The sequence below is a fragment of the Zea mays genome, chromosome 3 (genome assembly GCF_902167145.1).
Source record: "Zea mays cultivar B73 chromosome 3, Zm-B73-REFERENCE-NAM-5.0, whole genome shotgun sequence".
In the NCBI taxonomy this organism is placed as follows: Eukaryota; Viridiplantae; Streptophyta; class Magnoliopsida; order Poales; family Poaceae; genus Zea; species Zea mays.
The window spans coordinates 19,398,278-19,542,456 of record NC_050098.1 but is presented as its reverse complement, the minus strand read 5'-3'; the positions used below and the strand labels follow the sequence as shown (position 1 = coordinate 19,542,456).

At 45.1% G+C, this 144,179-nt stretch overlaps 3 protein-coding genes across 8 annotated transcripts; 2 read left to right on the top strand and 1 right to left on the bottom strand.

Moving 5' to 3' along the window:
- Positions 1–49,307: 49,307 nt before the first annotated feature.
- LOC100283774 (vacuolar sorting protein 4b) lies at positions 49,308–59,122 on the bottom strand. 5 transcript variants are annotated; one of them, XM_020549763.2, is made up of 9 exons: positions 58,407–59,122; positions 55,098–55,203; positions 52,479–52,677; positions 51,681–51,749; positions 51,231–51,305; positions 51,056–51,154; positions 50,795–50,950; positions 50,131–50,194; positions 49,308–49,933 (listed from the first exon to the last, which is right to left on the bottom strand). In XM_020549763.2, the coding sequence occupies exons 1-8, from the start codon at positions 58,882–58,884 to the stop codon at positions 50,159–50,161; spliced, it is 1,218 nt and encodes a 405-aa protein (XP_020405352.1). In that variant the 5' UTR covers positions 58,885–59,122; the 3' UTR covers positions 49,308–49,933; positions 50,131–50,158. The 5 variants fall into 5 exon arrangements, with proteins under 5 accessions (XP_020405352.1, XP_023157661.1, XP_020405351.1 ...); XM_023301893.2 differs by having other exon boundaries at positions 49,308–49,911; XM_020549762.3 differs by having other exon boundaries at positions 49,348–50,194.
- Positions 59,123–60,590: 1,468 nt separating this feature from the next.
- LOC100383285 (uncharacterized) lies at positions 60,591–92,794 on the top strand. Of its 2 annotated transcripts, NM_001175945.1 has the most exon segments (15): positions 60,798–60,959; positions 61,053–61,103; positions 61,272–61,411; positions 62,093–62,193; positions 71,709–71,767; positions 72,208–72,254; positions 72,324–72,402; positions 72,514–72,586; positions 72,686–72,775; positions 73,027–73,086; positions 73,237–73,350; positions 73,466–73,526; positions 73,629–73,747; positions 92,155–92,250; positions 92,341–92,794. In NM_001175945.1, coding segments are annotated over 15 exon segments (1,446 nt in total). In that variant the 5' UTR covers positions 60,798–60,846; the 3' UTR covers positions 92,584–92,794.
- On the top strand, positions 84,232–88,560 carry LOC103649795 (uncharacterized). Its single transcript, XM_008675507.3, has 2 exons — positions 84,232–88,123; positions 88,198–88,560. The coding sequence occupies exons 1-2, from the start codon at positions 86,829–86,831 to the stop codon at positions 88,403–88,405; spliced, it is 1,503 nt and encodes a 500-aa protein (XP_008673729.1). The 5' UTR covers positions 84,232–86,828; the 3' UTR covers positions 88,406–88,560.
- Positions 92,795–144,179: the final 51,385 nt, after the last annotated feature.

Sequence of the window (144,179 nt, the reverse complement as noted above, 5' to 3'; positions counted from 1 at the left end):
TCCCATGGGTGTCTTGATGGGCTTGGCATCCTTCATTCCAAACTTGTTTAGAATGTCTTGAATATACTTCGTTTGGCTAATGAAGGTGCCCTCTTGGAGTCGCTTAACTTGAAATCCCAAGAAGTACTTCAACTCCCCATCATAGACATCTCGAATTTCTGTGTCATGATCCTACTAAACTCTTCACATGTAGATTCGTTAGTAGACCCAAATATAATATCATCAACATAAATTTGGCATACAGACAAATCATTTGCAAGAGTTTTAGTAAATAAAGTAGGATCGGCCTTTCCGACTTTGAAGCCATTAGTGATAAGGAAATCTCTTAGGCATTCATACCATGCTCTTGGGGCTTGCTTGAGCCCATAAAGCGCCTTAGAGAGTTTATACACATGGTTAGGATACTCACTATCTTCAAAGCCGGGAGGTTGCTCAACATAGACCTCTTCCTTGATTGATCCATTGAGGAAGGCACTCTTCACGTCCATTTGGTAAAGCTTGAAGCCATGGTAAGTAGCATAGGCAAGTAAAATGCGAATTGATTCTAGCCTAGCTACGGGTGCATAGGTTTCACCGAAATCCAAACCTTCGACTTGTGAATACCCCTTGGCCACAAGTCGAGCTTTGTTCCTTGTCACCACACCATGCTCATCTTGCTTGTTGCGGAAAACCCACTTGGTTCCTACAACATTTTGGTTAGGACGTGGAACTAAATGTCATACCTCATTCCTAGTGAAGTTGTTGAGCTCCTCTCGCATCGCCACCACCCAATTCGAATCTTGAAGTGCTTCCTCTACCCTGTGTGGCTCAATAGAGGAAACAAAAGAGTAATGTTCACAAAAATGAGCAACACGAGATCGAGTAGTTACCCCCTTTTGAATATCGCCGAGGATGGTGTTCACGGGGTGATCTCGTTGTATTGCTTGGTGGACTCTTGGGTGTGGCGGTCTTGGAACTTGTTCATCTTCCTTATCTTAATCATGGGCATCTCCCCCTTGATCATTGCTCTCCTTTTGAGGTGGCTCATCTTCTTGATCTTCTCCTTCATCAACTTGAGCCTCATCCTCATTTTGAGTTGGTGGAGATGCTTGCGTGGAGGAAGATGGTTGATCTTGTGCTTGTGGTGGCTCTTCGGATTCCTTAGGACACACATCCCCAATGGACATGTTCCTTAGCGCGACGCACGGAGCCTATTCATCATCTAGCTCATCAAGATCAACTTGCTCTACTTGAGAGCCGTTAGTTTCATCAAACACAATGTCACAAGAAACTTCAACTAGCCCAGAGGACTTGTTAAATACTCTATATGCCCTTGTATTTGAATCATATCCTAGTAAAAAGCCTTCTACATCCTTAGGAGCAAATTTAGATTTTCTACCTCTTTTAACAAGAATAAAGCATTTGCTACCAAAGACTCTAAAATATGAAACATTGGGCTTTTTACCGGTTAGGAGTTCGTATGATGTCTTCTTGAGGATTCAGTGTAGATATAACCGGTTGATGGCGTAGCAAGCGGTGTTGACCGCCTCGGCCCAAAACCGATCCGAAGTCTTGTATTCATCAAGCATGGTCCTTGCCATGTTCAATAGAGTTCTATTCTTCCTCTCCACTACACCATTTTGTTGTGGTGTGTAGGGAGAAGAGAACTCATGCTTGATGCCCTCCTCCTCAAGGAAGCCTTCAATTTGAGAGTTCTTGAACTCCGTCCCATTGTCGCTTCTAATCTTTTTGATCCTTAAGCCGAACTCATTTTGAGCCCATCTCAAGAATCCCTTTAAGGTCTCTTGGGTATGTGATTTTTCCTGCAAAAAGAACATCCAAGTGAAGCGAGAATAGTCATCCACAATAACTAGACAGTACTTACTCTCGCCGATGCTTATGTAAGCTATCGGGCCGAATAGGTCCATGTGTAGGAGCTCGAGTGGTCTGTCAGTCGTCATGATGTTCTTGTGTGGATGATGAACACCAACTTGCTTTCCTGCCTGACATGCGCTACAAATCCTTGATTTCCATCCCCGAATGTGATAGCTCTTTGGGGATCTTGGTTTTTCTCATAGGAGGAGAACATCTTCTTCTCCCCTGTCATGTGGTTTGTGCACCCGCTATCGATGATCCAACTTGAGCCCCCGGATGCATAAACCTACAAAACAAATTTAGTTCTTGATTTTAGGTACCCAAACGGTTTTGGGTCCTTTGACATTAGATACAAGAACTTTGGGTACCCAAACACAAGTCTTTGATCCCTTGTGTTTGCCCCCAACATACTTGGCAACTACTTTGCTGGATTTGTTAGTCAAAACATAAGATGCATCAAAAGTTTTAAATGAAATGTTAGAATCATTTGATGCAATTAAAGTTTTCTTCTTAGGCAATTTTGCACGGGTTGATTGCCTAGAGCTAGATGTCTCACCCTTATACATAAAAGCATGATTAGGGCCAGAGTGAGACTTCCTAGAGTGAATTCTCCTAATTTTGTGCTCGGGATAACCGACAGGGTACAAAATGTAACCTTCGTTATTCTGAGCCATGGGAGCCTTGCCCTTAACAAAATTAGACAATCTTTTAGGAGGGACATTAAGTTTGACATTGTCTCCCTTTTGGAAGCCAATGCCATCCTTGATGCCAGGGCGTCTCCCACTATAGAGCATGCTTCTAGCAAATTTAAATTTTTCAGTTTCTAAGTCATGCTCATTAATTTTGGCATTAAGTTGAGCTATGTGATCATTTTGTTTCTTAATTAAAGCTAGGTGATCATGAATAGCATCAACATCAATGTCTCTACATCTAGTGCAAATGGAAACATGCTCAACAGTAGATGTAGAGGGTTTGCAAGATTTTAGTTCAACAATCTTAGCATGTAAAATGTCATTTTCACTTCTAAGATTGGAAATTGTAACATTGCAAACATCTAGGTCTTTGGCCTTAGCAATTAATTTTTCATTATCATTTCTAAGGCTAGCAAGAGAGATATTCAATTTTTCAATCTTAGCAAGTAAACTAACATTATCATCTCTAAGATTGGGAATTGAAACATCACAAGCATTTGAATCAGCCTTAGCAATTATTTTAGCATTCTCATTTCTAAGGTTGGCAATAATATCATGGCAAGTGCTTAGCTCACTAGATAGTTTTTCACATTTTTCTACTTATAGAGCGTAAGCATTTTTAACCTTAACATGCTTCTTGTTTTCCTTAATTAGGAAGTCCTCTTGGGTGTCCAAGAGTTCATCCTTCTCATGAATGGCACTAATTAGTTCATTTAATTTTTCTTTTTGTTCCATGTTAAGATTGGCAAAAAGAGTACGCAAATTATCTTCCTCATCACTAAAATGATCTTCATCACTAGAGGATGCATATTTAGTGGAGGATCTTGATTTTACCTTCTTTCTTTTGCCGTCCTTTGCCATGAGGCACTTGTGGCCGACGTTGGGGAAGAGGAGTCCCTTGGTGAAGGCGATGTTGGTGGCGTCCTCGTCGGAGGAGGAGTCGGAGGAGCTCTCGTCGGAGTCCCACTCGCGGCACACATGGGCATTGCCGCCCTTCTTCTTGTAGTATCTCTTCTTTTCTCTCATCTTTCCCTTCTTGTCGTCGCCCCTGTCACTATCACTTGATAATGGACATTTTGCAATAAAATGACCGGGCTTACCACACTTGTAGCACACTTTCTTGGAGCGGGATTTGTAATCCTTCCTCCTCCTTTGCTTGAGGATTTGGCGGAAGCTCTTGATGATGAGCGCCATCACCTCGTTGTCGAGCTTGGATGCGTTAATGGGGAGTCTACTTGATGTAGACTCTTCCATCTTCTCCTCCGTCGCCTTGAATGCGACTGGTTGTGCTTCGGGCGTGGAGGGGCCATCTTGCTCGATGATTTTCTTTGAGCCTTTGATCATCAATTCAAAGCTCACAATTTTTCCTATTACTTCCTCGGGAGACATTAGTGTGTATCTAGGATCACCACGTATTAATTGTACTTGCATAGGGTTAAGAAAAACGAGTGATCTAAGAATAACCTTGACCATTTCATGGTCATCCCATTTTTTGCTCCCGAGGTTGCGCACTTGGTTCACCAAGGTCTTGAGCCGGTTGTACATATCTTGTGGCTCTTCCCCTTGGCGAAGCCGGAAGCGACTGAGCTCCCCCTCGATCGTCTCCCGCTTGGTGATCTTGGTCACCTCGTCTCCTTCGTGCGCGGTCTTGAGTACGTCCCAAATCTCCTTGGCACTCTTCAATCCTTGCACCTTGTTATACTCCTCTCGACTTAGAGAGGTGAGGAGTATAGTGGTGGCTTGGGAGTTGAAGTGCACAATTTGGGCCACCTCGTCCTCATCATAATCTTCATCCCCTACGGACGGTACCTGTACACCAAACTCAACAATATCCCATATACTTTTGTGGAGTGAGATTAGGTGATACCTCATCATATCACTCTACCTAGAATAATCTTCACCGTCAAATGTCGGTGGTTTGCCTAATGGGACGGAAAGTAATGGAGTATGTTTAGGAATGCGAGGATAGCGTAGGGGGATCTTACTATACTTCTTGCGCTCTTGGCGCTTAGAAGTGACGAACGCGGCGTCGGATCCGGATGTAGAGGGCGAGGAAGAGTCGGTCTCGTAGTAGACGACTTTCTTCATTTTATTCTTCTTCTCGCCACTCTTGTGCGATCGAATGCGTGAAGGGGATCCATCCTTCTTGTTGTTGGCGGACTCCCTTGATGGAGCCTTCCCGTGGCTTGTAGCGGACTTCTCACCGCCGATCACCATCTTCTTGGCGTGATCTCCCGACATCACTTCGAGCGGTTAAGCTCTAATGAAGCACCGGGCTCTGATACCAATTGAAAGTCGCCACAAGATATAAACTTAAGCACAACTACAAGCCGGGTTAGCGTTAGAAATATAAACGAGTCCGAGAGCGAGGGCGAAAAAACAAATCACAAGCAAATAAAGAGTGAGACACAAGGATTTGTTTTACCGAGGTTCGGTTCTTGCAAACCTACTCCCCGTTGAGGTGGTCACAAAGACCGGGTCTCTTTCAACCCTTTCCCTCTCTCAAACGGTCACTTAGACCGAGTGAGCTTCTCTTCTCAATCAAACGGGACACAAAGTCCCCGCAAGGATCACCACACAATTGGTGTCTCTTGCCTTGGTTACAATTGAGTTTGATCACAAGAAAGAATGAGAAAAAGAAGCAATCCAAGCGCAAGAGCTCAAATGGACACAAGTCACTCTCTCACTAGTCACTATTTGATTTGGAATGAACTAAGGACTTGGGAGAGGATTTGATCTCTTTGGTGTGTCTTGTATTGAATGCTATAGCTCTTGTAAGGTGTAGGAAGTTGGAAAACTTGGATGCCATTGAATGTGGGGTGGTTGGGGTATTTATAGCCCCAACCACCAAAAGTGGCCGTTGCGAGGCTGTCTGTCGCATGGCGCACCGGACAGTCCGGTGCGCCTGCCACGTCACAGAGCCGTTGGATTCTGACGTTGGAGCTGAAGTCTTCTGGGCCACCGGACAGTCCGGTGGTGCACTGGACAGGTCCTATAGACTGTCGGGTGCGCCTTCTCGTGCGTGCCTGACTTCTGCGCGCTCTGGCACACATTAAATGTCGTTGCACGTGACCGTTGGCGCGGAAGAGTCGTTGCTCCGCTGGCACACCGGACAGTCCGGTGCGCCACCGGACACTGTCCGGTGCGACACCGGACAGTCCGGTGAATTATAGCGGACTGGCCTCCAGATTTCCCGAAGGTGAGTAGTTCGGAGTTGGGGTCCCTGGTGCACCGGACACTGTCCGGTGGCACAACGGACAGTCCGGTGCGCCAGACCAGGGCACACTTCGACTGACTTTTGCTCTCTATATTTGAATCCTTTTTCGGTCTTTTTATTGGTTTGTTGTGAACCTTTGGCACCTGTAGAACTCATAATCTAGAGCAAACTAGTTAGTCCAATTATTTGTGTTGGGCAATTCAACCACCAAAATCAATTAGGAAAAGGTGTAACCTTAATTCCCTTTTAGGAAGCATCTCCGTGCTGGCCATTGCTTTGAGTGCAACGGGTTACTGGTCGTAGAGAGGAAGAGGTATGTTGGCAATGTCATCGACGTACATTGCTTCTTTTACCATCATGCGCCCGCTTACAAACTTACCAAGGATTTCCTCAGGCGACATTTTGGTATACCTAGGGTTTCACGAATAAGATTGACAAGATGGGGATCAATTACAGTAAATGACCTTAACATGAGGCGCAGGACATATTGATCTGTCCATCTTGTGCTTCCATAGCCTCGAATCTTGTTCACCAGGGTGTTGAGCCTATTGTACGTTTCAGTTGGCTCCTCTCCCCTTTTCATGCCGAATCTCCCTAGCTCGCCTTCCACCAACTCCATTTTGGTGATCATTGTAGCATCATTTCCCTAACTCATTAGAGATCTTGAGGGTGTCCCATATTTGCTTGGTGTTGTCTAAGCCACTAACCTTGTTGTATTCATCCCTGCATAGAGATGCTAAAAGAATAGTATTATCTTAGATATCTTTATGAATTTTCTCATTAATAAATATGGCATTATCATTACTATCAAAATTCATTCTGTTTTCTACTACTTACCAAATGCTAGGATGAAGAGAAAATAAATGACTACGCATTTTATGACTCCAAAAACAATATTCTTCCCCATCAAAGTGAGGGGGCTTGCCAAGAGGTATAGATAATAAATGAGCATTTGAGTCGTATGGAATACGAGAATAGTCAAAGGAATAGTTTTGATTAACCGTCTTTTTCATTGACGTAGAGTCATCGTCATCGTCGTCCTTCGGTGAAGATGAGGAGGCATCGATGTTGAAAATCGCCTAGAGGGGGGTGGATAGGCGTAAACTGAAATTTACAAACTTTAAGCACACTTCAAGCCGGGGTTAGCGTTAGAATAAAAGTTAAGTCTGGGATAGAGGGGAAAACAAATCAACCAAGAAAATAAAGCGGATGACACAGTGATTTGTTTTACCGAGGTTCGGTTCCAAAGAACCTAGTCCCTGTTGAGGTGGTCACAAAGACCGGGTCTCTTTCAACCCTTTCCCTCTCTCAAACGGTCACCTAGACCGAGTGAGGCTTCTTCTTAATCAAACGGGTCACTTATTAGACCCCACAAGGACCACCACACACTTGGTTTCTCTTGCTTTGATTACAAGTCACTTAGAGAACAAGAATGAGGAAGAAGAAAGCCAACCAAGCAACAAGAGCTACAAAGAAACACAAGACAATCTTCTCACAAGTCCTATAATACTAGAGTTGAATTGTGGACTTTGATTGGATCGGAGGTTTTGATTTGTGTCTTGGAGTGTAGTGTATTGCTCTTGTATTGAATGCACTGTTGTGAATGCTTGGATGGTTGGAGTGGAGGTGGTTGTGGGGTATTTATAGCCCCCAACCACCAATTCAACCGTTGGGGCATGCTGCTGTCGATGGGCGCCAGCCACATCACCCAACCGTTAGGGTTCTGGCGGTCTCGACCATTGGAGCTTTGTCTTCTTGTGGCACCGGACAGTCCGGTGTTGCACCGGACAGGTACTGTTCACTGTCCGGTGCGCCTTCTGGCGGCTGCTCTGACTCTGCGCGAAATATCCGCGCACTGTAGCACTTTTGCATGTGTCTGTTGCAGTCGACCGTTGCGCTAGAGCCGTTGCTCCGCTGTTTCACCGGACAGTCCGGTGGTACACTAGACAGTACGGTGAATTATAGCGGAGTGTGGCCTCAGAAACCCGAAGGTGAAATGTTTGAAGTCGATCGACCCTGGTCCACCGGACAGTCCGGTGCGCCTGACCAGGATTCTCTTGGGTTTCTTTTGCTCCTTTCTTTTGAACCCTAAATTTGTTCTTTTATTGGTTTGTGTTGAATCTTTATGCACCCGTGGAATATAATCTAGAGCAAACTAGTTAGTCCAATTATAGGTGTTACTGTCTTTAGAAGAAGTGATGATTCAGTAGCATTTAAGGGAGTGTTAGAGGGTCAGCTATACCTACTTGATTTTAATAGAGCTGAACTCGATACTTGCTTAGTTGCTAAGACTAACATGGGTTGGCTCTAGCATCGCCGACTAGCCCACGTTGGGATGAAGAATCTTCACAAGCTTCTAAAGGGAGAGCACATTTTAGGACTAACAAATGTTCATTTTGAGAAAGACAGGGTTTGTAGCACATGTCAAGCAGGGAAGCAAGTTGGTGCCCATCATCCACATAAGAACATCATGACGATCGACAGGCCGCTTGAACTACTCCACATGGATCTATTCAGCCTGATCTCTTACATAAGCATCGGCGAGAGTAAGTATTGTCTTGTTATTGTGGATGATTATTCTCGCTTCACTTGGGTGTTCTTTTTGCAGGAAAATCACAAACCCAAGAGACCTTAAAGGGATTCTTGAGACAGGCTCAAAATGAGTTCGGCTTAAGAATAAAAAAGATTAGAAGCGATAATGGGACGGAGTTCAAGAATTCTCAAATTGAAGGCTTTCTTGAGGACGAGGGCATCAGGCATGAGTTCTCTTCTCCCTACACTCCACAACAAAATGGTGTAGTGGAGAGAAAGAATAGAAATCTACTTGACTTGGCGAGGACCATGCTTGATGAGTACAAGACTTCGGATCGGTTTTGGGCGGAAGTAGTCAACACCGCTTGCTACGCCATCAACCGTCTCTACCTTCACCGAATCCTCAAGAAGACATCATATGAACTCCTCACCGGTAAAAGCCCAATGTTTCATATTTTAGAGTCTGAAAGTCGCCTAGAGGGGGGTGAATAGGGCGAAACTAAAATTTACAAAGTTAATCACAACTACAAGCCGGGTTAGCGTTAGAAATATAATCGAGTCCGCGAGAGAGGGTGCAAAACAAATCGCAAGCGAATAAGGAGTGTGACACGTGGATTTGTTTTACCGAGGTTCGGTTCTCGCAAACCTACTCCCCGTTGAGGTGGTCACAAAGACCGGGTCTCTTTCAACCCTTTCCCTCTCTCAAACGGTCCCTCGGACCGAGTGAGCTTCTTCTTCTCAATCAAACGGGAACAAAACTTCCCCGCAAGGGCCACCACACAATTGGTGCCTCTTGCCTTGGTTACAATTGAGTTGATCGCAAGAAAGAATCAAAGAAGAAAGCAATCCAAGCGCAAGAGCTTGAAAGAACACAAGCAAATCTCTCTCACTAATCACTAAGACGTTGTGTGGAATTTGGAGAGGATTTGATCACTTGGGTGTGTCTAGAATTGAATGCTAGAGCTCTTGTAAGTAGTTGAAGTAGGAAAACTTGGATGACTTGAATGAGGGGTGGTTGGGGGTACCTATAACCCCAACCACCAAACTAGTCGTTTGGTGGGGCTGTCTGTCGCATGGTGCACCGGACAGTCCGGTGCACACCGGACAGTGTCCGATGCGCCAGCCACGTCACCAGGCAGTTGGGTTCCGACCGTTGGAGCTCTGACTGCTGGGCCCGCCTGGATGTCCGGTGGCACGCCAGACATGTACTGTAAGTGTCCGGTGCGCCACTTCGCGCGTGCCTGACTTCTGCGCACTTTGGCGCGCATTTAATGCTTCTGCAGGCGACCGTTGGCGCGAAGTAGTCGTTGCTCCGCTGGCTCACCGGACAGTCTGGTGTACACCGGACATGTCCGGTGAATTATAGCGGAGCGAATTCCCGAAGCTGGTGAGTTCAGAGACGCTGAGTCTTGGGGGACCGGACACTGTCCGGTGAATTATAGCGGAGCGCCTCTGGATTTTCCCAAATGTGAGGAGTTCAGCGTGAAGTCCCCTGGTGCACCGGACACTGTCCGGTGCGCCAAACCAGGGCTGCCTTCGGTTATCCCTTGCTCTCTTTGTTGAACCCAATTCTTGGTCTTTTTATTGGCTAAGTGTGAACCTTTGGCACCTGTATAACTTACAGACTAGAGCAAACTAGTTAGTCCAATTATTTGTGTTGGGCAATTCAACCACCAAAATTAATTAGGAAATAGGTATAAGCCTAATTCCCTTTCAATCTCCCCCTTTTTGGTGATTGATGCCAACACAAACCAAAGCAACTATATAAGTACATAATTGAACTAGCTTGCATAATGTAAGTGCAAAGGTTGCTTGGAATTGAGCCAATATAAATACTTATAATATATGCATGGATTGTTTCTTTTATTTTTGACATTTTGGACCACGCTTGCACCACATGTTTTGTTTTTGCAAATTCTTTTGTAAATCCTTTTCAAAGTTCTTTTGCAAATAGTCAAAGGTAAATGAATAAGATTTTTCAAAGCATTTTCAAGATTTGAAAATTTTCTCCCCCTGTTTCAAATGCTTTTCCTTTGACTAAACAAAACTCCCCCTAAATGAGATCCTCCTCTTAGTGTTCAAGAGGGTTTTGATGTTTTGATATATCAATTTTGAAATACTACTTTCTTCCCCTTTGGAACATCAATAAGATACCAATTTGAAATTTCCAATTGAAAATCATTTTAAAATTAGGTGGTGGTGCGGTCCTTTTGCTTTGGGCTCATGCTCTCTCCCCCTTTGGCATGAATCGCCAAAAACGGAATCATTAGAGCCCTCTTTAAACAATTTTCTCCCCTTTGGCAAATAAAACATATGAGTGAAGATTATACCAAAGACGGAGTCCTTTTGCTTTGGACTTAGGCTCTCTCTCCCCCAAAGATGGAGAGTTGCCCGGAGCGATGGCGAAGGATGAGTTACGGAGTGGAAGCCTTTGTCTTCGCCGAAGACTCCAATTCCCTTTCAATATACCTATGACTTGGTTTGAAATAGACTTGAAAACACATTAGTCATAGCATATGAAAGAGACATGATCAAAGGTATATGAATGAGCTATGTGTGCAAATCAACAGAAGAAGTTCCCAGAATCAAGAATATTTAGCTCATGCCTAAGTTTGTTAAAAGTTTGTTCATCTAGTGACTTGGTAAAGATATCGGCTAATTGATCTTTAGTATTAATGTATGCAATATCGATATCTCCCTTTTGTTGGTGATCCCTTAAAAAGTGATACCGAATGGCTATGTGCTTAGTGCGGCTATGCTCAACGGGATTATCCGCCATGCGGATTGCACTCTCATTATCACATAGAAGAGGAACTTTGGTTAGTTTGTAACCGTAGTCCCTAAGGGTTTGCCTCATCCAAAGTAGTTGCGCGCAACAATGGCCTGCGGCAATGTACTCGGCTTCGGCGGTAGAAAGAGCTACGGAATTTTGCTTATTTGAAGCCCAAGACACCAAGGATCTTCCCAAGAACTGGCAAGTCCCCGATGTGCTCTTTCTATTAATTTTGCACTCTGCCCAATCGGCATCCGAATAACCAATTAAATCAAATGTGGATCCCCTAGGATACCAAAGCCCAAACTTAGGAGTATGAACTAAATATCTCAAGATTCGTTTTACGGCCGTAAGGTGAGCTTCCTTAGGGTCGGCTTGGAATCTTGCACACTGCATACACAAAGCATAATATCCGGTCGAGATGCACATAAGTAGAGTAAAGAACCTATCATCGACTGGTATACCTTTTGATCCACGGACTTACCTTCCGTGTCGAGGTCGAGGTGCCCATTGGTTCCCATGGGTGTCTTGATGGGTTTGGCATCCTTCATCCCAAACTTGCTTAGAATGTCTTGAGTATACTTCGTTTGGCTCAAGAAGGTGCCCTCTTGGAGTTGTTTTACTTGGAATCCCAAGAAATACTTTAACTCCCCCATCATAGACATCTCGAATTTTTGTGTCATGATCCTACTAAATTCTTCACATGTAGACTCGTTAGTAGACCCAAATATAATATCATCAACATAAATTTGGCATACAAACAAGTCATTTTTAAGAGTTTTAGTGAAGAGTGTAGGATCGGCTTTTTCGACTTTGAATCCATTAGTGATAAGAAAATCTCTAAGACATTCATACCATGCTCTTGGGGCTTGCTTGAGCCCATAAAGCGCCTTAGAGAGTTTATAAACATGGTCAGGGTACTCACTATCTTCAAAGCCGGGAGGTTGCTCAACATAGACCTCTTCCTTGATCGGTCCATTTAGGAAGGCACTCTTCACGTCCATTTGATAAAGCTTGAAGCCATGGTAAGTAGCATAGGCCAATAATATACGAATTGACTCAAGCCTAGCTACGGGTGCATAGGTTTCACCGAAATCCAAACCTTCGACTTGGGAGTATCCTTTGGCCACTAATCGAGCTTTGTTCCTTGTCACCACACCATGCTCATCTTGCTTGTTGCGGAAAACCCACTTGGTTCCTACAACATTTTGGTTAGGACGTGGAACCAAATGCCATACCTCATTCCTAGTGAAGTTGTTGAGCTCCTCTTGCATCGCCACCACCCAATCCGAATCTTGTAGTGCTTCCTCTACCCTGTGTGGCTCAATAGAGGAAACAAAAGAGTAATGCTCACAAAAATGTGCAACACGAGATCTTGTGGTTACCCCCTTATGAATGTCGCCGAGGATGGTGTCTGAAAGGGAATTAAGCTTACACCTAGTTCCTAAATAATTTTGGTGGTTGAATTGCCCAACACAAATAATTGGACTAACTAGTTTGCCCAAGTGTGTAGATTATACAGGTGTAAAAGGTTCACATTCCGTCAATAAAAAGACCAAGTGTTGGATTCAACAAAGGAGCAATGAGGCAACCGAGGGCACCTCTGGCTGGAGGCACCGGACTGTCCGGTGTGCACCGGACAGTGTCCGGTGCGCCCAGAGGACACCAACTCAAACTCTTCGCCCTCGGGAATTCTCGGAAGCCGGCGCGCTATAATTCACCGGACTGTCCGGTGTGCACCGGACTGTCCGGTGTGCACCGGACATGTCCGGTGCTCCAAGGAAGCGCGGTCTCCGGAACTCGTCAGCCTCGGGTTCGCGCGGCAGCCGCTCCGCTAAAATTCACCAGACTGTCCGGTGTGCACCGGACTGTCCGGTGTGCCAGCGAAGCAACGGCTCCCTGCGGCGCCAACGGCTCCCTGCGGAGCATTTAATGCGCGCGCAGCGCGCGCAGACGTCAGGCACGCCCATACTGGTGCACCGGACATCAAACAGTACATGTCCGGTGTGCACCGGACACCCAGGCGGGCCCACAAGTCAGAAGCTCCAACGGCTAGAATCCAACGGCAGTGATGACGTGGCAGGGGGCACCGGACTGTCCGGTGTGCACCGGACTGTCCGGTGCGCCATCGAACAGACAGGTTCCCAACGGCCACATTTGGTGGTTGGGGCTATAAATACCCCAACCACCCCTCCATTCATTGCATCCAAGTTTTCCCACTTCTCAACCACTTACAAGAGCTAGGCATTCAATTCTAGACACATTCAAAGAGATCAAATCCTCTCCAATTCCACACAAAACCCTAGTGACTAGTGAGAGTGATTTGCCGTGTTCATTTGAGCTCTTGCGCTTGGATTGCTTCTTTTCTTTCTCACTTGTTCTTGTGATCAAAACTCCATTGTAATCAAGGCAAGAGGCACCAATTGTGTGGTGGCCCTTGCGGGGAAGTTTTGTTCCCGGCTTTGATTTGAGAAGAGAAGCTCACTCGGTCCGAGGGACCGTTTGAGAGAGGGAAGGGTTGAAAGAGACCCGGCCTTTGTGGCCTCCTCAACGGGGAGTAGGTTTGAGAGAACCGAACCTCGGTAAAACAAATCCGTGTGTCACACTTCATTATTTGCTCGCGATTTGTTTTGCGCCCTCTCTCGCGGACTCGTTTATATTTCTAACGCTAACCCGGCTTGTAGTTGTGTTTATATTTGTAAATTTCAGTTTCGCCCTATTCACCCCCCCTCTAGGCGACTATCAATTGGTATCGGAGCCCGGTGCTTCATTAGAGCCTAACCGCTCGAAGTGATGTCGGGAGATCACGCCAAGAAGGAGATGGAGACCGGCGAAAAGCCCACTACAAGCCACGGGAGCACTTCATCGGAAGAGTCCCGCACCAAGAGGAAGGAGAAGAAGAAGGACTCCTCCAAACGGAAGGAGAAAAAGGCTTCCTCTTCTCACCACCAAGAGAAGAAGGAAAAATCTTCTTCCCACAAGCCGCATCGGAAAGGCGACAAGCATAAGAGGATGAGGAAGGTGGTCTACTACGAGACCGACACTTCATCAACATCGACCTCCGACTCCGATGCGCCCTCCGTCACTTCTAAGCGCCAAGAGCGCAAGAAGTATAGTAAGATCCCCCTACGCTACCCTCGCATTTCCAAACATACACCTTTACTTTCCGTCCCATTAGGCAAACCACCAACTTTTGATGGTGAAGATTACGCTAGGTGGAGCGATTTAATGCGATTTCATCTAACCTCGCTCCACAAAGGTATATGGGATGTTGTTGAGTTTGGTGTACAGGTACCGTCGATAGGGGATGAAAACTATGATGAGGATGAGGTGGCCCAAATCGAGCACTTCAACTCTCAAGCAACAACAATACTCCTAGCCTCTTTAAGAAGAGAGGAGTATAACAAAGTTCAAGGGTTGAAGAACGCAAAGGAGATTTGGGATTTACTCAAGACCGCGCATGAAGGTGATGAGCTCACCAAGATCACCAAGCGGGAAACGATTGAGGGGGAGCTCGGTCGGTTCCGGCTTCGAAAAGGGGAGGAGCCACAACACATGTACAATCGGCTCAAGACCTTGGTGAACCAAGCGCGCAACCTCGGGAGCGTAAAGTGGGATGACCACGAGGTGGTTAAGGTTATTCTAAGATCACTTATTTTCCTTAACCCTACTCAAGTTCAATTAATCCGTGGTAATCCTAGATATACTAAAATGACCCCCGAGGAAGTTATCGGGAATTTTGTAAGTTTTGAGTGCATGATCGAAGGCTCGAGGAAGATCAACGAGCTTGATGATGCCACCACATCCGAAGCTCAACCCGTTGCATTCAAGGCAACGGAGGAGAAGAAGGAGGAGTCTACACCAAGTCGACAACCAATAGACGCCTCCAAGCTCGACAATGAGGAAATGGCGCTCGTCATCAAGAGCTTCCGCCAAATCCTCAAGCAAAGGAGGGGGAAGGATCACAAGTCCCGCTCCAAGAAGGTTTGCTACAAGTGTGGTAAGCCCGGTCATTTTATTGCTAAATGTCCTATATCTAGTGACAGTGACCGAGGCGACGACAAGAAGGGGAGAAGAAAGGAGAAGAAGAGGTACTACAAGAAGAAGGGCGGCGATGCCCATGTTTGTCGCGAGTGGGACTCCGACGAGAGCTCAAGCGACTCCTCCGACGACGAGGACACCGCCAACATCGCCGTCACCAAGGGACTCCTCTTCCCCAACGTCGGTCACAAGTGCCTCATGGCAAAGGACGGCAAAAAGAAGGTTAAATCTAAATCCTCCACTAAATATGAATCCTCTAGTGATGACAATGCTAGTGATGAGGAAGATAATTTGCGTTCCCTTTTTGCCAACCTTAACATAGCTCAAAAAGAAAAATTAAATGAATTGTTAGTGCTATTCATGAAAAGGATGACCTTTTGGATTCCCAAGAGGATTGTCTAATTAAAGAAAACAAAAAACATGTTAAGGTTAAAAAGGCTTATGCTCTAGAAGTAGAAAAATGTGAAAAATTATCTAGTGAGCTAAGCACTTGCCGTGAGATGATTGACAACCTTAGAAATGAAAATGCTATTTTAAATGCTAAGGTTGATTCACATGTTTGTAATGTTTCAATTCCCAATCTTAGAAATGATAATGTTGATTTGCTTGCTAAGATTGATGAATTGAGTGTATCTCTTGCTAGCCTTAGAGTAGAAAATGAAAAGTTGATTACTAAGGCTAAAGAACTAGATGTTTGCAATGGTACAATTTCTGACCTTAGAACTAAAAATGATATGTTGCATGCTAAGGTTGTAGAATTAAAATCTTGCAAACCCTCTACATCTATTGTTGAGCATGTATCTATTTGTACTAGATGTAGAAATGTTGATATTGATGCTATTCATGATCATATGGCTTTGATTAAACAACAAAATGATCATATAGCAAAACTAGATGCTAAAATTGCCGAGCACAACCTAGAAAATGAGAAATTTAAATTTGCTCGTAGCATGCTTTATAATGGGAGACGCCCTGGCATCAAGGATGGCATTGGCTTCCAAAGGGGAGACAATGTCAAACTTAATGCCCCTCCTAAGAACTTGTCTAACTTTGTTAAGGGCAAGGCTTCCATGCCTCAGGATAACGAGGGCTACATTTTGTACCCTGCCGGTTATCCCGAGGACAAAATTAGGAAAATTCATTCTAGGAAGTCTCACTCTGGCCCTAATCATGCTTTTATGTATAAGGGTGAGACATCTAGCTCTAGGCAACCAACCCGTGCCAAGTTGCCTAGAAAGAAAACTCCTAGTGCATCAAACGATCATAACATTTCATTTAAAACTTTTGATGCATCTTATGTTTTGACTAACAAATCCGGCAAGGTAGTTGCCAAATATGTTGGGGGCAAGCACAAGGGCTTCAAGACTTGTGTTTGGGTACCCAAAGTTCTTGTTTCTAATGCCAAAGGACCCAAAACAGTTTGGGTACCTAAAGTCAAGAACTAAATTTGTTTTGTAGGTTTATGCATCCGGGGGCTCAAGTTGGATACTCGACAGCGGGTGCACAAACCACATGACCGGGGAGAAAAGGATGTTCTCCTCATATGAGAAAAACAAAGATCCCCAACGAGCTATCACATTCGGGGATGGAAATCAAGGTTTGGTCAAAGGACTTGGTAAAATCGCTATATCTCCTGACCATTCTATTTCCAATGTTTTTCTTGTAGATTCTTTAGATTACAACCTGCTTTCTGTTTCCCAATTATGTAAAATGGGCTACAACTGTCTATTCACTGATGTAGGTGTCACTGTCTTTAGAAGAAGTGATGATTCAATAGCATTTAAGGGAGTGTTAGAGGGTCAGCTATACTTGGTAGATTTTGATAGAGCTGAACTCGACACTTGCTTAATTGCTAAGACTAACATGGGTTGGCTCTGGCACCGCCGACTAGCCCATGTTGGGATGAAGAATCTTCATAAGCTTCTAAAGGGAGAACACATTTTAGGATTAACAAATGTTCATTTTGAGAAAGACAGGATTTGTAGCGCATGCCAGGCAGGGAAGCAAGTTGGAACCCATCATCCACACAAAAACATCATGACGACCGACAGGCCACTGGAGCTCCTACACATGGATCTATTCGGCCCGATTGCTTACATAAGCATCGGCGGGAGTAAGTACTGTCTAGTTATTGTGGATGATTATACTCGCTTCACTTGGGTATTCTTTTTACAGGAAAAATCTCAAACCCAAGAGACCCTAAAGGGATTCTTGAGACGGGCTCAAAATGAGTTCGGATTAAGGATCAAGAAAATAAGAAGCGACAACGGGACGGAGTTCAAGAACTCTCAAATCGAAGGCTTCCTTGAGGAGGAGGGCATCAAGCATGAGTTCTCCTCTCCCTACACGCCACAACAAAATGGTGTAGTGGAGAGGAAGAATCGAACTCTATTGGACATGGCAAGAACCATGCTTGATGAGTACAAGACACCGGACCGGTTTTGGGCCGAAGCGGTCAACACCGCCTGCTACACCATCAACCGGTTATATCTTCACCGAATCCTCAAGAAGACATCATATGAACTCCTAACCGGTAAAAAGCCCAACATTTCATACTTTAGAGTTTTTGGTAGCAAATGCTTTATTCTTGTTAAAAAAGGTAGAAAATCTAAATTTGCACCTAAAACTGTAGAAGGCTTTTTACTAGGATATGACTCAAACACAAGGGCATATAGAGTCTTTAACAAGTCCACTGGACTAGTTGAAGTCTCATGTGACGTTGTGTTTGATGAAACTAACGGCTCTCAAGTAGAGCAAGTTGATCTTGATGAGATAGGTGAAGAACAGGCTCCATGCATAGCGCTAAGGAACATGTCCATTGGGGATGTGTGTCCTAAGGAATCCGAAGAGCCTCCACATGCACAAGATCAACCGTCCCCCTCCACGCAAGCATCTCCACCAACTCAAAATGAGGATGAGGCTCAAGTTGATGAAGGACAAAATCAAGAAGATGAGCCACCTCAAGATAATGGCAATGATCAAGGGGGAGATACAAATGATCAAGAAAAGGAGGATGAGGAAGAACCAAGGCCGCCACACCCAAGAGTCCATCAAGCAATACAACGAGATCACCCCATCGACACCATCCTCGGCGACATTCATAAGGGGGTAACCACTCGATCTCGTGTTGCACATTTTTGTGAACATTACTCTTTTGTTTCCTCCATTGAGCCACACAGGGTAGAGGAAGCACTACAAGATTCGGATTGGGTGGTGGCGATGCAAGAGGAGCTCAACAACTTCACTAGAAACGAGGTATGGCATTTAGTTCCACGTCCTAACCAAAATGTTGTAGGAACCAAATGGGTCTTCCGCAACAAGCAAGACGAGCATGGTGTGGTGACAAGGAACAAAGCTCGACTTGTGGCCAAAGGATACTCCCAAGTCGAAGGTTTGGATTTCGGTGAAACCTATGCACCCGTAGCTAGGCTTGAGTCAATTCGCATACTATTGGCCTATGCTACTTACCATGGCTTTAAGCTTTATCAAATGGACGTGAAAAGTGCCTTCCTCAATGGACCAATCAAGGAAGAGGTCTATGTTGAGCAACCTCCCGGCTTTGAAGACAGTGAGTACCCTAACCATGTCTATAGGCTCTCTAATGCGCTTTATGGGCTCAAGCAAGCCCCAAGAGCATGGTATGAATGCCTAAGAGATTTCCTTATTGCTAATGGCTTCAAAGTCGGCAAGGCCGATCCTACTTTATTCACTAAAACTCTTGACAATGATTTGTTTGTATGCCAAATTTATGTTGATGATATTATATTTGGGTCTACTAACGAATCTACATGTGAAGAATTTAGTAGGATCATGACACAGAAATTTGAGATGTCTATGATGGGGGAGTTGAAGTATTTTCTAGGATTTCAAGTGAAGCAACTCCAAGAGGGCACCTTCATCAGCCAAACGAAGTACACTCAAGACATCCAAAGCAAGTTTGGAATGAAGGATGCCAAACCCATCAAAACACCCATGGGAACAAATGGGCATCTCGACCTCGACACGGGAGGTAAGTCCGTGGATCAAAAGGTATACCGGTCGATGATTGGTTCATTGCTTTATTTATGTGCATCTCGACCGGACATTATGCTTTCTGTATGCATGTGTGCAAGATTCCAATCCGACCCTAAGGAATCCCACCTTACGGCCGTAAAACGAATCTTGAGATATTTGGCTTACACACCTAAGTTTGGGCTTTGGTACCCTCGGGGATCCACTTTTGATTTGATTGGTTATTCGGATGCCGATTGGGCGGGGTGTAAGATTAATAGGAAGAGCACATCGGGGACTTGCCAGTTCTTGGGAAGATCCTTGGTGTCATGGGCTTCAAAGAAGCAAAATTCGGTCGCTCTTTCCACCGCCGAAGCCGAGTATATTGCCGCAGGTCATTGTTGCGCGCAATTGCTTTGGATGAGGCAAACCCTGCGGGACTACGGTTACAAATTAACCAAAGTCCCTTTGCTATGTGATAATGAGAGTGCAATCAAAATGGCCGACAATCCCGTCGAGCATAGCCGCACTAAGCACATAGCCATTCGGTATCATTTTCTTAGGAATCACCAACAAAAGGGGGATATCGAGATTTCTTACATTAATACTAAAGATCAATTAGCCGATATCTTTACCAAGCCACTTGATGAACAATCGTTTACCAGACTTAGGCATGAGCTCAATATTCTTGATTCTAGAAATTTCTTTTGCTAGCTTGCACACATAGCTCATTTGAATACCTTTGATCATATCTCTTTTATATGCTATGACTAATGTGTTTTCAAGTCTATTTCAAACCAAGTCACAGGTATATTGAAAGGGAATTGGAGTCTTCGGCGAAGACAAAGGCTTCCACTCCGTAACTCATCCTTCGCCATCGCTCCAAGAAAAGGACCTTGTCTTTGGGGGAGAAAGTAAAAGCCCAAAGCAAAAGGACCGGATCTCGTCTTTGGTATAATCTTAACTCATTTACTTATGACCAAAGGGGAAGAAATTACTTCGAGGGCTCTAATGATTCCGTTTTTGGCGATTCATGCCAAAAAGGGGGAGAAATGAGCCCAAAGCAAAAGGACCGCACCACCACCAAATTCATAAACTTAGTGCTTTCCAAAAGTATTTATCATTTGGTATCCTACTGTGTTAAAAAGGGGGAGAAAGTAGTATTTCAAAAATGGTATATCAAAACCCTCTTGAACACTAAGAGGTGGATCTCTTTTAGGGGGAGTTTTGTTAAGTCAAAAGAAAAGCATTTGAAACAGGGGGAGAAAATTTCAAATCTTGAAAATGCTGTACAAACTCTTATTCATTTACCTTTGACTATTTGCAAAAGATCTTTGAAAAGGATTTACAAAAAGATTTTGCAAAAACAAAACATGTGGTGCAAACGTGGTCCAAAATGTTACATAAGAAAGGAACATTCCATGCATATCTTGTAAGTAGTTATATTGGCTCGATTCCAAGCATCCTTTACACTTACATTATGCAAACTAGTTCAATTATGCACATCTCTGTTTGCTTTGGTTTGTGTTGGCATCAATCACCAAAAAGGGGGAGATTGAAAGGGAATTAGGCTTACACCTAGTTCCTAAATAATTTTGGTGGTTGAATTGCCCAACACAAATAATTGGACTAACTAGTTTGCCCAAGTGTGTAGATTATACAGGTGTAAAAGGTTCACATTCAGTCAATAAAAAGACCAAGTGTTGGATTCAACAAAGGAGCAATGAGGCAACCGAGGGCACCTCTGGCTGGAGGCACCGGACTGTCCGGTGTGCACCGGACAGTGTCCGGTGCGCCCAGAGGACACCAACTCAAACTCTTCGCCCTCGGGAATTCTCGGAAGCCGGCGCGCTATAATTCACCGGACTGTCCGGTGTGCACGGACATGTCCGGTGCTCCAAGGAAGCGCGGTCTCCGGAACTCGTCAGCCTCGGGTTCGCGCGGCAGCCGCTCCGCTAAAATTCACCGGACTGTCCGGTGTGCACCGGACTGTCCGGTGTGCCAGCGAAGCAACGGCTCCCTGCGGCGCCAACGGCTCCCTACGGAGCATTTAATGCGCGCGCAGCGCGCGCAGACGTCAGTCACGCCCATACTGGTGCACCGGACATCAAACAGTACATGTCCGGTGTGCACCGGACACCCAGGCGGGCCCACAAGTCAGAAGCTCCAACGGCTAGAATCCAACGGCAGTGATGACGTGGCAGGGGGCACCGGACTGTCCGGTGTGCACCGGACTGTCCGGTGCGCCATCGAACAGACAGGTTCCCAACGGCCACATTTGGTGGTTGGGGCTATAAATACCCCAACCACCCCTCCATTCATTGCATCCAAGTTTTCCCACTTCTCAACCACTTACAAGAGCTAGGCATTCAATTCTAGACACATTCAAAGAGATCAAATCCTCTCCAATTCCACACAAAACCCTAGTGACTAGTGAGAGTGATTTGCCGTGTTCATTTGAGCTCTTGCGCTTGGATTGCTTCTTTTCTTTCTCACTTGTTCTTGTGATCAAAACTCCATTGTAATCAAGGCAAGAGGCACCAATTGTGGTGGCCCTTGCGGGGAAGTTTTGTTCCCGGCTTTGATTTGAGAAGAGAAGCTCACTCGGTCCGAGGGACCGTTTGAGAGAGGGAAGGGTTGAAAGAGACCCGGCCTTTGTGGCCTCCTCAACGGGGAGTAGGTTTGAGAGAACCGAACCTCGGTAAAACAAATCCGTGTGTCACACTTCATTATTTGCTCGCGATTTGTTTTGCGCCCTCTCTCGCGGACTCGTTTATATTTCTAACGCTAACCCGGCTTGTAGTTGTGTTTATATTTGTAAATTTCAGTTTCGCCCTATTCACCCCCCCTCTAGGCGACTATCAGTGTCGACGGGGTGATCTCGTTGGATTGCTTGGTGGACTCTTGGGTGTGACGGCCTTGGTTCTTCATCCTCCTTGTCTTGATCATTTGCATCTCCCCCTTGATCATTGTCGTCATCTTGAGGTGGCTCATTTGTTTGATCTTCTCCTTCAGCAACTTGAGCCTCATCCTCATTTTGAGTTGGTGGGGATGCTTGCGTGGAGGAGGATGGTTGATCTTGTGCATTTGGAGGCTCTTCGGATTCCTTTGGACACACATCCCCAATGGACATGTTCCTTAGCGCGATGCACGGAGCCTCTTCATCACCTATCTCATCATGATCAACTTGCTCTATTTGAGAGCCGTTAGTCTCATCAAACACAACGTCACAAGAAACTTCAACTTGTCCGGAGGACTTGTTAAAGACTCTATATGCCCTTGTGTTTGAATCATAACCTAGTAAAAAGTCTTCTACAGTCTTAGGAGCAAACTTAAATTTTCTACCTCTTTTAACAAGTATAAAGCATTTGCTACCAAAGACTCTAAAATATGAAATGTTGGGCTTTTTACCGGTGAGGAGTTCATATGATGTCTTCTTGAGGATTCGGTGTAGATACAACCGGTTGATGGCGTAGCATGCGGTGTTGACCGCCTCGGCCCAAAACCGATTCGATGTCTTGTACTCATCAAGCATGGTTCTTGCCATGTCCAATAGAGTTCGATTCTTCCTCTCCACTTTACCATTTTGTTGTGGCGTGTAGGGAGAAGAGAACTCATGCTTGATGCCCTCCTCCTCAAGGAAACCTTCAATTTGAGAGTTCTTGAACTCCGTCCCGTTGTCGCTTCTTATTTTCTTGATCCTTAAGCCGAACTCGTTTTGAGCCCGTCTCAAGAATCCTTTTAATGTCTCTTGGGTATGAGATTTTTCCTGCAAAAAGAATACCCAAGTGAAGCGAGAATAATCATCCACAATAACTAGACAGTACTTACTCCCGCCGATGCTTATGTAAGCAATTGGGCCGAATAGATCCATGTGTAGGAGTTCTAGTGGCCCGTCGGTCGTCATGATGTTCTTGTGTGGATGATGGGCACCTACTTGCTTCCCTGCTTGGCATGCGCTACAAATCCTATCTTTCTCAAAATTAACATTGGTTAATCCTAAAATGTGCTCTCCCTTTAGAAGTTTATGAAGATTCTTCATCCCAACATGTGCTAGTCGGCGATGCCAGAGCCAGCCCATGTTAGTCTTAGCAATTAAGCAAGTGTCGAGTTCAGCTCTATCAAAATTCACTAAGTATAGCTGACCCTCTAACACTCCCTTAAATGCTATTGAATCATCACTTCTTCTAAAGACAGTGACACCTACATCAGTAAATAGACAGTTGTAGCCCATTTTGCACAATTGAGAAACGGAAAGCAAATTGTAATCTAATGAATCTACAAGAAAAACATTGGAAATAGAATGGTCAGGAGATATAGCAATTTTACCCAATCCTTTGACCAAGCCTTGATTTCCATCCCCGAATGTGATAGCTCGTTGGGGATCTTGGTTTTTCTCGTAGGAGGAGAACATCTTCTTCTCCCCTGTCATGTGGTTTGTGCACCCGCTGTCGATTACCCAGCTTGAGCCCCCGGATGCATAAACCTACAAAACAAGTTTAGTTCTTCACTTTAGGTACCCAAATGGTTTTGGGTCCTTTGGCATTAGATACAGGAACTTTGGGTACCCAAACACAAGTCTTTGATCCCTTGTGTTTGCCCCCAACATACTTGGCAACTACCTTGCCGGATTTGTTAGTTAAAACATAAGATGCATCAAAAGTTTTAAATGAGATGTCATGATCATTTGATGCACTAGGAGTTTTCTTCTTAGGCAACTTAGCACGGGTTGGTTGCCTAGAGCTAGATGTCTCACCCTTATACATAAAAGCATGATTAGGGCCAGAGTGAGACTTCCTAGAATGAATTCTCCTAATCTTGTTCTCAGGATAGCCGGCAGGGTACAAAATGTAACCCTCGTTATCCTGAGGCATGGGAGCCTTGCCCTTAACAAAGTTAGACAATTTCTTAGGAGGGACATTAATTTTGACATTGCCTCCCTGTTGGAAGCCAATGTCATCCTTAATGCCAGGGCGTCTCCCTCTATAGAGCATGCTTCTAGCAAATTTAAACTTTTCGTTTTCTAAGTCATGCTCGGCAATTTTAGCATCTAGTTTAGTTATATGATCATTTTGTTGTTTAATTAAAGCCATGTGATCATGTATAGCATTAACATCAACATCTCTACATCTAGTACAAATGGAAGTGTGCTCAACGATAGATGTAGAGGGTTTGCAAGATTTTAATTCTACAACCTTAGCATGCAATATATCATTTTTACTTCTAAGGTCGGAAATGGTAACATTGCAAACATCTAATTCTTTAGCCTTAGCAAGCAATTTTTCATTTTCATTCCTAAGGCTAGCAAGAGATATGTTCAATTCTTCAATCCTAGCAAGCAAATCATCATTATCATTTATAAGATTGGGAATTGAAACATTACAAGCAATAGAATCAACCTTAGCTAACAAATTAGCATTCTCATTTCTAAGGTTGTCTATAGTCTCATGGCAAGTACTTAGCTCACTAGATAATTTTTCACATTTTTCAACTTCTAGAGCATAAGCATTTTTAACTTTAACATGCTTTTTGTTTTCCTTGATTAGGAAGTCCTCTTGGGAGTCCAAGAGATCATCCTTCTCATGGATGGCACTAATTAATTCATTTAATTTCTCTTTTTGTTGCATGTTTAAGTTGGCAAAAAGAGTACGCGAATTATTTTCCTCATCACTAGCATTGTCATCGCTAGAAGACTCATATCTAGTGTAGGATTTGGATTTAACCTTCTTCTTTTTGTTGTCCTTTGCCATGAGGCACTTGTGGCCGACGTTGGGGAAGAGAAGTCCCTTGGTGACGGCGATGTTGGTGGCGTCCTCGTCGTCGGAGGAGTCGCTAGAGCTTTCGTCGGAGTCCCACTCGCGACAAACATGGGCATCGCCGCCCTTCTTCTTGTAGTACCTCTTCTTCTCCTTTCTTCTCCCCTTCTTGTCGTCACCCCTGTCACTGTCACTAGAAATAGGACATTTAGCTATAAAGTGACCGGGCTTACCACATTTGTAGCAAACCTTCTTAGAGCGGGGCTTGTAATCTTTCCCCCTCCTTTGTTTGAGGATTTGGCGGAAGCTCTTGATGACGAGCGCCATTTCCTCGTTGTCGAGCTTGGAGGCGTCGATGGGTGTTCTACTCGGTGTAGACTCTTCCTTCTTCTCCTCCGTCGCCTTAAATGCGACCGGTTGTGCTTCGGACGTGGAGGGGCCGTCAAGCTCGTTGATCTTCCGTGAGCCCTTGATCATAAATTCAAAGCTCACAAAATTCCCGATTACTTCCTCGGAAGTCATTAGTGTATATCTTGGGTTACCACAAATTAATTGTACTTGAGTAGGGTTAAGGAAAATAAGTGATCTTAGAATAACCTTAACCACCTCGTGGTCATCCCATTTCTTGCTCCCGAGGTTGCGCACTTGATTCACCAAGGTTTTGAGCCGGTTGTACATGTCTTGAGGCTCCTCCCCTTGGCGAAGACAAAAGTGACCGAGCTCCCCCTCGATCGTTTCCCGCCTGGTGATCTTGGTTAGTTCATCACCCTCGTGCGCGGTCTTGAGCACGTCCCAAACTTCCTTGGCGCTCTTTAATCCTTGCACCTTGTTGTACTCCTCCCTACTTAGAGAAGCGAGGAGTATGGTTGTGGCTTGGGAGTTGAAGTGCTCAATTTGGGCCACTTCGTCCTCATCATAATCCTCATCCCCTACGGATGGTACCTGTGCTCCAAACTCAACAACATTCCATATACTTTTGTGGAGTGAGGTTAGATGAAATTTCATTAAATCACTCCACCTAGCATAATCTTCACCGTCAAAGGTTGGCGGTTTGCCTAATGGAACGGAAAGTAATGGAGTATGTCGAAAAGTGCGAGGGTAGTGTAAGGGGATCTTACTAAACTTCTTGCGCTCATGGCGCTTAGAAGTTACGGAGGGCGCGTCGGAGCCAGAGGTAGATGGTGATGAGGTGTCGGTTTCGTAGTAGACCACCTTCCTCATCTTCTTCTTCTTGTCCCCACTCCGATGCGACTTGTGGGAAGAGGGTTTCTTGTCCTTCCCTTTCCTTTGTTGCGGGACTCTCCCGATGAAGCTTTCCCTTGGCTTGTAGTGGGCTTGTCGCCGGTCTCCATCTCCTTCTTGGCGTGATCTCCCGACATCTCTTCGAGCGGTTAGGCTCTAATGAAGCACCGGGCTCCAATATCAATTGAAAGTCGCCTAGAGGGGGGGTGAATAGGGCAAAACTGAAATTTACAAAGTTAATCACAACTACAAGCTGGGTTAGCGTTAGAAATATAATCGAGTCCGCGAGAGAGGGTGCAAAACAAATCACAAGCGAATAAGGAGTGTGACACATGGATTTGTTTTACCGAGGTTCAGTTCTCGCAAACCTACTCCCCATTGAGGTGGTCACAAAGATCGGGTCTCTTTCAACCCTTTCCCTCTCTCAAACGGTCCCTCGGACCGAGTGAGCTTCTTCTTCTCAATCAAACGGGAACAAAACTTCCACGCAAGGGCCACCACACTATTGGTGCCTCTTGCCTTGGTTACAATTGAGTTGATCACAAGAAAGAATCAAAGAAGAAAGCAATCCAAGCGCAAGAGCTCGAAAGAACACAAGCAAATCTCTCTCACTAATCACTAAGGCGTTGTGTGGAATTTGGAGAGGATTTGATCACTTGGGTGTGTCTAGAATTGAATGCTAGAGCTCTTGTAAGTAGTTGAAGTAGGAAAACTTGGATGACTTGAATGAGGGGTGGTTGGGGGTATTTATAACCCCAACCACCAAACTAGCCGTTTGGTGGGGCTGTCTGTCGCATGGTGCACCGGACAGTCCGGTGCACACCGGACAGTGTCCGGTGCGCCAGCCACGTCACCAGGCAGTTGGGTTCCGACCGTTGGAGCTCTGACTGCTGGGCCCGCCTGGATGTCCGGTGGCACACCGGAATGTACTGTAGAGTGTTCGGTGCGCCACTTCGCGCGTGCCTGACTTCTGCACGCTCTAGCGCGCATTTAATGCTTCTGCAGGTGACCGTTGGCGCGAAGTAGTCGTTGCTCCGCTGGCTCACCGGACAGTCCGGTGTACACCGGACATGTCCGGTGAATTATAGCGGAGCGAATTCCCGAAGCTGGCGAGTTCAGAGATGCTGAGTCTTGGGGCACCGGACACTGTCCGGTGTAGCACCGGACAGTCCGGTGAATTATAGCGGAGCGCCTCTGGATTTTCCCGAAGGTGAGGAGTTCAGCGTGAAGTCCCCTGGTGCACCGGACACTGTCCGGTGGTGCACCGGACACTGTCCGGTGCGCCAGACCAGGGCTGCCTTCGGTTATCCCTTGCTCTCTTTGTTGAACCCAATTCTTGGTCTTTTATTGGCTAAGTGTGAACCTTTGGCACATGTATAACTTACAGACTAGAGCAAACTAGTTAGTCCAATTATTTGTGTTGGGCAATTCAACCACCAAAATTAATTAGGAAATAGGTATAAGCCTAATTCCCTTTCAGAGTCTTTGATAGAAAATGTTTTATTCTTGTTAAAAGATGTAGAAAATCTAAATTTGCTCCTAAGGCTGTAGAAGGCTTTTTACTTGGTTATGACTCAAACACAAGGGCATATAGGGTCTTTAACAAGTCCACTGGACTAGTTGAAGTCTCTTGTGACATTGTGTTTGATGAGACTAACGGCTCTCAAGTAGAGCAAGTTGATCTTGATGAGCTAGATGATGAAGAGGCTCCATGCGTCGCACTAAGAAACATGTCTATTGGGGATGTGTGTCCTAAGGAATCCGAAGAGCCTCCACAAGCACAAGATCAACCATCTTCTTCCATACAAGCATCTCCACCAACTCAAGATGAGGATCCAGCTCAAGATGATGAAAATAAGGATCTAGAAGAGCCACCTCAAGAGGAGGACATTGATCAAGGGGGAGATGCCAATGATCAAGACAAGGAAGATGATGAGGGTCCAAGACCGCCACACCCAAGAGTCCATCAAGCGATACAACGAGATCACCCCGTGAACTCCATCCTCGGCGATATTCATAAGGGGGTAACCACTCGATCTCGTGTCGCTCATTTTCGTGAACATTACTCTTTTGTGTCTTCTATTGAGCCATACAGGGTGGAAGATGCATTAAGAGATTCGGATTGGGTGTTGACAATGCAAGAGGAACTCAACAACTTCACGAGGAATGAGGTATGGTATTTAGTTCCACGTCCTAATCAAAATGTTGTAGGAACCAAGTGGGTCTTCCGCAACAAACAAGATGAGCATGGTGTGGTGACAAGGAACAAAGCCCGACTTGTGGCCAAGGGATATTCACAAGTCGAAGGTTTGGATTTTGGTGAAACTTATGCACCCGTAGCTAGGCTTGAGTCAATTCGTATATTACTTGCCTATGCTACTTACCATGGCTTTAAGCTTTACCAAATGGACGTGAAAAGTGCCTTCCTCAATGGACCAATCAAGGGAGGTCTATGTTGAGCAACCTCCTGGCTTTGAAGATAGTGAGTGCCTTAATCACGTTTATAAACTCTCTAAGGCACTTTATGGGCTCAAGCAAGCCCCAAGAGCATGGTATGAATGCCTAAGAGATTTTCTTATCGCTAATGGATTCAAAGTCAGAAAAGCCGATCCTACTCTCTTTACTAAAACAATTGCAAATGATTTGTTTGTATGCCAAATTTATGTTGATGATATCATATTTGGGTCTACTAACAAATCTTCTTGTGAAGAGTTTAGTAGGATCATGATTCAAAAATTTGAGATGTCAATGATGGGGGAGTTGAAGTATTTCTTAGGATTTCAAGTGAAACAACTCCAAGAGGGCACCTTCATTAGCCAAACGAAGTACACTCAAGACATACTTACCAAGTTTGGAATGAAGGATGCCAAACCCATCAAGACACCCATGGGAACCAATGGGCATCTCGACCTCGACATGGGAGGTAAATCCGTAGATCAAAAGGTATACCGGTCGATGATAGGATATTTACTCTATTTATGTGCATCTCGACCGGATATTATGCTTTCCATATGCATGTGTGCAAGATTCCAAGCCGATCCTAAGGAAATTCACCTTAGGGCCGTAAAACGAATCTTGAGATATTTAGTTCATACACCTAAGTTTGGTCTTTGGTACCCCAAGGGATCCACCTTTGATTTAATAGGATATTCAGATGCTGATTGGGCAGGGTGTAAGATTGATAGAAAGAGCACATCAGAGACTTGTCAATTCTTGGGAAGATCCCTGATGTCTTGGGCTTCAAAGAAAAAAAATTTCATAGCTCTTTCTACCGCCGAAGCCGAGTACATTGCCGCAGGCCATTGTTGCGCGCAATTGCTTTGGATGAGGCAAACCCTTAGGGACTATGGCTACAAATTAACCAAAGTCTCTCTCCTATGTGATAATGAGAGTGCAATCCGTATGGCCGATAATCCCGTTGAGCACAGCCGCACTAAGCACATAGCCATTCGATCTCTTTTTGAGGGATCACCAACAAAGGGGGGATATCGAGATTGCTTATGTTAGCACCAAGGAACAATTAGCCGATATCTTTACCAAGCCTTTAGATGAGAAAACTTTTAACAAACTTAGGCATGAGCTAAACATTCTTGATTCTAGGAACTTTGATTGATTCCTTGCATACATAGCTCATTTATACCTTTGATCATCTCTCTTTCATGTGCTATGACTAATGTGGTTTTTCAAGTGTATTTCATGCTAAGTCATAGATTGAAAGGGAAATGGAGTTCTTCGGCGAAGACAAGGCTTCCACTCCACTCCATCGAATTATTCATCCTTCGCCGACACTTCGTATCGCTCTCCAATTTGGTATAATCTTCACTCATATATTGTTTGCCAAAGGGGGAGAGAAAGTAAAAGGGCTTATATTTCACTCACAAGTATCCGTTTTTGGCGATTCATGCCAAAGGGGGAGAAAGTATTAGCCCAAAGCAAAAGGACCGCACCACCACCAATTTCAAAAATGTCGTCTTTCAATTTGTATTAAAAGAAGTTTTTCAATTGGTATCTTATACTTGATATAATTTCAAATTGGTATGACCTCTTTCAAAATTAATATCTAAAACCCTCTTGAACACTAAGAGGAGAATTTCATTGAGGGGGAGTTTTGTTTAGTCAAAGGAAAAGCATTTGAAACATGGGGAGAAATTTTCAAATCTTGAAAATGCTTATCGAAATCTTGTTCATTTACCTTTGACTATTTGCAAAAAGACTTTGAAAAGAATTTCCAAAAGAGTTCGCAAAAACAAAACAAGTGGTGCAAGCGTGGTCCAAAATGTTGAAATAAATAAAGCAATCCATGCATATCCTATGAATGTATAAATTGGTTTTAAATCCAAGCAACCTTTGCACTTACATTATGCAAACTAGTTCAATTCTGCAATTATATATTTGCTTTGGTTTGTGTTGGCATCAATCACCAAAAAGGGGGAGATTGAAAGGGAAATAGGGTCAAACCTTTTCCTAAATGATTTTGGTGGTTGAATTGCCCAACACAAATTATTGGACTAACTAGTTTGTTATAGAATATATGTTCCACAGGTGTCAAAGGTTCACAACAAACCAATTCAAATATAAAAGAAAGGGTTCAAATCAAAGGAGCAAAGAAAACTGAAGGCTGCCCTGGTCTGGCGCACCGGACTGTCCGGTGTGCCACCGGACAGTGTCCGGTGCACCAAGGAGAATCCCCTCCAACTGCTAAGCTTCGGGTTTCTGAAAATGGCTCTCCACTATAATTCAACGGACTGTCCGATGTAGCATTGGACTGTCCGGTGTAGCACCGGACTGTCCGGTGTGCCAGTGGAGACACGGCCTCCAAGCGCAACGATCGACTTCAACGGTCGGCTGATAGGTGAACAGTGCGTGGACAGAGCGCGCAGAGTCAGAGTAGCGCCAGAAGGCGCACCGGACAGTGAACAGTACCTGTCCGGTGCACCACCGGACTGTCCGGTGGCCCCACCTGTCAGAGCTCCAACGGTCGAACCCCAACGACTGGGTGACGTGGCTGGCGCACCGGATAGTGTCCGGTGACGCGCCGGACTGTCCGGTGCGCCCTTCGACAGCAGCCCCTCCCAACGGCAACTTTGGTGGTTGGGGCTATAAATACCCCCCAACCACCACACTTCATTGCATCCAAGTTTTCATACATTCCACCCAATACAAGAGCTAGTGCATTCAATACAAGACACAAATAGAGTGAATCAAAATCTCTCCAAGTCCCAATTCCACTCAAAGCATTAGTGACTAGAAGAGAGAGTTTTGTTGTGTTCTTTTGAGCTCTTGCGCTTGGATCGCTTTTCTTCTTCCCATTTCTTGTTCTCAAGTTCTTTGTAATCAAAGCAAGAGACACCAATTATGTGGTGGTCCTTGTGGGGACTTAGTGTCCTAATTGATTGAGAAGAAAAGCTCACTCGGTCTAGGTGATCGTTTGAGAGAGGGAAAGGGTTGAAAGAGACCCGGTCTTTGTGACCACCTCAACGGGGAGTAGGTTTGCAAGAACCGAACCTCGGTAAAACAAATCACCGTGTCATCCGCTTTATTTGCTTGTGATTTGTTTTCACCCTCTCTTTCGGACTCGACTTTAATTCTAACGCTAACCCCGGCTTGTAGTTGTGCTTAAACTTTATAAATTTTAGATTTGCCTATTCACCCCCCCCCCTCTAGGCGACTTTCACTACTCCACATTGTGGTGACCTCCTTCGGTCAAGGGTTCACTCAACCCCTCTCAAATGATCCAAATATCAAACCTGAGTACCACAATTTTCTTCCTTATATCAAATTCCGTTTGTGAGGAATCTTCACAAGTTGGAGTCTCTCATGCCTTACACAAATAATCTTAAACAAAACCAAAGTAAGGAGGGGGTAGAAACACACACGAGAACTCAATCGCAACAACAGCACACGCACAAGTCAAGAAAAGAGCGCAAGAGTCAAAACGTCAGAGTCATAGCTCAAGAACGCGCTCAAACTCTATCTAATGAATCAGCAGCGTGGTCGCAGAGTCTCGGAGTTGTAGTATGCTCAAAGTACACTTGTATATTGCTCCATGGTGCCTAGGGGTCCTTTTATAGCCCCCAAGTGACCTAGGAGCCATTGGAACTCCATTTGGAAGGCCCTGGTTGCCTTGTGTCCACGGGTGCACCGGACTGTCCGTTGCACACCGGACACAACACAGTGCAACAGCTACAGATCGCTGTTTGGCTGCTTTCCGCTTCTGGGGGGCACCGAACCATCTGGTGGGTGGCACCGGAATGTTCGGTGCTCCTGTTGACCGTTGGCTCCAGCCGACGTGTCAACTAGTCGTTGGTCGGCTGGCACACCGGACTATCCAGCGCTCCGCGCGGACCGTCCGGTGAATTATAGCCGACAATGTCTTGTTTTTTCCGAGAGCAGCCCTTTAATTTCGGCTGGATCGTGCACCGGACTATTCGGTGCACGCCGGATTGTCCGGTGGGTGGCATCGGACCGTCCAGTGCTACGCAGGCCGGTCCAACTTGCTATTTTTCATTCCAATTCTCTTTTGCTCCTTTTGACTTGACTTCATATAGTTCCTAACACTTAGACTAATATGATTAGTATCTAAAACAACTGACTAAGTGTTCGGAGCATACATTTTTCACTTGGAACCATATGGATTTGTGGTATGCCCACTTTCAAGCCTAAAAGTGTCTTTCTCTCAATTTGCTTTGACTACCTGTGCTCATTGCTCGTACAAGATGATGTTAGTCCAAAAAATGTGTTGAGCATTTAATCACCAAAAGTAAATAGAAATGGTCCAATGACACATTTCTCTTTCACTTCCTAATGGTTATGATTTTGTAACTGATAATAGGATAAGAAATAAAACAATATATGGTCAAAATTCCATCAAGTCCTAATATTATATATATATATATATATATCATGTATAACGAGAGCCCTGCGCTTCCAATAGTTAAAGAAAGCCCAGGTCGACCACCCCTGCAAACTAGTTCAACCCAGCGCGCCCAACCAGGCTGTCGGGTGCGCCACCTGCCCCACGTCTGTTAGCGCAAAAAAAAGGAATGCATGCATGAGTCAAACACGATCCAATTCATGCGCATAAATTTAGGAAAGATATGTGTGGCGGTTTCTATTTTTAAATACTTTATTTCCTCCATAAATTTAGGATCGCTGCAACAGACATGCAGCTAGACGCGCAAGGACCATTTTATGATATATACTAAGACTAAATATGCTACACTGTGTAGATAATTATGCAATTCAGTATACTGCGTAAAAATCTGTTACCAGTTGCATGCACACGAATTTATGATGTAAAAAATGTCAATGAAAGGAAATGAATTGCATACATAGAAACAAAAAATCGTATTTAATGTTTAATTTGCTTCATAAATATAGGATCCCTCTAACAACCATGCAGCTAAACACATTAGAACTAGTTTATGATATATACTTATACTAATTATACTACACGGTGTAAGTATTTATGCAATTCGGTACACTGCGTAAAAAAATCAAGCATGTTGTTCACTGGTGGACGCATCTCTAGGTTGGAGCGTAAAAACCTTAAGTTTTGAGCATAAAATCTTTCAATTATAAGCGTAAATACCTAGCCAATGTGAGAGGTTGATAGCTCTGGTAGGTAGTTATTACGATCCTATTATTATGACAGATTCGAAAAACATGGCAACCGCATGCATGCGGTTTCTATTTTTATACAGATCCAAAAATTATAGCAAAATGCATGCATGAGTCAAACACGTTTCTTTACATGCGCGTAAATTTAGGAAAGATATGTGTGGCGGTTTCTATTTTAAATGTTTTATTTCCTTCATAAATTTAGAATCGCTCCAACAACCATGCAGCTAGACTCGTAATGATTATTTTATGATATATAATGATACTAAATATGGTACACTGGCCCTGTTTGTTTCGACTTCTGGCAGCTTCTGGCCACCAAAAGCTGCTGCAAACTACCAAACGCTCAGCTTTTCAGCCAGCTTCTATAAAATTCGTTGGGGCAAAAACCATCAAAATCAACATAAACACATAATCGGTTGAGTCGTTGTAATAGTAGGAAACCGTCACTTTCTAGATCTTGAGCCCTATGAACAACTTTATCTTCCTCCACACGTAATCGTAATGATACTCAGATTCTCCTCACAGCCAGATTCTCCCCACAGCCAGATTTTCAGAAAAGCTGGTTAGAAAAAAGCTGAACCAAACAGGCCCACTATGTAGATAGTTATGCAATTGGGTATACTCCGTAAAAATTTGTTACCAGCTGCATGCACACGAATTTATGATGGAAAGAATATGCAATGAAAGGAAATGAATTGCATGCATAGAAACAAAAAATCGCATTTAATGTTTTATTTCCTTCATAAATATAGGATCCCTCCAACAACCATGCAGCTAAACGCATTAAAACTAGTTTATGATATATATTGATACAAATTATACTACACGGTGTAGGTATTTATGCAATTCATTATAGTGCGTAAAAAAATCTGGCATGTTGTTCACTGGTGGACGCATCTCCGGGTGGAGCATAAAACCTTAAGTTTTGAGCATAAAATCTCTCAATTATAAGCGTAAACACCGAATCAATGTGAGAGGTTGATAGCTCTAGTAGATTGTTATTACGATCACATTTTTATGACAGATCCGAAAAACATGGCAGCCGCATGCATGCAGTTTCTATTTTTATACAGATCCAAAATTTATGGCAAAATTGTGGGAGATTTCATTGCATGCGCACAAATTACGAACAACATAAATTAAGAAATTGTCTTTCCAATGTGCATGCAAAAAATATGCATGCAACAAACCGATATACGAACTCCGTGTTTAAGCATAAAATCGTACAATTTTTAGCATAAATAATACATGTGATAGACATAAAACACGAATCGAAGGAGGTAGTCGCTGGAGGACGTCGTCGACGATATAAGCACAGATGTATGTCGTCATTGGGGCCGCCCGAACTGCGCCGGATCGGAGGATGTCATGCGCGATCGTCGCTGCGCGCACCTCACACCTTCCGTGACGCCGCTCGAACCTCACGCCTCGTGTGTCACCGTCGCTACTCACACATCGAGGGGCGTCGCTTGCTCGCCGACCGTGGAAGTGCCGCCGCCTCGGGGCCCCGAGAACGCCGTCGCTTGCCCGCACAAGGGCACTGTCGTCGCTCGCCCTCTAGATCGGGGAGCCGCTGTCGCCGACCTAGGAACCGCCGCCTCTACTCCGGATCGAGGAATCGCCGCCACCGCACGTCGAGGTCGGGGAGCCGCGGCCACCGCAGCCACTGGCCGGGGGTCCACCGCTGCGTGCGCTATCGAGTAACCGCCGTAGTCACGTCGCTAATGAATCTGGATGGGGCGTGAAAACTGAATCCTAGCACTCCGGATTTTTTTATAGACGTGTGAACCTGGTCCGGCTCGACCGGATTGAACTGTCTGGCCTGGGCTTCCTCTAGTTATTGAAAGCCCATGGCTCCTAATATACAATCTATATATATATATATATATATATATATATTACTAGCGTTAATTTGCGGTTGTTTTATTAGATCCCATAGTAGATTGGATTAGCTGCAGGAGATTGGTATGTGTCCTATTAATTAATGCGTTATCAGCTAAACGTCCAGGTGTGTCCAAAAACTTAAATTTAAACGGACAAAAATGCATGAGTTGAAATCCGGGAAAAAACAAGAGCCACCACTGACATCTAAAAATGGACTCTCATTGTTATCATTTATAGCGGTGGCCTAAGTAGGGTAGCACACATTGCAACTTCGGCATTCCTAATATTCTCTTTTAAGCTCTAGTTCTGTAACTCCATTTTTCAAAAAAAATACTATTTTTCTAAGAAAAATAAACTAATTTTCTTTGGCGTGGAAAAATGGGTTATCATTTATGATTTTGCTCGTACAGGATGATGTTTGTCCAAAAAATATGTTGAGCATTTAATCACTAAAAGTAAATAGAAATGGCCCAATGAAATATTTCTCTTTCACTTCCTAATGGTTATGATTTTGTAACTGATAATAGGATAAGAAATAAAACAATATATGGTCAAAATTCCATCAAGTCCTAACTTCACCATATATATATATATATATAGGGAATAGGTAATGGAAGCCCTGGGCTTCCGTTAGTGGGCGAAGTCCCAGCCATGAGGCCGATTGGGTCGCGTTCGGCCCACTGGACGCCAGCTTGTGTCAGCCATGCATAGGATAGCCACGTATCCCGGCTGAGACGCGACATGCGATATACGCACGCATAAATATATGTACAAATGTGCATAACTCATGCATAAATGGAATCTTTTATGCCACGAATCATGGGAACGAATATTTGCATGTGCTTGCCGGTTACGACTGCATAACGTTGTGATACATGATAGCGTAAACCATGCAAACATTTAAAATCTCCCATCGGTTTTAAGATAAGGAAAGACGTGCTCTTCGTGCGCGTAAATAAAGGCGCAGTTACAGGAGGAAAAAAATACGCACGCATAAATCATGCATAGAAGGGATCTTTTGTACCTTGACTCACGGAAACGAATATAAGGAAAGACGTGATGCATAATCGCGTAAATAAAGGGACAGTTACGGTTCGAGGAGCATTAGTAGAAGGAAATAAATTTTAATTTACAGCCGCAGTTCGCGGGTTCTGCTCGGGCGGATTCCAGCGTAAAACGTGAGCTAAAACATCGTAAATGAGTACGAAATTTAGCGTAAATCATATATCTGTTTTGTAACAGCAAACGAAGCCCAAAATTACGGCGTAAAAATCGCGTGCACCCAATCGTGCGCGGGTTTTGGCTAGGGCAGATTCCGGCGTAAAACGTGAGCTAAAACATCGTAAATGAATACGAAATTTAGCGTAAATCCTATATTAGCTAAAACAGCGTAGATTGATCACGTTCGATCGTGCACGGATTTTGGCTTGGTCAAATTTCAGCGTAAAACGTGAACCAAACAGCGTAAATGGGTACAAATTTTATCGTACATCATCAATCTATTTCGTAACAACGAATGTGGCCTAAATTACGACGTCAAAATCACGCTCCGATCGTGCTCGGGTTCTAGGTCAGGTGGATTTAAGCGTAAGACGTGATCCGAAACAGCGTAATGGATACGAATTTTAGCGTAAATCAATGATCTGTTTTAAAACGACGAATGTGGCACTTGCTTTTTAGTGGAAGCGTAAAATGCAATAAGAAAGAACCCAAGACAAAATCTTTTTTTGCCGACCTATACATGCGACATGGGGGTGAATTAATAACTGAACGAACCCAAGACAAGAAAGAAAACGATGAAGCCATTTGCTGTTCCTGAATCTTGATCCGTCACGCTCACGCCCGGCCATGGAACTGAGGTCAGAAGAGTAGCCACTAGACAATACAGAGGGCACGGCGGTCAGAAGAACAAGAACTTGGACATGGAGATGCATCTGAAGGGGAGCACGGTGCCGTTGGGCCAGAAGAAGCAAGGCTGACACGCCAGGCGCGTCCACTGGTCGACGCCGACGATCCCCGCGACCTTCCATCGCGTCTGGGCCTCCCCATCCACCCGGAACGGCACCACGCCGTCGCAGAGCGCGGCCTCCATGGCGGCGCTGCCGGCGTCGCCCAGCGGGGCGCCCTGCGCGCGCGCCACGTACGCCAGCGGGAGGACGCACCTGGCGGGCACGCGGAACGGGTAGGCGCGGAGCACCGCCAGCCCGCCCGCACCGCTACGTACGGCACGCGGGGCTGCAGCAGCAGCAGCACCACCACCACAAGGACGGCCACGGCGCCCAGCAGCACCACGACCGCCAGCACCATGAACAGCACCACCGCCGCCCACTCCGCCGCGCCCGACCGGTGCCTCCTGAAGCTGTGCCGCCGCAGACGCTGAGGCTCCTCCTCGCGCCCCCTCCACGACCGCCAATCCGCCGGCTGGAGAGCGCCGCGGCGGCCGGGGCTCTCCTGCTCACGGGCGCCTGCTCGCATGCCCGAGGGAACCGCCGCCGCCGCTAAAACCTAATCCCTGGTGGCGTGGGGGTGTTTTTATAGTGACGGCGTGGGACTGGATAATTGTGAGCGCGTGGGCAGGATCGTGGGCCCGATTCACGTAATATACGCAGACTATATTTGCATAAACTGATACACACATCAGCATAACTCGTATTATAATTTAGTGTAAGCACAGGTAGGTATAATAAGCCAAAAAGGATTTGTGCGGTCTGCACACCTGGTCAGGGCTTCCTGTAGTTAAATAGAGCCCAGGGCTCTAAATACTATATATATATATATATATATATATATATATATATACGGCGCTGCTAAAATGCACCTGGGTGCATTCTCTATATTGAATGCACCCAGGCGTAAGTCCTGTTTCACGCGCCTCCCCGCCCCCGCCGCCGCCGCGCGCATCCCTATCCCCGCGCCGCCGCCGTCTCCTCCTTCTTCCTCCGATCCTCTAAACCTAGATCCCACCGCCGCCGAGCGCCTCCCTGTCCTCGCGCCGCCGCGCGCCTCCCTGTCCCCGCGCCGCCGCGCGCCTCTCTGTCTGCGTGCCTCCCTGTCCCCCGCATTAGGTGGGATTACAAGCCCGCATTATGTGTGATTGCAACTGTTGTATAATTTTACTCAAATATCTGTTAAAAAATGTAAACAAAATGATTGCAACCGATGGTGTGTTGTAATTGCAACTGCTGGTGTAGTGTGGATGCAACTGCTGAGTTGCTCTTATGTGATTGCAAGTACTGAATAACTCTGAGAAATTTTGTTAAAAATATGATTGCAACTGCTGGTCTGGTGTAATTGCAACTGCTGGTCTGGTGTGATTGCAACTTCTATATAACTATGTCCAAAAATCTGTTAAACAAACAAGATTGCAACTACTGGTCTGGTGTAATTACAACTGTGGGTCTGTTGTGATTGCAACTTCTATATAACTATGTCCAAAAATATGTTAAACAAACAATAATTGCAACTGCTGTCTGGTGTAATTGCAACTTCTGATCTGGTGTGATTGCAACTTCTATATAACTATGTCCAAAAATCTGTTAAACAAACAATGATTGCAACTGCTGCCTGGTGTAATTGCAACTGCTGGTCTGGTGTGATTGCAACTCCTATATAACTATGTCCAAAAATCTGTTAAACAAAACAATGATTGCAACTGTGTCTGGTGTAATTGCAACTGCTGGTCTGGTGTGATTGCAACTTCTATATAACTATGTCCAAAAATCTGTTAAACAAAACAATGATTGCAACTGCTGTGTGGTATAATTGCAACTGCAAGTCTGGTGTGATTGCAACTTATGTGAAGAGGTTGAGCCGTTCGCGGAGGAGCCGTTCACGGAGAAAGAGGGGCGGGGGCGGGAAAATGAAAATGTTCTGTCCGGAGCGTGCGGGAGGGACGAAACCGGCCTGGGTGGGACGGTTGGCTCGGACCTGGCACATAGGTTCGGCTTGGGTGCATTCTCTATATTGAATGCACCCAGGTGTAATATATAAATACAGTATATATATATATATATATATATATATATATATATATATATATATATATATATATATATATATATATTACTAGCGTTAATTTGCAGTTGTTTTATTAGATCCAATAGTAGATTGGATTAGCTGCAGGAGATTGGTATGGACTCTCATTGTTATCATTTATAGCGGTGGCGTAGTAGGGTAGCATACATTGCAACTTCGGCATTCCCAATATTCTCTTTTGAGGTCTAGTTCCGCAACTCCATTTTTCTCAAAAAAAAAATTATTTTTCTAAGAAAAATGAACTATTTTCCTTTGGCGTGGAAAAATGGGTTATCAAACTAGTCCTATAGGGAAATCCAGACACAAAGTGAGCGCCTTATCAGATCATAGCCTTCAAGTTTTCAATTCTAATATTAACAATATTTTGTCACTCTAGCCAACCAAGGAGCATGAATGAGAGAATTGCTTCATCGTTAAGTACGTCATAATCCTTTGATGGCTTGTATCCACATTGGTTAGTGTTTTTGCCTAGGGAAATGTAATTGGGTATTGCGGAAGGTAGATCATAAATGATATATACTTCGGAATGATAAGTGACAAGTCATTTTTGTCAAGAGTCACGATCGGTAAAGAGTTTGTCGAGTGTTTTCAATGCTGCGGCACTTGGTAAAGTACCCTGTTCCAGTAGAGAGGTTAAATTGAATCTTGAGTTGGCAAATATTATGAAATGAATCGAAGGGGTTAGGATTTTACACTTCTATAATCTGGATTGACTGTTTACTCAATCGAATCTAGAGATTTGTGATGGAGTACCGCGCGCTACACTCTGCAACCATTTTAATACAGCTCAAGCTAGACCTAATAATTAACATCACATAAACTAAAAACCTCATGTACAAATGCTACACATTAGATAGCTAGTTTGATAGACGGCTGTTCTTAAATTGTAATCAAACTCAATCGAATCTAGATGATTATGCTAGAAGCGTTTCCCTTTTTCATAAACTCAATCGAATCTAGTTTGATAGAAGCTTTTCACGATAGTTTTGGTTGACCAGTACTAGCTAGGTTGCAGAACCGGCTGGAGAGGTCAGGACTTTCTGGTCAAGAGCACACCAAAATTGGCCGTGGGCTCGCCCGCCTGCTCGTCAAAGAGTCGTGTATTATCACTTAGCACTTCATTCGTTCTAAGTTATAAAGCCTTTTGTAGATACGTACGCACTTAAATATATACACTGTATATTAGATACATAATAAAAAATAGTATACTTTAAAAATCAAAATATTTTTACAATTTGGAACTGATGATAAAGTAGTATGTAAGTTTCTTGTTTAGTGTGTGGTTTGCGTACGATCGGAAGCTAAGCATAGTGCTAGTTCTCCAGACAGATAGATATTATATTGATCGAGTAAGGTCTTGTTCAGTTATTCTCTGAAAAAAGTTAAGAAAAAGTCCGACTTACTTAGGATTTAAACACGCTCAATCCTACTCAATCCATGTGGACTAAGAGGTAACCGAACAATCCCTAAAGTGTAGCGATTTTCGCATTCATTCATTGATCAACATAATCCTGCTTGGTCCTTGCAAGTGATGCAACTTGTACACACATTACATTATAGCCCACTTGCATCAGAGAGAGCACGAGATGGCTGCTGGCTGGCTTGGCTAGCTATAACTAGCTAGGTTCATCGCACTAACCAAGACATTGAATACATTCCGGTCCTGTTAATTAAGCTGGCCAACTCCCAGTATTTGTATTGCCACAGGCCGGTACGAGTCGCGTCGTCATTAACTGCTTGTCTGTAAGATTATTGACACACATATGCAAAGATTAACATACACATGTACTCTGCGATACCAACTTGCTGTATTATACATTTATACTTTCGAGGGAGGACAAATAATGCAGCCACTGGTAATAATCGTTCAAACAAACTCAAGTTGTCGCGTGCTTGTGCCGTTTACTGTGGAGGCACATGTTGCGCATTTGAAAACTCGGTTTTCAAAGTGTTTCAAACAACAGGGATACTACAATTTGTTCCAAGCACCGACCGATTGTTGATGCTCATCATCATGCATGCACGTTGAATAGTCTAAGGGTCTAGAAGATCCGATCCATGGCGGGCGGCCATCTCAGAACATTCCTCTATGACGTGAACGGTGAACCTTGTTAACTAATAAGGTAGGTTGTGGTTAGCAGACCGTGTATATGGTTATACAAAAGAAACATTGTTTTGTATTGAATACCATACTGGTTATAGAGTGAAGTTTAAAATAAGGTAGCAGGCGAGTATACATGTATATAAACACGCATAGCTCTACGACGCGCGTGTATATATATAAGCACATGCAGCTGCTACCCCTGCTACGTTCTCTGTTTATGTGTAGCAAATTGTTCATATGACACTACTCATCAGCTAATTAAGCAGTGCGCCTGATGAACTGCAAGCCAATGCAACGCAAGTGTCTGCAACAGCTAGCTAGCTGCAGCATTTGCCACAGTAGTGTCGTCAGTGCAACTGGCTCATCACCACTTGCCTGCTCATCAGCAAGTTGGGACGACGATACGTACGAACGAAAACGGCAGGATTTTTTTTCCCTTGTCGTCACAGGCGTTTGTTGCGTTCTTCTTTCCTCTCTTCTTCGTCCAGCTGGTGGGTGCGTGCGCCATTCTTTTTGCAACTTGCATTGTATTGTTCGAGAGCGTGCATGCGAGGAGTGACTGAGCATGGCGGCGTCCACGTACGCGTTCCTTCTGTTCGGCCATGACCATCGGTCCAGTCAGTGGTCAAATATTCATAGCTACGAACGGCATGTGCTCGCCAAATTGCAGCAAAAGCCAAGTATTATATTTCCAGCGGAAGAAAAAATAAATAAATAAACTAACCTGCAGTTTGCGCTATACCCTTTAGCGGATTCCATTAGCGGTCCCTCACCTTGTCTCATCCACATTTTTACAAATTCTTACTAAGGTGCGTGTATAGGCCGTTAAACTTAACTGTGTTAATTTGCACCTGTGTCAGCCGACCCATTCAATTTGCAGCGATGGAATTTGAAAAAATTCTAAAAAAAATGAAGAAAAAAATCCAGAACTCGCACCTTGTAAATATAGAGTGGGTCCTTCCCTTCTGTCGCCCACAGCATCCACCTTCCATTCTTTCAGTCATATTCGCCCACGTTTAATTTATACAGATCCATTTTTTTGTCTAGATATGAATTTGAAGTGTAGTATACCACCAACCACGAAACTTCATTTCGCCTCCATCGAAGAACCGGTTTTCTATTGCACCGCATGGGTCCATCTTGCAGCCAGTGCAGGAATATCATGTGGTACAGTAGAAACCAGTTCTCGAATGGAACCGTGGTCACGATTTGCGATAAGAACTTTGTCCTTTTATTGTTTTTTAAAAGCTAATGGACTTTGTTTGATTTATGCGGTATTATATTTTTTTTTGAACTAGCTATATATTATTTTATTTTATTGTTTTACTTATTTTTGCTTATTATGGTATTTGAATTAAACCCCATGTTTGATGTTTGGTCGTGTATGCGTGCATGGTAGTCTGTAAAAAATACAAAAGCTGGTGTGTGTCTGTAGTAGGCCGATCGACGACCGAATTTTTTGTATTTTAGCCCTTAAACAGAAGTAAAATCACGTTTAAACCTAAAAAAATTTTAAATGCAGTTTTGGACCCTTAGCTCGGCGCCATAGCCTGTGGCGCCGAGCTAACACAGCTCGGCGCCACAGCTTATGGCGCCGAGCTTCGTGACGTGTCATCCCGCGTGGCACCTAGCTCGGCGCCACAGATCTTGGCGCCGAGCTAGGAAATATCCGCCCGACGCCTTTCTCTCTGCCCGTTTCGTCTGTTCTTCAGTTTTCGCGCCGAGCCCACCGCCGCCGTTAGCAATTCGCCCGCCGCCCCGTCGCCGTCGCCTTCTCTCCGGCCACCCGCACGCCCATCATCGGCGGCGCGGTCGCCCTAGTCTCCGGCCTCTCCGCCCGGCGAGCTCCGGCGAGCACAGCCGAGGTCGCCCGCCCCGCCCTCCTTCCTCGCCTGGGCCGGCCGCCGCCGAGCTCCCCGGCCACCGCGCAGCCTGCTCGCCGAGCTCCGGCCCCGGCAGCTCCGGCCCCGGCAGCTCCGTCCCCGGCCGCCGTCGAGGAGCCATTCGCACGACACCAGCGTGCTTACGTGGAGTACTCAAACGAGCTCGACGCACTTACTCCTTCGATGGTGAGTTGTCTCCTTTTTTCTTTTTACATGTCCTTTCTACTTTTATCACACGACACCAGCGTGCTTACATGGGCTTTCTAAAACTTTTGCAGGTGACTTGGCAACCGTATCTTGATCCATATTTCGCCAGCATACAGTTGAGCAGCATGTGCTCAATAGACGAGAACCTCTACCTCATGAGGTGTCCCCTCATCTGTTTTTATGCTGTTGAGTACCACTTGCCCCACAGAGTTGCTCGACAGTTCGGATTGCGCCAGGAGTTTCCGGTGGAGCCATTCTCGACTCCAATAGAACTTCATAAGTCAGTTACTACATGCACTTGTTATTCTAACTAATAATTGAAATATCAGTTAGTCGCTAATATATGGTTCTAACTTTTGCAGGTTCGACAGACAGAGACAGAAGAAGGTCACGGACTTCGAGACGCACCATCGTGATTACATTGATGAATGGGACCAGCAGGGGGATCTGAACTATGAGAATGACCAGGCGCACACAAACTACAACTTCCGGAGGTATTTGATTTGGTATTCTGGTGTGACTAGGTGTAAGTTGAAGGGACAGTGGACAGCTGCAGACTACGCCGAGCAAGAATCGTCAGACGACGAAGACACAGCTTTCGACATAGCTGCTCGGCACGGGTCCCAAATTGAGGCTGCTCCAATCCTTGATAGAGTGGTAACTATTTCTTTACTAAAATTAGAGATTTCAATTCAATGTTTTATGTCTAGTTTTGAGCATCCTAATGTCTTAACTTGTGATAGGGAAACTCTATGCTCGTATCTGTTGTTGAACTCGAGCGTATCTCACAGAGAACTTCAGATACTACTACGCTATCGTTACTATCAGTGAGTATCAATGTCTAACAGAAAACTTGTTTATTTGTATGTTGTAACATATGTCTTTAACTAACATTTCGATTACAGAGGGTATCACGTCGTCTTCGTCGAGCAGCGGCTCGGTGTGGATGCTGGTCTCTAGCGGGCGTTGACGTGCAGCTGCATGTGCCTCGTATGCAGCAGGACGTTCAGCCTCCCATTTGTGCAGTTGGACCATCTACAGCAGGACTCAGCTCGTCGCGATCGACGCGGGACACGTTTGAGAACGTGGCCCAGGACGACGACGACGACGACGATGACGACGACGACGACGACGACGACGCTGGCGCTGGCGCTGGCGCCGCAGGTCAGGTGGAGATTGGACCGTCTCAGTTGCAGGATGCTCCTACAACTCAGCCATCACAGCTGACACCACGTAGAAGGCGTCCACGAGACCCTTACACTCCAGGCACCGACGCTCTTGGGGCCAAGGGCAAGGGTAAGACTAGGAGGAAATGAATACTTTTGTGATATGGACTGTGTGATTTGGACTTATGCTGGAGACGTTGTAATATGAACTATGTTATGTGTTTTGGACTATGTGTTGGGGAACTTGTATTTTGGACTTTGTTTGTGGACATTATATGAAGAACTATGTTCTGTGGATGTTTTTATATTCGATGTTATTTTGTGATGTATTATATGTTGAAATGCTTATATGTCTTATAATATGTGATTATTTGAACTGTGGTTGTTAATAAAACAAGAGGAACTCTTGCAAAAATTTTTTGTGAACTGTAAAAAACATAATAAGCAATAAGTAACGCATCTTTAGAGTTCTAAATTATTTTTGATACGTAAATACTACATAATAGGCTACAATTCTTCAGTCTGAATCACAATCTATGAGTAACTCATCTTCGGAGTCATCCGTCGCGCAATCCTCAACAACAACCTCATTCCACTTGCTGCATTGTCCTGCATCACACTTGTCACCAGTTCTTTTGTAATAATTGGCTTCTGCTTCATCTGCAGCTTGGGAGAATAGCTCATCCTCAGCCTCATCAGACTTCTTCTTGTAATAAGCTGCCTCTACCTCTGCGGCGGCCTGTGACATAAACTCATCCTCTTCCTCTTGAGCACGTAATCCAGCCTCAGCTAGTGCTATGAGCTCACTCAACCTTGACATGTCGTCCTCCTCTTCTTCATGTAATCCTGCCTCTGCGAGGGCGATAAGCTCACTCAATCTAGATGTGTCGTCGTCCTCCTCCTCCATCAGCTCAACCGTTGCCATTTTATCCTGAACATATCTCGCATGCGCCTCATCGGCCAAATAGTTTACGCCGCTTCCAATCTCTGCAAATATAATGAGAAAATTAAGTTAGCAAAGTCAGGATAAATAAATTGTACTAACATAATTATAATATCATTTATCTCACTTACTTCCCTTGAGGCGATCAGCAAGATTATCCAACATCTGTTTCTCGGCTTGAGCCGCTTCCCATTCCCTTGCATCCTGTGCTCTCTTCTCATCTGCCGCCTTCAACCTCCTATACTCTGCACGCTTCGGGCTATCATAAAAGGCAGATTTTGCTTCCCTACGCATGTCGCGTATGCGATCGTTAATGTACGAATCAACGAGTCGAGATCCACAACGCATCTTCTGTCCCATTATTCTCTTGGACTCTATTGTGCGCATCACCTCTCCTTTGTCGTCGTAACTCTCCCAACTGCATTTTCTCGTCTCCTACAAAAAAAAATAGTAAGTACCGCTATAACATTACATCTGGTGCAAAAAAAATACCAACCTCATCGTAATCGACCATATGTCCACAAAAATATCCAACACCAAGCTCCGAAGGAACTAATCCATACTTAGCTTCAATACCACATTTGCAGAGTACTGGATCAAATTTGACCTCTTCTGCCGCCCACCCCATGTATCTCTTTTCCTTTACCTCTGGCTCTGGCCAATGGGACAAAGGACCATACAACCACTCTCTGAAACGACACTTACGCCACCCGTATGGCTGCAAGAGAAAAAATTAGTAATTTATTGTAAATAAAAACTAGTTTATACATTTAGCGTATCAATGGGCTCACATAATCAATGTTCGGACAACAGAACTGCTTGTCATAGTCTAGCATAGTCTTCGTCGATGACAGCACGGTCTCCACAATCGCATCGAGGCGGTGAGTCCATCCGTCTTTCTGTTGCTACCTCCTTCTCCTCATCCGTCATTGGTGGAGGATTCGGGGGAGGAGGTACCCAACGCTTAAAACGCTCATGACTGGTCTTTCCACTCAACCAATTAACGAAAAGAAGATATCGAGGGTCAAATTTATCAGGACCATCGATCCACTGGAAAAAGAAACACCTCTCATGTCCCTAAAATAATGGAAAGATGCACTATTACATATCTACAAAAAAATGAATGCGAACAAAATTAAGTGATAAGTCATAAGCTACGTACGTCCAAAGTGCCACAAAGGTAGTAGCAGCGAGCAGTCGTGTCTGGATGTTGTGATTGATGTACCCAAGCCAGTCTGCCACAGTCACAGTTAGGCACGGGGAGTTCAGGAGGAACAGGAGCATCCTTACTAGATACGTCCGGATATAACTCCCGAGGACGACCTCTCTTCTGCCACAACGCCTCTCGGTACATGTCTTTCATCTAATAAACGATTATAATTATCACTTATACCTAATATGCTTTATAATAAGTTTACACAAACTAATAATCGAAATGATAATATAATAGGTGTATACAAATTATTAAACTAAAAACCTAATATACAAAACGAATCAGTTCGAAATCATACCTTGGTCTACGAAGTGAACCAACTCAAATCTTTGAATCCAGGAAATTTTTACGAAGTTTGGAAATGGGATGAAATGAGCTGCTCTCGGCCAGCCGCGCGGGCGTTTTTATAGGAATTCGTAGCTCGGCGCCAAGATCTGTGGCGCCGAGCTACGAGGCCGCGCCGCCGCCACGTCAGCGCCAGGTCAGCCCTGGACGCAGCTAGCCGTTGCGGCCACGTCACAGCTCGGCGCCACAGGCTGTGGCGCCGAGCTAAGGGTCCAAAACTGCATTTAAAATTTTTTTAGGTCTAAACGTGAATTTACTTCTGTTTAAGGGCTAAAATACAAAAAATTCGGGATCGACGACGGTATATATAGGCATTTTCAAACTTTCAGTCTCTAAATCATCAGTAAAATAAACTTGCATACGTACAGTGTTAGAAAGGGTGCTTAGGTTAGCTTAATCACTCGGCGATTCAACACGGTTGATTGTCAATTAATGGATCGGAGACTTGACTTGGACTATAGGTAAGTAAGTAACCAGAGATGCATGTGCACGGCTCATGAGATTCAAAGGCAATGGAGGATAACCACTGCACGTACGTAGTCTGTGGCTGGTGGTGGTGGCCGTGGTTGTGTTGATGCAGGCAGGCAGGCAGCAGCAACTTGTGCGTGTGCCTTTTCCATCCAAGAGGGCCAAGAGGGAAGGGGGAGAAAAGAAAGCAGAAGCTAGCTAGCTAGCTAGACCTGCAGCTTTCCATCCAAGACCAAGAGCCGCCCGCCAGGACACTCACGCACGAGGCTGCTGCCTGCTGGGCACACGGTTTCCGACCAGAGAGAGGCGGCAGCTTGCAGCTAGCTAGCCGGGGCCAATGCCGCCCGGCCTGCCCAGGTTTCCTCTTCCCTGGCTCCGGCTCCCGGCCTGCGGTTTGCACTTGCAGTCGCTGTTGCTGTTGCAAACGAGAGTGGAGTGGACTGCTGGGCAGCGTAGCCTGAGCCAGCTAGCTATAGCTCTGTCCCCCTCCCCTCCCCTAGCTGCTGGCTGCTGCTGCTGCCGCTCCCTGTGTCTGTCTGTCTGTCTGTATGCGCCTCTTGATAATTGTTAAAGCTGCGTGCGTGTGCATATGCATTGCATTGGTTCAAATAACGCATGATATAGATGCCACTTGCGCAACATGTTTTTTTTTTGGGTTTCCTTTCGTCTGACGTGCATGGCAGCTGGAGGAGTGTGGTAGAGTTGTTGCTTTGCAAGGTTCAAAGGACCTGTCTGATTCATGGTGTTGTGCAGGGCAGCATGCATGTCATTTCTGCCGTCCTCGTCGTCGTCGTCGATGGCCGACTACTACTACGGTCTCGGTACTACCATTGATTGGGTCCCCATCGACGCATGTACGGTATGGATACCATACCAGCCAATACTCAAATATTGTGTGCCCATGCATGCATACGTCTCTATCTGCGTGTGGGGGTGAGTTTTGTGATCTGATGAGTAGTTTATTTATACACTAGTAATAATATTAGTGGAGGATGACATTTGCTGCTAGCTTGGCGGCTGAAGCCTAATTTTGACACGTTTACGAAATCCGCACGACGGCGAAAGAGAGTGTTTAAGTATACACGTCTTCCAGGAGGAGCTGACTCCCGAGTCCCGACTTCGCCACTTGTCAGGTTTTATATAAAACCACCCCCACACCGTACGTGCTGCCAAACTGGGGCTTCGAAAGATGCATGCATACGATCGATTAATAGCTCCAAATAAAAAAAATTATGTAATATTCCGCGCGTGCCTAATTGCATATGCGTGGACGTGGCTGTGCTGATGCATTTATATGCTGCCTCCTGTTTCATTTCCCTCTCTGCAACGCACGCACGCATGCATGCATCCTCTGCTTTTTATTTATTGAGGCGAGGAGAGGAGATAGCTACAATTAAAGTTACAGTAGTTCTTTGTATACATAATACTCGGTATATAGTATTTATACTCGTAGGCATGCATTAGGCACGATTAAAGCGCGCGCCGGCAGACGGCATGAACTTGGTGTGAGAGAGAGATGATAAGGATGACCTAACCTTATCTACGCACAGTTGGTCTGACAAAATGCATGCATGTCCGTCCAAAGAAACTTGAGCAGGCAAGACGACGCCGGACACGTACGCTTCTGTCTAGTGTAGACCGTACGAGTAGTAGTATACGTCTTCTCCTTTCGATCATCAGTTCTTCTCCTTTCGATCATCAGTTCGTTGTGCAACGGAGTCGGAGAGTACATGTCAGTAACACCCATGGTGGACATGGATGGACGATCGATCGATGAGTCCCGTCGTTTTCTAGCTGACACACGACGCGTGCATAGCTGAGCCAGAGCCCAATCTCATCTGTGTACTGCAACTGCAGCACCATCACGTGCACCGATGAATCCAGCCAAACCAGTCAGGAACCAACACCCAGACGTCGCTATTATTACCACCACAGCAACCTACCTGCATTGCTCGCTTTTTCTAGCTGGTAACCATGAGTAGTTAATATACTAAGTAAATAGATGATGGCTATACTGAGTAGTTACTATACTAAGCAACTAATCAAAAATACAGAACGTGCAGATCATTCAGAACTGCTGAAGTTTGTGGTAGATATAATATGGAAACCGTAAAAAATTTGAACCATTACTGAGATGTGCAGATTCTAGCGGAGGTAAATACCTCAAATAGAACGCCCGAGAGAATTAGATCACCTCCAGAATATACCCTCTCTAATAAAATGGCCCTGCAAGTAAAATCGGAAAAAAAAAGAAACTGGGCGTAAAAACCAAGGAACGTTAGTGAAATAGCTATACATACAGTCTGCAACCACAAGGACTCCACCACGCTAACAATTATTATTCCATAATAATACACCCGTGGAAAAATTCCATGTGCAACAATAAAAATGAAATAGGCTGACAACAGAGGCCCATTGGTAGCCCAACACGAGAAACCAGCTGGCATGATTAGCCGTAGTTGGGACACCAAATTGTAATGTAACGCAACTTCCACTTCGAAGCAGAACAATCCAAGTCATAAGATGCAATATACATTTGTGTGGTGCAGCCGCCCGTGCATGGGTGGGTGCGCGCGTCTGTCAGCCCTCCTCGCCGAACTCCTTCGTGAACCTCTCGTGCACCTCCAGGTCCTTCTTGCTAACCGTCGGCCTCTGCCTCGACAGGACCTTCTCGAAGTCCGCCCTCGAAATAGGGGGCGGAAGAATCTACGTTCAAAACAGGACACCTTTGTTGCCTTAGAGCAGTTCGACCGGGAAGCCCTCTCTCTCTCTCTCTCTCTTAACACTGCAATGGAAGAATGGGCCATCTTGTGTGTTGTGTGTTACCTTCGCAGCGAGGCCTTTGGATGCAAGCTCCTGCATGGTGGTCTGCACGGCGCCCGGTTGCTTCGGTCCACATGGCATCCACATGTCACCGTCCGCCTTGAAGAAGAACATGGCGTCCTGCGTTTTGCGCACGGGTTCAAATAACACGTCCTTAACCTGGTCGAGGGAAAAAAAATGTATCAGATTTCATTGCTTAGTACAATGTGAGACTGAGCAGTGAAGCATAGTGATGACAGATGCACAAGTTCAGAAATTACTTACACAGACAGCAACGTCAGAACCAGAAAACCCGTCTGTCCGACGGGCCAAGCTCTCGAAATCACTTTCAGTTAAACTGTGTGGTGTATCCCCGAGATGGACCTGTATGAATTGATGGTTCCAAATGTTAGCCAATGGATTGTAAACCATGGAACAGGACAAACTTAGTTATGTTAACCTTAAACATGTGTTGCCTTGCTTTCAAGTCAGGTAGCGGAATGTAGATACGCTTGTCAAATCTTCGCCGCACAGCCTGCAACAATGAATCAGTCAAAGAACCAAACAGTGTTTCACAAGATAATGGGGACGTTACTTTTTTTTGGCGAAGTTGTATTCGGTGCAAAACTGTACTCCCTCTATCCCAAAAAGAATGCAATTCTCACTTTTCGAGTCAAACGGTTTGAAGCTTAACCAAAGTTAGACAAAAAGTATTAACATTTATGATACAAAATAAGTACCACTAAATCATTAATTCTGGAATATATTTTCATAGTAAACATAGTTGAAGACGTAAATTTTAATAGTAATCACTATAAATTTGGTCAAACTTGGGCTAATTTGACTTGCACAGATACCCTAGCTAGTTGCATCATCTTCAGGACGGAATATTCGGCAAGTTTTTTGTAACCTGGTCCAGAGCATATGGCGTATTCGTGGCAGCAAGAACAAGAACTTTATCATCATTGTGACCAACACCCTGGGAATCAAGTACAGAAAATATGATCATGTCAGTTTAACATCAAAGAAGGCATAGAATGCTGAGATTAAGAAAACAAGTCCTCTAAACAAACGGAGAAGCAGAATCTTCAGAGAATTTCAGTTCTACTTTTTTTACATGTAAATAAAATCTTGGACATCAGAAGGCTATCATATTCACTGATTAATTATAGTCAACATGTATTAATAACAGCAAAAAGTCGGGAGTTTCATCAGATAGGTTGTATGCAATCACTGGATAAACAATTAGATTTTTCTGTGTTGAAAATTTGACAGAGTATAGCAATGAGCTAATGACATCTACAAATACTAGGATCAGTTTTAAAACATAGTATAGCATTCAAGCTAATAATGTGTTGACAGTATCGGAATCCTTTGTGCTGACTAGCCAATTCTACATGACCTGAATAAGCTCGGTAACATATCTCTGGAGCTAACAACTCAGACAAAAGAAGAAAAAAAAAGAGCATCATCACTCATAACTTTGGACACTAGCAATTGATGGCACATTATCACAATTCTCAGAATAACAGCTCCAGACATTCGCGAAATAAGTTTAAATCCAGCACCCCAGGCTTGGCGGTTGCTTGTAAAATCATTTTTTTCTTTCTTTGTCTAAATTCACAGCATTTCAGGTAACCATCCTAAGCAGAACATAACTAGCTAAGTGCATCCCACACGGGAACAGTTTGCAACATTAATACTTCACCTGCATTTGCACAAGAAGTTCAGTCTTAATTCTCCTAGATGCTTCACTTTCATTGCCTTCTCCACGTTGACCGCATAAAGAATCAATTTCATCAATGAAGATAATGGAAGGGGCATTTTCCCGAGCCATTTGGAACAGATTTGCAACTAATTTCTCACTTTCACCCATCCACTTTGAAACCAGATCTGAAGAAGATATACTGCAGTAAAGCAACAGTGTGAAATATCATAAAGATACGGCATAGAAAACAAATGGTAGGATATTAGTATTGCTAACATCCATTGACCAATCAAGTGAAACAAAAAAATGCAAGTTCGATCTGTAGATAGATAGATATAGACACACACATTCAAGATCTAGGGTAGCCTGTAGCATGTAAATTTACTAATTGTATATTATATTCTTTTGAACCACACTCATTTGTACAGTAGACGCCTGGAAGAAAAAAATGAAGCCTGGAAGAATACAGGTTGTTTGCACGACCTGGCTAAAGATAACTCTAGGGAAAGTTAAGCAACAATGCAACATATCTGCAAGTATGATTAAATCAATATATTATGAGTTTGGTTTACTATTGTGGAATAGATGGGACAAATATCAATTTCCCTGAATACATAATTGACCAATTAACTGTTATACGACTAGCTCATTAATATGCGACTTCCTTTTCAATAAATTCGAATTTGTCAGTAAGGTACTGCCTTTGTTTCAAATATGAGACATAGTTTTCCCCGAACTTCTATCAAAATATAAGGTGACACTTTTCCTCTTCTTATTTGTTCCCCCTTTCTTCTCCAGTTACATAAGTAATTAGTAATCATTCATAATAACTAAGGCCACTATACCCAAGGCATTGACACCAGGGACATATAGTCGGTTACCTCTATCCTCCTATCGAACCAGCTTTATACCTGTGTTGCATCAAAAATCATCTTATACCAAAAAAAACGCAGGGAACACAATCAGTTATCAGTATGCTAATAAACTAGAGAATATCAATGGCAATGATAAATACTAAGAATATGTGTTCCTTACAAAACATCAGCAACAAATGAAAACTCCACATTAACCATTTGCTCAAAAAGTGTAAGCTCTCTTGAACTTTGGGATACTGATGGATTATATGGAAGGTCCGAAGGTGCAGCCTATATATAAAAGTTAAACTCAACAAATATATAAGCTGCTATCATAGGGCACACCTTTCAAGCGACAACTTCCCTAGTTTTGCAAAAGTTATTTGTTTTTTAGCTAAATGCTCTCTTGCCTGCACCAAGCATCAGCATTCAATTTTCAGGAAGCAGGCATTTACTTCAAATAGTCTTATATGAATGCTAAGAAGGGAAGGCCTGGCGCAGTGGTGAGAGCTATCTCACCGAGTCACCAGGTCACGCATTCAAAGCAGCCTCTCCGCATTTGTGGGGGGAGGCCTCGGTTTATCCCTTCCCTAGACACACTCATATGGGAGCCTCCGGCACTAGGTCTGCCTTTTTTTTAGTCTTATATGAACGCTGTTTAATTTAATAACAGAGCAACGATTGCCTCATAGCAACATCTGATTCCAAAGCATATATCGATTTCTTTAATAACACACAGTGCATATAAATGTCACATGCGCAAAGTGCACTCACGTAAGTCTTAACAGATGAGAGTTCGAGCTAAAAACATTGATGTTTGAATGTTTGATGAAGTATAGTTCTTCAAATTAGGTAGATGTAGTCATGTAGATGACAAAAACACTTCGAAGAGGCATGTTGGCATTTTTGGCAACTTTTGATACCCCAAAATAAAATCTGATGGAGCTGTGTGATCTTTTTGCAGATTAAACACTTCAAATTTTGGAAGTTTTATTCATACGGTGTAAAAAATATGACTGCACCACAAAATGTCAGTAAGATGCATTATCCTCTGTAATTGAGCTAATAGACAACTGAACATTTACACAAAAGATGTACACAAATCAAAGAACGTTTCAATACAAACAACATGCTTATGGCAGTCTATATAATATTGCATTGTGGAACAAGTTTCAATAAAAACGATTGGTATCCAGTTCCTTTCAGGTGAAATAGTTACAATTAAGATGCGCAGTTCTCCTGCGCGTTCTATAAAAAACAATATTTTTTATGATAGCCCATACAAATCCATCACATATTTCCATAGAAATCAGAAGTTTGTGTGATTCATGTGAGACATGGTGTGTACTATTCTCAAACAAAATAACATATCCCCTGAAGCCAAGAAAAAGTGTGATGCTACACTACAAGTAAAGAGTCATGTGATGACTCTAGGTACTGAACAAATATGTCTGGAATGCAGGATGCCTAAAAATTCTTAATTTGGCAGACAATTTACTAGGCATGCAACTAGTAGCGCTGAGGCAAAAGGTGAAAGATCAATCGGAGTTCAAGAGTGGTGCACATTTAGTTGTCACTGGAAGGTGAAATATGTAAGATAGATATAGTACGATCTCAGACATATGACAGTCAAAGAAAGCATAGCAGGAGATGCACGAAAAGCCTCTACAGCATTTTTAGTTTTAAAGTCAAAACATTATAAAACATGTCTCTAAAAGAGCAAACTGAAGGAAACTGGCATAGCGATGAATATACAACTATCTACCTGAAAAACGTTGAATCAGCCTCGGTTGCAACAGCTTTTGCCAAATAAGACTTTCCTGTTCCTGGGGGGCCATACAAAAGAAACGCCCTCCAAGGCCTCCGCTTGCCTAAGGGATGGCATTCTTCATTAGTACATGTACTAGTTGACAACACGAAGATATCTACACTTCCAATGAGTTCAGACATATGATGTTTTTTTGTATAATTATGTGTTTATAAAAACAATACACACTAGTTAACACTAGCTGAAAGAAACAGATAACGAGGAAATGCTTTGGTTGTTAAAACAAAAAAAAGTGCACAAAGGCCAAAATGACACACAAACGAACAAACCATTCAAAATTAAACTAAATTTTATCAGGTCAAAAAATTCTAGATTTGAATCAAATAGCGAGGCATAACCTTTGGTACACAACTTGCAGAATAATAGGAATGCATATATTCTCAAAATAACATATTTGATCCCTTTTGAATTTTGAAGTGAACCATCTTTCAGTTCACACTTGTAACACCTAAAATTCTACTTTAGAATTTATAACATTAATAATTAAAAAAGTCCCAAAGTGAATATATTGTCTAAATAAAAGACCAAAATAAAAGATACTTAGAAATTAAATTATACTTGGATTGGATTATATATAGAAGAATTATGTGTTAGACTCTCTTTTGGATAAAATAATTGGAGATATTCTCTAGATAGGTTGAGATAAAACTACCTTTTGTGTAAAATTATGTAATAGTAGTTGTGTCTTTGAAACATATAATTTAGATATATAATAACAGCGAAAGGTCCTCTAGCTGAGTTGGTTAGGTGATCTGAGTAGCACTCCTCAGGTCCTGGGTTCAACTCCCCGTGGGAGCGAATTTCGGGCTGTGGTTAAAAAAATCCTCTCGTCTGTCCCACGCCAAAGCACATGTCTAAGGCTCAGCCCCGGTCATGTTCGTTCTCACATGGGCTTCGATGCCGCTGTGTATGGGTGGGGCAGGGGTTCGAGGGTTTTCTCGACCTGTGTGAGAAGGTCTTCTTCTTAATACAATGTCCGGGGCTGTCTTACCCCCCGCAGGTCGAGATATATAATAACAAGAAGATTTCTTATGTGTGTTAAAACAAGTGGGATATTCCTTTCATTAACTATGTAGTTTAAAATATTAATGAATAAATAAATGCAGTAAAAAATAAATAAGATTATTGCAAACAGTGGTAGTATTATTCATATATTAGAATTATGGCGGATATTTGGAAACCTGAAATTCAAAACAGGAATTTAAAATTTAGTTTGAATCTTTAAATTTGGAAATAGAAAAGAAAGAAAAAAGGAAAAAGAAAAGGGGAGCCGAATGGGCCGCTCACTCATTTTCAGCCCATTTCACCAAAGCGGCTTCCGCGCTGCCTGCCTCATCCTGACCACACGGGCGGTCACTGACACGTAGGTCCGCCCTGTCAGCCTCTGCACGCCCTTCTCTCTGCCTGTGTCGCTGCCGCGCGGGCCCGCCCACCAACCTCACTATTGCGCTCATCTTCTTCACGGATCTGTTTCAACAGACACCGTGTTCACCGCTGTCGCCATGAAATCCGGTGCCCCCACAACGACCTCCGTTTATCCTGGTCGTGATGAGGTTTTCCCTAGTGTATAAAACCTGAAGGCCTCGTTCCCCTTGTCTATCTGCTCCCGCAAACCACACCGAGGCGCCACGAGAGGGGAGGGAAGCAGGAAGCCGCCACCGTCACTACTCGCACGCGCCTTCAACCAAGCCTCGGCTGGCACCGCAAGGGGTTCCCCGGTGCACACTGATCGTGTCGTGGGTCGGCCGTGGGAAGGCAGGAGCTTGGCGCGTGGGGATTGCTCGTCGTTGCTGCTGCGCCTCCAGCGAACCGCGGGTCGGCGTGGGCAGTGTTCCGCGCATCCCAATCACTGGTGAGAAACGCCTTATTCAATTCGCCTTGCTCCATAGTTCGTGTAGCACTGTCCGGATTAGAAATTGGTGCTCGGGCCACAGGTTTGGGCGAGGCCGGCAATGGCGCCGCCGTGGTTGGCGCGCGCCACCGTGGCTGGGCGCTGGGGAAGATGGGTTGAAGGGGGGAAAGTTTATGGTCGTTGATCCGGTGATGAAGGGCTAAGAATAGATGGTGGGATACCCCCCTTTCGGTGATTTGATCTAAACCGTCGGCGCGAATCGAATGGCCCATATTGGATCACATCGCATTAAATACTGACCATAGATCCGAGACCTGGCGATCAGTAATGCGTACCGGTTCAGAAAGGACTTGATATAATCTCGTGCGTCCAACCCGGATCCAACGGCTCACATGAGCCTATACCCCTTCGGCCGCGTGAAAAATGCAAAAAGGACCCTGTGCTTTTCACAAACTAACCCTAAATCCATTTTTCAGTGTAAAGAAAATAAAAATAAATGAAGACTTTGCGTATTAGCCCCTGGAGTTTATTTTTAAGCACAAAATTAATACAAAAATGAACAAAACCTAGGAAAATCCATATCTTGCTCATTTTAACTCCGATTTGGTCCGTTCAAGTTGCGTTAGTTTCGTAATAAAGTTGCCTACACAGTAGCAAACTAGCAATATTATTTGATCATGTGCCATAACTTTTATAAATAGATATTATTTAACCTACGTTTTGGTAGATTAATCTTTCTTAATCTATCCATAATTATAACCAAACTAGGATATGGTCCCTGCTCAAGTTGTAACTTAGAGTAAAATTGAATTAGTTATATCTTTAATATATTCTCTCAAATAATTTACATTAATCCACATAGAATCTAGTTTTTATTATTCAATCATGTATGTCTTCCGAAAACTATACCTCTTTAACCGTAACTCTGAATTTAGTAGTTCTCAAACCCACGTTCTTGTAGCATCGCGTAGAATGTTTTTACGTTGTTTGTTCTCATGTTTGGTGTACTGTTAATTTATTTGATATTATGTGTATGTTATTTAACACTCAGCGATGCTCTAGAGGAAGATTGAGAAGAAAAATCATGTAAGTTGTCAAACATATGGTCCCTAGAAGTGGTCTTGTCCAACAATATAAATCATCATCTAGAAAATGGAAGTTATCAATCAACCAAATATTCAATAATCACTATCGACCAAAACAATGGTATTCACTACTTAACAGTAACAATGGATAATTGTATCAACCCTAGCTCACTCCATCCAATTTGATAAATATAATAAAGATCTGCAAAGCCTTTTGTGACCCCATATCAATTTCAATCGCCAAACTTTTATCAGGATCAAAGCTTAATAAAGGGGGAAAAGATAACGCTTTTAGGTACCGTCGCTCACCCGTGAAGAACTGCGGGAACTTGACGGGCAATATAACGGCCTCCTGCAGTGCCTGCTTGGCGCTCTCGAGGCCGGCAACGTCGTTCCACTTAATGTTGGGCTTCTCGGTGATGATGGCGGAGTTGAGCCCCGCCCTCAGCTTGGACTGCTCGGAGTCATCCCCTCCGTTGCCTCCGTCCCCGTCCTTGCCCTTGGTCTTGGGGCGCGTGGCGACAGCTGCGTCGCCACCGTTGGCCCCAGGCCCTGCGCCGCCCTCATCGAGGACCGCCCGGATCTCCTCGGCGCGGCGGAGGTACTCGGTGAACTTGGCGGTGATGGCCTCCTTGATCTTGGGGTTCTTCTCGTACTTGAGGTGGGTTTTGAAGTACTCGAGCGCGTTCATGTAGAGAGGGAACGCCTTGACGTAGTTGCCGGCATTGTCCTCCTGGACCGCCTGCTTGACGTACTCGATCGCCTGCTCCTTGAAGTTGCTATACATCGGGGGAGGCCCGGAGGCGCCGCCTCTGCGGCGGGCACCCGCGGATCGGAGGGGGGATCGGCCGGATTAGGCACCTCGACGGCTGATTCGGGAGAGGAGCGAGGAGGCGGCGGGCGGTTGCTTTTTGTGCTGGGGTTTGACGCGGGGAGGAGAAGACGGGGTGCGCAGGAGGGAAAGGGGAACAGAGACGAGCCGAGGAGGGAGGAGGGGAAAGGAAAAGATGGGAAGGGAGAAGCGTGTTTTTGGCTGCGATTTTTATTTTTTATTGGGTTTGTTAGCATTACGAAGAAAATAGAAAGCTGTTGACGAATGACGATTTTGACTTAGGTCCTTCTGTTTTTTGGTTTTCTAAAAACACCTACAAAATAGTGCTCAAAAATAAAATATTGTATTATTTAAATTATTTAGGGCACTAAAAATAAATTAATCTCCAATAATTAATCCCTATATCATATAATTTAGTAAGTAAACAATATTATTAGAAAATAAAATATTAAAAATGATATAAAAACAAGGATATGACACTAATATAGGGTGTGATATATATGTAGATCACTTCATAGTGTGTTCTATATTTTTTATAAATATTTATAAAATATAAAATTATTGGAGCTATTTTTATAAGTTGAGATATATATTTTAAGATAGAGCATTTAAGGCGTGGTTGGAGATGCCCTACCCGTTTGGATATGATGTTGAACACTAAATAGAAGTATTAAATATAATTTAATTATAGAACTAATTACATAGATAAAGATTAAACAGTAAGACAAATCTATTAAACTTAATTAGTCCATGATTCATTCATGTGATGCTGCAGTAAGTATTTGTTAATTATAAATTAATTAGACTTAATAAATTTGTCTCATCATTTAGTCTTCAATTGTATATTAGTTTTGTAATTAGACTATACTGATGATTAACGTTCAACCATTTAATATGGCACTCACTACTAAACTTTAGGGTTATTTGGTTCTCCTGACTATAATTTAGTTTGTGTCATATCAAATGTTTAAATATTAGTTACGAATATTAAATATAGTCTAATTACAAAAATATCAAACATTTGTAAACTAATCAGTCAGACAAAATTGTTAAGCTTAATCAGTCTATAGTTAGCAAAAGTTTATTGTAGCATCACATGGACGGGTCGAACTAGGCTTAATATGCTTGTCTTATCGTTTATTCTGCATATTTATAATTTGTTTTGTAATTAGTTAATATTTAATGTTTCATATTTAGTGTTTCATCAACTCCAACAACGTCGTGTATGAAGCATGTATAACACTATTTTGTATTGTAGATGAATTGCTTGCAGAGAGGAGTTTAAAATAGTGAGTGAGATAAGGAGTGAAATAGAAAATTTGTTGGAGATAGTATAATATCCAAGTATTTGATGTGACACAGACCAAAAAATAGTTGATGGATCCAAATATTTACTTAGAGCTTATTTGAAAGCAAGGATAATGTAGGGGATTCGGAGGGCTAGAATTCTCCACTATTCAATTTTAAATAGTGAGTGATTTTAATCCTCTCAATCCTCTCTATTTCATCTGCTCCTAAACAATTTCCTTATTAAAATTTAGTTCGTATCACATCAAATATTCAAATAGCAATCATGATTATCATTGGAACCAAACACTCCTAACATGATCCCTAAACTTGTGAGCGAGTATATACATGTTTTCTGTTTTATTTCAACATATACAAGATGCGAGAAAGATTTTGCTGTCTAACTTGCTATATTTTACCTATTTTTTTTGTGTAAAGTGAAAATTTTCTTCGATTCAGATAAACCTTAGTCACAGAGTGAAAGAGCCACGAACCAAACATGGAGAAAAACGCCGAACTTTACAGTCAAGTAGCGCACTTTGGCTTGTGGGCAGCTGTGCCCCTATCACGGTATCCATACACTCCCGGCATCCCTTCCATCCGCGACCCGCCGCGTCCGTACACCGGACCATGCTCTCCACACCCGCCGCAGGCTGGCGCTTCCGCCGGGGAGGTCTGCCCTGGAGGCTTCATACGTGCTCCTGCCTGGCGTCGCCGCTGTCTTCCAGCGGCGGCGAGCCTGAGTACGTTCTGAATTTCACCAGACTTTTTTTCTGAATGTTTTTGCTGCTCTTTCTTCCTTTCTTTTAGTTATGGAAATGTATGTGCTGATGCAGAAAGGCGAGGCCTTTGCTCGCGGAGAGGTACCGGGACGGTGTCGTCAAGAGGTTTTTCACTTCTGAACCGTGAATTCTTGATTTCGGCTACGCCATCTGATTTCCCCATTCTACACCCGAACTCACAAAGAAACTGTCGAGTTTGCATTTGGAATGGGACAGGGTAAGTGGAGAACCATGCCAAATTTCTCATGTTTGATTTGGTCGATGTTGTGGTAGATATATTTCGGATGGCAGTTCTAAGCTGCAACTTCGTTTGGAGAAGCATGAATCTCCAGTGAACGGTGTGGAAGATGAGAATGCAGATTCTTTGATCCCACAGGCTATTTTGGACTTTGTGCTTCCAGCTGGGTTTCCAGGTGATTCATCGCATCCCTGCATACTCTGTACTCTCAACCATATACTTCACTGTTAATCTATTCTAGCCAAATCTTTAACAGCGAACCATCCTGCTTGAAAAGCTATAGGAAAGGTCATACTTTAGTAAACTGTTTTGGTTGGGAGCTATGTATACCATTTCTATCAAATGTAAGCAACCTATAATATCGAGTTAATGACAAATGCTGGTATTCTGGTACATCATGATTTTTCCTAAATTTCTTTCAGTCGCTATCAAAGTTTGCGCAGAGTTTTACCTGTACAATAATTTTAAAAGGTATCCATGTCACTGTTATTTTAGAAATACACCCAAGGACATGGGTAACGGACTGAAGTCACTTGTTATTTTGGTAGTTCGGGAAATATGAAAATTTGGGAATGCCTGTGTGTTTGAGCCTTTGAGGGCAGGTGTTTCTAATCTCCAGGACCTGCTCCTAAAGTTGATTGTCACAGAACCTTAGTTTCTGGTTGGCGGTTTGCCCCCCTTGGTCATGTTCTATAGTCATTGGCGTGGGTTTTGTATATAACCGGGTTTGTGGGGTCTCTTTCTTCGCACTCTTGTACTCTTTCTCTCTTAATGAAATGACATGAAGCTCGTCTGCGTAGTTCGAGGAAAAAACGTACCACCTAACAAATCAACGATTTATTGTTAATTTTTTTAGGGTCTGTTTCAGCGGACTACCTGGACTACATGTTGTTGCAGTTCCCAACAAATGTGACAGGTTGGATCTGTCATGTATTGGTTACATCAAGTCTTTTGAAGGTATTTTCTTAATCTGTTAGTCTGCGAAAGGGCCTCTAGCTGAGTTGGTTAGGTGGTCTAAGTAGCACTCCTCAGGTCCTGGGTTCGACTCCCCGTGAGAGCGAATTTCAAGCTGTGGTTAAAAAAATCCCCTCGTCTGTCCCACGCCAAAGCACAGGTCTAGCTCAGTCCCGGTCGTGGTCGTTCTCACATGGGCTTCAATACCGCTGTGTATGGGTGGGGCAGGGGTTCGGTGGTTTTCTCGACCTGTGTGAGAAGGTCTTCTTCTTAATACAATGTCCGGAGGCTGTCTTACCCCTCGTAGGTCGAGTTTTTTTTTAATCTGTTAGTCCAGTGGCCTAATTATGTAAAAGTATTTTGTCATTGAAACAATACGTAGTCTAAGAATGAAGAAAAAAAACTTACTAAAGTTATGTTATATTCTTATTTCAAATGTAATAAGTGGATTGGGGCTTCCCCTTCTGTTTTTCTAAAGTAAATGTAATATGTGGATTTCATTATTGGATAGTTCCTACGTTCCAAACTACAGTTCACTTTGGCTTTGTTCCAAGTCAAACTTCTCTAACTTTGATCAGGTTTTTTTAGAAAAAATATTAGCATCTCAAGTTCAAATAAATGCACTTTCAAAATATATTTCATGTAGAATTAATGAAACAAATTTGAAGTTATAGATGTTGATGCACTTATCCGTAGACTTGGTCAAAGTAAAAAAAGTTTGACTTAGGAGAAAGTCAACGTGATCTATAATAATATAGGGAGTAGTTTACAAATAAGGTAGATAATAACGGGTGTTAAACATATGCTCCCAAAAAAGGAAAGGAAAAGGGGCAAGAACTCCAGTTTTCAGTCTATATTTTCGGACAGCTTTTGATGGTGAATCTGATCACTGTGTACTTTGATATGCAACTTACAAGGAAATGTGCTACCAAAATTTCATGTTGTGAAAACGAAGGGAATGGCCCTCGTCTCTCCCGCACCGCCCTCTCGGCTCCCGACGTCCCTCCCCCTCCCCAGCACCAACACGCGCCGGTTCCCATTCCGGGGCCGACAGCCAACTCCCTTGCTGCCGTCGCCGCAGCTCCCTCTAGCCCTGGCGCGTCGGCTTCCATCCCCTCCTTGTCTCCTCCCGTGTCCCATGTAGCCAGGGGGCGCTCCAAGTCTATTAGGTGGGGTGACCTCAGTCCGGCCTCTTCGGATGGCGCCACGTCGCTCGACTCCCGGCCTTCCTTCAAGGACGTGCTGGTGAGACCAGCGAATCCTTCGCCGCCCCGCCGTGTGGTAGTCCAAGAGTCAGCCCTGGCAGCTGGAACGTCCTCGGCGCTGGGGAAGGTGAACCGTCAGGCGCCTTGCTCTCTCCCCCTATCTACAAAATGGCGGAGCCCCAGGCAGGCCACCCACTCTACACCGGCATTCCGCCCAGCTCCAGGTTTCGATGATCGAGGATGGACGACGGTGGAATCCAAACAAGGTAGAAGACGCCGGTTGAGGGCTTCGCGGCTCCCAAGTCGAGTCCCTGCTGAGCTTGTTGGGAGGTGCTTCAACTGCTTGGGCTGCGATCACCGGGCTGCGGGTTGTGGCAGTGAGCCTCGGTGCTTCCTCTGCTTAGAGCTTGGCCACAAGTCTTTCTCCTGCCCCAAGGCCCCGGTGTGGAAGCGGCTCGGGCGTCCCAGAGTCCCGGTCTGGGAGCGGCTTTCACCGGCAGTTGTGGGGAGAGTCCAACGAGCGGCAGGCCACCGTTCGGTTTGGCAGCGTATCGCTACGCCCGAAGCTGTTCCGATCGCCCCCTCTGTCCCGGTGGGAAGCATTCTTGGCGTCTCGACTGCACAGGGTAATGGCGGCCCTGCCAGCTCCAGGCGCAAACGGTGGAGGAAGAAGACGCGTATGGAGCGTGAAGATGAGTTGGCTTTGGAGATACTGGCTCCACCTCCTCCCGTGGCAGATGCTTTCGGCAGTTGATGCGACTGCTTGTGTTATCGATTGGTCTGTTCAGATGTCTATTGCGGAAGATAATCTCAAGACGGTTGCGGTGATCACAGTGGTCTGCTCCAGGGACATCAGCGCAAATGAGGTCGTGTCGGTCTTGGCTCCACGGCTGGAAATGGAGGAGGGAGGATTGGTTCTCCGTCAGTTCTCCTAGTCCAGCTTCTTGGCTGTCTTACCCAACCGAGTGCAACTCGACACGCTGGTGGATCGCTTCCCTATCATCAGAGAAGAAAATTTCATGCTCTCCTCTAGGCGTTGGACGAGGTTCGGGGGTGCTGGTGGTAATTCCTTGAAGCACCTCGTGGAACTTGAGCTCAGAGGTCTGCCGGTGCATGCGTGGGAGACTTCGGTGGTGCAACAATTGATCAACCCCCATGCGTGCATTTCCCAGGTTCTGCCCGACACGCTGGATATCCAGAGTTTGGAAGTCTTTCGATGCCTTGCCTGGTGCTGCGACCCTGAACGTATCCCATCTATGAAAGACCTCTGGATTACTGAACCAGACCAGGCTTCTGCTGCTGAAGGGAAGAAGGCCCTGGTGTACCCGGTGCAAATTCGTTGGGTCCCTGCTGATTTGAGCCTCTTGCCTGGTGCTCCACTGCAGCCGGTTGGAGGTGACGATCAGGACAAATCTGATACCCCCCCTTCACGGAGAAGATGTGATGACAACCTTGCACGTACTCAACATGATGCAATCAATGACGTTCCTGGCAACAAGACCCACACTCAACGGCGGCCGGTTCATGACCGATTGGGACCCTTGAGGCCCTCGGATTCCCCCAGGGAATTGAGCCATCCTCGGGTTCTGATTGATACTGAGGCCCGCAGCAGCCAGCCTTGTATTTTGTTTGATGCAATGGCGGACAGCTGCGTAGGGAATCCTCCGACTCCTGTGCCGGTCGGGGTTCAATGTATGGTGGCGGGGGATGTGCTGCTGCGGCGCGAGGAGGGTTGCGAAGATGCTGAAGTAATTCCCATGACCCCGATGGCCGTTTCCAGCCCTTGTCCTTCCTCCGGAGTGAGACACAGACTGATGTTGAAGACCGCTACAAAACAAGCAAAGTTCAGGAACCCGCCCATTGCGTTCTTCAGACGGCGGCAGCGCGCTCCGAGGACCCCTGAGGGCGCCACACTTCCCCCTTGCTCCTCTGGTGATCGGGGGGCAGGGAGCAGCCTAGGCGCCTTGCCTCCTGCCCCAGCTGCTGGGGTGGCCGGGTCGCCCCTTTCACATGGGCCGCCCCCGCTTGTGGAGTCCCATGGGTCGCTAGGACAACAGGATTTTCTCCGTCAAGTTTCTAAAGCTGTTGGCGCCGTTCTTCCTCTTCCGAGGGCAGTGGGGGGAGGCCGACGACGGAGGCAGCCCACTTCCCCTCCGGACGCGATTCGCCGAAGTCGGCGCGTTGCGGGGTTGGGAGTGGAGCAAGTTCAGCATATTCCCAAAGCAAGAAGGACAATCATGAAGTCCATCCTCGCGGAGCCGGACAGTGAACATTTCAGCCAACAAAATCTTGATGCTTATGCGAAGCTCTTCCAAGCACCCTTGTCTCGTGCCCAGGTGGAGGCTCTCGCTGCTCTCTTTGGATGGGTGATGCCGGATGATGATGGTGAGGTTGTTCCCCCTGGGACAGCCACTCTGGTCTGCTGATTACAGCCCACGGTCGCCTACTATTCCAACTGTTTTCCTATGGATCCTTCCCTAATCTTATTCTGGAATGTTCGCGGTCTCAACTCTGCCGCTAGACAGGATGTTGTTAAGAGTTTGGTTGACTCATTAAGAGTAGATGTTGTCTGTTTGCAAGAAACAAAGTTGGTTAATTGCGATTGTCGCACAGTTTTGTCAATGTTAGGCGCTGATTTTGACAATAACTTCATTTGCCTCCCCTCGGTTGGGGCCAGTGGTGGGGTGCTGATCACTTGGAGAGCAAAATTGGGAAGAATCGTTGCCTCTCGCGTGGACTCCTTCAGTGTTTCAGTAAAATTCAACCCTGCTGATGGCGTGGCTTGGTGGCTCACCTGCGTGTATGGTCCGCAGGGACATGACAGAAAAATTGTTTTTATTCATGAGTTGAGAGCGATCAGAGCTGCTTGCACCGGGCCTTGGCTCCTAGGGGTGATTTCAATCTCATTTTCAGAGACGAAGACAAAAACAACATAAATATCAATCGGCCCATGATGGGGAGGTTCAGAAGGTGCATCAATGATTTAAGCATCAAAGATATTGACCTTTTAGGCCGGAAATATACGTGGTCTGGCGCTAATAATGTGCAAGTCAGGCTGGACCGGGTTTTCTGTTCTTCGGATTGGGAGGAAAAATTCCCCAATTATCTGCTGCAAAGTTCGGCTTCAGAGGATTCAGACCACTGTCCTCTCCTGTTGGGATTGAAGGACAACCACACTGGGAAACAGAGATTTCATTTTGAATCATTTTGGCCCAGATTTGATGGTTTTCTGGAAGCGGTATCTAATGCCTGGGGTTCTGTTCAGCAGTCTTCTTGTCCCCTCAAGACCCTCTCCCTAAAATTCAAGGCGACAACAAAAGGGCTGCAAAGTTGGAGTGACAGAAAGGTTGGAAATTCCAAACTGCAACTTGAGCTTGCCAGAGAAATATTGCTGCAGCTTGAAGTGGCAAAAGAGAGCAGAATTCTTAATGTTTTGGAGACTTGGCTGCTTGGACGCTTGAAGAAATGTTCTCTGGCTCTTGCATCCTTAATCCGCTCGATGGCTAGGACTAGATCAAGAATTGCTTGGCTCAAAGATGGTGATGCTAATACAAGGCTCTTCCACTCTTGGTCTCGTTATCGGAAAAGAAAAAATTTCATAGCCAAAATTCAAGACGGGGAGCAACTAGTGACCAGTCATAGTGATAAGGCAGAGGTGCTTCGGTCCTTTTATTCAGATCTGATTGGTATAGGGCAGCAAAGGTCCACAACTGTCAACCTTGACACCTTAGAAATGCAGCACATTGACCTTCAGGGGCTCGAGCAGCCAATCTCAGAGGAGGAGGTGTGGAATACCATCAAGCAGCTTCCTCCGGACAAAGCCCCGGGGCCTGATGGGTTCACAGGCCGTTTCTATAAGGCCTGCTGGTCAATCATCAAAAAAGACAGTATGGCTGCTATCATGGCTGTCTGGAACAAGGACTTTCGGAATTTCAGATACCTCAACACAACCTTCATCACTCTTTTACCTAAGAAAGAGGATGCCATCCTTGCCAAGGACTTTCGGCCTATTAGCTTGATCCATAGCTTCGCAAAGTTAATCACGAAGATCATGGCAAACAAACTTAGTGGTTATATGGACAAGCTGATTTCTAGGAACCAAAGTGCGTTTATCAAGGGCCGATTCATCCAAGACAATTTCATGTTAGTTCAGCAAACTGCAAGACTGCTGCACGCTCAAAAACAGCCTAGAATCCTTCTCAAGCTGGACATATCCAAGGCCTTCGATTCGGTGTCTTGGTCCTTTTTACTTGAAGTATTGGAAAAGGTTGGATTCGGCCTCATTTGGAGAGATGTGATCAGTGGGCTGCTTATGACCTCCTCTACCCAAATTTTACTTAATGGAGTTCCTGGGGAATACATTCAACACATGAGGGGCCTGCGACAGGGGGACTCGTTATCCCCTCTTCTCTTCATCATCGTTATGGATGTTCTCAATGGCCTAATTGTTAAAGCTGCTGATGAGGGTTTGCTTCAACCCCTCTCAACTCGCTCCATCCAGCACCGAATATCGCTCTATGCTGATGATGTGGTAATTTTCTTGAGACCGGCTGCTAGTGATCTGCACTTGGTAACCAGGATTTTGGAGCTGTTTGGGGACGCCTCGGGGCTTAAAACCAATGTTCAGAAAAGCAGTGTGGCTCCCATTCACTGCTCTCCGGTAGACATGGAAATGGTAACCCAGATTTTTCCTTGCAAAGTTGAAACACTTCCTCTTAAATATCTCGGGCTGCCTCTCTCCCTCAGGAAGCTAAGCAAGGAGCAGCTGCAGCCACTAATCGATAGGCTTGCGGACCTCTTACCTAATTGGAAGGCCGACCTGATGACTCGAGCTGGCAGAGCTATCCAGGTGCAGCATGTGCTCACGGCAACAGTTATATATCAAGCCATGGCATTGGATTTACCTAAGTGGGCTATCAAAGCCATTGACAAGATTAGACGTGGCTTTCTTTGGAAAGGTCGAAAGGATGTGCTCGGTGGCCACTGCTTAGTTGCTTGGGGCAAAGTGACACGCCCAAAGGAGCTTGGTGGGCTTGGCATCTCAGATTTACAAAAGCTGAATTGGGCCTTTCGGGTTAGATGGTTGTGGTTGGAAAGAACAGATCCCTCGAAGTCTTGGGCTGATTTACCTCTCCAGAGTTCCAGCATTCTGAAATCTATCCTCTCTACAGCTTTGATTACAGAAATTGGTGATGGTCGTAACACCTTATTTTGGAGGGACAGATGGTTGATGGGGTTGAGGATTGAGGATCTAACTCATATTTTCGCCCTCGTCCCGACCAGGATTACCAACAGGAGAACGGTGGCAGAAGGTATCGTGGAGATGGCTTGGATTCGGGACCTGAGAGGCACCATCACTTGGGATGTCCTTTCTGATTTTTTAACTCTTAGTGAAGTCATTGCAGATTACTCCATTAGTGTTGGAGTGCCAGACAAGCATATCTGGAAATTCTCCCCGACAGGCCAATACTCTTCAAAGTCGGCTTATGATATGCTATTTCTAGGTTCCACTTCTTTTGGTGCATATGAGCGCGTTTGGGAATCTTGGGCACCTTCAAAGTGCAGTTTCTTCCTTTGGCTTGTCATGCACAACAGATGCTGGACCGCAGACTGTCTTGCTAGAAGAGGGCTACCCCACCCCAGCGTGTGCCCCCTTTGTGACCAAGAAGAGGAAACAATACAACATCTTCTCATCTCTTGCGTCTTTGCAGTTTGCACGACAGTTCTGGTATTCCTTGTTGAGCAGGTCTGGGTTGCCTAATCTTTTTTTTTTTTTTTCGAAAACGCAGGAGAGCTGCGTATCAATATATTAAGAAGAAAGGGTGAGGCAAGGAAACCTCGTACAACTCCACACGAACCCACAAACACTAGGCTATAGGGAGAAGGAGAGAATTAACATCAACAACAACAAAAGACATCTACTCCCGTGACCATGGAGACTAAAATTAAAGAATACCCACTGAAATTACTGAAATTACTGGAGCATAAGGATGTTAGATAAATCCCTGGCTCCAGCCCTATACCAGAGATGAGCCTCCTCCTTGACCCAATTGATGACCATGCTTTGACTAGGCTGCACACCATTAAAAACACAGCTATTGCGGTGATTCCAGATGGCCCAAGCACCAATAATGATCAAAGAGTTCAAGCCCTTGTGCAGCCCTGTGTTTACTGGACCAGCAGAAAATGCAGCAACCCCTTCCCACCAATCTTCAAAGGAGGAGCACGCAGGGTTAGGAGCAAGATGCTGCAACCCAACAGATTTCATCATCTGAAACCAGACAGCCCGAGAAAAAACACAGGAAACCAGCAAGTGGTTTATCGTTTCTTCCTCTTGATCACAAAGTATACAGAATTGAGGGTGAGGCAGTCCTCTTTTTGCAAGTCGATCTGCTGTCCAGCAGCGATCGTGGGCCACGAGCCACATGAAGAACTTGCATTTATTTGGAGCCCATGATTTCCAAATCCTTTTCCAGGGTTTAAAAGTTGTTGCTCCAAGAAAGAAACCGGTATATGCTGATTTGGCCGAATATAATCCTGAGCTTGAAAGCCTCCAGCAATGTTTATCCTCCTGATCTGGTGTTAAGACCCAGTCTGTAGTGAGGTCCCAAACCTTGAGGAAGTCAGACAAAACATTAACAGTGATAGCTCCTCTAATATCATGGACCCAGCTCCTTGAGATGAGGGCATCGTGGACATTCCTCATTCTAGCCCTAGAAGAGACCATCTGGACCAAATGAGGGGCCAGCTGACATAGACTTTGTCCATTGATCCAATTATCTGTCCAAAACAAAGTGTTTCTGCCGTTGCCCACCACCGAGGAGATTGCTACCGAGAAGAAGGCCTTTACTGAAGGATGAGCATTTATTTTAAAGGATGCCCAAGGTCTGTCAGTATCGGTTTTTTCCAGCCAGAGCCAGCGTAATCTAAGAGCCCAATTCATCAATCGCAGATTTAATATACCCAAGCCTCCAAATTCTTTTGGCCTTGTAACCTTGTTCCAAGCTACCAAGCAATGTCCTCCCAAAGCTTCTTTCCTCCCTCTCCACAAGAAATTCCTTCTGATCTTGTCAATTGCTTTGAAAACCCAAGAAGGAAGGTCCATGGCCATCATTAAGTAGATATTCATTGAAGACAGGACAGTCTGGACAATAATCAGTCTTCCAGCTCTAGTCAACAGGTCAGCTTTCCAGCAGGGAAGACGATCTGCAATTTTATCAATGAATGGCTGAAAGTGTTGTCTGCCGAGCTTCTTTAAGGATAGAGGCACCCCCAAATATTTGCAGGGGAAGTTGGCAACAACGCATGGCAGCAGATTATGAATGGTATCCAGATTTTCAGCAGTACAGTGGATGGGGAAAACGCTGCTCTTTGCCAAATTCACTTTGAGCCCAGCTGCCTCCCCAAAAATCCTGATAATGTCCATGGTGATTACTAATTCAAGAGGCACCGGGTGGAGGAAAATCACCACATCATCAGCATAAATAGAGATACGGTTATGAACTGAACTTTCTAACAGAGGCACCATCAAACCATCATTAGCAGCCTCCTTAATTAAATAGCCTAGCACATCCATAACCAGTATGAACAACATGGGGGAAAGAGGGTCCCCTTGCCGAAGACCACGTCTATGAATAATTCTCCTACCTGGTTTACCATTAAGCATCACTTGGGAAGAGGCAGAAGCAAGAAGAATGCTAACAATATCACACCAAATTTGCCCGAAACCCAAATTTGCAGCCTTGATGACTGGTGGAGCAGGGCTGTGGAGAAGATTCCCCGTGATCTCCAATCGGGCTTCAATTCTCTAGTTATTCTTGGCGCTTGGAGCCTTTGGCGTCATCGCAACGACTGTGTGTTCAATGGGAGGTCGCCGAGCCTGGCGAGTGCTCTCACCCTCGCTGGCGATGAGCTTAGGATGTGGTGTAGTGCCGGGGCGAAAGGGTTGAACCTGCTTTCAACTCTTATGTTTATGCTTGACCCAGGGGGATAGTCTAGTGTCTTGTTCAGAGTGGTTGTGTGCGGTTGCTGTGTTGCGTCTTGTGTCTTGTTGTGTCATGTGTGTGTCGTGTCATGTGTGTGTCGTGTGTGTTGCGTTGTACCTTCTTCTACCTATTAATGGAATGATACGCAGATCTCCTGTGTGTTCGAGACAAAATTTCATGTTGTTGGCAACACATGAATTGTACTCATACTATTTTTTCAAGTTATGTGTATTGATCAATATGTTATGTATCTCACTTTTTCAAGTATATTACGTCAGTCATGGCTTTATGTCACCATCACTGATTAGCTGATTTTAGATTGGTACAGGCTGTAGGTGTTGGGTCCTTTACAGGAACTTCTGCAGCTGCATCTGCTGCTGCTATCAGGTCATAATCATCTTTGCTACTCATATAGTTTTATCTGTTACTAAAAAGTAGAAAGTAAAAACCTTAGAGTTGTTGCTTCAGGGAGATGAAAATATTTTAGGTGCCTTCTGTCCCATTCTTGTTTGGCTTTGTTAATGCTAGAGTCCCGCTTAGGGCTTTCGGGTTAGCCCCTTGTAATTATTGTCATACCCTTGTGTAATGGGCCAGGCCCAACAACCTCTTGGTCTATATATACAAGTCCCAACCCTAATCAGGGTTAGGGTTTTCACTCATTTCAACTATTAATTATATCCCTTTTGGCAACTAGACTGAGTTTCTATTTGTCATGAATCATGGCCACATAGGAGAAATATATAGGTGCATTAAAACATGATGCAAATGTGAGTGGATAATTTATCGTATGATCATACTAACTTGAACCCTGTTGATTCAAACCATAGATGGGTATCAAAGGATGGCATTGGGGCCTTTGGACGTCTTCTCATTGGTACTGTTATTACTTTTTTCATCATTTCAGAATTTAGTGTTTAGGAAGATTTATGGATGGCATCTTTAGGTGGACGCTTTGGAGCACTTTTCGATGATGACCCAAAGAAGTGGAGGATGTATGCAGATTTCATTGGAAGTGCTGGAAGGTTGGCAATAATAAGTTCTTAAAATAACAGAAACAGATCTTCATAACCATGTTACAAGTAGTCTAATGATGAAACAAAACTCTGTACTAATATATCTGTACCATTTTGCAGCATATTTGAGCTTAGCACTACATTATATCCAGGTTACTTTCTCCCACTTGCATCATTAGGGAACCTTGCAAAGGTATTCTGAAAAGATATTGCGCTCGCATTTAATTCGGCTCCAGCTGACATTTTATGCCCCTATGGTGTGTAAGATCATTGACTTCAGTTTTTCAAGCAGGCCATAGCAAGAGGATTTAAAGATCCTTCATTTCGCGTTATCCAAAATCACTTTGCAGAATCTGGAAATCTTGGAGAGGTTGCTGCAAAGGTATCGACTTCAGTAAAAATACTTTTCTTGTAGTCAGTTGTGTTATAATGCCTTCTAACTGCAGCATTGACATTGTCACGGATTTCGGATCTGATTGAATCAATATACTATATAATGTTTCTTTTTTCTGTGGAAAACGAAACAAAATTACAAATTACAATCATTTAAAAGTTTGTTTGGATGTAAGGACAAAAAATGCCTTAAAACTCCTTTCAAGAATAATTCTTTAAGAAATAGCATTGCATTTTCAGGAGGAAGTATGGGAAGTAGGAGCTCAGCTTTTAGGCCTTTCAATCGGTGTACTCATTATGGTATATATGTACAGTTCATTATGTTTTATATGTTGTTTATATCTAACCGCCTTTTTGTATGGCAACCTTATTGATCAGTTATAATATCGCACTGATGGAGACAGATGCCATCATTTTTATATCCATTTACAGTTGCTGTTTTTATTCTAGGATAAGACAGGTGTAAAGTCATCATACTTAACTCTTGTTTTAACTTGGCTGAGTGTTCGTCTTCTACATCTTTGGTTGCGCTATCAGTCCATATCAGTTCTCAAGTTCCGCACAGTAAGGTGCTTGACCCAAATTGTGTTTTGCTTGATGAAATTAAATAATAATGTTGAAGATATGTTTGACTGCATTTTCATACATACATTAATTCTTTTCATGGTAATATTGGTAGATAAACCTAAAACGTGGCCGGATTCTTGTGAAATCACATGTTGCACAACATACTGTTCCTGGTGATATTTTCTTCTCACGATTATTTTTCCATTTTTCTTGTTAATTTCTGAAACAGCTGTAGTAACTTCTGAGTCCCTGGTGAATTTGGCTTGCTGTTTTAGGTTATGTTGCTTGCAATGAGGAAGAAAACATTTTAACATGGGAAAGATACTTGCGTCCACAAGTTTCTTTCGGTGTGCCCATGGAAAGAATGCTTGGTGGTGACAAATCCAGTGACATGGTATGAATAGCTTATTCTGTTAACTTCAGTAGATTCACTTTTCCCATGCTTAACTTTACAATCTTATCTAGTGTTACCCTAAAGCTAAATGGTACACAGTCAGTCACCCTTTATTTGCCGTGTAGACCGTTTAAACATTGTTTAAACAAAGTTAAACAGCCCAAACAGTTTTGTGCAGCACCACTAAATGTACATATTTTATGTATAAAAAATCAAGTATTGTAGCAAATATTCATATTTATGCATGTAAAGATAAGTATTATAGCAAGTTTTTTTTTGAGAAGGAAACTAAAATCGCATTCCCTGTTGTATGTTTACGATGTCAATTAGTTTGATGCCAATGTGGTGATTGAAATTGTCCTATTCACTAATCAATGAATTAAAAGGCCATTTAGTCATCTAATAATGTTTTCCTCCTTTCTATTTTGACCGTCTAAATGGTCAAACCATTTAATGGATTGTTTATGTCCAAAACTACATGGGTACTCTTTTTACTGTTTAAATCATGGGCGTTTAGGCAAACAGTGATCTTATCTATAGACGGGCTTCCTTGGGAAGGTACCTTTTTTTTTCTCGAACACGCAGGAGATCTGCGTATCATTCCATTAATAGATAGATAGAAGAAGGTACAACACACGCACACACACACGCCGCAAACAACATACCAACAGACGCACCACACCCCTCACAAGACACAACATACCAACCAACGCAACACCACTACCACACTTAACCACTCTGGACCTGATACAAGACTATCCCCCCGGATCAAGCATGAACGCAAGAGTTGAAAGCAGGTTCAACCCTTTCGCCCCGGCACTACACCACATCCTGAGCTCATCGCCAGCGAGGGTGAGAGAATTCTCAAGGCTCGGCGACCGCCCATTGAACACACAGTCGTTGCGATGACGCCAAAGGCTCCAAGCGCCAAGGATAACTATAGAATTGAAACCTGATTGGAGATCACGGGGAAGCTTCTCCACAGCCCTGCTCCACCAGTCATCTAGGCTGCAAAAAGCGTTGTCCGGTGAAAGATTAGGCAATCCAGACCTGCTCAACAAGAAGTACCAGAACTGTCTTGCAAAGACGCAAGAGATGAGAAGATGTTGTATTGTTTCCTCTTCTTGGTCACAAAGAGGACACGCACTGGGATGTGGAAGTCCTCTTTTAGCAAGACGGTCCGCGGTCCAACATCTATTGTGCAAGACAAGCCAAAGAAGGAATCTGCACTTTGGAGGTGCCCAAGTCTCCCAAACACGTTCAAATGCACCAAAAGAAGTGGAACCTAGAAATAACATATCATATGCCGACTTTGCAGAGTATTGACCTGTCGGGGAAAATTTCCAGATATGCTTGTCTGGCACACCATCACTAAGGGAGAAATCTGCAATGACTTCACTAAGAGTTAAAAAATCAGAAAGGACAGCCCAAGTGATGGTGCCTCTCAGGTCCCGAATCCAAGCCATCTCCACGATACCTTCTGCCACCGTTCTCTTATTGGCAATCCTGGCTGGGACGAGGGCGAAAATATGAGGGGTAAGGTCCTCAACATTCAGCCCCATCAACCATCTGTCCCTCCAAAACAAGGTGTTACGACCATCACCAACTTCAGTAGTCAAAGCTGTAGAGAGAATAGATTTCAGAGTGCTGGAACTCTGGAGAGGTAAGTCAGCCCAAGACTTCGAGGGATCTGTTTTTTCCAACCACAACCATCTAACTCGAAGGGCCCAATTCAGCCTTTGCAAATCTGAGATGCCAAGCCCACCAAGCTCCTTTGGGCGTGCCACTTTGCCCCAAGCAACTAAGCAGTGGCCATCGAGCACATCCTTTCGACCTTTCCAAATAAAGCCACGTCTAATCTTGTCAATAGCTTTGATAGCCCACTTAGGTAGATCCAAAGCCATGGCGTGATATATAACTGTTGCCGTGAGCACATGCTGCACCTGGATAGCTCTGCCAGCACGAGACATCAAGTCGGCCCTCCAATTAGGTAAGAGGTCCGCAAGCCTATCGATAAGTGGCTGCAGCTGCTCCTTGGTTAACTTCCTGAGAGAAAGAGGTAGCCCGAGATATTTAAGAGGGAACATTTCAACTTTGCAAGGAAAAGTCTGAGTTACTATTTCCATGTCAACCGGAGAGCAGTGAATGGGGGCCATACTGCTTTTCTGAACATTGGTTTTTAGCCCCGAGGCGTCCCCAAACAGCTCCAATATCCTGGTTACCAAGTATAGATCACTAGCAGCCGGTCTCAAGAATATCACCACATCATCAGCATAGAGCGATATTCGGTGCTGAATGGAGCGTGTTGAGAGGGGTTGGAGCATGCCCTCATCAGCAGCTTTAACAATTAGGCCATTGAGAACATCCATAACGATGATGAAAAGAAGAGGGGACAACGAGTCCCCCTGCCGCAGGCCCCTCTTGTGTTGAATGTATTCCCCAGGTATTCCATTAAGCATAATTTGGGTAGATGAGGTCATAAGCAGCCCACTAATCACATCTCTCCATATGGGGCCGAATCCAACTTTTTCCAACACTTCAAGAAGGAAGGACCAAGATACCGAATCGAAGGCCTTGGAAATGTCCAACTTGAGACGAATTCTGGGCTGTTTTTGAGCGTGCAGCAATCTTGCAGTCTGCTGAACTAACATGAAATTGTCTTGGATGAATCTGCCCTTGATAAACGCACTTTGGTTCTTAGAAATCAACTTGTCCATATAACCACTAAGTCTGTTTGCCATGACCTTCGTGATTAACTTTGCGAAGCTATGGATCAAGCTAATAGGCCGAAAGTCCTTGGCAAGGATGGCATCCTCTTTCTTAGGTAACAGAGTGATGAAGGCTGTGTTGAGATATCTGAAATTTCGAAAATCCTTGTTCCAAACAGTCAAGATAGCAGTCATAATATCTTTTTTGATGATTGACCAGCAAGTCTTATAGAAACGGCCTGTGAACCCATCAGGTCCCGGGGCTTTGTCCGGAGGGAGCTGTTTGATGGTATTCCACACCTCCTCCTCAGAGAATTGTTGTTCGAGCCCCTGAAGGTCAATGTGCTGTAGTCCTATGGTGTCAAGGTTGACAGATCTGGACCTTTGCTGCCCTGTACCAATTAAATCAGAATAAAAGGACCGAAACACCTCAGCCTTATCACTATGACTGGTCACAAGCTGCTCTCCGTCATGAATTTTGGCTATGAAATTTTTCCTTTTCCGATAACGAGACCAAGAGTAGAAGAGCTTTGTATTAGCATCACCATCTTTGAGCCAGGCAATTCTTGATCTAGTCCTAGCCATCGAGCGGATCAAGGAGGCAAGAGCCAGAGAGCATTTCTTCAAGCGCCCAAGCAGCCATGTCTCCAAAACATTAAGAATTCTGCTCTCTTTTGCCACTTCAAGCTGCAGCAAAATTTCTCGGGCAAGCTCAAGTTGCAGTTTGAAATTCCCAACCTTTCTGTCACTCCAGCTTTGCAGCCCTTTTGTCGTCGCTTTGAATTTTAGGGAAAGGGTCTTGAGGGGACAAGAGGACTGCTGAACAGAACCCCAAGCATTAGTAACCGCTTCCAGAAAGCCATCAAATCTGGGCCAAAAGGATTCAAAATGAAATCTCCGTTTCCCCGTGTGGTTGTCCTTCAATCCCAACAGGAGAGGGCAATGGTCTGAATCCTCTGAAGCTGAGCTTTGCAGCAGGTAATTGGGGAATTTTTCCTCCCAATCCGAAGAGCAGAAAACCCGGTCCAGCCTGACTTGCACATTATTAGCACCAGACCACGTATACTTCCTGCCTAAAAGGTCAATGTCTTTGATGCTTAAATCATTGATGCACCTTCTGAACCTCCCCATCATGGCCCGATTAATATTAAGGTTGTTTTTGTCTTCATCTCTGAAAATGAGATTAAAATCACCCCCAAGGAGCCAAGGCCCGGCGCAAGCAGCTCTGATCTCTCTCAGTTCATTCATAAAGGCAATTTTTCTGTCATATCCTTGAGGTCCATACACGCAGGTAAGCCACCAAGCCTCGCCGTCAGCAGGGTTGAATTTTACTGAAACACTGAAGGAGTCCACTCGAGAGGCAACAATTCTCCCCAATTTTGCTCTCCAAGTGATCAGCACCCCACCACTAGCCCCAACCGAGGGGAGGCAAACAAAATTATTGTCAAAATCAGCGCCCAACATTGACAGAACAGTGCGACGATCACAATTAACCAACTTTGTTTCTTGTAAACAGACTACATCAGCTCTAAATGAATTCACCAAACTCCTTACGGCATCTTGTCTTGCGGCGGAGTTGAGACCGCGGACATTCCAGAATAAGACTAGGGAGGGATCCATAGGAAAACAATTGTAATAAAAGACGACCGCGGGCTGCAATCAGCAGACCAGAGTGACTGTCCCAGGGGGAACAGCCTCACCTTCTTCATCCGGCACCACCCATCCAAAGAGATTAGCGACAGCCTCCACTTGGACACGAGACAGGGGTGCTTGGAAGAGCTTCGCATATGCATCCAGATTTTGTTGGCTGAGATGTTCACTATCTGACTCCACAAGGATGGACTTCATGATTGTCCTTCTGGCTTTGGGAATATGCTGAATTTGCTCCACTCCCAGCCCCGCAACGCGCCGACTCCGGCGAGTCGCGTCCGGAGGGGGAATGGGATGCCTTCGTCGTCGGCCTTCAGTCGCTGTCTTCGGAAGTGGAAGAACGGCGCCAACAGCTTTAGAAACCCGACTAAGAAAATTCTGCTGTCCTGGCGACCCAAGTGACACCTCATGCGGGGGCGGCCCATGCGGAAGGGGCGACGCAGCCACCCCAGCAGTTGGGGCAGGAGGCAAGGCGCCCAGGCTGCTCTCTGCACCCCGGGTTAGCAGTTGAGGTACGCAGTGTCCAGGCCGCGACGAAAGATGAACAGGGAAGTGTCCGCCTTGGCCTCGACGAAGCCCTGTGAAATCAAGAAAGTGGCAAAGCGACTGTACCAAGCTTTGGGCGCCTGCTTGAGGCTGTAGAGGGACCGGTTGAGCTTGCAGACCATGTCGGGGTGTGCCGGGTCCACAAAGCCGACCGGTTGAGTGCAATACACCGTCTCCATCAGAGTGTCATGGAGGAAGGCATTCTTGACGTCGAGCTGATGCACTGGCCAGGATCGTGAGAGAACCAAAGTCAGAACAGTTCGGATGGTACCTGGCTTGACTACGGGGTTGAATGTCTCGTCATAGTCCACCTCCGGACGCTGGATGAAGCCCCGCAAGACCTAGCGATCCTTGTACGGATCCAAAGAGCCATCCACCTTTAGCTTGTGCTTGAAGATCCATTTCTCGATGACCACATTGGCACCAGAGGAGCGTGGCACCAGGTCCCATGTGTGGTTCGCCTGCAAATCATTGTACTCCTCCATAGCGCGCTGCCGGTTGGGGTCTGCGAGCGCACTACGGACAGAGGATGACTCGAGAGAGAGCGTCGGAGAAGATGACGCCGAGAGGATGAGGCGGTCGACAGGCCGGAGGACACCGGCGGCTCGTCGGGTAACCATTGGGTGTACGTGTCGAGGTTCCGGTGGAGAGCAACTGGATGATAGATTGGTGGTTCCTCGCAAGAGGGAGCCGAGGCATGGGCTGGCGCAGTGGAGGGGACCGAGGAGTTAGGCTGCACACACCGATGGTAGACATGGGCGGGATTAGCGTATCGTGCCGCGAGGGGCATAGACAACGGGGCTATGCCAGGTGCAGACGAGGGCGACAGGGCCACGCAAGGCGCGGGCAGGGTCGATGGGCCCATGTATGATGCAGGCGGGGTCGAGTGGTCGACGGGCCAAGAAAGGATTATTTTGCAACCATGGCACTCCCTTCTGCGGGCTTTAGATTATTGGCACCACGATCGTCGCAATTGAATTCGTGGCATTATAATCTCGCCCGTTTTGAAAAAATGGCATCGCGCTGCATTGATGGTCATTAGCCTTTTTCGTGTGCCCGTCGTGCCCTCGCTCCGGTCGCTCCATTACTTCCCTGGCTGCCGTATTCGAGCGTCTTCCATTCTCCCTTCCCTGGTCGTCGTCTTCCTCATCTCTCCTGGCTCCCTCGGCTCTGTTCGTCGCGCACTGTGGTGCCTGCCCTGCCCTTCAACAGCTCTCGCCCTTCCCTGCTGATTTAGTTCTGCCCAGAGCGGATCCTGCGCTGAGGGCCATTCCCGTGCCTCCGACGCTGGTGAGATCTCGTATCTTCTTCTGTAACCCTAGGGTTTGCAGACAAGATTTTAAAGTCGGCTAGTCGACTCTAGTCGCCTAAGCACCGATAAGGTGACTAATCGCGATTAGTCGTCGATTAGCTCGATTAGTCGATCCTAGTCGACTCCCTAGTCGTCCTATAGTTGTCCATCTATAACAGGACCATATATATATATATATATATATATATATATATATATATATATATATATATATATATAACAGTATACTAGATTGCAAATCCTAGTCAACTCCCATCCTCATCTGCAGCAAGCAAAGAGCAACTCAAGAAGTGCTCATCTCTGTTTCCAGCAAAAGAACAAAAGACTAGAGGAGGGAGGGATTACCAGAAGTGCTCATCTCTGTTCCAGCAAAAGAACAACAGAGCAGGAGGGAGTGGAGGATGGTCTGAACTCTGAACAGAGCAGAGCAGGCGGCGCTCAGCAGTCAGCAGTCCAGCTCCAACAAGAAGATGAGGGCGGCGGCGCTCAGCACAACAGTTAGCACTCAGCAGTCCATCTCCAGTCCAGCAAGCAGAGGAGGGCGGCGGCGCTCAGAGCAGCAGCAAGCAGAGGAGGGCGGCGGCGCTCAGAGCAGTTAGCAGCAAGCAGAGGAGGGCGGTGGCGCTCAGAGCAGTTAGCAACAATCAAATGAAGGCGGCGGCGCTCAGAGCAGCAACAAGCAGAGGAGGGCGGCGGCGCTCAGTGCAGCAGCAAGCAGAGGAGGGCGGCGGCGCTCAGAGCAGTTAGCAGCAAGCAAATGAAGGCGGCGGCGCTCAACTCCAGCTAGGGTAAAAGACTGTACAAGAGGGGCAACGGCATTGGCACATTGGTGCTCAGTTTCAGCTCCCCTCCCCTGGTGGGCCGGCCCAAATAGAAAAGAGCAGCCTGGAGCCCAAAACAGAGCACCTAGTCAAGAACAAGCCTAATCGGACGACTAATCGCCGACTAATCGCGATTAGTCGGACGACTAATCGCCGACTAATCGCGATTAGTCGGACGACTAGGTTTCTAGTCGCCCTAATCGCGTCGGTGGCCCTAATCGGCCTTGCAGCAGCGATAAGTCCGACTAATTGCGACTAATCGCGATTAGTCGGACGACTTTAAAACCATGTTTGCAGATATGGATTCCGGCATGGAATCTGCCGCTGAGCTATGTGCCCAGAAGTTCTCCGCGACCGTTGATGCAGCCCGTGACACATTGAGTGCTTCTGCTGCCACCTGTGTGGTTGCTGGTGATCTCTGCGCCACAGCATCAGTAGGTAACCATGTGGATTCTACGCTTGATGTTCTTGAATCCGCTGTGGAGGCGGAAAAAAGTGCTATGTGTTCTTATCAACAGGCGAGTGCAGCCGTCGTTTGTGCTCAGGAGACATTGGCCAAATACTATCAGGTTTGTATTCTGAAACTTTTACTGAGCCAATGCTTGAGATATCTGCGCCATGTGGTTTGTAGCAGCCTTGTGATGGAATTATAATAACCTGAGTGCTGTTTTGAGGCTTGTGATACATATGAGGTGATATAGTTGCTTTGCCCTATGATGTTTTCTTTGAAAATATTGAACTGTATACTACACTTGGTCTTTTTTGTGAAAAATAGCTTAGGGCATATGGATGTTTGTGGTGACAGTGCATAGTTGACAATGCCAGTTCATATGGCTGTTATATTCATTTGAGGGCATCAGGCTGTTTGTTGCTGTTTTATTGAAAATATTGAACTGAGGCTTGTGATACATGTGAGATGATCTAGTTGCTTTGCCCTATGATGTTTTCTTTCAAAATATTGAACTGTATACTACACTTGGTTTTTTGTTGAAAAATAACTGAGGGCATATGCATATGGCTGTTTGGAGGCTGTTTCTGTTGCATCATACAGAAAATATGCCCTCAAACCGTGGCACTCTTCGGCGGGCTTCAGATTATTGGCACCGTGATCGTCCCAGTTGGATCCGTGGCATATGGCTGTTTGAGGGCATATGGCTTTGAGGGCATATGGCTGTTTGAAATTAGTAAATAACAGAAAATAGCACAAATAATATAACACACAACCATCCATTACCTTTTCTTTGTGCCATTTAATGGACATTTGTAGCTTGCTTTCCTGTGCCCTAGTTCACCACAGTTTGGACACTTGAACTTGCCCCGAATGCTTTTCTTACCATTGTCATTATTAGTTTTCTTTTTTCCACTGTCTCCCTCAAGGCATCTTTTGATCCTATTTTTCCTCTGTCGACCCACAACGCGTTTGCCAATTGGAGCACCCACTTCTTTTGCGAAAGGAACTTCTGGCCAAAACGATTTGTCATCGATAGGTGGAACCACCCTTGAGTACGCTGTGGTGAAATTAGCTACAGAGTAGTACTCATCGACAAAATCCTCCATCCTGACATCCCTAAATTCTTGAGCTGTTATCAAGCACAATGCATGGATACATGGTTTGCCCGTGTGCTGCTACTCTTTGCAAGAACATTCCCGTAGCTGAGCATTGACAATGTGCTTCGAATGCACATCATTGTTATTAGGGGTGGATAACGAGCCAGTTCGGCTCGGCTCATCCGAGTTCGAGCTGGTTCATTAGGCTAACGAGCCAACTCGACTCGGCTCGTTAAGTTAATGAGCCACAGAGTCAGCTCGGCTCGGCTCGTTTAGCTCACGAGCCAGAGCAGAAAAAATAATATGTACATAATAATTAATTTTTAGTTAATTTCAAACTAATTTAACAATAGAAAATAGTAATGATACTCATAGTTTCACAAACTACGTCAATGTAACACCAAATTAGCACAATTCATCACTCATCAATTCACAATTCACATACATGTTCATCAGTTTAACCCATAATTATATTTGCATAGACTAATTTAACACATAAATATAGTTCATTAATCATTAGTTTAACTCATAAGCCATAGACACCTCACATACATATAACATGTTCATCAATTATTTCGTAAATGATATGCATATAGTTTCGTTTTACTAGAATGTGGTAGCTCGTTTAGCTCGCGAGCTGGCTCGTTAACAAACCGAGCTAGAATGTCAGCTCAGCTCGTGAAAAATTTCAAACGAGCCGATCCAAGCCGAACCGAGCTGACCATAAACCGAGCGAGCCAACGAGCCACGAGCATTTCGTCCAGCCCTAATTGTTATCCCTTACCTCTGCAATGTAGTGTCAGCTTTCCGTACTGATAAATGACCTAAACCTCTTGTTCTGGCGTGTAGGATATGCAGAACCGACGGTAAAATCTGTCCTTGCAACTTTTGTGCAATCCTCCTCCTGTGAAACATCTCCATAATTTCCTCCCTTATCCTGTCAGTCAAATCACATACATGCAGATCCTTCCAATCCTTAATCCAATTGTTGAAAACCTCAGCAATGTTGTTGGTTACGTAGTCGCACTTGATGTCCGTATTGAAGCCACTTCGGTACCAGAGACTGTCATGATGCTCATTTAGCCAACTGCTGACCTTAGGGATTTCTTGGATGCTGCTAAAATAGTGGTCGAAGACCTCTCTCCTATAAGCTCTAGCGGCTGGATACATGTACTCAGACCCACCAAACTGCTTTATGTAGTTTTGTATCAGATGTCTGAAGCACTCCCTTTTCTCGGCATACCGGAAGACATTGTTCATAGCATTTTTAAGACCTTTGCAAGCATCTGAACACAAAGCTAACAAAGGCAGACCCCCCACAACCTTGTGCAACTGATGAAAGAACCATGTCCAGTTTTCAGTATTTTCTGCCTAAAAATCCATATGCAACTGGATACATCCAATTGTGCCCATCGACACCTATGGCACAACAAAGGTGACCATTCCACCTTCCATTAAGAGTTGTGGAGTCAACACTTAGGTATGGTCGGCAGCCACCCTTGAAACCATAAATGCATGGACCGAGCGCACAAAAGAATCGACTGAAGAAAGGACGACCCTCATCCATTTTTACATCAAGCTCAATGACACTATCCGGTGACTTGCATAACTGCTTCTCTCCAAAGTCATAGTAGCTGAAAGCTTTCTTCCCAACTACCAAATAATTCCTTCAGAGCTTTCTCTTTACCATACCAAAATGTGTCATATGCAATGGTACAACCAAAAGTGACCTGCAATGTAGTTTGTAGCTCCTTAGCACCTATATGAGGCTTCTTCATTAGTAATGGAAGCGCACATGCCGCAACCCAAGCTCCTGTAGGTGTAGTCGTCTTACGTCTACCACTCGAAGTACAAGTATGTTTGTCATTCAAGACAATCACCTGAAAAATTAGTCAAAGTGTCAAATAGATTTTAACCACGAATAGAAATGTACATATTAAATAAAACAACTATATTCTGGGCTTACTTGAATTGTTGAAGCCCCTTTCGTCTTCGGTCTAGCATGAATGCTCCAGGGGCAATCAGGCCCTTTACAATACCCTCTAAATCTAGTCTTATTGGTTGCCTCAATTCCAAGCTCAAATTCTTTATTTATGGCGTATTGTCTAATTGCGAGTCTGAAGTGGTGCATTGTTGCATACAAGCTGTCAGGCTCCATTACTGGATTGTTCATATCATATATGCTCCTTGTCTCATCAAGCACTAAATCAGAACATGGAATGCCTGCTCTCAATTCATCTTCACATGGAATGCTATTTCCAAAACGGGAAGCACTTGAATCATCTTCCCTTCCATCATCTTGATTATCTAGTCCAAGCTGCAAATAGAGTCCTTGTTCACTACTAACATCATTTCTTCCTTCTTCGTTGTTGGTTTCTTCTACCATTATTGAATCCCAATCGATATCATGCATTCCATGGCCACTCCCCTATTCACCAAAATAGTTGTAATATCATATATAACTACTAAATTGCATACAATAAATTCGAACCACTAACCACTGTAGTCTGTGTGCCAATACAAGTCAATGCCCACTCTTGTTCTTCGACAATGCATGCAGTCGTTTCGTCCATGGGGGAACTGCCTCATCGTTCGTAGTATTATTCATACTAAACTGCACAAACAAAAAGCTAAATGGGGGCTCGGCTCTAGGCAGTTTAGTGTGGAAGAAGATACGGGATCTCACCAGAGTCGGCGGCGTGGGAACCGCGCGGGAATGGCCCTCGGCGCAGAATCCGACCTCGGCGGTAGTTGTTCACCAAGGAAGGGCGAGATCCGGTGAAGGGCAGGGCAGGAACCGCAGTGCGCGACGAACAGAGCCGAGGGAGACAAGAGAGATGAGGAAGACGACGGCCAGGGAAGGGAGAATGGACGACGCTCGAAGACGGCGGCCAGGGAAGTAACGAAGCGAACGGAACGAGGGCACGACGGGCACACGAAAAAGGCTAATGACTATCAATGAGAATTTTGCAAACATGGCACCGCCTACGGCGGGCTTCAGACTTTTGGCACCGCGATCGTGGCAATTGAAATCGTGGCATTATAATCCTTCACGTTTTGAAGATTTAGCATCGGGGTCGCTTAATGGTAATTAGCATTTCTGCTCTTCCCGTCGTGCCCTCGCGTCGTTACTTCCCTGGGCGCCGTCATCCTCTTTGTTCTCTATTCCATTCCCTGGCCGTCGTCTTCCTCCCTCTTCCTTCCCTGGTCGTCGCCTTCCTCCCTCGGCTCTGTTCGGCGCCGGCTCGCAATGCGGAGCGAGGCCTGCCCGGCCATTCCCGGATCTGTGCCCAGCGGCGTTCGTTCACCGGATCCAGCGCGCCCAGCTCTGGTAAGTGACCCTCTGCAGTTCCCTAGCCGCCCAGCTTAGCCGACTGTGGTAGCATATTGTTTGCGCCGCCCCTGCCATTCACCGGATTTAGCACCCATTTAGCATTGTCTGTGCAGTGTACTAGAGCCGAGCACCCATTTAGCATCCATTGTTTGTGCAGTGTACTATGAATAATACTATGAACGACGAGACAGTTCCCCCCATGGATGAAACGACTGCATGCATTGTCGAAGAACAAGAGTGGGCATTGACTTGTATTGGCACACAACATACAGTGATTAGTGGTTTGAATTTATTGTATGCAATTTAGTAGTTATATATTATATTACAACTATTTTTGGTGAATAGGGGAGTGGCCATGGAATGCATGATATCGATTGGGATTCAATAATGGTAGAAGAAACCAACAACGAAGAAGGAAGAAATGATGTTACTAGTGAACAAGGACTATATTTTCAGCTTGGACTAGATAATCAAGATGATGGAAGGGAAGATGATTCAAGTGCTTCCCGATTTGGAAATAGCATTTGATGTGAAGATGAATTGGGAGCAGGCATTCCGTGTTCTGATTCAGTGCTTGATGAAAATAGGACAATATATGATATGAACAATCCAGTAATGGAGCCTGGCAGCTTATATGCAACAATGCATCACTTCAGACTCGCAATTAGACAATACGCCATAAATAAAGAATTTGAGCTTGGAATTGAGGCAACCACTAAGACTAGATTTAGAGGGTATTGTAAAGGGCCTGATTGCCCTTGGAGCATTCATGCTAAACCGGAGAGGAAAGGGGCTCCAACAATTCAAGCTGAGAATATAGTTGTTTGTACTTAATATGTACCTTTCTATTCGTGGTTATATGCTATATGACACTTTAACTAATTTTCAGGTAATTGTCTTGAATGACAAACATACTTGTACGTCGAGTGGTAGACGTAAGACGACTACACCTACGGGAGCTTGGGTTGCGGCACGTGCGCTTCCTTTACTAATGAAGAAGCCTCATATGGGTGCTAAGGAGCTACAAACTACATTGCAGGACACTTTTGGTTGTACAATTGCATATGACATAGTTTGGCATGGGAAAGAGAAAGTTTTGAAGGAATTATTTGGAAGTTAGGAAGAGAGCTTTCAGCTACTATGGCGTTGGAGAGAAGCAGTTATGCAAAAGTCACCGGATAGTGTCATCGAGCTTGATGTAAAAATAGATGAGGGCCGTCCTTTCTTCAGTCGATTTTTTTGTGCGCTCAGTCCATGCATTTCTGGTTTCAAGGGTGTGTGCCGACCATTCCTAAGTGTTGACTCCACAGCTCCGAATGGAAGGTGGAATGGTCACCTTTGTTGTGCAACAGGTGTCGATGGGCACAATTGGATGTATCTAGTAGCATATGGATTTTTTGAGGCAGAAAATACTGAAAACTGGACATGGTTCTTTCATCAGTTGCACAAGGTTGTGGGGGATCTGCCTTTGTTAGCATTGTGTTCAGATGCTTGCAAAGGTCTTAACAATGCTATGAACAATGTCTTCCCGTATGCCGAGAAATGGGAGTGTTTCAGGCATCTCATACAAAACTACATAAAGCAGTTTGGTGGGTCTGAGTACATGTATCCAGCTGCTAGAGCTTATAGGAGAGAAGTCTTCGACCACTTTTTTAGCAGCATCCAAGAAATCCCTAGGGTAAGTAGTTGGCTAAATGAGCATCATGACTGTCTTTGGTACCGAAGTGGCTTCAATACGGACATCAAGTGCGATTACGTGACTAACAACATTGCTGAGGTTTTCAACAATTGGATTAAGGATTGGAAGGATCTGCCTGTATGTGATTTGGCTGACAGGATAAGGGAGGAAATTATGGAGATGTTTCACAGGAGGAGGATTGCACAAAAGTTGCAAGGAAGGATTTTACCGTTGGTTCTACATATCCTACACGCCAGAACAAGATGTTTAGGTCATTTATCAGTACGTAAAGCTGACAACTACATTGCAGAGGTAAGGGACAACAATGATGTGCATTCGAAGCACATTGTCAATGCTCAGCTGCGGGAATGTTCTTGCAAAGAGTGGCAGCACACGGGCAAACCATGTATCCATGCTTTGTGCTTGATAACAGCTCAAGAATTTAGGGATGTCAGGATGGAGGATTTTGTCGATGACTACTACTCTGTAGCTCATTTCACCACAACATACTCAAGGGTGGTTCCACCTGTCGGTGACAAATCATTTTGGCCAGAAGTTCCTTTCCCAAAAGAAGTGGGTGCTCCAATTGGAAAACGCGCTGTGGGTCGACAGAGGAAAAATAGGATAAAAGGATGCCTTGAGGGAGGTAGTGGAAAAAAGAAAGTTAACAATGACAATGGTAAGAAAAGCATTCGGGACAAGTTCAAGTGTCCAAACTGTGGTGAACTAGGGCACAGGAAAGCAAGCTACGAATGTCCATTAAATGGCACAAAGAAAAGGTTACATTATTTCTGGTTGAAATTATTTGTGCAACTGGCTATTTTATGATATTAACTAATTTCTGTCAAAACAGGAAGCGAAAGCCTAGGAAAAATTCAACTAAAGGCTGGTTCCCCAAAGATGTACCTGAGTCATCACAGCCAGTTGACCACGAGAATGAAGACGTGGTTGCAATGATACCAGCTATTGAAGATGTTGTTGAAAGACCTTCTTCGCCACCAGAAGAACGTGTAGTTCGAGTCCTAGTTAAAAAGATCACACCTAGGAAGAAGAATGTTTGAGTACTATGGTGAACTTGTTTGTTCTTATGGTAGTATGGTGTGTGTATGGAACTATGGCATTTGTGTGACATTTGTATGTAACTTTGGCATCTGTATGACATTTGTATGCACCTATGGCATTTGTATGGTACTTGTATGACACTATGGCATTTGTATGAACTCTCTTTCATAATTGTCATGAACTCTCTTAAAATTAGAGAACACACAATAGAACGCAATTAGAGAACACATAACAAATAACAACCAACAGGTAGTTCATAGCATTTCATAGCAAATAAGAACCAACAAGTAGTTCATGATGTCTTGTCTTACAATTTCCAACCCACTCATTACAATACTAGTTCAGCTAACTGAACACAAAAGAACTACACAAGACAATGTTACACTGATCTATCCCAGATCTCATTGAAACTAAGCCCCCACTTAGCACAGTGCTCAGCAAGCGTCTCCGCTTCTAATGGCTGATTCATTATTTCTCGGTCACGGAATACGTCCTCCCACACCGCACTGTCTTCACTTCCATAGCCAGCTTCTAATATAGTTGTTGGATCCATCATCGAGACCTGACAGTCAATTGAAGTTACTTCTAGCATTTCAGCTAACTCGTCCATTGAACGAGCTACTTGAGTCATCATGAAACCATCTACAACATCCTCATCTGTGTAGCAGAAAGAGGCAGTATCTTGTAGTTTCTTAGCTGTATCACTCATTTGAGACGTGGCATATCTGAGTGCATGTGCAAGTTTTTTGTTCATCTGCAAAAAAAATATAAATAACATCAGACTATGGACAACCACATGAGGAGGTAGTGGAACTGACAACTGAACAAACAGGCACATACCCTCAGCTGAACAAACAGGCAGCTGTAAACATGAACTGAGGGTTTAGGGTCAGAACAGCACAGCAGCAAACAGGCTGACACAGCCATATGCCCTCAGTTTTTGAAAAAAAACATCATATGTAGTATACAGTTCTAAAATTTCAAAGGGCAACTGACAACTGAACAAACAGGCACATACCCTCAGCTGAACAAACAGGCAGCTGTTAACATGAACTGAGGGTTTAGGGTCAGAACAGCACAGCAGCAAACAGGCTGAGACAAATAGCCATACTACCAAAGTGAACTGATAACTGAACAAGACAACTATATGCCCTCAGTTTTTTAAAAAAACATCATATGTAGTATACAGTTCTAAAATTTGAAAGAAATCATCATAGGGCAACTGAACAAACAGGCACATACCCTCAACTGAACAAACAGGCACATACCCTCAACTGAGGGTTTAGGGTCAGAACATATGCCCTCAAACAGCCACATATCATCATAGTGTTGTTTTCAGACAAATAGCCATACTGCCAATAATCTGAAGCCTCCAAACAACCATACGCCCTCAGTAATTTGTCAGCAAACAAAACCAAGTGTAGTATACAGTTCACTATTTTGAAAGAAAACATCATAGGGCTGAGCAAGTACATCATCTCACATTATCACAAGCCTCAGTTCAATTTTTTCAATGAAACAACATCAAACAGAGAATTTTGCAACCATGGCCTCAGTTCAACTGTCATCACAAACATCCATATGCCCTCAGTAATTTTTCAGCAAAAAAATAACAAGTGTAGTATACAATTCACTATTTTGAAAGAAAACATCACAGGGCTAAGCAACTTGATCATCTCAAATTATCAGAAGCCTGAAAACTGCACTCAACTTTCTACAATTCAATCACAGGGCAAAGCAATTATATCACCTCACATGTATCAGAAGCCTGAAAACAGCACTCAGGTTTCTACAATTCCATCACAGGGCTGCAACAAATCACATGGCAAAGATATCTCAAGCATTGGCTGGCTCAGTAAAAGTTTTAGAATACAAACCTCACAGTATTTGGCCAATGTCTCCCGAGCACAAACGACGGCTGCACTCGCCTGTTGATAAGAACACATAGCACTTTTTCCGCCGCCACAGCGGATTCAAGAACATCAAGCGTAGAAACCACATCGTTACCTAAGGAAAATGTTTTGCAGTAATCACCAGCAACCATACAAGCGGTAGCAGAAGCATTCATTGTGTCACGGGCTACATCAACGGCCGCGGACAGCTTCTGGGCACATAGCTCCGCAACAGATTCCATGACGGTAGCCTAATCTGCAAACCCTAGGGTTATAGAAGTAGGAGAGCTCACCAGCGTCGGCGGGGCGGCAATGGACCACAGGCGCAGGATCCGCCTAGGGCAGAACTAAATCAGCAAGGAAGGGCGAGATCCGGTGAAGGACAGGGGAGGAAGGCACCGCAGTGCGCGACGAACAGAGCCGAGGGAGGAAGACGACGGCTAGGGCGACAAAGAGGAAAGGGAGAATGAAATACGGTAGAGGATGACGGCGACCAGGGAAGTAACGGCGCGAGGCACGACGAGAAGAGCAGAAATGGTAATGACCATTAAGCGGCCCCGATGCTAAATCTTCAAAACGTGAAGGATTATAATGCCACGATTTCAATTGCCACGATCGCGGTGCCAAAAGTCTGAAGCCCGCCGTAGGCGGTGCCATGTTTGCAAAATTCTCCCGACAACCAGGGGGGAGGGAAGGGGCAGCACTGGCGAGGCTACAGTAGCCGGCGTCTATAGTGGCAGCTAGGGGTGGGGAGAAGGGGAGGCCTAAACCTAGCTTTGATACCATATTGGAAGTGAAACCCTAACCCTAAACCAGGGTTGGGTGATGTATTATTAAAGAGCTAAGTAGGCCTAGGTCCAATACAAGGACAATACACACATAATACATCTAACATTAAGGACTCAATATAGATGTCACTTTGCCATCAACCACTGCATGACATCCTTGTTTATTTTTCCTTCAATCGTAGTCTTTTTCCTTATTGACATTTTATTTCTTGTTCTGTTTATAATTATCTGGATTTGCATGGAATCTATGCTTGATTAATCTAACCTTGAATGAACCAGAATTTGGTGAGAACACATGTACGCGAAGAAATCAGTGAGACAGTGACAAACATGCCATTTTTGAGTAAAATGTAGGGGACATCCAACTTTTTCACCATTGACCATTCCTGATAATCTACTGAAGTAATATGTTTCTTTGAGAACAATTTTAACAATGGTGAGTGTTGTGGCTTGTCTGTGGCTTAGTCTGACTCAGGAAAAACCTACAGCCAGCAGCAAGTATGTATCCAGGAACTAATGGTAGTAGCACTATAACTGTTCCCTTGGCTATTCAATAACATCTGTTTAAAAAACTGATGCCCAGCCCCGCCTAGGCAGTCATAAGTAGAGCTGCATCGCCTAGGCATTTCTGTCTTCTTTTGTGCATGGAACCTCACTCATCCCTTTCCCAGATCCCAACTCATGTGGGAGCCTACGCTATTGGGTATGTCCTTTTTTCTGCATGGAGATGTCTTGGGCTTGATGTATGTAAATAAATGGACAAATTAGAGATGAAGAAAGATGAACTGTGATCGTAGTACTCATGGATGCATCACTCTGATTTGCTAATTTCCTTTATTTAGTGTATCATTGCTCAAATCAACCACGTCAAGTCGTAAAATACAAGTATCAAGAAACACATTGGTGCTAGTGCCTAGCTCCTAGCGCTTTTCGAAACATGGTTTATAACACAACTCATTTGGTATTGCTTTCTCAAGCTTCTAAACCTGTTCACTCTCAGAATCTGCAAGCGTGTATTCTTGTGTCATTTTAATTATTTTGGTGCCGATCTGTTAAATCATTGAACAGGTGAATAGATTACTGAAGTTATACAAGAACGAGAAGTACATCCTCTTCTTCGAGCAGTTTGGATCAAGGGAGCCGACATTTCTAGTTACTTTCAAGGTAGTCTACTAGTCTTCAAGCTGAAACGGCATTGAAATAGCTGGGCACAAGATCAAATCGATATCGCTGTCTGCTTCGCTGTTTTTTCAGGAATCAGCAACAAGTATGTCAGTCCTAAGGAGCCTGTGGCAAGCACATTGGCTTCACAAGAATCAGCTAAGGCAGGACGAGGTTTTCCCATGGTTAGAAGAAAGCATAGTCGCATTGGAGAATGGATTCACTGACTTCCTCGAGCAATTGGGGAGTGCTGGCTGGGACCAGGACCTGATCATTTTGAAAGTCCCAAAAGAGCCCGTCTTGGTGTTGGAACATCTAGAAGACCAAGAGGTGTAAGATGCCACGGCTGGTCTGTTGCTAACCTAGAGGACAATGTAGAGTCTTCTTTTCTATTGCGTGATCATGACCTGCTGAATCAATTGCAACTGAGCATCGCGAAGGAGCCGAGTTCCCATGTGGCAGATGCTTAGTGATCTAACAAGAATAGAAACTGTCTGGCATGTGACATGATGTTTATGCTTTAAGGAGTGTTTGGTTTATAGGGATTAATTTTTAGTCCCTTCATTTTATATGATTTTAGTCTCTAAATTATCAAATACGTAGTTTCTGTATTTCATAATTTAGAAACTAAAATAGAATAAAATAGAATGACTAAAAATAGAAACCAAACACTCACTTAGTCTTTACACTCAATATTATGATTATAATGCATCACCTGCTGTCAATTGAGTTGATGCCCAAAGGGCAAAGGCACTCGCTCGTCTCCGTGACTTTTTTATGTGCAATGCATCAATTTTCTATCATTGGCATGAAACTCTCCTGCCTCCAGTCACAAATACTTGGCATGGACAGTCCCCGAAACATCATTTCATATTTTTTGTACAAAATATTATGAATGGTAGTACATTTTTATGAAACTGCTTTCCATGTTTTTTTAATCATTTTCAACTCTCCAAATTTAACAAAAAATGGAATATGCAACTAACAACGTCTCTAAAAGACTAGCCAAATGATCCATCAAGCTAAATTTTAGCTACTCAATAGCAAAATAAATCTCCAACAGACTAGCTATCTGACTCAGCAAATTATCTGACTCTTTAAATTGGCTCCCTCATTAATCAAATTTAGCTAGCCACTTGACTAGTCAAACTAAATAGATAATCTGTTACATATAAAATGTAATATTTATGAAAATATAAATAAAGACTCAAATAGAGAGCTAAAAATAAAAAATCTCTAAGGTTGGAAGTGTCAAGGGTCGACAAAACAAGCGGTTTCATGACAACACAGAATCCCCCCTCCACCCACACACAAAAAAAAACATATCTAGTTAGTTGCAAGCTCCGCCAATGGACAGCCCGTTAGCTTCCATATTGTAGTGTCCCATATTTTTGTATAACATTGTTTTTAGATAAATTTTATGTTTTAGAAACTTATATTTATTTTTATGGACTGAGTAAGCTTCTTAGAAAACGATATACTCTGATCTCCAGAAAAATAATTATACATCCCAACTGACGATGTTTCGAACCAGCTCATACAATTAAATTTGTTTGTGCGTGTCCCAGAGTCGGATGATGTGCTCAATGGACGCAAGATTTATACTAGTTCAAACAGAACGTCTCTACATCCAGTCTTCGACGGCTCGCGCTACCGACACCTTATTGCTCAATGCTCATAGTAGGGGTTACACGCGGGTGAGAGGAGGCTCCCAAGTCTCTTAGACCAACTCCATCAGTCACCCTATTGCACTTTGCAATTTGCATCCGTATTTTGCGTGGCTTGTGGCACTATTCACAACTCCAGTAGACTCCGCATACCTCTCCCCATAATGCACGTCAGTCATCTCCACTCCCCTTCCCCATGTCTTCTCTCTGCTCTCCGCACAAGTCTGAGAAATGGTGCAATTAAAAGCCTATGCTCGCGGGACCTAGTTGTCAGTCTAATACATGCATGTGAATAGGGAGTGTAAATACGGAGTCTGTTGGAACACGTCGTGCAAAAGAACCACCCATCCGTGATCAAGCCTACGTAAAATACGGATGCAGAGTGTGTATTTGTTGGAGTTGGTCTTATGCGTGGAGCGGCCTAAGGACTACGAATATGGTGCTCTCAACCTAGCTAAGCCTTGGACGTTGTGACAACATGCTCCTTGGCTTTGGCCTCCGTAGTCCTCCGACGAGTGGTCGTCTGTCCGTCTTCCGTTGTTGGTCTATCCCTATGTCTGCATATGCACGTGTGTGCATCCCTTTGTTTCTCGGCCGACCCTCCCCCTTTTACAGGCCAAGGTGGGGTCGGTTACCGGTAGCTTCTCAAGGAAGGTGCTACTGCGCTGTGGTAAATGAGGTGTTCTACCTTGGTAGAATCGTGCTTGTTAGCATATGCCACTGTCGTCTGGGGTTCTCTAGTCGCGCTCTTTAAGAGTGGTTGCATTGGCGGCGAAGAGATCTAGCACCATCATTATTGTCTCAGTGCCATGTCACCCCTCGTCTCCATAGCCAGGGTCTATCTGTGGCTCGCGTGTTGTGGGTTCTGTAGATGACTAGTGCACTCAGGCCTAGGGCCAATAGGTCATGAGTGGGTCACAGGCCTAGGGGCCCGAAGGTCACGAGTGGAAGGAGGACCGAATCTCCCACGGTGGCTTGGTGCCATGCGCAGTTAATGCGGTCGGTCACTTACGACGGGTTAGTCTTGGGCTAGCCGAGAAATCCACTCGAGTGGCTTTCCTCGATTCACCCGACCCCTCCTTCTAACTCCAACTTGCTCGATCCCAGGCTCGATGCCTCGGGACTATCCGGGAGGCAGGTGCTACCGAGATGGACCTTTCCCTCGTCCTTTTGCTAACTAGTGGGCCCTAAGGCCTCGAGGATCTTTTCCCCAACACCAACCATTATTAAAAACCTATTTCTGGTGCAGTTTGGGTGAGATATTGATCACGCCATCCACCTCAAAGTTTATTGGCCTGTTTAGATTGACAGATAATGGCTAGATAGCTAAACATTGGTTTAAATACAATTAAAAATAGCATAAATTCGTTGTAGTACATTTAATTAGAAAGCCTAATAGGTGAACTGATTTTTTAGACAAGTCTTTAGCTAGCTATTAGTTAACTAGCTACTCAATCATAACTAATCTAAGCTAAGTTAATTTTTAATGCACGTAGTAACTAGTCATATTATCAAACAAGTATAAATCTTTTTTGGTTACATAATCAAGTTTGGTATGTCATATTTTTTTAAGTAAAATTTACCTTCGGTCCTTAAACTTGCAATACCGTGCCATCCCGGTCCATAAACAGTGAAAGTGTCACTTGAGTCCTTAATCCACGTTTGGGTCTCATTAGTGAAAGGAAAATGTGTCATAGGGCCATTTCTACCTATTTTGGTGATTAAGTGCTCAACACACCATCTAGAACTAACTATTTCAAATGAGTATTAGCACATGTCCATTAAAGGCAAGTTAAAGAGATCAAGTCCATATGAGCTAAAATAGAGGGCTAAAAGTGTAATTTTGGGCAAAACAACATAAACATTAGGTTTAAATGTTTAAATAAATCACACATGCCCTACTCTATGTTTCTAGCACTTTGTTTTTTTTTGCTACTAACTCATTTATGCCAGAAAAGTGCATTTTGGGCTTGAAATGAGCCATATTGAAAATCCTAGTGAAACTGAGGAGAAAAATGTATGTTTCCTACATTTAATAAATTGGATTAAGTGCTAACTACGTTCGTCTAAGTCGTAGGGAAGCTACCAAAGAAAACCAAAAGAAGCTGGAGAAGTTTGGCACAAAAAAGCCAATGCTGGGACAAGTCTGGGACTCACCGGACGATCCGGTGGTGCACCGCACAGCCGCTCCAACGACTACTTTGGCCTTCGCCTAGCGCTCCAATGGCTAGTTGAGGTCACCGGACAGTCCAGTGCCACCCAAAAAAGAAAAGGCGCTTGAAAGGGAAATTAGCCTAAAAACCATTTCCGCTCTAGTTTTGGTAATTGACGACCATCACAACCAATTGAGCTAACTAGTTTGCTAAGTTATGATTTGAGGAACTCAGAAATACTTCAAGAAAGATCAAGCCTCAAAACAGCGCATCGCGAACCGTCCAAGCCCCTAGTGCGGACTGTCCGGGGCAACGTAGATTATCCCGAACAAGAGCTCTTTTTGAAAATTAGACATGAGCTCGGACCGTTCGTGCGGTTCCGGCGGACCATCCAAGCGGTTCCCGCGGATCGTCCGCGACTCCTCGATGCTTTGGACAAGAACTGTGCAAAATGCACATCTCTATATCGGACTGTCCGGCAGATAAGTGGATATCGTCCGGCACCTGGCACGGACCGCCCGGCCCCCTTGCGCAGATTGGTCCACCCGTTGAAAACCAGAAAAAGCTGAAGGTGTCGGGTTCAGAAAAATGATTTATAGCGTCCACGCGGACCGTTTGGAGGCACAATCGGACCATCTGCGTCAAATTTTATCTAACATCTGACGACACATTTAATGCGATTATAGTCGTTGATATAGTTGTTACTACTTGCAAATACATCCGTTGATGTGCGGGGCAGATCGTCTGGACCTGCAGCGTGGGTCGTCCATGTGTGGCAGAATAAAGGCAACAACTATATGGTGGTTGGGGGTTATAAATACCGCCTCCATTCAATACATCCAAGCATTCTGAAAGTCGCCTAGAGGGGGGTGAATAGGCAAATCTGAAATTTATAAACTTTAAGCACAACTACAAGCCGGGGTTAGCGTTAGAATTAAATCCGAGTCCGAAAGAGAGGGCGAAAACAAATTGCAAGTAAATAAGGCGGATGACACGGTGATTTGTTTTACCGAGGTTCGGTTCTTGCAAACCTACTCCCCATTGAGGTGGTCACAAAGACTGGGTCTCTTTCAACCCTTTCCCTCTCTCAAACGGTCACTTAGACTGAGTGAGCTTCTCTTCTCAATCAATCGGGATACTAAGTCCCCACAAGGACCACCACACAATTGGTGTCTCTTGCCTTGATTACAATTGAGTAGGAGACAAGAAAGAAGGAAGAAGAAAAGCAATCCAAGCGCAAGAACTCAAATGAACACAATTGTCTCTCTCACTAGTCACTATTTGATTGGAATGATCTTTGGACTTGGGAGAGGATTTGATTTCTTTGATTGTGTCTTTGAATGAAGTCTAGAGCTCTTGTATGAGGTTTGATGGCTGAAAACTTGGATGCATTGAAGTGTGGTGGTTGGGGGGTATTTACAGCCCCAACCACCAAAAGAACCGTTGGTGGAGGCGGCTGTCGTATGGCGCACCGGACAGTCCGGTGTGCCAGCCACGTCACTTGGCCGTTGGGTTCTAACCGTTGGAGCTTCTGACAACTGGGCCACCAGACAGTCCGGTGGTGCACCGGACATTCAATATTCACTGTCCGGTGCACCTTCTGCGCCTGCTCTGACTTCTGCGCGCGCAGTCGCGCACTGTAGCGTTTCACTGTTCCTCTGCAGACGACCGTTGGCGCTGTATAGCCGTTACTCCGCTGGCACACCGGACAGTCCGGTGCTACACCGGACAGTCCGATGAATTATAGCGGAGTGGCTCCCAGAATTCCCAAAGGTGGCAAGTTCAGAGTTGGGTTCCCTGGTGCACCGGACACTGTCTGGTGGCACACCGGACAGTCCGGTGCACCAGACCAGGGCTGCCTTTGGGTTGTCTTTTGCTCTTTTTATTTGAACCCTTTCTTGGACTTTTATTGGTTTGTGTTGAATCTTTGGCACCTGTAGAACTCATAATCTAGAGCAAACTAGTTAGTCCAATTAATTTGTGTTGGGCAATTCAACCACCAAAATTCATATAGGAAAAGGTGTAAGCCTTTTTCCCTTTCAATCTCCCCCTTTTTGGTGATTGATGCCAACACAAACCAAAGCAAATATAAAAGTGCAGAATTGAACTAGTTTGCATAAGGTAAGTGCACAGGTTGCTTTGAATGAAACCAATAATTATTTCTACTAGACACGCATGGATGGCTTTCTTCTTATTTAAAATTTTGGACCACGCTTGCACCACTTGTTTTGTTTTGCAAAATTTTGGATAAACTTTTTCAAAATCTTTTGCAAATAGTCAAAGGTATATGAATAAGATTTTGAGAAGCATTTTCAAGATTTGGAATTTTCTCCCCCTGTTTCAGATGCTTTTCCTTTGACTAAACAAACTCCCCCTTAATGAAATCCTCCTCTTAGTGTTCAAGAGGGTTTTAGATATTAATTTTGAAGAGGGTATACCAATTTGAAATTTTATCAAAAATAATATACCAATTTGAAAATCTTTAAAAACACTTCTTTAATACAAATTGAAAGACTGCATTTTTGAAATTGGTGGTGGTGCGGTCCTTTTGCTTTGGGCTAATACTTTCTCCCCCTTTGGCATGAATCGCCAAAAACAGATACTTGTGAGTAAAATATAACACTGTTTCAAACTTTCTCCCCTTTTGGTAAATAATATAGGAGTGAAGATTATACCAAATTGGAGAGCGTTGTGGAGCGACGACGAAGGATGAATAATTTGATGGAGTGGAGTGGAAGCCTTTTGTCTTTGCCGAGGACTCCATTTCCCTTTCAATCTATGACTTAGCATAATATTCACTTGAAAACACATTAGTCATAGCACATGAAAGAGATATGATCAAAGGTATATAAATGAGCTATGTGTGCAAAAATATCAATCAAAATTCCTAGAATCAAGAATATTTAGCTCATGCCTAAGTTTGGTAAATGTTTTCTCATCTAGTGGCTTGGTAAAGATATCGGCTAATTGATCTTTGGTGTTAATATAAGCAATCTCGATATCTCCCCGTTGTTGGTGATCCCTCAAAAAGTGATACCGAATGGCTATTTGTTTAGTGCGGCTATGCTCAACGGGATTATCCGCCATGCGGATTGCACTCTCATTATTACATAGAAGAGGAACTTTGGTTAATTTGTAACCATAGTCCCTAAGGGTTTGCCTCATCCAAAGCAATTGTGCGCAATAATGGCCTACGACAATATACTCGGCTTCGGCAGTAGAAAGAGCTACAGAATTTTGTTTCTTAGAAGCCCAAGACACCAGAGATCTTCCCAAGAACTGGCAAGTCCCTGATGTGCTCTTTCTATCAATCTTACACCCTGCCCAATCAGCATCTGAATAACCAATTAAATCAAAAGTGGATCCCCTGGGGTACCAAAGGCCAAACTTAGGAGTATAAACTAAATATCTCAAGATTCGTTTTACGGCCCTAAGGTGAACTTCCTTAGGATCGGCTTGGAATCTTGCACACATGCATACGGAAAGCATTATATCCGGTCGTGAAGCACATAAATAGAGTAAAGAACCTATCATCGACCGGTATACCTTTTGATCTACGAATTTACCTCCCGTGTCGAGGTCGAGATGCCCATTGGTTCCCATGGGTGTCTTGATGGGCTTGGCATCCTTCATCCCAAACTTTGCAAGAATGTCTTGAATGTACTTCGTTTGGCTAATGAAGGTGCCCTCTTGGAGTTGCTTGACTTGAAAGCCTAGAAAATACTTCAACTCCCCCATCATTGACATCTCGAACTTTTGAACCATGATCCTACTAAACTCTTCACAAGTAGATTTGTTAGTAGACCCAAATATAATATCATCAACGTAAATTTGGCATACAAACAAATCATTTGCAATAGTTTTAGTGAATAGAGTAGGATCGACTTTTCCGACTTTGAAGCCATTAGTGATAAGAAAATCTCGTAGGCATTCATACCATGCTCTTGGGGCTTGCTTGAGCCCATAAAGCGCCTTAGAGAGTTTATAGACATGGTTAGGGTACTCACTATCTTCTAAGCCGGGAGGTTGCTCAACATAGACCTCCTCCTTGATTGGTCCATAGAGGAAGACACTCTTCACGTCCATTTGATAAAGCTTGAAGCCATGGTAAGTAGCATAGGCAAGTAAAATGCGAATTGACTCAAGCCTAGCTACGGGTGCATAGGTTTCACCGAAATCCAAACCTTCGACTTGTGAATATCCCTTGGCCACAAGTTGGGCTTTGTTCCTTGTCACCACACCATGCTCATCTTGCTTGTTGCGGAAGACCCACTTGGTTCCTACAACATTTTGGTTAGGACGTGGAACTAAATGCCATACCTCATTCCTCGTGAAGTTGTTGAGCTCCTCTTGCATCGCCAGCACCCAATCCGAATCTTGAAGTGCTTCCTCTACCCTGTGTGGCTCAATAGAGGAAACAAAAGAGTAATGTTCACAAAAATGAGCAACACGAGATCGAGTGGTTACCCCCTTATGAATATCGCCGAGGATGGTGTTCACGGGGTGATCTCGTTGGATTGCTTGGTGGACTCTTGGGTGTGGCGGTCTTGGATCCTCATCATCTTCCTTGTCTTCATTAGCATCTCCCCCTTGATTATTGTCCTCCTCTTGAGGTGGCTCCTCTTGATCTTCATCTTCATCATCTTGAGCTTGATCCTCATCTTGAGTTGGTGGAGATGCTTGCATGGAGGAAGATAGTTGATCTTGTGCTTGTGGAGGCTCTTCGGATTCCTTAGGACACACATCCCCAATGGACATGTTCCTTAGCGCGACGCACGGAGCCTCTTCATCATCTAGCTCATCAAGATCAACTTGCTCTACTTGAGAGCCGTTAGTCTCATCAAACACAATGTCACAAGAAACTTCAACTAGTCCAGTGGACTTGTTAAAGACTCTATATGCCCTTGTGTTTGAGTCATAACCAAGTAAAAAGCCTTCTACAGCCTTAGGAGCAAATTTAGATTTTCTACCTCTTTTAACAAGAATAAAGCATTTGCTACCAAAGACTCTAAAATATGAAACATTGGGCTTTTTACCAGTGAGGAGTTCATAAGATGTCTTCTTGAGGATTCGATGTAGATATAACCGGTTGATGGCGTAGCAAGCGGTGTTGACCGCCTCGACCCAAAACCGATCCGAAGTCTTGTACTCATCAAGCATGGTTCTTGCCATGTCCAATAGAGTTCTGTTCTTCCTCTCCACTACACCATTTTGTTGTGGCGTGTAGGGAGAAGAGAACTCATGCTTGATGCCCTCCTCCTCAAGAAAGCCTTCAATTTGAGAGTTCTTGAACTCCGTTCCGTTGTCGCTTCTAATCTTTTTGATCCTTAAGCCGAACTCATTTTGAGCCCGTATCAAGAATCCCTTTAAGGTCTCTTGGGTTTGAGATTTTTCCTGCAAAAAGAATACCCAAGTGAAGCGAGAATAATCATCCACAATAACTAGACAGTACTTACTCCCGCTGATGCTTATGTAAGCGATCAGGCCGAATAGGTCCATGTGGAGTAGCTCAAGCGGCTTGTCAGTCGTCATGATGTTCTTGTGTGGATGATGAGCACCAACTTGCTTTCCTGCTTGACATGCACTACAAACCCTGTCTTTCTCAAAATGAACATTGGTTAGTCCCAAAATGTGCTCTCCCTTTAGAAGCTTATGAAGATTCTTCATCCCAACATGGGCTAGTCGATGATGCCAGAGCCAACCCATGTTAGTCTTAGCAATTAAGCAAGTGTCGAGTTCAGCTCTATTAAAATCAACTAAGTATAGCTGACCCTCTAACACTCCCTTAAATGCTATTGAATCATCACTTCTTATAAAGATAGTAACACCTATATCCGTAAAAAGACAGTTGTAACCCATTTTACATAATTGAGAAACAGAAAGCAAGTTGTAATCTAAACAATCTACAAGAAAAACATTGGAAATAGAATGGTCAGGTGATATTGCAATTTTACCAAGTCCTTTGACCAAACCTTGATTTCCATCCCCGAATGTGATTGCTCGTTGGGGATCTTGGTTTTTCTCATGGGAGGAGAAAATCCTTTTCTCCCCTGTCATGTGGTTTGTGCACCTGCTATCGATGATCCAACTTGAGCCCCCGGATGCATAAACCTACAAAACAAATTTAGGCCTTGTTCTTAGGTACCCAAACGGTCTTGGGTCCTTTGGCATTAGATACAAGCACCTTGGGTATCCAAACACAAGTCTTTGATCCCTTGTGTTTAGCCCCAACATATTTGGCAACTACTTTGCCTGATTTGTTAGTGAGCACATAGGAAGCATCAAAAGCCTTAAATGAAATGTTATGATCATTTGATGCAATAGGAGTTTTCTTTTTAGGCATTTTAACATGTGTAGAATGCCTAGAGCTAGAAGCCTCATTCTTATAAATAAAAGCATGGTGAGTAGAATGAGTCTTCTTTGTATGAACTCTCCTAATCTTATTGAAAGGGAAATGTGCCCTTGGGCCATTTCTAAGTATTTTGGTGATTGAGTGCAAACACAAGGGCTTAAATGTGAAATTATGCTCATGGGTGAACAAGGTGCAAATCACAAGTAAAGGTATGTTTCTAAGCCTTAGTACATTAGTTTCGAATACTAATATATTTGTCTAAGTGTTAGAAACAGAAAGAAGAAGAGAAGAGAAGACTTGGCTGTGTACAGCCAAGGGGCTGTTTCGGTCTGGGGCACCGGACTGTCCGGTGGTGCACCGGACAGTGTCCGGTGCGCCAGGCTGCCTCGGCCGAAGAGGCCGCTCTCGGGTTTTTCTCCGGCGACTTCGGCTAAAATTCACCGGACTGTCCGGTGTGCACCGGACTGTCCGGTGAGCCAACGGTCGGCCGGGCCAACGATCGGCCGCGCGATCGGCGCGCGACACGTGGCCGAGCCAACGGTCGGAAGGAAGCACCGGACTGTCCGGTGTGCACCGGACTGTCCGGTGCACCAGATCTGCAACGGTCGGCTTCGCCATTTAAGGAAAGGAATCGGGCACCGGACACTGTCCGGTGTGCACCGGACTGTCCGGTGCGCCCGACGACAGAAGGCAAGAATAGCCTTCCAGATGTGCTCTCAACGGCTCCTAGCTGCCTTGGGACTATAAAAGGGACCCCTAGGCGCATGGAGGAGAATACCCAAGCATTCCTTGAGCACTCTTGATCACTCACACATCAATCTCGCGCACTTGTTCGACATTCTAGTGATTTGAGCTCCGTTCTAGTGTGCTAGTCTTTTGAGCTCAAGTCTGGGTCTTGTGTGTGCGTATTCGCTGTGATCTTTGTGTTGTGTGTGAGTTGCTAATCCCTCCCTTGCTCTGTGATTCTCTGTGAACATCTTTTGTAAGGGCGAGAGGCTCCAAGTTGTGGAGATTCCTCACAAACGGGATTGAGAAAAGAAAAGCAAGAACACCGTGGTATTCAAGTTGATCATTGGATCACTTGAGAGGAGTTGAGTGCAACTCTCGTCCGTTGGGACGCCACAACGTGGAGTAGGCAAGTTTTTGTACTTGGCCGAACCACGGGATAACCACCGTGTCATCTCTGTGATTGATTTCTTGTGGTTATTGTGTTTTGACTCCTCTCTAGCCACTTGGCCATACTTGTGCTAACCCTTAACAAGTTTTGTGGCTTAAGTTTTGAAGTTTTACAGGATCACCTATTCACCCCCCCCCTCTAGGTGCTCTCAATTGGTATCAGAGCCGTTCTCTTCAAGAAAGGGACTGACCGCCCGAAGAGATGGATCCTAAGGGGAAGGGAATTGTGATCAACGACAAGGAGAAGGAGTCCTTCGTCAACGAGTCAAGGGATGACAAGTCCAATGACTCGGGCTCGGGCCACAAGCGAAGAGATGGGAAGAAGAAGAAGACAAGACGCATCAAGGAGATCGTCTACTACGACAGCGATGAGTCCTCTTCTTCCCAAAAGGACGACGACCACGACAAACAAAGGAAACCGGTTAATTCTAACTTTTCTTTTGACTACTCTCGTATTCCGCAAAGTTCAAATTCACATTTGCTTTACATTCCACTCGGCAAGCCCCCACACTTTGATGGGGAGGACTACGGATTTTGGAGCCACAAAATGCGTAGTCACCTATTCTCTCTCCATCCTAGCATATGGGAGATTGTAGATAGTGGAATGCACTTTAATAGTTCGGATAGCCCTATGTTTATCAATGAACAAATTCATAAAAATGCACAAGCTACTACTGTTCTTTTAGCATCTTTGTGCAGGGAAGAATACAATAAGGTGAGCGGCTTGGACAATGCCAAGCAGATATGGGACACCCTCAAGATCTCTCACGAGGGCAACGATGTCACCATGCTCACCAAGATGGAGTTGGTAGAGGGCGAACTTGGAAGATTTGCTATGATAAGGGGGGAGGAGCCAACCCAAACATACAACCGGCTCAAAACCCTTGTCAACAAGATAAGGAGCTATGGAAGCACGCGATGGACGGACCACGACGTCGTCCGCCTAATGCTAAGGTCCTTTACCGTTCTTGATCCTCATTTGGTGAATAATATTCGTGAGAATCCCAGGTACACCAAAATGTCGCCTGAAGAGATTCTAGGAAAATTTGTAAGCGGGCGGATGATGATCAAGGAGGCGAGGTACGTCGACGACGCGTTGAACGGTCCAATCCACGAGCCTCAATCCATTGCTCTCAAGGCATCGAGAAGCAAGGAGGCACTACCAAGCAAGGTGGCGCAAATTGAGGCGGCCGGTCTTAATGAAGAAGAAATGGCCCTCATTATCAAGAGATTCAAGACGGTGCTAAAGGGTCGCAATGGACAGCCGAGCAAGACTAAGACCAAGGGGAAGCGATCATGCTTCAAATGCGGTAAGCTTGGTCATTTTATTGCTAACTGTCCCGACAATGATAGTGACCAGGAAAAGGGAAACAAGAGGGAAAAGAAGAAGCATTACAAGAAGGCAAAGGGCGAGGCGCATCTAGGCAAGGAGTGGGACTCGGATTGCTCCTCGTCCGACTCCGACAATGAAGGACTCGCCGCCACCGCCTTCAACAAATCAACCCTCTTCCCCAACGAGCGTCACACATGCCTTATGGCAAGGGAGAAGAAGGTATGTACTCGCAACTCTACCTATGCTTCTTCAAGTGAGGACGAATCTAGTGATGAGGATGAAGTAGATTATTCATGTTTGTTCAAGGGCTTAGATAGATCTAAGATAGACAAAATTAATGAATTAATTGATGCCTTGAATGAAAAGAATATACTTTTAGAAAAGCAAGATGATTTGTTGTATGAAGAGCATGATAAATTTATTAAGGCACAAAAATCCTATGCTTTAGAAGTTAAGAGAAATGAAATGCTTTCTTTTGAACTATCTACTTGTCATGAAACCATTTCTACTTTGAAAGGTGTCAACAATGATTTAAATGCTAAATTAGAAGTAGCAAATAAATCCAATTCTTGTGTAGAACATGTTGAAATTTGTACTAGGTGTAAAGATTTTGACATTAATGCTTGTAGTGAACACCTAGTTTCAATTTCCAAGCTTAATGATGAACTGGCTAGTCTTAATGCTCAACTTAAGACTAGCAAGAATGATTTCGATAAGCTAAAATTTGCAAGGGATGCCTACACAATTGGTAGACACCCCTCAATTAAGGATGGACTTGGCTTCAAGAGAGAAGCTAAGAACTTAACAAGCCATAAGGCTCCCATTCCCGCCAAGGAGAAAGGGAAGGCCCCTATGGCTAGTAATGTGCAAAAGAACCATGCTTTTATGTATTATGATAGGAGACAAACTAGAAATGCTTATAGGAGTTATAATGCTTTTGATGATTTTGACTCTCATGCCATGTTTGCTTCTAGTTCTTCCTATATGCATGGTAGAAATATGTCTAGGAGAAATGCTATTCATCATGTGTCTAGAAAGAATGCTATTCATGCTCCTAGGAAAGTAGTGAATGAACCTTCCACAATTTATTATGCTTTAAATGCTTCCTTTGCTATTTGTAGAAAGGATAAGAAAATTGTTGCTAGGAAGTTAGGGGCAAAATGCAAGGGAGACAAAACTTGCATTTGGGTCCCTAAGGATATTTGCACTAACCTTGTAGGACCCAACATGAGTTGGGTACCTAAGACCCAAGCCTAAATTTGCCTTGCAGGTTTATGCATCCGGGGGTTCAAGCTGGATTATTGATAGCGGATGCACAAACCATATGACGGGGGAGAAGAAGATGTTCACCTCCTACGTCAAGAATAAGGATTCCCAAGATTCAATCATATTCGGTGATGGGAATCAAGGCAAGGTAAAAGGGTTAGGTAAAATTGCAATTTCCAATGAGCATTCTATTTCCAATGTGTTTTTAGTAGAGTCTCTTGGTTACAATTTACTATCTGTTAGTCAACTGTGCAGCATGGGGTATAACTGTCTATTCACTAATGTAGATGTGTCTGTCTTTAGAAGAAGTGATGGTTCACTAGCTTTTAAGGGTGTATTAGACGGCAAACTTTATTTAGTAGATTTTGCAAAAGAAGAGGCCGGTCTAGATGCATGCTTAATAGCTAAGACTAGCATGGGCTGGCTGTGGCATCGCCGCTTAGCACATGTAGGGATGAAGAACCTTCACAAGCTTCTAAAGGGAGAACACGTGATAGGTCTAACTAATGTTCAATTCGAAAAAGATAGACCTTGTGCAGCTTGTCAAGCAGGGAAACAGGTGGGAGGCTCTCATCACACCAAAAATGTGATGACAACATCAAGACCCTTGGAGATGCTGCATATGGACCTTTTTGGACCCGTCGCCTATCTGAGCATAGGAGGAAGTAAGTATGGTTTAGTTATTGTTGATGACTTTTCCCGCTTCACTTGGGTGTTCTTTTTGCAGGAAAAGTCCGAAACCCAAGGAACTCTCAAACGCTTCCTCAGTAGAGCTCAAAATGAGTTTGAGCTCAAAGTGAAGAAGATAAGGAGCGACAACGGATCCGAGTTCAAGAACCTTCAAGTGGAGGAGTTCCTTGAAGAGGAAGGGATCAAGCACGAGTTCTCCGCTCCCTACACACCACAGCAAAATGGTGTGGTAGAGAGGAAGAACAGGACGCTCATCGATATGGCGAGGACGATGCTAGGAGAGTTCAAGACCCCCGAGTGCTTTTGGACGGAAGCCGTTAACACTGCTTGCCACGCCATCAACAGGGTCTACCTTCATCGCCTCCTCAAGAAGACGTCGTATGAACTACTAACCGGTAACAAACCCAATGTATCTTACTTTCGTGTATTTGGGAGCAAGTGCTACATTCTAGTGAAGAAGGGTAGAAATTCTAAATTTGCTCCCAAAGCTGTAGAAGGGTTTTTGTTAGGTTATGACTCAAATACAAAGGCGTATAGAGTCTTCAACAAATCATCGGGTTTGGTTGAAGTCTCTAGCGACGTTGTATTTGATGAGACTAATGGCTCTCCAAGAGAGCAAGTTGTTGATCTTGATGATGTAGATGAAGAAGATGTTCCGACGGCCGCTATACGAACCATGGCGATTGGTGATGTGCGACCACAGGAACAAGAAGAGCAAGATCAACCTTCTTCCTCAACTATGGTGAATCCCCCAACCCAAGACGATGAACAGGTTCATCAACAGGAGGCGTGTGATCAAGGGGGAGCACAAGATGATCAAGTGATGGAGGAAGAAGCGCAACCGGCACCTTCAACCCAAGTTCGAGCGATGATTCAAAGGGATCATCCCGTTGATCAAATTCTGGGTGACATTAGCAAGGGAGTAACTACTCGATCTCGATTAGTTAATTTTTGTGAGCATTACTCTTTTGTCTCTTCTATTGAGCCTTTCAGGGTAGAGGAGGCCTTGCTAGATCCGGATTGGGTATTGGCCATGCAGGAGGAGCTCAACAACTTCAAGCGCAATGAAGTTTGGACACTGGTGCCTCGTCTGAAGCAAAATGTTGTGGGAACCAAGTGGGTGTTCCGCAACAAACAGGACGAGCACGGGGTGGTGACGAGGAACAAGGCTCGACTTGTGGCAAAAGGTTATGCCCAAGTCGCAGGTTTGGACTTTGAGGAGACTTTTGCTCCTGTGGCTAGGCTAGAGTCAATTCGTATCTTGCTAGCATATGCCGCTCACCATTCTTTCAGGTTGTACCAAATGGATGTGAAGAGCGCTTTCCTCAACGGGCCAATCAAGGAGGAGGTGTACGTGGAGCAACCCCCTGGCTTCGAGGATGAACGGTACCCCGACCATGTGTGTAAGCTCTCTAAGGCGCTCTATGGACTTAAGCAAGCCCCAAGAGCATGGTATGAATGCCTTAGAGACTTTTTAATTGCTAATGCTTTCAAGGTTGGGAAAGCCGATCCAACTCTTTTTACAAAGACTTGTGATGGTGATTTGTTTGTGTGCCAAATTTATGTCGATGACATAATATTTGGTTCCACTAACCAAAAGTCTTGTGAAGAGTTTAGCAGGGTGATGACGCAAAAATTCGAGATGTCGATGATGGGCGAGTTGAACTACTTCCTTGGGTTCCAAGTGAAGCAACTCAAGGACGGCACCTTCATCTCCCAAACGAAGTACACGCAAGATCTGCTAAAGCGGTTTGGGATGAAGGACGCCAAGCCCGCAAAGACTCCGATGGGGACCGACGGACACACCGACCTCAACAAAGGAGGTAAGTCTGTTGATCAAAAAGCATACCGGTCAATGATAGGTTCTTTGCTTTACTTATGTGCTAGTAGACCGGATATTATGCTTAGCGTATGCATGTGTGCTAGATTTCAATCCGATCCTAAGGAGTGTCACTTAGTGGCGGTGAAGCGAATTCTTAGATATTTGGTTGCTACGCCTTGCTTCGGGCTCTGGTATCCAAAGGGGTCTACCTTTGACTTAGTTGGATACTCAGACTCCGACTATGCTGGATGTAAGGTCGATAGGAAGAGCACATCGGGGACGTGCCAATTCTTAGGAAGGTCCCTGGTGTCATGGAACTCTAAGAAACAAACATCCGTTGCCCTATCCACCGCTGAGGCCGAGTATGTTGCCGCAGGACAGTGTTGCGCGCAACTACTTTGGATGAGGCAAACCCTCCGGGACTTTGGCTACAATCTGAGCAAAGTCCCACTCCTATGTGACAATGAGAGTGCTATCCGCATGGCGGAAAATCCTGTTGAGCACAGCCGCACAAAGCACATAGACATCCGGCATCACTTTTTGAGAGACCACCAGCAAAAGGGGGATATCGAAGTGTTTCATGTTAGCACCGAGAACCAGCTAGCCGATATCTTTACCAAGCCTCTAGATGAGAAGACCTTTTGCAGGCTGCGTAGTGAGCTAAATGTCTTAGATTCGCGGAACTTGGATTGAATTGTAGCATACATGTGTTTATGCTTTTGATCATGTTCATTCTGCATTTTGTTGTTTATTGTGGTGCTCAAGTTGTACAAACACTCCCTGGACCTCACCAGTCCGTTGCAAAGTGATGCACAGTTTTAGGGGGAGATGTGTTACAACTTGACCCTTTGAGACTAACCATGTGCTTGAGTTTGATGATTTAGTCTCGAAGGAGGATTGAAAGGGAAAAGGTGGACTTGGACCATGAAAGACTTCCACTGCACTCCGATGAGAGGGTAATTAATTCCAAGTTCATCTCATGCAATCTTATTGCCATTTGCTCTTAATTGACGATTTTGGTGAGGCAATGGGGTTAAAGGGCCAAGATTGATCCCGTTTTGGTGCTTGATGCCAAAGGGGGAGAAAATAAAGGCCAAAGTGATAAATGGATCAGCTACCACTTGAGAGATTTTGAAAATAGTAGAATAGAGTTTTTATGAGTTTTTGTTTTGTCAAAAGCTTTTATTGTCTCTTATTGTCTATATTGTCTTTCTTGTGGGGAGAAGTGGTGATTATGGGAAATAGGGGGAGTTTTTTGAAATCTTTGATCAATCTCTTTTGGAATGACTCTCTTTATGCTTCAACATGTGTGTTTGACTTAGAGATAGAGATTTGAGTTTGATTTGCAAAAACAAACCAAGTGGTGGCAAAAGATGATCCATATATGCCAAAATTGAATAAAACTCAAAGTCAGTTTTTATTTGAAGTGATTTTGCACTTGTTCTAGTTGCTTTATGTTGTGTTGGCATGAATCACCAAAAAGGGGGAGATTGAAAGGGAAATGTGCCCTTGGGCCATTTCTAAGTATTTTGGTGATTGAGTGCAAACACAAGGGCTTAAATGTGAAATTATGCTCATGGGTGAACAAGGTGCAAATGACAAGTAAAGGTATGTTTCTAAGCCTTAGTACATTAGTTTCGAATACTAATATATTTGTCTAAGTGTTAGAAACAGAAAGAAGAAGAGAAGAGAAGACTTGGCTGTGTACAGCCAAGGGGCTGTTTCGGTCTGGGGCACCGGACTGTCCGGTGGTGCACCGGACAGTGTCCGGTGGTGCACCGGACAGTGTCCGGTGCGCCAGGCTGCCTCGGCCGAAGAGGCCGCTCTCGGGTTTTTCTCCGGCGACTTCGGCTAAAATTCACCGGACTGTCCGGTGTGCACCGGACTGTCCGGTGAGCCAACGGTCGGCCGGGCCAACGGTCGGCCGCGCGATCGGCGCGCGACACGTGGCCGAGCCAACGGTCGGAAGGAAGCACCGGACTGTCCGGTGTGCACCGGACTGTCCGGTGCACCAGATCTGCAACGGTCGGCTTCGCCATTTAAGGAAAGGAATCGGGCACCGGACACTGTCCGGTGTGCACCGGACTGTCCGGTGCGCCCGACGACAGAAGGCAAGAATAGCCTTCCAGATGTGCTCTCAACGGCTCCTAGCTGCCTTGGGACTATAAAAGGGACCCCTAGGCGCATGGAGGAGAATACCCAAGCATTCCTTGAGCACTCTTGATCACTCACACATCAATCTCGCGCACTTGTTCGACATTCTAGTGATTTGAGCTCCGTTCTAGTGTGCTAGTCTTTTGAGCTCAAGTCTGGGTCTTGTGTGTGCGTATTCGCTGTGATCTTTGTGTTGTGTGTGAGTTGCTAATCCCTCCCTTGCTCTGTAATTCTCTGTGAACATCTTTTGTAAGGGCGAGAGGCTCCAAGTTGTGGAGATTCCTCGCAAACGGGATTGAGAAAAGAAAAGCAAGAACACCGTGGTATTCAAGTTGATCATTGGATCACTTGAGAGGAGTTGAGTGCAACTCTCGTCCGTTGGGACGCCACAACGTGGAGTAGGCAAGTTTTTGTACTTGGCCGAACCACGGGATAACCACCGTGTCATCTCTGTGATTGATTTCTTGTGGTTATTGTGTTTTGACTCCTCTCTAGCCACTTGGCCATACTTGTGCTAACCCTTAACAAGTTTTGTGGCTTAAGTTTTGAAGTTTTACAGGATCACCTATTCACCCCCCCCCCCTCTAGGTGCTCTCACTTATCCTCAGGATAACCAGCAGGGTATAAAATGTAACCCTCATTATCCTGAGGCATGGGAGCTTTGCCCTTAATAAAATTAGACAATCTTTTAGGAGGAGCATTAAGCTTGACATTGTCTCCCTGTTGGAAGCCAATGCGATCCTTAATGTCAGGGCGTCTTGAAAGGGAAATGTGCCCTTGGGCCATTTCTAAAGGATTTTGGTGATAAAGTGTCCAACACAATTGTCCTAAGTATTTATAAGTGCCAAATGGTGGATGAAGTGCAAATCAATACAAAGGTATGATTCTAGACTTAGTACATTGGTTTTTGTGTACTAACATATTTGTCTAAGTGCTAGAATCAGAGAAATTACAAAAGGAAAAAGACTTGGCTGGAGCAGCCAAGACTCTGCGCAGTCTGAGTGCACCGGACTGTCCGGTGGTGCACCGGGCAGTGTCCGGTGCGCCAGGCTGGAGTCTGGTCAACTCGCCGCTCTCGGGAATTCGTCGGTGGCGTACGACTAAAATTCACTGGACTGTCCGGTGGTGCACCGGACTGTCCGGTGAGCCAACGGTCGGCCGCGCCAACGGTCGGTCGCGCAATCCGCGCGTGACGCGTGGCCGAGCCAACGGTCTGATGGGGGCACTGGACTGTCCGGTGCGCACCGGACAGTGTCCGGTGCGCCAACGGCTCCAAATCTTAAACAGTCGGCTGCGCCAATTTAGGAAAGCAATCTGCACTAGACACTAAACAGTGCCTGTCCGGTGGCACACCGGACTGTCCGGTGCGCCACCCGACAGAAGGCAAGGATTGCCTTCCTGGATTGCTCTCAACGGCTCCTAGCTGCCTTGGGGCTATAAAAGGGACCCCTAGGCGCATGGAGGAGTACACCAAGCATACTCTGAACATTCTAAGACTCTCGCACTCCATCTTCGCACACTCGATTGACATTCTTAGTGATTTGAGCTCCGTTCTAGTGGTGAACTTGTTGTGTTCCGTTTGAGCTCAAGTCTTGGCTTGTGTGTGTGCGTATTGCTAGGATTTGTGTGTGTTGCTTTTCCCTCCCTTACATCCGTGTTTCTTTGTGATCATCATTTGTAAGGGCGAGAGGCTCCAAGTTGTGGAGATTCCTCGCAAACGGGATATAGTGAAAGAAAGAAAAACACCGTGGTATTCAAGTGGATCTTTGGATCACTTGAAAGGGGTTGAGTGCAACCCTCGTCCATTGGGACGCCACAACGTGGAGTAGGCAAGTGTTGTACTTGGCCGAACCACGGGATAAACCATCGTGTCTCTTGTGCTTGTTCTCACTGTGACTATTGTGTTTCATAAGAGCACGGTCCTTAGACACTTGATTTCATTGTGCTAACACTTAATCAAGTTTTGTGGCTTTAAGTCTTAAGTTTTTATAGGATCACCTATTCACCCCCCTCTAGGTGCTCTCAATTGGTATCAGAGTCGTTCTCTTCACGAAAGGGACTAATCGCCCGAAGGGATGGATCCTAAGGGAAAGGGGATGGTGATCAACGACAAGGAGAAGGAGTCCTTCATCAATGAGCCAAAAGACGACAAGCCCACTGACTCGGGCTCAAGTCATAAGAAGAAGGATGGGAAGAAGAAGAGGCGCATCAAGAAAATAGTCTACTACGACAGCGACAAGTCCTCTTCTTCCCAAAGAGACGATGACGACGAGAAAAAGAAAACGGTCAACTCAAACTTTTCTTTTGATTATTCTCGTATTCCGCAAAATTCCAATACTCATTTGCTTTCCATTCCTCTTGGTAAACCTCCACACTTTGATGGAGAGGACTACGGATTTTGGAGTCACAAAATGTGTAGCCACTTGTTCTCTCTTCATCCAAGTATATGGGAGATAGTAGAAAATGGAATGCAATTTGATAGTACGGATAATCCCATGTTTATCAATGAACAAATTCACAAAAATGCACAAGCTACCACTGTTCTTTTAGCATCCTTGTGCAGGGAAGAGTATCATAAGGTGGGCGGCTTGGATAATGCCAAGAAAATTTGGGACACCCTCAAGATCTCACATGAGGGGAACGACACCACCATGATCACCAAGATGGAGTTGGTGGAAGGCGAACTAGGAAGGTTCGCAATGATCAGGGGGGAGGAGCCAACCCAAACATACAACAGGCTCAAGACCCTGGTCAACAAAATAAGGAGCTATGGAAGCACGAGATGGACGGACCATGACGTCGTCCGGCTTATGATAAGGTCCTTCACTGTCCTTGATCCTCATCTTGTAAACTCTATTCGTGAAAATCCTAGGTACACCAAGATGACGCCCGAGGAAATACTCGGAAAGTTTGTAAGTGGGTGAATGATGATCAAGGAGGCAAGATATGTTGATGAGGCGTTGAATGGCCCAATGTCGATCCACGAGCCTCAAACCGTTGCTCTCAAAGCAACAAGCAGCAGGGAGGGGCTACCTAGCAAGGTGGCGCAAGTTGAGGCGGTCGGGCTAAATGAGGATGAAATGGCCCTCATCATCAAGCGCTTCAAGACGACGCTCAAAGGTCGCAAGGAGCATCCCAACAAGAGCAAGACGAAGGGAAAGCGCTCCTGCTTCAAGTGTGGTAAGATTGGTCACTTTATTGCTAACTGTCCCGATAATGATAGTGACCAGGAACAAGGAAAGAATGGGAAGAGAGAGAACAAGAAGGTTTACAAGAAGGCTAAGGGCGAGGCACACCTTGGAAAAGAATGGGACTCGGATTGTTCTTCGTCTGACTCCGACGACGAAGGACTCGACGCCACGGCCTTCAACAAATCGTCTCTATTCCCCAACGAGCGTCACACCTGCCTCATGGCAAAGGAGAAGAAGGTTTATGCATCCGGGGCTCAAGCTGGATTATCGACAGCGGATGCACAAACCACATGACGGGGGAGAAGAAGATGTTCACCTCCTACGTCAAGAACAAAGATTCCCAAGATTCAATCATATTCGGTGACGGGAATCAAAGCAAGGTTAAAGGACTAGGAAAGATAGCTATTTCATCCGAGCATTCCATATCTAATGTATTTTTGGTTGAATCGCTCGGGTATAACTTGTTGTCCGTTAGTCAATTATGTAATATGGGGTATAATTGCTTATTTACAAATGTAGATGTGTCTGTCTTTAGAAGGAGTGATGGTTCACTAGCTTTTAAGGGTGTACTAGACGACAAACTCTATTTAGTTGATTTTGCAAAGGAGGAGTCTGGTCTAGATGCATGCTTAATTGCTAAGACTAGCATGGGCTGGCTGTGGCATCGCCGTCTAGCACATGTGGGGATGAAGAACCTTCACAAACTTCTAAAGGGAGAACATGTGTTAGGTCTAACAAATGTAACTTTCGAAAAAGATAGACCTTGTGTAGCTTGTCAAGCAGGTAAACAAGTGGGAAGCCCTCATCATAGCAAAAACGTGATGACCACATCAAGACCTTTGAAGCTACTCCACATGGACCTCTTCGGACCCGTCGCCTATCTCAGCATAGGGGGAAGTAAGTATGGTCTTGTTATTGTTAATGAATTTTCCCGCTTCACTTGGGTATTCTTTTTGCAGGATAAGTCTGAAACCCAAGGGACCCTCAAGCGCTCCTAAGGAGAGCTCAAAATGAATTTGAGCTCAAGGTAAAGAAGATAAGGAGCGACAACAGGTCCGAGTTCAAGAACCTTCAAGTGGAAGAGTACCTTGAGGAGGAAGGAATCAAGCACGAGTTCTCCGCTCCCTACACACCACAACAAAATGGTGTGGTAGAGAGGAAGAACAGGACACTTTTAGACATGGCAAGGACGATGCTTGGAGAATTCAAGACGCCCGAACGGTTTTGGACGGAAGCTGTGAACACGACTTGCCACGCCATAAACCGAGTCTACCTTCATCGCCTACTCAAGAAGACATCGTACGAACTTCTAACCGGTAACAAACCCAATGTTTCATATTTTCGTGTATTTGGGAGTAGATGCTACATTCTAGTGAAGAAAGGTAGGAATTCTAAATTTGCTCCCAAAGCTGTAGAAGGGTTTTTGTTAGGTTATGACTCGAATACAAAGGCGTATAGAGTCTTCAACAAATCATCGGGTTTGGTTGAAGTCTCTAGCGATGTTGTATTTGATGAGACTAATGGCTCTCCAAGAGAGCAAGTTGATCTTGATGATGTAGATGAAGAAGTTCCAACAGCCGCAATACGCACCATGGCGATTGGAGATGTGCGACCACAGGAACAAAAGGAGCAAGATCAACCTTCTTCCTCAACAATGGTGCCCCCCCAACTCAAGATGATGAACAGGTTCATCAAGAAGAGGCGTGTGATCAAGGGGGAGCATAAGATGTTCATGTTATGGAGGAAGAAGCACCACATGCCCCTCCAACTCAAGTCCGAGCAACGATTCAAAGGAATCATCCCGTCGACCAGATATTGGGTGATATAAGCAAGGGAGTAACTACTCGCTCTAGATTAGTTAATTTTTGTGAGCATTACTCTTTTGTCTCTTCTATTGAGCCTTTCAGGGTAGAAGAAGCCTTGCTAGATCCGGACTGGTGTTGGCCATGCAGGAAGAGCTTAATAACTTCAAGCGAAATGAAGTTTGGACACTGGTGCCACGTCCCAAGCAAAACGTCGTGGGAACCAAGTGGATGTTCCGCAACAAATAGGACGAGCACGAGGTGGTGACAAGGAACAAGGCGAGACTTGTGGCAAAAGGTTATGCCCAAGTCGCAGGTTTGGACTTTGAGGAGACTTTTGCTCCTGTGGCTAGGCTAGAATCTATTCGTATTTTGTTAGCCTATGCCGCTCACCATTCTTTCAGGTTGTTCCAAATGGATGTGAAGAGCGCTTTCCTCAACGGGCCAATCAAGGAGGAGGTGTACGTAGAGCAACCCCCTGGCTTTGAGGATGAACGGTACCCTGACCACGTGTGTAAGCTCTCTAAGGCGCTCTATGGACTTAAGCAAGCCCCAAGAGCATGGTATGAATGCCTTAGAGACTTTCTAATTACAAATGCTTTCAAGGTTGGGAAAGCCGATCCAACTTTATTCACTAAGACTTGTGATGGTGACTTATTTGTGTGCCAAATTTATGTCGATGACATAATATTTGGTTCTACTAACCAAAAGTCTTGTGAAGAGTTTAGCAGTGTGACGACTCAAAAATTTGAAATGTCAATGATGGGTGAGTTGAACTACTTCCTTGGGTTTCCAAGTGAAGCAACTCAAGGACGGCACCTTCATCTCCCAAGCGAAGTACACGCAAGACTTGATCAGACGGTTCGGGATGAAGGACGCCAAGCCCACAAATACTCCAATGGGAACCGACGGACATGTCGACCTCAACAAAGGAGGTAAGTCCGTTGATCAAAAGGCATACCAGTCTATGATAGGTTCTTTGCTTTACTTATGTGCTAGTAGACCGGATATTATGCTAAGCGTATGCATGTGTGCTAGATTTCAATCCGACCCAAGGGAGTTTCACCTTGTGGCCGTTAAGCGAATACTTAGATATTTAGTTGCTACGCCTTGCTTCGGGATCTGGTATCCAAAGGGGTCTACCTTTGACTTAATTGGATATTCAGACTCCGATTATGCTGGATGCAAGGTTGATAGGAAGAGTACATCAGGGACGTGCCAATTCTTAGGAAGGTCCCTGGTGTCCTGGAGTTCCAAGAAACAAACTTTCGTTGCCCTATCCACTGCTGAGGTCGAGTATGTTGCCGCAGGACAGTGTTGCGCTCAACTACATTGTATGAGGCAAACCCTCAGGGACTTTGGCTACAATCTGAGCAAAGTCCCACTCCTATGTGACAATGAGAGTGCAATCCGCATGGCGGATAATCCTGTTGAACACAGCCGCATAAAGCACATAGACATCCAGCATCACTTTTTGAGAGACCACCAGCAAAAGGGAGATACCGAGAACTAGCTAGCCGATATCTTTACCAAGCCTCTAGATGAGTCAACCTTTTGCAGGTTGCGTAGTGAGCTAAATGTCTTAGATTCACGTAACTTGGATTGATCTATAGCATACATGCGTTTTATGCCTTTGATCATGTTCCTTTATGCATCTTTTTGTTTATATATGGTGCTCAAGTTGTACACATTTGCAAGTGATCCCCAGACCTCATAAGTCCATTTGCAAGTGATGCACTCATTTAGGGGGAGGCATGCTACAACTTGACACTTTGAGACTAACCGTGTGCTTGAGTTTACTTGTTTTAGTCTCATAAGTGGATTGAAAGGGAAAGATGGACTTGGACCATGAAAGACTTCCACTGCACTCCGATGAGAGGGTAACTTACTCCAAGTTCATCTCCATGCTCTTATTGCCTTTTTGCTCTTATTTGACAATTTTGGTGAGGCAATGAGGTTCAAGGGCCACAAATGATCTTGTTTTGGTGCTTGATGCCAAACGGGGAGAAATTAAGGCCAAAGCAAGCAAAATGGATCAGCTACCACTTGAGAATTTTGAAAATAGTAGAGTTAGAACTTTTGATTTGTCAAAATACTCTAAGTGTCTCTTTTTGTCAAAAGTTGGTCTCTTGTGGGGAGAATGTTTGATTATGGGAAAAAGGGGGAGTTTTTGAATCTTTGATCAATTTCTCTTAGAATACCTCTCTTTATGCCTCAACAAGTGTGTTTGACTTAGATATAGGAAATTGAGTTTGATTTGCAAAAACAAACCAAGTGGTGGCAAAGAATGATCCAAATATGCCAAATTTGAATCAAAAACAATTCTTGTTCTAAATTGCATCGATGTTGCACTTCTTTTAGTTGCTTTTTGTTGTGTTGGCATAAATCACCAAAAAGGGGGAGATTGAAAGGTAAATGTGCCCTTGGGCCATTTCTAAAGGATTTTGGTGATAAAGTGTCCAACACAATTGTCCTAAGTATTTATAAGTGCCAAATGGTGGATGAAGTGCAAATCAATACAAAGGTATGATTCTAGACTTAGTACATTGGTTTTTGTGTACAAACATATTTGTCTAATGCTAGAATCAGAGAAATTACAAAAGGAAAAAGACTTGGCTGGAGCAGCCAAGACTCTGCGCAGTCTCCGGCGCGCTAGGCTGGAGTCTGGTCAACTGGCCGCTCTCGGGAATTCGTCGGCGACATACGGCTAAAATTCACCGGACTGTCCGGTGGTGCACTGGACTGTCCGGTGAGCCAACGGTCGGCCGCGCAATCCGCGCGTGACGCGTGGCCGAGCCAACGGTCTGATGGGGGCTGTGGGGGATAGATATCCCCCGGGTCCACTAAAAGAGTAAAAGACCTCACGAAAGGCCCAAGGGCCCAATAAATCGTAAGGTCATTCTTTCGTGGGCCTGGGGAGGAACAACCAGCAAAGCAGATCGACATGGGGCCGGATTGGTGCGAACCCGGATGGCCCACAACGTCGAGCGAGCGACCACAACAGAGATCCGACTTTCCAGCGCTGGAGCCCCCATGCAACGGAGCCATGCGAGGATAAGTCGGCAGAACTACAAGGAGATAAACTCAAACAGATCACTATCTTTTAGCTACACATTGTTATCATATCCCCGTGTATTGCCCCACGGTCGAGTATATAAGGCCTAGGGGGCACCCCTTCAGAACGATCGACCCTATTACTTAGCCACCCACTTCGACTCTCTGTATTCTCAACTCAGAGAGCCCTCTTGTAACCTTACTCATCCAGCATACTCACCAGGACGTAGGGTGTTACGCATCTCTAAGCGGCCCGAACCTGTAAACATTGTCCACTGACCCTCGTGCAACTGGCACGAACCATTTTGCTACAGTCGTCGACACCGTCCTACTCCTAAAAACACCTTGAGGGGCAACCCCGGGTGTGCGGTCGGACCCAAAACACCGACAGCTGGCGCGCCAGGTAGGGGGTGTGTCGACGATCTAAGCTAGCTCAATGGCCATCACCTTCCACAGCAAGATCACCCTCCGTCCCGGATCCGTATTCTGCTTCGGAACAATCTCATCCGTAGCAGATGAAGAAGGAACTCTACACCGCATTGCGGATCCGCCGGAAAAGAAGTCTCCTCCAACAAACTCCGAAAATGTCGGAGAAGCGCAACCTCCAGCTCTCCGGAAAAAGATTGTCTCCGGAAAGTCAGGGGCCGAGGGCCCGCTGACCCGGAGAACTCCACTGTCTACTTCCCCGACAAAAGAATGGACACAAATCGCGAGGAAGAAGGAGACCAAGGGGAAGCAAGTCGTTCTTTCCGTTCCTCCGCCCTTAAAGGAGAACGGAAAGAAGGTCGCCACGACAGCAGCGCCATTCTATCCCGACGTCCTCTTCATCGGGAGAGTGGAGTCGCCTACCGTCTCCAACGATGAGCCGACCGCACCCGGAGAAGAACCACCTCAACGAGAATCCCGCCGATGGAGAAACCGGCGCAGGAACGTTCGACGACATCACGCGGCCGGAGAACGGGACCCGGAGCAACCTGTCTCGCAGGACAAGGTCTCGGAGATAGGAGAAACTTCGGAGGAACGTGTCTTCAGAGAGCGAAGGAACTCCCGACGACGTGATCGCCGCCGGGCTCAGGAACAAGCCGAGCAAGATGCAAGGCAACGCCAGGAGAATCCATTCTTCGGGCGCAACCTGAACCCCGACTTCGCCCGAGCCATGAACATGCCGAGCGAAGTTGGAGGGGTGCTAGCTCGGATAGCTGATGGACTCCCTCGGACTCCCGACGCCGAGGGCTACCGACGACTGTTCACCCAGGCAGCCAATCATCTCCTACCGCTCGCTCACCCGCCGAACGATCTACGACACGCCATCAACAGTCGCCGAGACGCGTGAAGCTCCATCAATGCTTCGCGTGAACGACGACATGAGAACGAGATCTGCCGCCGGGAGGAGTACGACAGGGATCATGGCATCCCAGCTCGGAGCCAGGCCACCAGAACTGAGTCGGCCACGGCCTCAACTGGCGGTACTACCCGGGGTCGGTCGAGGAACCACAACAACTACTCCCCTCCCTGGGACAGACATCATCCCCGACGACAGGAGGACACATGCGGAGTGTCAGCTCTTACTCCGCGCCTTAGGGCCATCCGATGACCTCCCAACTTCAAGGTATCCAATGTTGACAAATATGAACCTAAGAAGGATCCAGGGGGTTGGCTAGCCGTCTACACCACCGCTGCTCGAGCTGCCGGGGCATCCGAAGACGTGATGACCGCGTACTTACCCATTGTCCTTGGGCAAGACACGCTGCAATGGCTGCGACATCTACCCCGACACTGCATCGACGACTGGGGCGACTTCAGTCGGCGCTTCACTGCCAATTTCCAGTCCCTCTCCGACAAACCGGCACAACCGTGGGACCTAAAATCCATCAAGCGCCGGGGAGACGAAACTCTCCGGTCGTACCTCAAAAGGTTCCAGACCATGAGAAATCGTATCCCCGAGGTCACGGAGGCAGCCGTGATCGAGGACTTCTATAGAGGATCCAATGACTCGGCCTTCGTCCGAGCTATATTACAGAAGGCACTGACTACCTCCGAGGAGCTGTTCCGGGAAGCTGACCTCTACATCACCGCCGACGAGCGAGCCCAGGACCTCATCGGAGGAGCAAAGCCCACACCGGCAGCACCACGACGCGACGCGAACCAGCAACCCGACAAACGCTGGGAGAAGAGGCCTCGCGAAGAAGTGCACGCCGCCGGACCACCTGCCTCTCGCGCACGAGGAGGACCTCGCGGAGGCGAGCGCACGCTGGATGACATCCTCGACACCCAGTGCCCGTACCACAAGGACATGCGCCACACTCTTCGTAACTGCCGGGATTTCAAGCACTCCATCGGGCACGGTCGACCCTTCCAACCTCTACCTCCTCCTCCGCCAAGGGGAGGACCAGATGAACCACGACAACCCCATCAGCAGGAGGAGGGAGGAGGAGGAGCTTTCCCGCGCGTTGACAGGGAGGTCAACGTCATCTTCGGCGGGCACGGGTCGCAGGAAAACAAACGACAACAAAAGCTCAACGACCGCCAGATACTGGTGGCGACCACCGGTCCTCCCGCCCCGTACCGGTGGTCGGAGCACCCGATCACTTTCACTCGGGAGGATCAATGGCTCAACTTCGACCATCCAGGCAAATACCCGCTCCTCGTCGATCCGGTGATCCGAGAGAGCCGGGTGAAGAAGGTGCTAGTGGACAGGGGAAGCAGCATCAACGTCACCTTCCCCGGGACACTCCAAGGCTTGGGAGTTCACCTCAAAGAGCTCCATGAGTCGGACACCCCCTTCTTCGGCATCGTGCCGACTAAAGGGGAATACCCGCTGGGCCACATCTACATGCCTGTCACCTTCGGAACTCCAGAGAACTACAGAACCGAGTTCCTAAGGTTCGAAGTGGCGAACTTCGACTGCGGGTACAACGCCATCATCAGAAGGCCGGGATTGGCCAAATTCATGGCCATTCCGCACGTACATGATACTGAAGATGCCAGGACCGCAAGGAATCATAACTGTGCGCGCCGACTTCCAAGGCGTCGTAGAGTGTTTCCGAGTGGCCATCCAAGCGGCCCTCACCACCAAGCCGTCGACGATTTCTTCGACACAGGCGAACTCTAAGCCTGAGGAAGATCTTGCAGTACCGGCAAACGAAGCTCTGGCCGCGACCTCTATGCAGCCGACTGAAGAAACTAAAAGGATCAACCTGGGGTTCGCTGATGAACGCAAGACTGCCATCATCAGCTCCAGCCTGGACGACAAATAGGAAAGCGCGCTCGTCCAGTTTCTGCAAGATAACCGAGACGTATTCGCATGGCAACCTGCGGATATGCCGGGAGTCCCAAGAGAACTGGTCGAGCACAAACTGAGAGTCTATCCCCAGGCGAGGCCGATCCGGCAAAAATTACGGCGTTTCACGCCTGATAAGAGAGAGGCCATTCGCGCCGAGTTAGCTCGTTTGGTCGCGGCTGGATTTATTAGAGAAGTATTACACCCTGAGTGGTTAGCCAACCCTGTTCTTGTACTAAAAAAGAATAAAGTGGATTGGCGCATGTGCGTCGACTATACTGATCTCAACAAACACTGTCCGAAAGATCCCTTCGGGCTCCCGAGGATAGATCAGGTGGTGGACTCCACCGCCGGATGTTCTGTGTTGTCTTTCCTAGATTGCTATTCCGGGTACCACCAAATTAGCTTGGCAAAGGAAGACGAAGAAAAAACAGCGTTCATTACTCCGTTTGGTGCTTTCTGTTATACCTCCATGCCGTTCGGCCTCAAAAACGCTGGAGCGACTTATCAGAGAGCCATTCAAACATGCTTAGCAGATCACTGGGGCAAGCGTGTGGAGGCCTACGTAGATGACGTAGTAATCAAAACAGAGAACTCGGAAAACTTCATCGAAGACTTGCAGCTAGTTTTCAACAGTCTAAGACGGTATAGATGGAAGCTTAATCCCGAAAAATGCGTTTTCGGGGTGCCAGCAGGAAAGTTACTCGGGTTTATTGTCAGCCACCGAGGAATTGAGGCTAATCCGGAGAAGATTGAAGCTATCATGAAGATGGAAGCGCCTCGATCACAAAAGAAGGTTCAGCGACTTACCGGATGCATGGCAGCTCTGAGCAGATTTATATCCAGACTGGGGGAAAAAGGTTTACCGTTTTACAAGCTACTCAAGAAGGTGGATAAGTTTCAGTGGACTTCAGAGGCACAGGAAGCTCTAGATGCACTGAAGAAATTCTTGACAACACCGCCAGTACTGAAGCCACCACGACGATTCAACCAGCTGAAGATCTACTACTGTATATCTCTTGCACGACTCACGTGGTAAGCACCGCGTTGGTAGTCGAGCGAGCAGAAGAAGGACATGCCTACCCAGTGCAACATCCTGTTTACTTCATCAGTGAAGTTCTAGGCCCCTCAAAGAAAAAGTATCCTCAAGTTCAGAAGCTATTATATGCAGTACTTCTAACTGCCCGTAAGCTACGTCACTACTTTGATGACCACAAAGTCATAGTAGTCACTGGTTTTCTGATAGGGGATATTCTTCACAACAAGGAGGCCATTGGCCGAATAGCCAAGTGGGCTTGCGAGCTGGGATCTCATGACATCGAGTTTCGACCTCGTACCGCCATCAAAACTCAAGCACTGGTTGATTTCGTATCAGAGTGGACTGAACAGCAAATACCAGATAACCCAGAGACTACAGAAGTGTGGCGAATGTATTTTGATGGCTCGCTGAAATTGCAGGGAGCAGGAGCGGGAATTCTCTTCACCGCACCTGGAGGCGAGCACCTCAAATATGCCCTCCAATTGCTATTTCCAGCCTCCAACAATACAGCCGAGTATGAAGCTCTGATCCATGGATTGAACATCGCCATCTCATTGGGCATCAAGAGACTGATGGTGTACGGAGACTCTCTGGTAGTCATTAGCCAGATAAACAAAGAGTGGGATTGTTCAAGCGATTCAATGGGAAAATACTGCACTGCCGTCCGAAAGCTGGAAGACAAATTTGAGGGTCTGGAATTTCATCATGTAGAAAGAGATCGGAACACAGCGGCCGACATATTATCCAAGCTAGGATCCAGTCGAACTCAGGTCCCACCTGGAGTCTTTGTGCAAGAAATACTACAGTCGAGCATCTCAATGGATCAAATAGAAAAGTGTAATATTATAGATCAACCTGAGTCAGGCTCTGATGACTGGAGAAGGCCAATCGTCAAATATATAAAGAATGAAGAGGAACCAGATGACAAGAATTCGGCCGAGCGTATTGCCAGGCAGTCGGCTCACTACACACTTATTGGGGAGACATTGTACAGAAGGGGTGCATCAGGCGTCCTCATGAAGTGCATTCTCCCATCTACTGGGAAGCAACTTCTGGAGGAGGTCCATGCTGGGCAATGTGGAATACATGCAGCATCCAGAACACTAGTCGGGAAGGTCTTCAGGTCAGGATTCTATTGGCCAACAGCGAAGAGTGATGCAGCCGAGTTAGTTCAGAGGTGCGAAGCTTGCCAATACTTGTCAAAACAACAACATCTACCAGCGCAGCAACTGCAGACCATACCAGTAACTTGGCCTTTCGCATGCTGGGGACTGGATATGATTGGACCTTTCAAGAAAGCTCAAGGAGGATACACTCATGTATTGGTAGCAATCGACAAATTCACTAAATGGATAGAGTTCAAGCCCATTGCTTCTTTAACCTCAGCTAAGGCCGTGGAATTCATACAAGACATAATATTCAGATTCAGGATACCAAACAACATCATAACTGATCTAGGATCCAACTTCACAAGTTCAGAGTTCTTCGACTTCTGCGAGCAAAAGAGCATTCAGATCAAGTATGCATCTGTAGCACATCCAAGAGCCAACGGGCAGGTTGAGCGAGCCAACGGGATGATACTAGAGGCACTCAGGAAAAAGGTCTTCGATAAGAATGAAAAATTCGCAGGAAAGTGGATAAGGGAATTGCCCTATGTCGTTTGGAGCCTAAGAACCCAACCTAGCCGAGCTCTGCATGGAAACACTCCTTTCTTCATGGTCTATGGGTCGGAGGCAGTGCTACCCGCCGATCTCAAGTTCGGGGCACCAAGGTTGATCTTCGAAAACATAGCAGAAGTCGAGGCCACCAGGCTGGAGGACATTGATATACTCGAAGAAGAACGGCTGAATGCGGTAATCCAATCAACACGGTATCAGCAGACTCTAAGGCGCTATCACGACAAGGCTGTGCGACAGCGATCCTTCTCAGTAGGAGATCTCGTCCTCCGCCGAATTCTAACGGGGGAGGGACGACACAAGTTATCGCCCTTATGGGAAGGACCCTTCATAGTAGCAGAAGTCACTCGGCCAGGATCATATCGTCTCACTCAGATGGATGGCACAGAAGTCGGGAACTCCTGGAACATAGAACACCTCAGGAAGTTTTATCCCTAGCTGTATTTCAAAAGCTATCGGGACGACGATGTACTCTGTAAAGTGGAAATATGTCATCAATAAAAAAGGGGTTTCAAAGATACTCAGTTTGTTCACGATTGACTTGCATTCTTACTTAACTCGGGGTGACCACTATGCCCTGCTAACGGAGCAATCGGCTTAAGTCGGCAACGACTTAAGGCGGTGCAACATGCTCACGCTTACTTAACTTGGGGTGACCACTATGCCCTGCTAACGGAGCAATCGGCTTAAGTCGGCAACGATTTAAGGCGGTGCAACATGCTCGCGCTTACTTAACTTGGGGTGACCACTATGCCCTGCTAACGGAGCAATCGGCTTAAGTCGGCAACGACTTAAGGTGGTGCAACATGCTCGCGCTTACTTAACTTGGGGTGACCACTATGCCCTGCTAACGGAGCAATCGGCTTAAGTCGGCAACGATTTAACGCGGTGCAACATGCTCGCGCTTACTTAACTTGGGGTGACCACTATGCCCTGCTAACGGAGCAATCGGCTTAAGTCGGCAACGACTTAAGGCGGTGCAACATGCTCGCGCTTACTTAACTTGGGGTGACCACTATGCCCTGCTAACGGAGCAATCGGCTTAAGTCGGCAACGATTTAAGGCGGTGCAACATGCTCGTGCTTACTTAACTTGGGGTGACCACTATGCCCTGCTAACGGAGCAATCGGCTTAAGTCGACAACGACTTAAGGCGGTGCAACATGCTCGCGCTTACTTAACTCGGGGTGACCACTATGCCCTGCTAACGGAGCAATCGGCTTAAGTCAGCAACGACTTAAGGCGGTGCAATATGCTCGCGCTTACTTAACTCGGGGTGACCACTATGCCCTGCTAACGGAGCAATCGGCTTAAGTCGGCAACGACTTAAGGCGGCGTAACATGCTCACGCCTACGCAATTCAGGGTGACCACTACGCCCTATTAACAGAAGCAACCGACTTAAGTCAGCAGCGACTTAAGGCGATCTGACGTGCTTACAAATATTCATATAGGGATGACTTCTATATCCCGCGAACAAGTCTCAAAACCGTCGCACATCATTTTACTACTGCAAATTCATGAACTAATTCTGAAACAACATGAGAATAACAACATCGTTCAAATACTGAGATGACGTCTTCTAACAAATGTCTGACCATGCTAACCGCACGCTCAAAGCACGCAAAATGTCTCTCTATTTTGTGATATTTTTCTCAGGAGCAGTCGATGAGGAGGGACGACTCGAGAAATCAGGGGCAGCATTCACATCAGCCCTTATATCTTCGGGAACAACCACGCCGGGTCTCCTCATCAAGATTCGCCCCGCCCGAATAGCCTTGTCCATGGCTCTATCGCGCTAGGCTCTAAGAGTAATAGAAGTTTCTTCGGCAACCTTGGTAGCCAACCGAGCAGTTTCTAATTCTTGGGCGATGGATTTCTTGGAAGCTTGGAGTTCTTTAATAGTAGCGTCCTTCGCTGATATCAACTGCTTGAGCCGGGTCACTTCATCCACGGATTCCTGCAGCTTACAGCGCTGATTGTCCAACTCTTCCATGGTGAAGCGATGGCTCCTCTCCAGGATGGTCAGCGAGTTGCTAGAATCACGATACAATCTGTCGAGACTGTCACGAGAAGCAGCAAGGATACGTTTTTCTTCCTGCAAACAAAAGACAACTACCTCAAAAACCAAGCAAGTAATAGGAGCACAACAAGGCAAAGCACAGTTTCATAAATCACCTTTTCAGAATTGAGCTGAGCGTGAAGAGGAGAACTCAGAGCATTGGCATCATCTAAGGCAGCAGAGACCTGAGTTAGTTCGGTCTGACTTTGAGAGTACTTTTCCTCGAAGTCAGCGCACTGCTGGGCCAATTCAGCCTGATCTCGGGAATGTTTTTCCTCAAGAGTGGAAATCTGCCGAGTCATACCTAGCAAGAGACAATCAAACAAGAAGGGGTCAGAATGTAAAGCAGTCTACAGTGAAGATAAAGAGAAGCAAGAAAAGCACTAACCAGCATTGGTCGCCTCCAATTCAGAGACACGATGCTGAAGTGACACTGGATTCCAACATGCAAGCGACGAAGCTACTCCTGGGACAGAAGCACCCTGTAACCTCAGCTGGCTAGCCATCCCATCCACCAAAGCCTGATGAGAAGAACAGATGAGCGTAATGACAGCAGTTTGTGCAATGTAAAAACCAAGCTAAAATACATCACAGTACCTGGAGGTTGGAAAAGAACGAAGGGATTCCCAAATCAGGAGAGATCATTTGATAACTGGGCGTAAGGCCACTACCCGAAGCAGCTTGCAATGAACCAGCAGGAATCAACTTGGTGCCATTAACAGAGCCCAACACTCGGTCAGCGGGGACGCTGCCCTCTAAAGCGACCTCCTGGTCCAAGGTTTGGGCTACCACCATACAGCCGGAGTGTGGAGGCGATCCCGCATGAACGTCCATGGAAGTACAGGAGGGAGACCCCGCTCGGACACCCTCGGGGGCTGGGTCATAGTTTGCACTGCCCACTTGAGCCGGATCATCCCCGGCAGCACCCTCGGGGGCTGGGCAGTGGCTTACACTTCCCACCCGAACCAAGTCATCCCCGGCGACATCCTCGGGGGCTGGGCATGTGTCAACACCACCCTGGGGGTTCAGGTTCTCTGCGGTAGCCACTTCTAAGGCTGATGGGCCCTCAGTTACTTCCATGGGACCAGAACGATCCAATTCAGTCTCCCGACCCTCGAGATCGCGCTCCAAGGTCGACGAGGCACGAGATGACCTCAACCCAGCATCTAGCACATTAGCACAAACCTCCATCATACCATCATCCACTGGCTCCGATAACAAATCCTCTGCAACCATATCCTCAAGAGTCTGATCAAAATTGGCCAGGGACAGTTCTTGCAGGCCAATAAGAGCAGACAAAGCAGGAGAAGGGACTCCACTACTTTCACCACTAGCAATGAACTGCCGACTGTTTTTCCAAGTCAAAGGAACTTCATCTTCTTCCTCCTCGTCGTCCACGTTAGCAACACAGACAGCACACCCATTGGGATCAACAACAGATGGAGCACCCACATTGGGATCAGCAACAGAAGGGGCACACCCATTGGGTTCAGCAGCAGATTGGGTACACCCGTTGGGGTCAGCGTCAGTAAATTCAGTCACAGGCACTTCTTCAGCAGCAGGAACCGAAGTACCAAGGTCCCGATCCAAACTGGATACTCGCCGGAGGCGTCTCCTTTTCTTTTTCTGCTCATCAGCAGAAGGATCAGGCTGATTGGCCCGGCAAGGGCGCCTCGGGCGAGTACTGGTAGGCTTCTGAATATCCAAAGTTGTATCAGCCTCTGGGAGGGGCGCCACCGATGTCCCAGCAGGAGCAGCATCAGAAGAGTCCTCAGCCAGCAAATCAAGCATAGCACTTATCTCTGCATCGCTAGGATTCAGGGGCACCTCAAAGTGGACCTGCCGTTCATCATCAGGAATCTCCCCGAGCGAGGCAACCAAGGCACTAACTTCTTCAGCAGAGGGTCGCACTCTAAGACCCAAACTGCCGTCAGTAACAGGTGGATTCGACACAAAAAGGGTGAAGGCTTTGTGAGGAGGCAGGTTCCAGGCCGAGTATGCCACTGGGGCACCAACATTTGACACTTTGCCTCTAAGGATCATCTCAAGTCGGCTCACCAAGTCCGCAGAGGGAATTTTCCTGTTGGTAACCCGAGTTGAGTCGGCTAGGCCTCGATACAAATAAGCCAGGTGCACCCTGTCTTTCAGCGGCTGAATATTCTTGAAGACAAAATCAGCAACAACAGCTTCAGCAGTCAGACCCCTCTCCTTCAGCAGCCCAACTTCAGCCAGCAAAGCACCTGCCTCAGCTACCTCCTGATCTGTGGGGGACTCGGTCCAGCTTGGGGTGTGAACATCCGGTTGTCTTCCCAACCGAGGGGGGAGAGAGTTTCCATAATTCTCAACTATGAACCACTCCAAGCGCCATCCCTTGATACTGTCTTTGAGGGGGATTTCGAGATACTCAGTCTTCCTCCCGCGGCGCATCTCCAAGCTGGCACCCACAACCAACTGATGTTATCCCCCGGCCATCCCAGGGCGACAGTGATACAAGTACTTCCACAACCCGAAATGTGGCAGCACACCAAGAAAGGCTTCACATAAATGAACAAAGATGGAGATTTGCAGGATAGAATTGGGATTCAGATGGGTCAAGTTAAGATGGTAGAAATCAAGGAGGCCGCGGAAAAAGGGAGAAATGGGAAGGCCAAGGCCGCGGAGAAGGAAAGGAGCATAAACAACGGACTCATGGGTATCCTCAGTTGGGACAGTAACCCCATGGCAAATCCGCCAAGAACAGAGTTCCCGCGGAGGAAGAACCCCGAGGACACGAGATGGAGAAGTTCAGGCTCAGAGATGACGAACATGTGGTTACCTGCGAAAGGCAACTGGCTGTTGGGGTCGATTGGAGGAATCACCACGGCAGACGAACTCGAGGTTTTTCTCTTGGGCGCCATCTCGATTCTACCGGCGAGCATAGTGGGAGGAGAATTGCAGAGAGGATTCGGAAGCGAGAAAGCAAGAACTAGGGCACGGAAAGCAGAGGCGGCTAAAAGCGCAGCACTTATGGGATATTCCCGAGCCAGATACCGTTTCAAAAAGTGCCCAGTCAGCACCCGACGGTTATTTCCAAAACACCGGCGTGCCACGTGATCACCCGGCAGTTATTTCCAGAACATTGGTGCGCCGCCTCATCACTCGGCTATCATCCTCAAAGTGGCCCACGTAGCCTACTATCACTCGGCGTTACCTCTAAAACGCTGACGTCGCCCTCCAGTCACTCGGTGTTACCTCTAAAACGCTGACATCGTCTTCAAGTCGCTCGGCGTTACCTCTAAAACGCTGGCATCGCCTTCAAGTCGCTCGGCGTTACCTCTAAAACGCTGATGTCGCCCTCCAGTCGCTCGGTGTTGCCTCTAAAACGCTGACGTCGCCCTCCAGTCACTCGACAGTTATCTCTAGAACTCCGACATCGTGTTCAGTCGCTCGGCGTTACCTCTAAAACGCCGACGTCGCCCTCAGGTCACTCGGCAGTTATCTCTAAAACTCCGACATCGTGTTCAGTCGCTCGGCAGTTACCTCTAAGGCGCCGACGTCGTCTCCAAGTTACTCGGCAGTTATCTCTAAAAGCTCTCTGACATCATCTACAAGTCGCTCGGTGGCTACTTCTAAAAGCATCAGTATGATGCCCGAGTTATTCACTTACTGTCTCAAAGGAATCAACTTCACGAAAAAGCCGGGAAGAGGAATGACTCAAGAACTTCGAGTTATGAATATCAAAGAGTAATCATCACAGAGAAACCAACATCATTTCATTCATTAAAGGGAAGATAACATACTTACAAATCAACTCTTTATGAGTTGATACTTCCCTATTACTACTACTACATTACATTACATTACTGCTACTACTACTACACTACACTATACTACTCTACACTGCTAAATACTACTACATTATTCTAACTATACTATACTAATATCTAAAAGACCAGTGGCATCTAGCCACTGGCCCTATCGCTGCCGCCCCTACTGCCGCCGCCGTCACCGTCCTTGCTGCCGCTGCCGCCGCCCCTGCCGCTGCCGTCACCGTCACCGCCGCCGCCGTCGTCGTCGTCGTCGTCGTCCTCGTCCTCGCCGCCGCCGTCCGAGTCCTCCTCATCCAAGGAGTACTCCGACTCATCCGAGCCCTCGAGCCCGGAGCGCTCGACGGCCCAGATGTACGTCCAGACCTCCGCCGCGAGCCCCTGGGAGTCGTCTGAGTCGTCAGACGACTCACGCAGGGGGATGGGAGCCGGAGACCCCTCAGACTCAGAGGAGAACTCCTGCTCTGAGTACTTCGAGTCACCAAAATCCTCCGATGGAGGAGTTGGCTCACGCTTGCGCTTGTTGTTCTTGCCCATGGTGGAAGCGAAAGGGAGAGAAGAAAGGCAAGCAACAGAGAACAACAAGAGATGTGAAAAAGCCGAAGAGACAACGGCGTTATTTATAGAAGGAGAAGGCAACCGCTCACCTCCAACCGCGGTCACTGAACAGTCGCAAAGCATTCAATAAGCACTTCAACCCGTCTGAAGACACGTCAGGCGGCTGACGCCGTTTCACGCAACAAAACACCCATTGGGACTCCAGTCAACAGCGCGAAGGATATGATTACACCCGCCGTCACATCACATTACTACTCAGAAGCAGCCGGCTAAAACACTCAGCATACCAAGCCGTTCCTTGCCCACACCCATTGGGGGGGACGCCCAGGAATTATCAGTATATTTTTCAAAACGGTCACATCTGTGCAGGGCACGCAGTGAATACCTCAAGACAAAAATGAGATATCAACAAGGATCAGAGGAAAGCCAAATATAGCCAGTGAAGTACAAAATATGGCCGATAGAAGCGACGTGAAGACTAGACAGAGAACATCCATCAAATGTCCAATCAGTCACAGAGCAAATAAATTACACTACCTAGCAAGATATGGATGGATTGCGAACTCGGCTGCAAAAGACAAAATACATGCTGACCTCTGATGCATAATATTGATGACATAATGCTGACCTCCAAAGCATAATGCAGATGGCATCATGCCAATTTTTACAAGCAGAAAGGATAATCTTCAGCAAAAAGACACAAAAGGAAGACCTTCGAATGGATTATCCTCAAAAATCCACTCGAAGGTCGGGGGCTACACCCATTGGGTGCACCTTCGGTGCACCCCATGGATCATCACTCCAAGCCAAGATAGTGCCGACTTCTAAGGCATGGGGCAAGATTAAAGACAAGGCTGGCCCTCAACCAAAACGCAGGAGTAAAAATAGAAATAATTTTTGGTGAAGACCTTCGAGTAGATTATTTTCTAAAAATCTACTCGAAGCTCGGGGGCTACACCCATTGGGTGCACCTCCGGTGCACCCAATGAACTTCAGGGTCCTACAAAACGAAATGCCGACCTCTAAGGCACAAACACGAAACAAAGCTTCGGTTTACGAGTGATCAAAGCAGGAGGAGACAGTAAGAAGTCGTTTTCTTCAAATCGCCTGCAAGCTGGACCTGGGATCTTTGGGTTGATTACCTCTAAATTAACCAAAGATCGGGGGCTTGTGGGGGATAGATATCCCCCAGGTCCACTAAAAGAGTAAAAGACCTCACGAAAGGCCCAAGGGCCCAATAAATCGTAAGGTCATTCTTTCGTGGGCCTGGGGAGGAACAACCAGCAAAGCAGATCGACATGGGGCCGGATTGGTGCGAACCCAGATGGCCCACAACGTCGAGCGAGCGACCACAACAGAGATCCGACTTTCCAGCGCTGGAGCCCCCATGCAACGGAGCCATGCGAGGATAAGTCGGCAGAACTACAAGGAGATAAACTCAAACAGATCACTATCTTTTAGCTACACATTGTTATCATATCCCCGTGTATTGCCCCACGGTCGAGTATATAAGGCCTAGGGGGCACCCCTTCAGAACGATCGACCCTATTACTTAGCCACCCACTTCGACTCTCTGTATTCTCAACTCAGAGAGCCCTCTTGTAACCTTACTCATCCAGCATACTCACCAGGACGTAGGGTGTTACGCATCTCTAAGCGGCCCGAACCTGTAAACATTGTCCACTGACCCTCGTGCAACTGGCACGAACCATTTTGCTACAGTCGTCGACACCGTCCTACTCCTAAAAACACCTTGAGGGGCAACCCCGGGTGTGCGGTCGGACCCAAAACACCGACAGGGGCACCAGACTGTTCGGTGCGCCAACGGCTCCAAATCTTCAACGGTCGGCTGCGCCAATTTAGGAAAGCAATCTGCACCGGACACCGAACAGTGCCTGTCCGGTGGCACACCGGACTGTCCGGTGCGCCACCCGACAAAAGGCAAGGATTGCCTTCCTGGATTGCTCTCAATGGCTCCTAGCTATCTTGGGGCTATAAAAGGGACCCCTAGGCGCATGGAGGAGTACACCAAGCATACTCTGAACATTCTAAGACTCCCGCACTCCATCTTCGCACACTCGATTGACATTCTTAGTGATTTGAGCTCCGTTCTAGTGGTGAACTTGTTGTGTTTCATTTGAGCTCAAGTCTTGGCTTGTGTGTGTACGTATTGCTGGGATTTGTGTGTGTTGCTTTTCCCTCCCTTACATCTGTGTTTCTTTATGATCATCATTTGTAAGGGTGAGAGGCTCCGAGTTGTGGAGATTCCTCGCAAACGAGATATAGTGAAAGAAAGAAAAACACCATGGTATTCAAGTGGATCTTTGGATCACTTGAAAGGGGTTGAGTGCAACTCTCGTCCATTGGGACGCCACAACGTGGAGTAGGCAAGTGTTGTACTTGGCCGAACCACGGGATAAACCATCGTGTCTCTTGTGCTTGTTCTCACTGTGACTATTGTGTTTCATAAGAGCACGGTCCTTAGACACTTGATTTCATTGTGCTAACACTTAATCAAGTTTTGTGGCTTTAAGTCTTAAGTTTTTACAGGATCACCTATTCACCCCCCCTCTAGGTGCTCTCACGTCTCCCACTATAAAGCATGCTACGAGCAAATTTAAATTTCTCATTTTCTAGTTCATGCTCGGTAATTTTAGCATCTAGTTTAGCTATATGATCATTTTGTTGTTTAATCATAGCAAGGTGATCATGAATAGCATCAACATTAATGTCTCTACACCTAGTACAAATAGACACATGCTCAACGGTAGATGTAGAGGGTTTGTGAAAGTCGCCTAGAGGGGGGTGAATAGGGCAAATCTGAAATTTACAAACTTTAAGCACAACTACAAGCCGGGGTTAGCGTTAGAAATATAAACGAGTCCAAAAGAGAGGGTGAAAAACAAATCACAAGCAAATAAGGCGGATGACACGGTGATTTGTTTTACCGAGGTTCGGTTCTCGCAGACCTACTCCCTGTTGAGGTGGTCACAAAGACCAGGTCTCTTTCAACCCTTTCTCTCTCTCAAACGGTCACTTAGACCGAGTGCGCTTCTCTTCTCAATCAAACGGGACACTAAGTCCCCACAAGGACCACCACACAATTGGTGTCTCTTGCCTTGGTTACAATTGAGTTGGAATCAAGAAAGAATGAAGAAGAAAAGCAATCCAAGCGCAAGAGCTCAAATGAACACAAGTATCTCTCTCTCACTAGTCACTATTTGATTGGAATTGTCTTTGGACTTGGGAGAGGATTTGATCTCTTGTTTGTGTCTTGTATTGAATGATATAGCTTTTGTATGAGGTGTGAAGGCTGAAAACTTGGATGCACTGAATGGTGGGTGGTTGGGGGTATTTATAGCCCCAACAACCTAAGGAGCCGTTGGTGGAGGTTGCTGTCGCATGGCGCACCGGACAGTCCGGTGCGCCACCGGACACTGTCCGGTGCGCCAGCCACGTCACCCTACCGTTAGGGTTTGACCGTTGGAGCTTCTGTCTTCTGGGCCACCGGACAGTCCGGTGGTGCACCGGACAGTCACTGTTCACCGTCCGGTGCGCCTTCTGGCTCTGCTCTGACTTCTGTGCGCACTGTAGCGCATTAACTGCTCTCTGCAGACGACCGTTGGCGCGAAGTAGTCGTTGCTCCGCTGGCACACCGGACAGTCCGGTGCTACACCAGATAGTCCGGTGAATTATAGTGGAGCGGCTCCCAGAATTCCCGAAGGTGAGCAGTTCAGAGTTGAGTTCCCTGGTGCACCGGACAGTCCGGTGCGCTAGACCAGGGCACACTTCGATATTCTTTTGCTCTTTTTATTTGAACCCTTTCTTGGTCTTTTTATTGGTTTGTTGTGAATCTTTGGCACCTGTAAAACTTATAATCTAGAGCAAACTAGTTAGTCCAATTATTTGTGTTGGGCAATTCAACCACCAAAATCAATTAGGAAAAGGTGTAAGCCTATTTCCCTTTCAATCTCCCCCTTTTTGGTGATTGATGCCAACACAAACCAAAGCAAATATACAAGTGCAAAATTGAACTAGTTTGCATAAGGTAAGTGCAAAGATTGCTTGGAATGAAACCCATAATTATTTCTACTAGATATGCATGGATGGCTTTCTTCTTATTTAAAATTTTGTACCACGCTTGCACCACTTGTTTTGTTTTGCAAAGTTTTGGAAATTCTTTTTCAAAAATCTTTTGCAAATAGTCAAAGGTATATGAATAAGATTTTGAGAAGCATTTTTAAGACTTGAATTTTCTCCCCCTGTTTCAAATGTTTTTCCTTTGACTAAACAAAACTCCCCCTTAATGAAATCCTCCTCTTAGTGTTCAAGATGGTTTTAGATATTATTTTTGAAGAGGGTATACTAATTTGAAATTATATCAAAAATAAGATACCAACTGAAAAACATACCAATTGAAAAATCTTTTCTTAATCCATATTTGAAAGACTACATTTTTTAAATTGGTGGTGGTGCGGTCCTTTTGCTTTGGGCTAATACTTTCTCCCCCTTTGGCATGAATCGCCAAAAACGGATACTTGTGAGTGAAATATAAGCCCTTTTTCAAACTTTCTCCCCCTTTGGTAAATAATATAGGAGTGAAGATTATACCAAATTGGAGAGCGGTGTGGAGCGACGGCGAAGGATGAATAATTCGGTGGAGAGGAGTGGAAGCCTTGTCTTCACCGAAGACTCCATTTCCCTTTCAATCTATGACTTGGTATGAAATTTACTTGACAAACACGTTAGTCATAGCAAAGAAAGAGATGATCAAAGGTATAAATGAGCTATGTGTGCAAATATCAACCAAAATTCCTAGAATCAAGAATATTTAGCTCATGCCTAAGTCTGGTAAAAGTTTGCTCATCTAATGGCTTGGTAAAGATATCGGCTAATTGTTCTTTGGTGTTAATATAAGAAATCTCGATATCCCCCTTTTGTTGGTGATCCCTCAAAAAGTGATACCGAATGACTATGTGTTTAGTGCGGCTATGCTCAACGGGATTATCCGCCATGCGGATTGCACTCTCATTATCACATAGAAGAGGAACTTTGGTTAATTTGTAACCATAGTCCCTGAGGGTTTGCCTCATCCAAAGCAATTGTGCGCAACAATGGCCTGCGGCAATATACTCGGCTTCGGCGGTAGAAAGAGCCACAGAATTTTGCTTCTTTGAAGCCCAAGACACCAGAGATCTTCCCAAGAACTGGCAAGTCCCTGATGTTCTCTTTCTATTAATTTTACACCCTGCCCAATCAGCATCCGAATACCCAATTAAATCAAAAGTGGATCCCCTGGGGTACCAAAGGCCAAACTTAGGAGTATAAACTAAATATCTCAAGATTCGTTTTACAACCCTAAGGTGAACTTCCTTAGGATCGTCTTGGAATCTTGCACACATGCATACAGAAAGCATAATATCCGGTCGAGATGCACATAAGTAGAGTAAAGAACCTATCATCGAACGGTATACCTTTTGATCTACGGATTTACCTCCCGTGTCGAGGTCGAGATGCCCATTAGTTCCCATGGGTGTCTTGATGGGCTTGGCATCCTTCATTCCAAACTTTGTGAGTATGTCTTGAATTTACTTTGTTTGGCTAATGAAGGTGCCCTCTTGGAGTTGCTTCACTTGAAATCCTAAGAAATACTTCAACTCCCCCATCATAGACATCTTGAATTTTTGAGTCATGATCCTACTAAACTCTTCACATGTAGATTCGTTAGTAGACCCAAATATGATATCATCAACATAAATTTGGCATACAAACAAATCATTTGCAAGTGTTTTAGTAAAGAGAGTAGGATCGGCTTTTCCGACTTTGAAGTCATTAGCGATAAGAAAATATCTTAGGCATTCATACCATGCTCTTGGGGCTTGCTTGAGCCCATAAAGCGCCTTAGAGAGTTTATTGACATGGTTAGGGTACTCACTATCTTCAAAGCCGGGAGGTTGCTCAACATAGACTTCCTCCTTGATTGGTCCATTGAGGAAGGCACTCTTCACGTCCATGGTAAGTAGCATAGGCAAGTAAAATGCGAATTGACTCAAGCCTAGCTACGGGTGCATAGATTTCACCGAAATCCAAACCTTCGACTTGTGAATATCCCTTGGCCACAAGTCGGGCTTTGTTCCTTGTCACCACACCATGTTCATCTTGCTTGTTGCGGAAGACCCACTTGGTTAATACAACATTTTGGTTAGGACATGGAACTAAATGCCATACCTCGTTCCTTGTGAAGTTGTTGAGCTCCTCTTGCATCGTCATGTCACACCCGATTCCAGGGGTAGAACCGAGCGCATACCATATGTGTGCCAGGATCCATTTCCACACATATGTTGACGTCACAAGTGTAATATATCAAAAGACAATGCAATAAAGGCGTAAAGGGAGTATAAAACTTTATTACATCATCTGAGACATTGTGTCTTAAACAAGTATCACATCAAAGTAGAGCGGAAATAAACAACTGGGCAATCTTCCACAGGAAGTTGACCGGCGCATCGTTAGACTTAGAATTCTTCGTCGATAAATTCTCCATCAAAGTCTCCAGCATCACCCTCTGATCAAAATATTAGCAAGGGTGAGCTCACTTATGGTCGGGGCTCAGCAAGTGGGGGAAAAATTAATGCAGGTATAACAAGGTGAGGCTAAGGTTGAGCAGTAAGCATTTTAGTTGGTCAACATTTTATTATCAACACCTGTCTTACTAATAAGAGTGAATCCCAAATATCCCAATTAAACAAAGGATTATGAATATAACAAAAACACTTAAGTGAAACCACTTAAGCAAACTGTTGGCATATCATCGGATCTCAATTTATGTCCATCTTTAAGTTCAATTATCATGTGAGGAGTCCAGGTCGCTCATAACCGGGAGCACGGCTGATATATCAGTTTTACACTCTGCAGAGGTGGTACAACTTTACCCACAAGCCATGTATCCCATCTAGCCCGGGTTGATCGGACCCTTAAACACTGCCGAGGTGAATGGCTAGGGATCCATTATGAGGCTTTCACAAAATACACTTAATACGAAGCAACCCGCTAAGGTTTCTAAAGACGATGGTGGTGACCCCCTGGGTGAAGTACCTTAGCCAAGAATACGACCCCATGTTAACATGGGCTGCCAGCACTTACCGCTCCCCCTCTTGCCCATCTTTCAGGTAAGGTTGCTAGGCACTAAGCATATAAAGCTAATTACCAAAGCCAGAGCCATGATAGCACTCGTGGTTGCACTGTTATCCTGGGTGGTCACTCCATGTTCCAATTAAGTTTATAATAAAGTTATCTTAACCATCGGGTTAATGTCATAATTGCCAATTAACATTTTGGAACATTGAAACCAATTAAGGAGTGACATTAGGAATCATTAAGTTGGGCGGTAGCATAAATTTTGCACAGCTTAACAATTTTCCCAGGTAAAACAAGGAATACAGGTAGTAAATCTAGGAAATCCTTAATTAGGTAAACCCATCAAATTATGCAATATATCAAAAAGTAAACATTGTTATATGCAATGAATAGGTACAAAAAGAATATGCAGAGGGAGAATCCACTTGCCTTGCTCAAAAGTATCCTGTGGGTCGTCCTCGAACGTATTCGAATCCTCTACCACACAATCAGCTTCTAATAACGAATCACATATCGTACATACAAAAGAAATCATTCACCAATAAATAAACACGCACCATTCAAGAAACAATGAAACATACACTTTACAAATCATACATATAAAAGGAAGACATCTAAAAGTAAAACTTGATTTGTAATTATAATATAAGTCTATCCATATCGACGATCGTCTCATTTGCTATGAGGTAAACTACTAATAATTTAGTTTCGAGAATACACTAGAGGAACCTATATGGCAAATTGACTATGGAAGTATATACTATATAGATTCATTTAAAAATACATAAATATGGCTCTAATTCAATCTTTATGGAATCTAGAAAAATAACCAATTAATTATTGTATTTCTACCGAAAAAGATGTGGGTAATCTTTTATTATTTCTTTCTAAAAGAAAATTATCGTAGACGTTACCACCTTATTTAAAAAGTCACATAACCTTGATATTTAAGAGAACTAAATTAACCTACCAATTTAATTCTACTATTTAGTTTATAGTGGACATAGTCGCTATATTATTTTATTAATCGAGGCTCTAGCATGACTAGCAATTTGTATATAATCGCACATACGAACACATACGATATGACTAAAATCTATAATTCATCCTGAGCAAAGACAACCGTAGAATTATTCATCTAGTATTATTGTTACAAATATATGGTTTACCTATCCATTAATCTTTTACTCTAACAAACTATATTTAAATTAATGTCAACAATCATAATTAAATTAAAATACACAAAGGGGAAAGACAACATACACTAATTAAAATAAACCATCACATACATATGAAATTAATCGTTCGGTATACACTTGATTTTTACACTAAAAGAAAATATACAACTAAAATTACGTAACGATATAGAAATTGGTTCGTGATAGCACATAAAATCACAGGGGCTTATTTTCACTTCCTTTTGAGCTGAAAAAAATTTGTCTAAATAATTTTTACACAGTATTAGGGGCTAGATTCAATCGCGTTCACCTTGCTGTTACTTGCGCAGAGGTGGATGGGACCACGGCTGGCGGCGTCGAGGCGAACCGGGGCGTTGCCGAGCACAGGAAAGTGGAAGAGCGGGCGTCCAAGGTCACGAGGAAGTCTTCACCGGCGGCGGATAGGCTCTGAAACGGCACGGCGGCGAAGGATGATGACGGCGGTGGCTCGGCTCCGTGAGCAGCACATAGGACAGCGTGAGAGAAGAAAAGAGAGACTAGTAACAAGCACGTAGATCCGCGGTGTTCGATTTATAGGCTAGGAGCGAGGCTGAGAGACTAACGGACGCAGGTGGAGTTTTATTGGTCATTAATGGCGGCGGCTTTACTACAGACGTTTGCGAGTCGTAAGTGGAGGAGAAACTGACGGCTAGCGGGAGAAGAGGAGCAGTGATGGGGCAGCATTAGTGGAGGAGAGGAGGGGAGGACCAGGCATGGTGGGGCTGCTCCACCCTGGGTGCGCGTGAAGATGAAGATCCGGCCGGCCGACGGCGGACGCGCTTCGTGCAGACAGAGAGAAGCCGTGGGGAGAAGAAGACTTGGGAGGGTCCACTTGCAAGTGAAAGAGAAGGGAGAGAGAAATAAAAGAAAGAAAATAAAGAGGAGTGGGCGTAGAGATTGAATGGACGTTGGATCGTCCTTTTTTTATTTCTTTTGTTTGTTTTCTTCTTTTGTTTATTAGATAAATAATTATATTTAAATATAAAAAAATTTATAAATTATCCTATAAATAAATTTTTAGGCAGATTTCTATTATTAAATAAATTGAGCTTCTTATAAAATAAAATAAATAAAATCGTTACAATTCATTAGCGAACAAAAATCATGCCTACAAAAATGAAGGTATCAATCATTTTGGTAGATATTTAATCATTCATAAAAATTTGTTAAACTCAGTTATATCATTACTTAACTATTTGAAAACATTTTTCTCCCTAATGAAAGTGAATGAAATCAGATTGTTTTTAATTGATGGATTTGAGGTGTCACAAACCTACCCCTCTTAAAAAGAATCTCGTCCTCGAGATTAAGAAACTTCTGAGAATAACTGGGGAAATTCTGCATTGAGTTCATCTTCTCTTTCCCAAGTGGCCTCATCTTCCGAATGATGCCTCCACTGAACCTTGCACATGTTAATAACTTTACTCCGTGTAATTCTACGAGATGTTTCCAAAATTCTGATCGGGTACTCCGAATAGGTCAAATCCTCATTGACATTCAATTCCTCCATAGGTAACTGTTCTTCTGGTACCCTTAAGCACTTCTTAAGTTGTGATACGTGAAATACGTCATGCACATCTGATAATCTATCGGGTAGCTCTAACTGATAGGCTACTTCACCTTTTCTTTCCAAAATCTTGAATGGGCCAATATAGCGAGGTGATAATTTTCCTTTAACCTTAAACCTTTTCATTCCTCTCATCGGTGAAACTTTAAGGTAGACAAAGTCTCCTACTTCAAACATCAACTCTCTTCTTCTATTATCAGCATAGCTTTTCTGTCTTGACTGTGCTGTCTTCAAATTTTCTTTGATAATTTGTACTTGCTTTTCCGCCTCTTGGAGAATTTCTGGACCGAATACTTGACTTTCTCCAGTCTGATTCCAATAAAGCGGTGTTCTACACTTTCGTCCATAAAGTGCTTCAAATGGTGCCATTTTTAGACTTGCCTGATAACTGTTGTTATACGAAAATTCTGCATAAGGCAAACTTTTATCCCAGCTTCTACCATGCTTTAGAGCGCAAGCTCTTAGCATATCTTCCAACACTTGGTTTGTTCTTTCCGTTTGCCCATCCGTCTGCGGATGATAAGCTGAACTAAAATTTAGCTTAGTATCCATGGACTCATGTAGTCTTTTCCAAAAGCGCGAGGTAAACTGGGTTCCTCGATCTGATACGATCTTCTTCGGTACTCCATGCAGACAAACAATCCTCAACATGTATAACTCTGCTAACTGGGCTCCTGAGTAAGTTGTCTTCACAGGTATAAAGTGTGCTACTTTAGTTAACCTATCTACTATGATCCATATTGAATCATAGCCATCTCGAGTACGGGGTAGTCCAACTATGAAATCCATACTGATTTCTTCCCATTTCCATTCAGGTACCTTGAGAGGTTGTAGCAATCCTGCTGGTCTTTGGTGTTCAGCTTTAACTCGCTGACACACGTCACATAATGCAACATGAGTAGCAACATCTCTTTTCAAACCGTACCACCAATACTTTTCCTTAAGATCCTGGTACATCTTTGTACTTCCAGGATGAATAGAGTAAGCTGAATCATGAGCTTCTCTCAAAATAAGTTGGCGCAAGTGCTCGATTTCTGGTACACAGATTCTCTTTTTAAACCATATGGTGCCTTGTTCATCTTCCGTGAAATTTGGGGCTTTACCCAAACTAATCAAAGTTTTAATTTCCTTAATCTTCTCATCGGACTCTTGTCCTTTACGAATCTCTTCTTCCAAAGTAGATTCGACTTCCATCACCGTTGCTTCTACATTATTGAGAAATCCAAGGTTGAGTCGTTCCATTTCCCAGCACAATTCTTGTGACATCAAACGAGTAGTGATGTTGTTCACTTGACCCTTACGGCTCAAAGCATCAGCTACTACATTTGCTTTTCCGGGGTGATATTGTATTTCCAAATCATAATCTTTAATCAACTCAAGCCATCTTCTCTGCCTGAGGTTGAGTTCCTTCTGAGTGAATATATATTTCAAGCTTTTGTGATCCGTGAAGATTTTGCACTTGTTTCCAATCATATAGTGCCTCCAAATCTTCAAAGCATGCACTACGACAGCTAGTTCCAAATCATGCGTAGGATAATTCTTCTCATGTTTCCTCAACTGTCTTGAAGCATAAGCAATCACCTTTCCTTCTTGCATTAGCACACATCAAAGTCCAAGGTGTGATGCATCGCAATACACATCAAATCCCTTGTGGATGTCTGGCATTACCAATATTGGTGCGGTGGTTAACCTCTTCTTGAGTTCCTCAAAACAATTCTGACAAGCTTCATCCCATTTGAACTCTTTGCCTTTCTCCAGTAGAGAGGTAAGAGGCTTCACTAACTTGGAAAAACCTTCAATAAATCTTCTATAGTATCCTGCTAATCCAAGAAAACTTCTGATCTTGGACGCATCCTTGGGTTGCTTCCAATTTAGTATCTCACTTATCTTTCCTGGATCCACTTTAATTCCACCATCGGTAACAATATGCCCTAAGAAAGCAACTTCTTTCAACCAAAAATCACACTTCGAGAATTTTGCGTACAGTTGGTTGTCACGAAGCTTTTGTAGGACTAGCCTTAGATGATCTTCGTGTGTTTCTTCATTCGGAGAATATATCAGTATGTCGTCAATGAATACGACCACAAACTGATCCAGATATTCCATGAATACTTTATTCATCAAGTTCATAAAGTATGCTGGTGCATTAGTCAGTCCAAACGACATTGACCAAAAACTCATATAATCCATATCTCGTCGTGAAGGCTGTCTTCGGTACATCTTCTGCTCGAATCTTTAACTGATGATATCCTGATCTCAGATCTATCTTTGAGAATATCTTAGCTCCTTTCATCTGATCGAATAAATCTTCGATCCGAGGTAGTGGGTATTTATTCTTGATGGTTACTTCATTCAAACTTCTATAATCAACGCACATTCTCCTTGAACCATCCTTCTTGTTCACAAATAGCACTGGGGCTCCCCAAGGGGATGAACTTGGGCGAATAAAACCTTTTTCTAGTAGTTCTTCTATTTGTTTCTTCAGTTCTACTAAATCTTTGACATCCATTCTATAAGGTCTTTTCGAGATAGGTGCGGTTCCGGGTACTAATTCAATAGAAAACTCTATATCACGGTCAGGTGGCATACCTGGCAATTCCTCCGGAAATACATCTGGGTATTCGCACACTACTTTGATATTTTCCAAGGGCTTTTCTTCCAAGTGATTGATCACTGTCTTCCCTTTTTCATCTGTTGACTTGTCTATGTTAACTTGGATTCTTTCACCTCGAGGACTTGTCAACATAATTGTTCCATTGGCACACCGTATCACTCCATCACAACTTTTCAACCAGTTGCATCCAAGAATCACATCAATCCCGTTGGATCCTAGGACCACTGGGTCGACTGTAAAATCTATTCCTTGAATCTTGATATTAACATGAGGGCATGAGTGTGTGGCCTTCATGTCACCTCCCGGTGAACTAATGTG

Excerpts from the sequence above, each read along its gene's own strand:
- LOC100283774 (NM_001412581.1), bottom strand. The coding sequence starts at position 58,884 with ATGTATAGCAACTTCAAGGAGCAGGCGATCGAGTACGTCAAGCAGGCG. Across the intron at positions 52,678-55,097 it reads GCTGATTCAACGTTTTTCAG|TATATCTTCTTCAGATCTGG; the intron begins GTAGATAGTTGT and ends GCTTTACTGCAG. Across the intron at positions 51,750-52,478 it reads AACTTCTTGTGCAAATGCAG|GGTGTTGGTCACAATGATGA; the intron begins GTGAAGTATTAA and ends CTTGATTCCCAG.
- LOC100383285 (XM_035965979.1), top strand. The coding sequence starts at position 60,847 with ATGCTCTCCACACCCGCCGCAGGCTGGCGCTTCCGCCGGGGAGGTCTG. Across the intron at positions 72,776-73,026 it reads TTGGAGAGGTTGCTGCAAAG|GAGGAAGTATGGGAAGTAGG; the intron begins GTATCGACTTCA and ends TTGCATTTTCAG. Across the intron at positions 73,527-73,628 it reads TGCACAACATACTGTTCCTG|GTTATGTTGCTTGCAATGAG; the intron begins GTGATATTTTCT and ends TTGCTGTTTTAG.
- LOC103649795 (XM_008675507.3), top strand. The coding sequence starts at position 86,829 with ATGCAAAAGTCACCGGATAGTGTCATCGAGCTTGATGTAAAAATAGAT. Across the intron at positions 88,124-88,197 it reads TTAAATGGCACAAAGAAAAG|GAAGCGAAAGCCTAGGAAAA; the intron begins GTTACATTATTT and ends CTGTCAAAACAG.